Source organism: Grampus griseus (genome assembly GCF_964374135.1).
Source record: "Grampus griseus genome assembly, chromosome: 4".
In the NCBI taxonomy this organism is placed as follows: Eukaryota; Metazoa; Chordata; class Mammalia; order Artiodactyla; family Delphinidae; genus Grampus; species Grampus griseus.
Genome location: NC_138997.1, coordinates 7,446,452 through 7,590,630, shown reverse-complemented (window position 1 = coordinate 7,590,630; position 144,179 = coordinate 7,446,452). Strand labels below are relative to the sequence as shown.

Sequence of the window (144,179 nt, the reverse complement as noted above, 5' to 3'; positions counted from 1 at the left end):
ATTAATCACATCTGCAAAGTCCCTTTCACCATATAAGAGAACATATTCACATGTTCTGGGCATTAGGACACGGACATCTGTGGCAGGCCATTATTCAGCCTTCCATACTCTACATTACTTCTTTCTCAACCCCAGTTTAGGTCCTTATCTGTATCCCTGGACTACTTCAACATTTCCCTAACTGCCTTTTCTGACCCGCACCTCCCTCTGAGTTCCTTTGGTCATTCTAGATCTGACAAATATTCATCAGAACTTAGTTCTTCAACCTGTTCCCCACACCCATCCCAAGACCCTGACCCTAGCTTACTTTGGCCCAGCACTGAGCGCTTCTGTCAAACTGATCTCTACACTGTCCCCCTACACACACACACACACACACACACACACACACTTTAATGGAGAGACCTACCCAGCATTTTCCGGGAATTCCTCCCTGAAGAGAAAGCCTGTAAGGTTAAATTTTCAGGACGTAAAGAGAGGCCAAGCAGCGTAAGAGCAGCCCTGGCAGAGGGAACGGCGTCTGTGAAAGCCGTGAGGCTGAGAAGAGCTTGCCATTGTTACGCACTGAAAGGACAGCCAGTGTGGCTGCAGCAGAGTGAGCGGAGCGGAGGGGCGGGAGAGAACTTCAGAGAGAAAGGCAGGGACGTAGCATGCAGAGCTTTACAGGGGTTTTGATTTTTTTTATACATGCAATGAGGAGGTTTTGAATAGATCACTGGTCCCTTGATGGATGGCAAGAGATGGAAGGGGAACAATAGGAGGATTAGGTAGACCAGTTAGGAGGTTATTGAGGCTCTCACAGTAATCCAGACTAGAAATAGCAGCGGCTTGGGTTCAGACGATGGCAGTAGAGATGAAGAGAAGTGGATGTAGCCAAGATCTATTCTAGAGGTAGCAGAGAAGGGAGCTGGAGGGCTGGGAGAGGAAAAACCAAAGAAAAGTCCTAGATTTCTGGCTTGAGCAGCAGGTTAGATGGCAATGATGCCCTTTACTAAGGTGGAGAAGGCTGAGAGACAACGGGTTTTAGAACATAAACAGTGTCCTCTAAAAGTATAAGATCCTTGAGGGAGTGTCTATGTCTAAACTTTGCTTACCAGTATACACAAGCACCTAGCACACTGCCTGACACGGTGAATACTAATTGAACTGGTTTTGATGATAATCCTGTAACATCCTGATGATTCACTGCTTACAAAAGGAGACTCAGCACATTTAAATGAAATATTAAACAGACATGGGATATAGTTAAAAGATTCACATTTCAAATTGGTGAAGTGAGAGTGATAAGTTAATGTCTTCTACACATATAAGCCTTATGTAAAGCAAGGGGCTTTTTTTCACAGAATGTCTGATGTAAAGAAAGTCTGGGAGCTTCCCTGGTGGCGCAGTGGTTGGGGGTCCGCCTGCCAATGCAGAGGACACGGGTTCATGCCCCGGTCCGGGAAGATCCCACATGCCGCGGAGCAGCTGGGCCTGTGAGCCATGGCCGCTGAGCCTGCGCGTCCGGAGCCTGTGCTCCGCAACGGGAGAGGCCACAACAGTGAGAGGTCCGCATACTGCAAAAAAAAAAGAAAAAAAATGAAGGGAATTCTGACACAGGCTACAACATAGATGAATTTTGAACACATTAAGGTAGGTGAAATAAGCCAGTCGCACAAAACAATCAACTACTACACAATTCCACTTATGTGAGGTACTTAGAGCAGTCAAATTCACGGAGACAGAAAGTAGAATGCTCACTGTGAGAGGCTGCGGGGAGGGGGATGTGGGGAGTTAGTTTTATGGGCACAGAGTTTCCATTTGGGAAGATGAAAAAGTTCTGGAAATGGATGTGGTGATGGTTGTGCAATAAAGTGAATATATTTAATGCTACTGAACTCTGTGTTTAAAAATGGTTAAAATGGTACACTTTATGTGTATTTTACCCCAATTAAAAATAATAATTATTAATTAACTTTAAGTAGTAAGAGGTCTGTCACATGAGAAACAGTATAATAGTCTTGGGCTTCCCTGGTGGCGCAGTGGCTGAGAGTCCGCCTGCCGATGCAGGGGACACGGGTTCGTGCCCTGATCCCACATGCCGCGGAGCGGCTGGGCCCGTGAGCCATGGCCGCTGAGCCTGCGCATCCGGAGCCTGTGCTCCGCAACGGGAGAGGCCACAGCAGTGAGAGGCCTGCGTACTGCAAAAAAAAAAAAAAAAAAAAAAAAAATAGTATAATAGTCTGACAGGATAAGACATTTAAGAGTGGGATCCTGATTGCAACCCTACCTTTGCAACACCTGGCACTGTGGGTATTAGTTCAGAGTAAAGTCAGTTTGAAACAATAATGGATGAGTGTGGTCACCAAATAGTTTTCATGCCCTACAGAATTATTTTATCCAGAATGAGAAATGGCAGTTCACTTCTCTTCTGAACAGTCCACATCACATTCTGTTCAGCTACAGGGAAACCCTTTCAGAGACTCATAGACAAACTGAAATGGGTTCAGGGAGGAGTAATCAGGAGAGAGAAAGGATCTGAGAAGTCCTTTATGAGAAACAACTGAAGAATGACACACTAGCTGTAATGAAAAAAAGTATTTTTTTTTTTATGAATGGGAAGAACAGAATTAAGACCAAATTTTGGAAGCTACACAGTAAGACAGTTTTCAGGTCAGCAGAAGGAAGAAATTTCCAGCAGTTTCCATAGCACTTTATCAGTACCTCTCCTGTAGAACTTTCCACTTTCTATCTTTAACTAAATTTACTTCCAGAAATTACCTCAGTGGCCACATAACACCTGATGGTGCCCATATTAGGACCTGAAATACTTGTTTGATGAATTAAAGGGTGTGAGGATGATTAAACAAATGACTGTCTGAACTATAGCCAAAGATGAACCGAGCTGTCCTGTGAGGGAAGGCATTCAAACACAGGCTAGTTAACTACTTGGCAGAGATATTATGCAGGAGATCCAGGTTTCGTTTACTTGGTTGGATTAGATGACTTTTAAAGGCCTTTCAAGCCCTAAAGATCTATGGTTTCATGACCTGGGTTTAAGCCCTGGCCCCACCACTTTACTAGCACTGTGGCATTAGGGAAAGTCACTGGGGTGCTTTGCTCAAATGGGATTAAAATATATACCCCGCTTGCTACATAAATTATTTGGAAGATCAAAATAACATTTTAACACAAACAAGCAACAAAAACCGAAACAGAAGGTTAACTGCCTCCCTCCCTTGACTGGTGAGAAGTCATGAACTTTAGAGGGCTCCCTAGGGAGGCGGGTGGAAGCCTGGGCTGGGAGAGCGCAGAACCAGAGGAACTGGCTATATTACAGGGTTTATCCTTGAGGGTAAGGCAGTGTTAACCCCAAACACTGTGGACCAAGGGGCATAACCATTTCAGGCCTGATGAAGGGCAGCGTCCATCTACGGCAGGTCAGTCCCACAAGAAAAGCAAGATACACTTTGTATCTTGCTGTGGGGCACGGGAACAGAAACCACCCACTGGGGCAGGTGTTTCTAGATCAATCAAGGTCTCGGCCAAGTGGACGGGATTCAGGTTAATCAAAACACTTAAGAAGAAAATGGGGCAGAAGCCATGGGTCTAGGCCAACGTGGAGGGAAGTGGAGAAAGGCTGTGGCTCAACCCAGACGCTTCAGAGTCTAACTGAAAGCACTGAAGTGAACGCCAGGCGCAGCTGATGGGTCAGGTGCTGCAACTCTACCACTGCCTTGGTCAACATAGACTCTTCAGCTGCCTGAGGTTAAAGCTGTAGGAAGAAACCATCAGGTAATATAGGTGAATCAGGGAGAGAGGCAGGATTAAACGGGGAAAGTGCCCTGCAATTTATAAAGGGTCATACAGGTGTACATGTTAATAGCTTAGTGATTAATGTCAGTGATCTGTCAACTATTTTCATTCTTCAGTTGTGTCTTGTTGCTTCACGGATGGTGGAAATTCCTTCTGGTGGACGGTGAAGAGATTCCGAAATTCAACCATTCTGGAGGGGGAGTTTGAGGTTGCCATGGTTTCTGGAACAACACAAGTGTTTTCGCTGACAGCTAGCAAAGGCTGCCAGGGCTGCAAGTCAGGTGTCCTTTAAAATCTTTACCTTCTCTTTATGCCTGCTCATTTGTGTTGGAAAGGGCAGATTAAGGCATGGGCATCTTCTCTGGGGCAATCAATAAATCTGTAGTGAGGACTTTCCTTTTCTCAGATACTCAGAGTTGCTAGAATTAGATTTCAAATCCATGCAAAGATGTGGGAAGGGAAGCTCTGCACCCTTTGGGTCACCATCCTATCATCCTCTCCCAGAATTGCCCAGAATTCCGGAAATCAGCATAAGTGCGCGGTCCATGGTTCACAGGTCTTTAGTGATGCTGCCTGGTAGCAGCGTGAATAAATGGTTATATTGTACAAATGTCTAATTTGGGGTCTAAAATAGTCAACTAAAAATGGCGTCTCATCCAGAGATTAAGCTTCCTAAGAACTGGACGTGGCTGTGTGATCAACCTGATGAGATTCACATTCCGTGTGCACACAAAGAATGTTTTCTAACGACGGATGAGTAAGCTGACTTTTCATTTTCTTCCCCAAATGGCTATAGAGTCTCTTTTTCTCAGTGAAGACTGATCTTGAATACACACAAATGCTGAAACCCAGCTGTTTCTCTTTGTGAGCAAAAAGCAGTCTTAAATTAGTTTTCATAACATATACATATCTTTCACTCCAGTAAAGTGCAATACTCAATAAACAATGTTTTAATTAAAATCCGGTGAACACTGTTTCTGTTCTTTTTCTCCCTAAATAGTCCTGCCCCATACTTTTTGCATCCGATGCCCCACAAGTATTGCCAAAATATATTTTTTCAAAAAACAATATCAAATTACTGACTTTGTTTTTTTTAATATTTACTTATTTATTTGGCTGCACCGGGTGCTCTTTGAGGCACGCAGGATCTTCGCTGCCGCGTGCAGGATCTTCAGTTGCAGCATGGGGGATCTAGTTCTCTGACCAGGGGTGGAACCCGGGGCCCCTGCATTGGGAGCACGGAGTCTTAACCGGTGGACCACCAGGGAAGTCCCCCGACCTTATTTCGATTGTAGAGGTTATGGTTAAAATGTCCCCATTTATGTAACTTTAATGACAGCCTTCATGAAGAGGAAGAGCTTTACTACTTTCACATACTGATAAATCAATTTTTGGTTAGAAGATGGCTTGAGGCCACATATACTCCATTAACTGCCGCTAGCTGAACGGCGGCCATAACCCTGAATTTCCGAGCGCTTATTCCTTGGTAGAGTAGAATTGATACTATCAGGAAAACTACATTGTCAAAATCAATTGTTTTGGAGGATTTCTTCTTTGGTGTGGTACTATCTTATCTAAATTGAATGTGTCTAACTGGAAACACAGCCCTTTCAGCACATACTTGGAAACCAACTGTATTAGTTTGCTAGGGCTGCCATAACAACGTACCACAGACAGAGTGGTTTATACAACAAAAATTTGTCTTCTTACAGTTCTGGAGGTTAGAAGTCTGAGACCAAGTTGTTGGCAGGGCTGGTTTCTTCTGACATCTCTCTGTTTGGTTTGTAGGTGGCCGTCTTATCCCTGTGTCTTCACATGGTCTTCCCTCTCTGTGCATCTCCGTCCCAATTTCCTCTTCTTATGAGGACACGAGTCAGATTGGATTAGGGCCCTCTCTAATGACCGCATTTTAACTCGACTGTCTCTTTAAAGATCCTGTCTCAGGCTTCCCTGGTGGCGCAGTGGTTGAGAGTCCGCCTGCTGATGCAGGGGACACGGGTTCGTGCCCCAGTCCGGGAGGATCCCATGTGCCCCAGAGCGGCTGGGCCCGTGAGTCATGGCCACTGGACATGTGGGTCCGGAGCCTGTGCTCCGCAACGGGAGAGGCCACAGCAGTGAGAGGCCCGCGTACCGCAAAAATAAAAAAAAAAGATCCTGTCTCCAAATAGAATCACATTCTGAGGTACTAAGAATCAGGGCTTCAACATATAAGTTTTAGAAGGACACAATTCAGCCCATAACACTGTCAAAAATCCAGAAATAGCGAAATTAAAACCACCAGATCAGTAAATAGTATTTAGTAAGAGTTACTGTGCATATAAGAACAGTTTGAGAAGTGGGAGGTTTCAACTTTAAAACTGATATGAAGCTCAAGGATGTGATGTTACAGGATGATTTATAAAATGAAAATAAGGAAGTCGTTTAACTTTTACAATGATTGGTTATTTCAATGGGGGTTTCCAGATGGTAGGGGGTTGGTTAAAAGTGATTATCTGATAACATATTTAGGAAGACAACACATTTCTTTTATGATTATCAAAGGCATTTACAAGAAATAACCTAAGTTCATGAAATAATCTCCATTTAGCTTTTTTTTTTTTTTTTTTTTTTTGCGGTACGCGGGCCTCTCACTGCTGTGGCCTCTCCCCGTTACGGAGCACAGGCTCCGGACGCACAGGCTCCACGGCATGTTGGATCTTCCCGGACCGGGGCACGAACCCGTGTCCCCTGCATCGGCAGGCGGATTCTCAACCACTGCGCCACCAGGGAAGCCCTCCATTTAGTTTTGCTTCTGTGGCTTAAATGGTTTTGTCTGCCACGGAAGTTACAAGTCTGGTCTCCATTTTGCATTTAATTTTAACAATACCAGTTCACAGGTTTTTCCGTGTTTTTCATTTGGTTTAGGTGGAATAAAGTAGTCCCTGATAAATATCTCTACACAGAAAAATTGCATCTAAAGTCTATTCAAACTGGAGCCAGATTACAGCACAAGCATAGGTTGCTGGAGATTCCTAAATGGCATTGTTAAAGATGGCAGATTTGGGGACCAACATAGGTCCCAAGCCTGAGGATGTCAAAGGCCATTAAACACTTGCATGTGTCAAAGCTTTGGTTAGATATATCTGAGACTTCATACCTGAGCCCTCCAGTTTTCACACCAAGGTCATCCTTCCAGGACCTGGGGAAAAACAGAAGAGTGAATGAGAGTTCAGAAGAAACCTTTGGAAAATATTTTCAAACCAAGGTAGTTTCTACGTTTGCTGCTCAGTTTAGAGACAAGGACATTCAAAGTGCACAAAGGCTACCACTGCTCTAAAGAAAACGAAAAGCCCTAATGGTTCTCCAGCACCTGCAGGCCTCGGCTTTGCCTCCTTTCCCCTGCCTCTCCGCCACTCTGGAGAGGTGCAATGTGGAGATGGAAAAGTCTAAAGAACAAAATAGCGAGAAGCGGGCACTACACTGGACACAGACGTGTTTCCACCCACTCAAAGTTAAATGAGGGGAGCAGCATGATAGCTGGTAGAGGAACCAGCGGGGAGCTGAACTTCCGCAGCCCCTCGCCACCTGCCGCTTCACCGCACCTGCGTCCTAGACGCATGCGCAGTTCTACAAGCGCAGGACCACCCAATCCCCAAAGGCAAGCAGCGGGGATGCCAACGAGCGCCGCCAGGCCCATCCCCTTCAAAATCCTTCTGGCCAAATCCATAGGGCCGGGAGAACACATGTGCACGGCCTGGAGAGCAGAGAATCAAGGTTCAGGGAACACACACAGTGACTTTCATGGGTTCAGGGATATATGACTGCATCCAGTGGGGACAAATAAATAATGAGAGTAAATTCAAAGTAGTATACTTAGGATGAAAAGTTAAATGCTACAAAGTGCATATATACTGGTGACAAGTGGACATATTCTGGGGTGAAAAATTAAATAAGCATGTAATGTATCAAATATTCAGGTTCCTATTACACACCAGGCCCTAATGCAAGAAATTACCAATGAGCAATACAGAGCCAATTAGAAAATAAGGGTCTTCTTAAATAGTGAGTTCAATTCTCATCTTAATATTCTCAGTGATACCACATGGAATCTCTCAGTGAAAATCTTGAGGGACTTACCTGGCGGTCCAGTGGTTAAGACTCTGTGCTTCCGGGACATCCCTGGTGGCGCAGTGGTTAAGAATCCGCCTGCCAATGCAGGGGACACAGGTTCAAGCCCTGGTCAGGGAAGATTCCACATGCTGTGGAGCAACTAAGCCCGTGCGCCACAACTACTGAGCCTGAGCTCTAGAGCCTGCGAGCCACAACTACTGAGCCCGCGAGCCAGTACTGAAGACCACGCACCTGGAGCCCGTGCTCCACAACAAGAGAAGCCACCGCAATGAGAAGCCCGCTCACCACAACAAAGAGTAGCCCCCACTCACCGCAACTAGAGAAAGCCTGCATGCAGCAACGAAGACCCAATGCAGCCAAAAATATAAATAAATAAATAAATAAATAAATAAATAAAAGACTCCACGTTTCCACTGCAGGGGGATCAGGTTCGATTCCTGGTTGGGGAACTAAGATCCTGCATACCATGCAGCATGGCCAAAAAAAATCTTGAAAGAAATAAATGAATGATCAGCATAGTGCAGCATAGTGTAGTAGAAAAATCATGGACTTCCGATACCTACAAATGAGAGTTCAAATCCTAGCTCTGCAGCTAAGGCAGCTGTGCCAATGTTTCCTTGTTAAGTGGGAATTATAATATCCACCCTACAGTTTATGCTGAGGATGAAATGAGCTAATGTCTTTAAAGGGTCTAACATAGGTCCTGGCACTGGGGCTCTGAATTATTAGTTCCCTTTCCTCTCTGTTCTTTCCCTGCTCTGGAGTATATCAATGAGACATTTGTTTTAAACTGAAGCATAAAGGAATGAATTTATATAAAGGAACAAATTTCCTGATGGTGTACATTTTCAGATATTAAAGCAGGGAAACCCAGCAACTGGGGGCTTAAGGAATCTCGAGTTTCCTTTAGTAGAGATGAGTTTTTCAAAGGCAGTCATGTGGATAGGAGAATGGAGTGAAGACTTCCTAGAATGAGGGGAGAATAAAAAAGAGAAGTCTCAACATTTGCAACTGAAGGCTTTCAATTTCGAAAAGCTTAATTCATGTCTCAAACAAGGCCTCTCACCGTCCACTCTGTAATTTACAGGCAGTAGAGCCAGGTGGAAAGAGAATGGGCTAGGGAGGCAGACAGACAGAAGCTGGCATCCTAGCCACCTGTGAACTTGGACATACCATTTAACTTCTTTGAGGCTCAGTTTCTCCATGTGCAAGTTGCAGATATTGACACTTGCTGGCAAGATTGTTCTGAGAATTATATGAGGTAACACAGGGCTCATGCTCAGGAAATAAATAAAAGTTTTAATACAACCAACCCTGAACTGAGGGACCTTGAACCACTGGCTGTCACTGAGAAATTTCATTGAGATGATGGAAAGAGAAAGGTGTAAATAAATGAAAGGAATAGAAGATGATTCACAATTAAATTCATTGAACAGAAAGTGTTCTCTATCTATATAGCTCTGTTCATGACTATTGGTTGCACTGTAATTGAATGAGATAAATAGAATATGAATTAACTTGTTATATTCTTTACAAGAATCATCATTAACATACTCTCTCTGAGCTCCGGACTTTGATGTGTACTGTAGCTTTTGCTGGGAACACTTTTCTCCACCTCCCCCCAATCTTAATTCGTCAACCTTACAATCTTGACATAAACATCGCTTCATCATGGAAACTTGTCTTACCCCAGAATAATATAAGAGTCCTGCTACGTGCTTCTGTCAAACTCTTAACTTCCCCATTTGTAGCTCTTTCCACACTTTATTGAAATTGAATGTTCATTTCCTGAGGGACTGTAAACTCCTAGAAAAGCGAGTCAGTGTGTCTGTCTTGGTCAATGTTGTACCCAAGCACCTAAAACAGCGGCTGGAACGTCAAAGCCTTCCATTTTTTTTAACGGAAACATGCATAAATTCTTGAGTGTAAAGTCAGCATATTTTTATCTTTATACTGAGTATTTATTACTTGATATTCTATCATGTCAGTTACATTTTATTTCTTCATATTTAAAAGGGCACAAAGAGCATTTGCAGGATGCTGTGGAAAGTTCTGTGCACTACGTTGGAACTTTGAACCAACAGATGCATAAGGTTACGTCTAGTTCAAAGTTCTGGGATCCTGTGACTCTTTGATGTTGAAGCCATCGGAATCAGCTTCCCAGTACTTAAGTCACTCCAAGATAGTAAATCTGGAGCACCAAAGTCATGTTATTTCAGAATATTATGATGACAGCATTATGATAGAGTTCTTTAAAGGCAAAAATGGCATTGGTAGAAGCAGAGAGAAGACTTGGAGGGTTATTTCTCCCAATAGTGATAGCTGGCTGGTGCTGGACCATCTGTACTCCTTTGCACCACCTTCCTTGTCCCTTCGCAGGACCCACATTTCAGATGACTGGTTAGTGTAAGTAGTCTATAACCATGAAGAAAGCAAAACCAGCTGGTTTCCACGAGGCATACCTTGCTGCCTTACTCTTGAAGCTATATAATCTACCAATAAACTCACTAAGCAAAGGATGGTACAGTATGGTGGCAGGGTTGTGAATTGTACCCTTAAACATTAACTACATCTCCTTGAATGTCAATTTCATTATTAAATAGAGATCCGGTACTAAAAACAAACCAGAAATATGTTGGTATCTTGAAATAATTACTGAAGTTTTCTAAACCATATCACTGGCAATCTAGGAGTGTACACTGTGCCTCATATTTTCAGAAAAATATCCTTCACTCATTCCATAAACCTTTACTGAGTAAAGGAACTGTGTTTAGAACTGAGGAGACAAAGTGCTGAGATGAGTAGGATTTAGACACTACGATTCACAGAACTTGGGAAATATAAAGGAAGAGCTATCTTCTGTTATTCCCACTTTTTATAATAATAGTCTTTAAAATGTATTCTTAAAATATATGTTGAAGTCCTAACCCTCCAGTACCTGTGAATGTAACCTTATTCAGAAATAGGGTCTTTTCAGATATTCAAGTTAAGATGAAGTCGTTAGGGTGGGCCCTAATCCAATATGACTGCGTCCTTATAAAAAGGGGAAATTGGGATGCAGAGATATGTACAGAGGGAAGATAACATGAAGACTCAGGGAGAACACCATCTACAAGCCAAGGAATGCTTCAGGCTACTAGAAATCATGTGAGAGGTGTGGAACAGATATTCCTTCACATCCCTCAGAATGAACGAACCCTGCCAACACCCTGATCTTAGACTTCTAGCCTCCAGAACTGTGAGACGGTACACTTCTGTTGTTTGTGTCATTCAATTTGTGACCCCTTGTTACAGTAGCCCTAGGAAACTACAACAAGCACTTTCATCAAAAATCCATTCAGTCAGTGGTGTTCCTGAGTCAGGTATACTCTACTTATTACAATATAAATATTTAATAGAGCCATGAAACAATTGGGCAAGTTGATGAATTGCTTGTGGACCCGTGTCCAAAATGTAGGTCTCATATCAATGGGTAAGAAAAATAACTAGAAACATAGTAAAAATAGAAACACTTGCCCATTATATTTAATAAGATGGAAATCAGTACTATTGTATTTTGGTTAAATAAGAACTCAGATCTTCTTGTCCTTTGATTACCAAAAAGTCAGCCAAAGTTAACAGTTTCCACTTAAAAAGAAAACCGTCACTTAATTTGAAATATTGCTACAGATTTTCTGGATAAGCACCAACATCTAATGGAGACTGGCAACTCCTAGCAAAGAAAACTTCCTGTTTAGGACATGGAAGCAGCCTAAATGCCCATCGACAAATGAATGGATAAAGAAGATGTGGCACGTATAGACAATGGAATATTACTCAGCCATAAAAAGAAAGGAAATTGAGTTGTTTGTAGTGAGGTGGATGGACCTAGAGTTTGTCATACTGAGTGAAGTAAGTCGGAAAGAGAAACACCGTATGCTAACACATATATATGAAATCTAAAAAAAAAAAGAAAAAAAAAGGTTATGAAGAACCTAGCGGCAGGACACGAATAAAGATGTAGAGAATGGACTTGAGGACACGGGGAGGGGGAAGGGTAAGCTGGGATGAAGTGAGAGAGTGGCATGGACATATATACACTACCAAACGTAAAACAGATAGCTAGTGGGAAGCAGCCACATAGCACAGTGAGACCAGCTCGGTGCTTTGTGACCACCTAGAGGGCTGGGATAGGGAGGGTGGGAGGGAGACACAAGAGGGAGGAGATATGGGGATATATGTGTATGTATAACTGATTCACTTTGTTATACAGCAGAAACTAACACAGCATTGTAAAGCAATTATACTCCAATAAAGATGTTAAAAAATAATAATAAAAAAATTAAAAGGAACAAAATTGAGTTATTTGTAATGAGGTGGATGGACCTAGAGTCTGTCATACAGAGTGAAGTAAGTCAGAGAGAGAAAAACAAATACCGTATGCTAACGCACATATATGGAATCTAAAAAACCGGTACTGATGAACCTAGTAGCAGGGCAGGACTAAAGACGGAAACGTAGAGAACGGACTTGAGAACACAGGGGGAAGGGGAAGCTGAGACGAAGTGAGAGAGTGGCATGGACATATATACATTACCAAATGTAAAACAGATGGCTAGTGGGAAGCAGCCGCATAGCACAGGGAGATCAGCTCAGTGCTTTGTGTCCACCTAGAGGGGTGGGACAGGAAGGGTGAGAGGGAGGGAGATGCAAGAGGGAGGGGATATGGGCATATATGTATATGTATAGCTGATTCACTTTGTTGTACAGCAGAAACTAACACAACATTGTAAAGCAATTATACTCCAATAAAGATACTTTTTTAATTTAAAAAAAATTTAAAAAAAGAAAACTTCCTGTTTAAATTTGGTAAGGAAATTATGTAATATTACTACGAAATTTTAAAAAGAAAGAAAGAAAACAACATGTTGGTGATATTACTAAGCAGAAACACAACAGATTAGAAATTAAAGCGCAGAAACAGTCACTGATTTACTGTCGTACTGGGAGGAGGGATCAAAAGGCAGTAACCAGAGGTCACTCCTTTGCTAACGTCATTTAATACTTTTGTGCTGGAACTGAAATAGTGCAATAGCAAGTAGTTAAACACTAGGCTGATAGGGTTGCTAATGTTTTAAACAAAGAAAATCCAAAATCACTATAATAAGTAGATGGTCAGAGGAAGTTTAACAGGAATAATTTCAAGACTGTACAGCTAAGGAAAACAAAGTCAACCCTAGCAATATAGTGCGTTAGCTGGCACATAGCCAGTATTCAAAAAATGTTTCCTGGAATGAATATGAATATGACACTTCTGTTCTGAGCTGTTGTTTAACTGAGAGCCAAAAACCCATTGGGAGTTTGTAGACCAACAGAAAGTCTTTTAAAGCAATTATCACCAGAAACGCAGAAGTAAATAAAATTCCAGTTTAATATATCGAGTTGTATCAAATACGCCCTTCACTTACTTGTCTAACAAATATTTATTGATCAGCAATTGGACAAATGAACAGGACAAAATCCCTGTCATTACAGAATGGTACAGGAGAAAGCCTGGAAGGGCAACCGTTACAGTACGGTACATGGGGACAAGGGTGGATTGCATGCAGCAGCAAGTACTTCTAAAGGGATGTATCTTATAAAGGATGATTAGGGGTTAGCAGTTGTGGGGTGGGAGAAGAGAGCAGTAGTAGAGTTAACCAAGTGTGCAAAGGAACAGGGGCTAGAGGACAAGGCACTTTCGGAGTGCAGCACGTGGCCGGGCTGAGGATGAGTCGGGGTGGATGCTGAGACTCGAAAAGGAGAGAAGACCCCTATCCTGGACACCTTTAGACACTTTGCTAAAGAACTGGACTTTATCCGTTTCTTCCCCCAATTTTATTGAAATACAATTGACATATAACACTGTGTATGTTTAAGGTGTAACACGTGTTGTTTTTATACACTTATATATTGCAAAGTGATTACCACCACAGGGTTAGCTAACACCTCCATCATGTCATGTAATTACCATTCTTTTTTTGTAGTGAGATCATTTAAGATTCACTCTCTCAGCAACTTTCAAATATAAAGTACAGCACTGTTATCTATAATCACAATGTTGTCCATTAGATCCCTAGAACTTATCCATCTTCCAACTGGAAGTTTGTTCTCTGTGATCAACATCTCCCCATTTTCTCCACCGCCTCAACCTCTGATAATCACCATTCTACTCTTTGTTTCTATGAGTTTGGCTTTTTTATTATTTTATTTTTATTTTTTTTTTGCAGTACGCGGGCCTCTCACTGCTGTGGCCTCTCCCGTTGCAGAGCACAGGCTCCGGACGCACAGGCTCAGCAGCCATGGCTCACGGGCCCAGCCGCTCTGCGGCACGTGGGATCTTCCCGGACCGGGGCAAGAATCCATGTCCCCTGCATCGGCAGGCGGACTCTCAACCACTGCGCCACCAGGGAAGCCCGAGTTTGGCTTTTTTAGACTTTATTCTTAATATAATGAGGAGACACAGATACTTCAGTGAAACAATCAGATCTATGTATTCAAAGTATTATGTTAGTAGTGACAGTACGAAGAATTAATTGGCCCTGGGAAGGGCTAAAAACAGTGGTGATACAGGTTGTTTTAGGAATCCAGATGACCAACAAGGACCTGAGTTAGGACAATGGCAGCAGAAATGAAGCAGAGAAGACCTATATGAGAGATATTAGGAGGTAGATGTGATTGCATGTATGACCACTGAATGAGTCCATGATATGAGCCAGGTACTGTGCCAACTACTAAGGAAATAGAAAGGAAAGAAATATCTCTTGCGTTTAAGTAACTTCTAGTCCAGTGATCAACGTAAACAGTTAAACCTATTAAAAGTCAATATGGAAAGCATTAAAACAGTGGTATAAACAAGTGCTATGGTTGTCCAGGGAAGATGTGGTTAACTTAGTTTGGGGAAAGAAAGAAAAAGGACCGAAAGGTAGGGATGGGTGGGGAAAAGAAGAGGTGGGCACTTCCCAGATGAAATGAACCTGGAGAGGATACACAGAGGGAAGGGAGAGGTGTAAAGTCATTTTGCAAAACTGCAAATCGCTCCCTGTGTGATGATGAGGTACCTGAGAACAAGTGGTGAGAAATAAAGCTCGAGAAACTAAGATGAGAATACGTAGGGCTTGTGCCATGTACAGGAGGTTGAAATTAACCCTGGAGGTTCTAGGACACGACTGAAGAAATGTAGGCGGGCAGGCAACGTGACGCTAACTGGTGTTTTAGAAAGACGGCTGCGGTGGCAGGAGGGAGGATGGACTGCAGGAGGAGGGGCGAGCAAGATCAGTAACGAAGTGGAACTGAGTGCAAGTGAGGATCCAGACCAAGGCTAGGATAAACAGGCAGATCTGATCTGATGGGGAGGTTTTAGAAAAGGAAGTCGTTGAAGAACGTCTGTTCTATAGCTCTCACCACAGTGATCATGTGCACGTAACAGGCAGTCATAAATGTTGATAGACTGTAACTAAATTACTTATTTCCTTTGTAAAGGTTGGTCTCAACCAACTAATTCTTCCAAAATATGAGTATTTGGTCCAGTTAATTCTGCAAAAAAGTGTGGTTTTAGAGCTATTAGGGTTTAGTACCATTTTATTCATGTTTTAATCCACTACTGCAAATGTTTGCAAAAAGCATCTGGACAGCTAAAGGGTGCTAAAATTCAAAATTATTGCTTCTCACAATGACGCTTGCAGTTTAGAAGTTCTAGGGCACCTCTTATGTAACACAACTGCTGCTACCCAGATCGCTTCATCTTTCATTAAAGAATATTGGAAAATGGCATGATGTTTGATAAGGTTAGAAAGATTGTATGTATCACACCAAGGAGCTGCTGTGTGGAAAGTTTGCATCAGCAAAGGGAGAATAACCAGGGTCCTCTGTTCATACTTTCACACCTTCCAATATCATCAGTTTCAAAGCTCCCAGCCTCCCCTTTGACTCTGACTTTGAACTCTCTTCTGACCCATCTCCCCAAATCCAATTCAATTATCCATACAAACTGGGGGCTCCTACTCATATTCACTACATCTAATTTGTCAGCCTACTTTATTTTCTCATCTAGATAAGTTTACCAAACTAGGAGGTGTCTCACTGGAGCTGAACAAGTCACCAATTTCCTACAGAGTAACATTTACTAGAATTCTCCTCTCTCCTTATGCTCACTGATGAAATAAAATTCACATTTTAAGGCGAGACAAGAAAAATTTAAACATAAAAATTTTCTCTGCTCATTTTGGCCTCCACCCTCCCATCTAGCGTGCATCGTATATCTGCATTATGCATTAACCAGACCTCCCCAGTGGCAGAAATACCTGCTCAACCATAAAGACTGTGTTTTTCTCCTTCTGGCGCAAGCCATGTAACTCCTTAGAAGATAACGTTCTTTTTTTGATCCTGTAAGGGGTCATGATGACCCACCACTCATCTTGTACATGCAGACGTCTTTAGTAAACTTTATGTACAATGCCAATATATCATTTTCCTTAAAGATAGCGCTTGGCGTAGAACAGATTAGTCAGATGACCTGGGGAAACACTGGGCCAAACCTAATGGAAGTTCTTAGCTTAAATACTTACTTATGACCTTATTACTGTCACTAGCTATATTACTTGTATCCTGCCTATTTTACAAGATTATTGTTTCTTGCACTACCAAATGTATCACTGAGCCTCAGATAAAATTAATGATGACTAGGTGACTTGAAATGATTGAACAAATATATTTCTATAAGATCAATGATTGTAGTAGTGTAGCTCTAATTATGGGAAGAAGCAACAAGACGGAAGCGTGTCCTGGACCATAACTGACAAGTAAGACAGGAGGTCCGGAGGCTTTGGGCTGCTGTTAACAGGGCCTAGTCCAGTAAGAGCACACAGCGTGAGCTACCAAGCAAACGCCTGCCTGACCTGAGAATAAGCCTTCCTAGTGCTCTGGGACAAACTGGTCAGGAAACGCCTCCCAAACGAAATTAAGACCAAAAGGGAAGGGATTGTAAAATAAAGACTTTGCCCACCATCCAGTTCTACAAGAATCAAGTCATTAGCCACCGCAGTTGTTGACCTGAAAGAAATTCAGGGTAACGATCAGGATGAAACAGTCTCTGCTCTGGGAAAACAGACAGAACTGGCCCTCAGATAGTTAGATATTTTCCGGAGAAATTTTTTATGAACCTGGATTCTTGCATCTTCCCATACTTAGCAAAGCACTAAAACCATTAACTAAAATGTCTGTTCCTCGGGACCAGCAGCTTGATTGCACAGACCCCCTCTTCAGAACAGTTCTCAGAGCTCTCTGAGAGACTGTCTCCTGAGTTATAATCCCTCAGGTTGGCTCAATGAAATTTCCATTTCTTTCTTTCTTTGATTATTGACTAATTGTTGTCATTGCCATCACCATATCGAACTTAACTAAGGAATATAATATTCCTGCTCAATCCCTGATGACAGGATTTATCTGCATCCTTGTTTAAGAAACATAATCATACCAGAACTGTAAGTAAATTAAAATTATTTCAAGTTATATAAAAGTTCTTCATATCCACCTGAATTTTTTTTTTTTTTTTTTTTTTTTTTTTTTGCGGTACGCGGGCCTCTCACTGTTGTGGCCTCTCCTGTTGCGGAGCACAAGCTCCGGACGCACAGGCTCAGCGGCCATGGCTCATGGGCCCAGCCGCAACAAGGCATGTGGGATCTTCCCGGACCGGGGCACAAACCCGTGTCCCCTGCACTGGCAGGCGGACTCTCAACCACTGCGCCACCAGGGAAGCCCCCCACCTGAAATATTTTTTAGTAGAATATGGCAATATAATTTTCAGTAAATATACTAAATATAATTTTCAAGAGCATTTTTATATCAAACTCTATCATAATTACCAATAATTAGCCATATAAAAAATATACCATAATTCCATGAGTTTCATTAAATCTCTACTTGTGGCATACCAAATAGTCACTTGTGAACAAAATTTCTCTACCTTAAACAATCATGTGCTTTAAACAAATATCAAACTGCCTCATAATAACATGCATATGTATGACAGTGAATTTTATCTGTCAACTTGACTAGGCTAGGAGATGCCCAGAAAGCTGCTAAAACATTATTTCTGGGTGTGTCTGTAAGGGTGTTTCCAAAAGAGATTAGCATTTCAATAGGTAGTAAATCAGGAGTAAAGAAGATCCCCGTCAGGGCTTCCCCTGGTGGCGCAGTGGTTGAGAGTCCACCTGCCGATGCAGGGACACATGTTCATGTCACGGCCTGGGAAGATCCCACATGCCGCGGAGCGGCTGGGCCCTTGAGCCATGGCCACTGAGCCTGTGCGTCCAGAGCCTGTGCTCTGCAATGGGAGAGGCCACAACAGTGAGAGGCCCGCGTACCACAAAAAAAAAAAAAAAAAAAAAAGGTTTATACCATATCATTTCTAAAGTTTGCCTGTGTGATAATTGTTTTATTTAGCTTAATTCTAGAGCCTATGTTTGGCTCTCCATGAACATTAGCTTGAGTAAGCCTGGAAATTAACACCCTACCCAAAATCATTACCCAAAATCAACAAAGGCAGCAGCACGTTTTAGTACACGTATTTGTTATAACAAGGCATGATTACTAACCAATAAATGAATGTACTAACCTCAGTCAACATAATTCTGACTCTATCCACGGAGCTAGGCCTTATCTCTTTCCCGATGAAATGCCAAGGTATCCCATTAACTTCTCCTATGTTCCTCTTACATGTCAAAAATCGCTCCCAATCTCAATTACATACTGACTCTTCCCATCATTAGCTCTTCCTGTCTTCCATGAATTAAAGTCCTTATTGGCAGCTGAGCAGGCTTAATCAAATTCAGCTGGGAAAAATTATCGCCTGCACGTCACTAAATAGCAGTCATTACTGTATAAAGCCCACCTCTAATCTCAGTCATTTTATTTACCTCATCTTCAAAATGACTTTCTTCTTCATCTGACGTCACGTGCCAGCTGCCAGGACGCAGCCTTTCGCCATTCATACCACCTATAACTGGTGTTGCCGTCACACCATTTTACATCCTGAGGGGATATTCCCCATTAACAAGGTTTCTTCCCAAATGCCTTACCTTTGAACCATTTATTAGGCACAGTATTGTCATTTTAACAATATCATTATTAGCACCTTACCAAATATTTCTCCTAAATAAGAATTATTTAGTCAATACTAATCATGTTTCTAACAACCAGTAGCAACAATATTAAGCAACGTGGGTTTTACCCTTTACTACCCCCCGAAATATCAATAATTTCCATTCTCTTTTCCCGTGTCTTTCTCTTTAGAGTTCAGGGCACTTGAGGAACAAAAATATTGTCAAATGTGACGAGTTTATGCTGAATGTTTTTCGTTATTTCGTTCATTTACAAGGAACAAAGACCCTTTCAAATTAGCTCACGTGGAGGAATGAGGAAATTAGAATTTCATGGAAATCCAAGAACTGAAGCAGGGAAATTGGGTTTGGATTCAAGGTCATTCTAGAAACCTTAGATGCAGATGTTCCAGAATCTTTCCTCTACTACTCTACTGTTCGTGTTACTCAGTTCTATTCTACATATATACTTCTTTCTATCTTGCTTTAATAACTGTTTCTTTTTATTTATAATTTCTACTTCCCTATAATTTTAGCTTACATGTGGTCCATTATAGCCTCCCAAGTCCTGATTCTGTCTCACAAATTTTCAGCTAAAGCTTCCACCAGTAACTGAAAAATTCTTTCTTTGTTCCTTAGGTCCAATTCTCACTTGGTTAAATTAATCTTTTTGAATCTGGCCTTAGAGAGTGAAGATTACTGCCTCACCTGAGGATTCACTGTTCTTGGGTCAGATGGTTATTCCAGTCCAATAAACGGAGTTGAAAGACGGAGAAAGGAGGGAGACATCACCATAATACTATATATGACTCCTGAGACAGCAAGGTCCAATGGTGGATCAGTTTCCTTGGTGGAGGTTGTGGATAGGACAAGCACAAAAATGAAGATGGCCAGTAGTTACGGATAAAACAAGATGTAGCCCTATTCTCACAATATTTACCTCAATTGGGTCTCAATTTTATCAAATTCACTTATGCCATTTTATTTAGGTAATGCGACCATGTAAGAGAAATGTAACAATTATAAATTCTTTAAAAGATCATTACAGCATCTACAAAAAACCCTTAGTTAACATAATACTTAATGGTGAAAGACTGAATGCTTTCCTCCTAAGACCAGAAACAAGGCAAGGATGTCTGCTCTTCTTATTTCTGTTCAACGTCATGCTGGAGGTTCTAGAAGGGCAATTAGGTAATAAAATAAAGGCACCTAGTTTGTACATGAAGAATTAAAACGATCTCTATGACAGTTACAATATTGTATATGGAAATGATATTGTATATAGAAAATCCTAAGGAATCTAGTAAAAAACAAAACTAATAAGCAAAGCACATGAAAAGATGTTCTGCATCATTAGCCATCAGAGAAATGCAAATTAAAACCACAATGTGATATCATCTCACATCTCTCAGAATGGCCATCATCAAAAAAAACACAATTAATAAATGTCAGCAAGGATGTGGACAAAAGGGAACTTACACATTGTTGGTGGGAATGTAAATTGGTGCAGCCCCAGTGGAAAACATTATGCAGGTTCCTCAATAAACCAAAACCAGAACTACTGTATGACCCAGCAATTCCACTCCTGGGAATAGAGCTAAAGAAAACAAAAAAATTAATTCGAAAAGATACATGCACCCCAATGTTCACAGCAGCATTATTTACAATTGCTAACATATGGAAGCAAGCTCAGGGTCCATCAGCAGATGAATGGATAAAGAAGATGTGAAATTTTGTGCTTCAAAGCACACCACCAAAGAGTGAAAAGACAATCAACAGAATGAGAGAAAATATTTGCAAATCATGTGACTGATGAGGGACTTGTATCCCGAATATCTACAGAACAATTACGCCACAATAATAAGAAGACTACCCAGCTGAAAAAACTCCAAAGGATCTGAACAGACACTCCTCCAAAAAAGATACACAAAGGACCAATAAACACATGAGAAAAGATGCCCAACATCATTAGCCATCGTGGAAACAAAAATCAATACAAGGAGGGAGGACCTTCAAGAAGGCGGAGGAGTAACACATGGAGATCATCTTCCTCCCCACAGATACACCAGAAATCCATCAACACGTGGAACAGCTCCTACAGAACACCTACTGAACGCTGGCAGAAGACGTCAGACCTCCCAAAAGGCAAGAAACCCCCCCCTCCCACGTACCTGGGTAGGGCAAAAGAAAAAACAGAGACAAAAGAACAGGGACGGGACCTGCACCAGTGGGAGGGAGCTGTGAAGGAGGAAAGGTTTCCACACACTAGGAAGCCCCTTCGAGGGTGGAGTCTGCAGGTGGCGGCGGGGGGGAGCTTCGGAGCCGCGGAGGAGAGCACAGCAACAGGGGTGCGGAGGGCAAAGCAGGGAGATTCCCGCAAAGAGGATCGGTGCCGACCAGCACTCACCAGCCCGAGAGGCTTGTCTGCTCACCCGCCGGGGCGGGCAGCGCTGGGAGCTGAGGCTCGGGCTTCGATCGGAGCGCAGGGAGAGGACTGGGGTTGGCGGCCTTAACACAGCCTGAAGGGGGCTAGTGCGCCACGGCTGGCCGGGAGGGAGTCCGGGGAAAAGTCTGGACCTGCCGAAGAGGCAAGAGACTTTTTCTTCCCTCTTCGTTACCGGGCATGGGACGCTAAGGCTGCTGCTGCCGCCACCAAGAAGCCTGTGTGCGAGCACAGGTCACTCTCCACACCCCGCTTCCGGGGAGCCTGTGCAGCCCGCCACTGCCAGGGTCCCGGGATCCAGGGACAACTTCCCCGGGAGAACGCACGGCGCGCCTCAGGCTGGTGCAACGTCACGCCGCCTCTGCCACCACAGGCCCGCCCCGCATCCGTACCCCTCCCCCCCGCCCCGGCCTGAGTGAGCCAGAGCCCCCGAATCAGCGGCTCCCTTAACCCCGTCCTGTCTGAGCGTGAACATACGTCCTCAGGCGACCTACATGGAGAGACCAGGCCAAATCCAAAGCTGAATCCCAGGAGCCATGTGAACAAAGAAGAGAAAGGGAAATCTCTCCCAGCAGCCTCAGGGGCAGCGGATTAAAGCTCCACCATCAACTTGATGTACCTGCATCTGTGGAATACCTGAATAGACAACGCATCATCCCAAAACTGAGGTGGTGGATTTTTGGAGCAATTGTAGACTTGGGGTTTGTCTTCTGGGTCTAATTTGTTTCTAGTTTTAGTTTATCTTAGTTTAGTATTTAGAGCTTATTATCACTGGTAGATTTCATTATTGGTTTGGTTGCTCTCTTCCTTTTATATATATATATTTTTTATTTTTCTCTTTTTCTGAGTGTCTGTGTGTATGCTTCTTTGTGTGATTTTGTCTGTATACGTTTGCTTTTACCATTTGTCCTACGGTTCTGTCTGTCAGGTTTTGATAGTATAGTTCCTAGCACTTGTTATCATTAGTGGATTTGTTTATTGGTTTGGTTGCTCTCTCTGTTTTTTTTTTAATTGTTTTACTTTAATAATATTTTTTAATTTTTTACTTTAACAACTTTTATTTACTTATTTTCTTTCTTTCTTTTTTCTTTTCTCCCTTTTCGTCTGAGCTGTGTGGCTGACAGGGTCTTGGTGGCTCCAGCCAGGTGTCAGGCCTGAGCCTCTGAGATGGAAGAGCCGAGTTCAGGACATTGGTCCACCAGACGTCCCGGCCCCTTGTAATATTAATCGGCGAGAGCTCTCCCAGAGATCTCCATCTCAACGCTAAGACTCAGCTCCACTCAATGACCAGCAAGCTACAGTGCTGGACACCTACGCCAAACAACTAGTAAGACAGGAACACAATCCCACCCATTAGCAGAGAGGCTGCCTAAAATCATAATAACTTCACAGACACCCCAAAACACACCACCGGAGGCAGTCCTGCCCACCAGAAAGACAAGATACAGCCTCATCCACCAGAACACAGGAACCAGTCCCCTCCACCAGGAAGCCTACACAACCCACTGAACCAACCTTAGCCACTGGGGGCAGACACCGCAAACAACACAAGATATGAACCTGCAGCCTGCAAAAAGAAGATCTGAAACACAGTAAGATAAGCAAAATGAGAAGACAGAAAAACACACAGCAGATGAAGGAGCAAGATAAAACCCACCAGACCTAACAAATGAAGAGGAAATAGGCAGTCTACCTGAAAAAGAATTCAGAGTAATGATAGTAAAGATATCCAAAATCTTGGAGATAGAATGGAGAAAATACAAGAAACGTTTAACAAGGACCTAGAAGAACTGAAGAGCTAACAAATAATGATGAACAACACAACAAATGAAATTTTAAATTCTCTAGAAGGAATCAATAGCAGAATAACAGAGGCAGAAGAATGGATAAGTGACCTGGAAGATAAAATAGTGGAAATAACTACCATTGGGCAGAATAAAGAAAAAAGAATGAAACGAATTGAGGACAGTCTCAGAGACCGCTGGGACAACATTAAATGCACCAACATTCAAATTATAGGGGTCTCAGAAGAAGAAGAGAAAAAGAAAGGGACTGAGAAAATATTTGAAGAGATTATAGTTGAAAAGTTCTCTAATATGAGAAAGGAAATAGTCAATCAAGTCCAGGAAATGCAGAGAGTCCCATACAAGACAAATCCAAGGAGAAACACAGGACACCTATTAATCAAACCATCAAAAATTAAACACAAAGAAAAAATATTAAAAGCAGCAAGGGAAAAACAACAAATAACATACAAGGGAATCCCCATAAGGCTAATAGCAGATCTTTCAGCAAAAACTCTGCAGGCCAGAAGCGTATGGCAGGACATATTTAAAGTGATGAAAGGGAAAAACCTACAGCTAAGATTACTCTACCCAGCAAGGATCTCATTCAGATTCCACGGAGAACTTAAAACCTTTACAGACAAGCAAAAGCTAAAAGAATTCAACAGCACCAAACCACCTTTACAACAAATGCTAAAGGAACTATTCTAGGCAGGAAACACAACACAAGGAAAAGACCTACAATAACAAACCCAGAACAATTAAGAAAATGGTATAGGAAGATACATGTCGATAATTACCTTAAATGTAAATGGATTAAATGCTCCAACCAAAAGACATAGACCGGCTGAATGGATACAAAAACAAGACCTGTATATAGGCTGTCTACAAGAGACCCACTTCAGACGTAGGGACACATACAGACTGAAAGTGAGGGAATGGAAAAAGATATTCCATGAAAATGGAAATCAAAAGAAAGCTGGAGTAGCAATTCTCATATCAGATAAAATAGACTTTAAAATAAAGACTATTATAAGAGGCAAAGAAGGACACTACATAATGATCAAGAGATCGATCCAAGAAGAAGATATAACAATTGTAAATATTTGTGCACCCAACATAGGAGCACCTCAATACATAAGGGAAATGCTAACAACCATAAAAGGGGAAATTGACAGTAACACAATCATAGTAGGGGACTTTAACACTCCACCCTCACCAATGGACAGATCATCCAAAATGAAAATAAATAAGAAAACACAAGCTTTATATGATACATGAAACAAGATAGACTTAATTGATATTTATAGGACATTCCATCCAAAAACAACAGAATACACTTTCTTCTCAAGTGGTCATGGAACATTCTCCAGGATAGATCATATCTTGGGTCACAAATCAAGCCTTGGTAAATTTAACAAAATTGAAATCATATAAGTATCTTTTCCGACGACAACGCTGTAAGACTAGATATCAATTACAGGAAAAAAACTGTAAAAAAGACAAACACATGGAGGGTAAACAATATGCTACTAAGTAACCAAGAGATCACTGAAGAAATCAAAGAGGAAATCAAAAAATACCTAGAAACAAATGACAATGAAAACATGACGACCCAAAACCTACGGGATGCAGCAAAGACAGTTCTAAGACGGAAGTTTATAGCAATACAATCCTACCTCAAGAAAAAAGAAACATCTCAAATAAACAACCTAACCTGACACCTAAAGCAATTAGAGAAGAAGAACAAAAAAAAAAACCCAAAGTTAGCAGAAGGAAAGAAATCATAACATTCAGATCAGAAATGAAAAAGAAATGAAGGAAATGATAGCAAATATCAATAAAATTAAAAGCTGGTTCTTTGATAAATAAACAAAATTGATAAACCATTGCCAGCCTCATCACAAAAAAAAAACGGGAAAAGACTCAAATCAATAGAATTAGAAATGGAAAAGGATAACTGACACTGCAGAAATACAAAGGCTCATGAGGGATTAGTACAAGCAACTATATGCCAATAAAATGGACAACCTGGAAGAAATGGACAACCTTTTGAGAACTGAACCAGGAAGGGATAGAAAATATATATAAACCAATTACAAGCACTGAAATTGAAACTGTGATTAAAAATCTTCCAACAAACAAAAGCCCAGGACCAGGTGGCTTCACAGGCGAATTCTATCAAACTCTTAGAGAAGAGCTAACACCTATCCTTCTCAAACTCTTCCAAAATATAGCAAAGGGAGGAACGCTCCCAAACTCATTCTACGAGGCCACCATCACCCTGATATCAAAACCAGAGAAAAATGTCACAAAGAAAGAAAACTACGGGAAAGTATCACTGATGAACATAGATGCAAAAATCCTCAACAAAATACTAGCAAACAGAATCCAACAGCACATTAAAAGGATCATACACCATGATCAAGTGGGGTCTATCCCAGGAATGCAAGGATTCTTCAGTATACGCAAATCAATCAATGTGATACACCATATTAACAAATTGAAGAATAAAAACCATATGATCATCTCAATAGATGCAGAAAAAGCTTTCAACAAAATTCAACACCAATTTATGATAAAAAACCTCCAGAAAGTAGGCATAGAGGGAACTTACCTCAACATAATAAAGGTCATATATGACAAACCCACAGCCAACATCATTCTCAATGGTGAAAAACTAAAACCATTTCCACTAAGATCAGGAACAAGACAAGGTTGCACACTCTCACCACTATTATTCAACATAGTTTTGGAAGTTTTAGCCACAGAAATCAGAGAAGAAAAAGAAATAAAAGGAATCCAAATTGGAAAAGAAGAAGTAAAGCTGTCACTGTTTGCAGATGACATGACACTCTATATAGAGAATCCTAAAGATGCTACCAGAAAACTACTAGAGCTAACCAATGAATTTGGTAAAGTAGCAGGATACAAAATTAATGCACAGAAATCTCTGGCATTCCTATACACTAATGATGAAAAATCTGAAAGAGAAATTAAGGAAACACTCCCATTTACCATTGCAACAAAAAGAATAAAATACCTAGGAATAAACCTACCTAGGGAGACAAAAGACCTGTATGCAGGAAACCAAAGACACTGATGAAAGAAATTAAAGATGATACAAACAGATGGAGAGATATTCCATGCTCTTGGACTGGAAGAATCAACATTGTGAAAATGACCATACTACCCAAAGCAATCTACAGATTCAATGCAATCCCTATGAAACTACCAATGGCATTTTTCACAGAACTAGAACAAAAAATTTCACAATTTGTATGGAAACACAAAAGACCCCAAATAGCCAGAGCAATCTTGAGAAAGAAAAATGAAGCTGGAGGAATCAGGCTCCCTGACTTCAAACTATACTACAAAGCTACAGTAGTCAAGACAGTATGGTACTGGCACAAAAACAGAAATATAGATCAATGGAACAGGAGAGAAAGCCCAGAGATAAACCCACACACATATGGTCACCTCATCTTTGATTAAGGAGGCAAGAATATACAATGGAGAAAAGACAGACTCTTCAATAAGTGGTGCTGGGAAAACTGGACAGCTACATGTAAAGGAATGAAATTAGAACACTCCCTAACACCATACACAAAAATAAACTCAAAATTGCTTAAAGATCTACATGTAAGGCCAGACACTATCAAATTCTCAGAGGAAAACATAGGTAGAACACACTATGACATAAATCACAGTAAGATCTTTTGACCCACCTCCTAGATAAAGGAAAATAAAAACAAAAATAAACAAATGGGACCTAATGAAATTTAAAAGCTTTTGCACAGCAAAGGAAACCATAAACAAGACGAAAAGACAACCCTCAGAATGGGAGAAAAGATTTGCAAATGAAGCAACTGACAAAGGATTAATCTCCAAAATATACAAGCAGCTCATGCAGCTCAATATCAAAAAAAATGGGCAAAAGACCTAAATAGACATTTCTCCAAAGAAGATATACAGATTGTCAACAAGCATACGAAAGGATGCTCAACATGACTAATCATTAGAGAAATGCAAATCAAAACTACAATGAGGTATCACCTCACACCGGTCAGAATGGCCATCTACAAAAAGTCTACAAACAGTAAATGCTGGAGAGGGTGTGGAGAAAAGGGAACCCTCTTGCACTGTTGGTGGGAATGTAAATTGATGCAGCCACTATGGAGAACAGTATGGAGATGCCTTAAGAAACTAAAAATAGAATTGCTATATGACCCATCAATCCCACTACTGGGCATATACCCTGAGAAAACCATAATTCAAAAAGAGTCATGCACCACAATGTTCATTGCAGCACTTTTACAATAGCCAGGATATGGAAGCAACCTAAGTGTCCATCGACAGATGAATGGATAAAGAAGATGTGGCACATATATACAATGGAATATTACTCAGCCATAAAAAGAAATGAAATTGAGTTATTTGTAGTGAGGTGGATGGACCTAGAGTTTGTCATACAGGGCGAAGTAAGTCAGAAAGAGAAAAATAAATACCGTATGTTAACACATATATATGGAGTCTAAAAAAATAAAAATAAAAAGGTTCTGAAGAACGATGGGGCAGGACAGGAATAAAGACGCAGACATAGAGAATGGACTTGAGGACACGGGGAAGGGGAACAGTAAGATGGGACGAAGCGAGAGAGTGGCATGGACATATACACACTAGCAAATGTAAAATAGATAGTTAGTGGGAAGCACCCGCAGAGCACAGGGAGATCAGCTCAGTGCTTTGTGACCACCTAGAGTGGTGAGAGGGGGAGGGTGGAAGGGAGACGCAAGAGGGAGGGGATATGGGGATATATGTATATGTATATCTGATTCACTTTGTGATACAGCAGAAACTAACACACCATTGTAAAGCAATTATACTCCAATAAAGATGTTAAAAAAAAAAAAAACTACATGGAGGGAACTTCCCCAGTGGTCCAGTGGGTGGATCCTGCATACTGCATCTAAGATTTCCTATGCCTCAACAAAGACCGGGTGCAGCCAAAATAAATAAATAAATGTTAAAAAAAAAAAAACTACATGGAAATATGACATCACATCCACTAAGATTACTATTGTTGTTATGCTGTCTAACCAAACAATTATAAAACAATTCTTAAACCACTATTTTAGCAAAGAATACAAAATTAGAACTGGTATTTCACTAGGCCAGTAAGCTCTTTTCTGGTTAATAAGACCAACCAGTTTAATAAAAATGTCAGCTCTTTCATTATTAAACATTAAATATCTGAAATATTATAAATATTATATGACAAGTTTGGGATAAGAAAGAAGAAAAGTAAATAAACTATTGAAACATGGTTTCTTCAGTACCTGTTGTGAAATTCCAGTTCTAGATCCAGAAAAAATTGGAAAAAATACCCCTAGCACAGGAATTATATTACACATTATAGAAGAACATGATACAGTATTAAAGAATTACTGGGAGACTACTACTATAACAATAGCAAGGTCCAAAAACTTTCAAAAACTCTGTGACAAAGCTTACTTAAATAACATCAGATTCATCTGACATTAGCAATGTCCAGGGTGTTTCAATTTTTACGAGGCAAAAAACCAAAAACAATCATAATTGCATAATTAAACCATGTGACTTTTTTAAAAACAGGTTCTCTAGTGCATGAAAGGACTAGAAATGTATATAAAAGAATCATTATTACTAACTGACATTGACCTAAATATTACCAGATTTGGTAGTCACCAATATTTTAGGTTTTCCTTTTTCCATATGGATAGTATTTCCCACCCCATTGAAGTTAAACATAACCTTATGACTTTTTTGATAAATAATATTTGAACGTAAGTGGAATGTACATAATTTTAAGGTTCCTTTCCTTATGCCAAGGTAACCAGCAACATCCTAGCTGGTGAAACCTCTCAAAGACTGTACCCCTCAGTAAAGACAGCAAGAAAGAGAGATCCCAATCGATCTGTGACTGAGATGGACTAGGTTTATAAATACAAACTTGCAGTATCTCTAGTTCAAAAAAGATAAAATACTGGTAATTTCATGTAATTTAACCTAACAACATGAACACAAAATAAACTCATTATTTTAGGCCACTGAGATTTGGGGGTTGTTTTCACTGTACCATATCTAGCCTATCCTAATTGATTTCCCCAAAGGGCAAGGCAGTCCTTTCTAAAGTATTTGGTTCTGGGCTTCCCTGGTGGCGCAGTGGTTGGGAGTCCGCCACTGAGAAGCCACCACAATGAGAAGCCCGCGCACTGCAACGAAGAGTAGCCCGCGCTCTCTGCAACTAGAGAAAGCCTGCAGGCAGCAACAAAGACCCAACGCAGCCAAAAATAAATAAAAGTAAAATAAATTTTTAAAAAATAGGCCTGGAAAGCCCAGAATATGCCAGGACTAGAGATTATAAAATTTGAAAAAGAAAAAAAAAACAGCAAACCCTCAGCAGCATATTAAAAGGATCATATACCATGATCAAGTGAGACTCACCCTTAGATATAAAGATGATTCAACATACGCTAATCAATAAATGTGATATATTAATAGAATGAAGGATAAAAATCATATGATCATCTCAAGAGATGAAGAAAAAGCATTTGACAAACTTCAACATCCTTGGGGCTTCCCTGGTGGCATAGTGGTTGAGAATCTGCCTGCTAATGCAGGGGACATGGGTTCGAGCCCTGGTCTAGGAGGATCCCACTTGCCACAGAGCAACTAGGCCTGTGAGCCACAACTACTGAGCCTGCGCGTCTGGAGCCTGTGCTCCGCAGCAAGAGAGGCCGCGATAGTGAGAGGCCCACGCACCGCGATGAAGAGTGGCCCCCACTTGCCACAACTAGAGAAAGCCCTCGCACAGAAACGAAGACCCAACACAGCAAAAATAAATAAATAAAATTGAGTTGTTCATTTAAAAAAAAAAATTCAACATCCTTTCATGATTAAAAAAAAAACTCTCAACAAATTTGGCATAGAAGAAATGTAGTACTTCAACATATTGGGCTGGCCAAAAAGTTCATTCAGGGTTTTCTGTAAGACGTTATGGAAAAACCCGAACAAACTTTTTGGCCAACCCAATAATAAGTCCATATATGACAAGTCCACAGCTAGCATCATACTTAATGGTGAAAACTTGAAAGCTTTTCCTTTAAGATCAGGATTAAGACAAGGATGCCTACTTTCACCAATTTTATTCAACATTAAGACTTGAAGTCATATATATATATATATATAATTTATATATATATATGAACCGTTTGAAAGCATTCTATTTATTGTGCTAGATTTATAACTCTGGAAAACAAGTAAACATTTAAAGAATAAATGGATCAAATTACCTGTACAGTTTCAGCAGAGTTCTCTCTTAAAGAATATGTGGGTTGAACAAAGAGACTGAAAGTTAGGACTTACCGCTCTGACACCAACATAAATCTGTTCTTTTGATTGTAAATTATGACTCATAGCCTAGGACATTATCTTCCTGTCAGAGGTTTTTAAAGGGTGATCCAACAGTGAGAAAAATGCATACAGCAATATAGAAACAACAGTTCTGCTGTTATTCAAGCTTCATCCCCTTGAGGAGCTGCTGAATGCAGAACTCCCGTTTACTTAAGGCTTTAATATTCAGCCCTGCAGAAATCCGAGCTACATCTTGTTTCCATAAATAATTTTGCTAAAGCACTAAAAGTGTCAGAAGATTGCCATTTTAAATAGTCTTCTAGTTTTTACATGTAATCTCTAGGGAAGTCAAATAACAGAGCTAAATAATTTCCCATTAGATCACTTGGGGAAAATTGCATTCTCTTTTATTTAGCCTTAAATATAATCTCATCCTTATACAATACTTATTAATTATGTAGTGAAAAACAGTTATTTACAGCAGACACAACTTGCAGACACCACCTTAATAATGTTTAGAGTTAGCATCACCGGTAATGCTTCTTGGTTGACGCACTGAGAAGGACACAGTAACACTCTGCGGTATTCCCGGCAAAATGTATAACCTGAATCTAATCATGAGGAAATATTAGACAAGTCAAATCGAGGAATAGACTTGCTGTGAATTAACTGGTCTGAATGATTCAAAATGTCAAGATCATGAAAGACAAAAAAAAAAAAAAAGAACCAAGAAAATACTTCATATTAAAAGAGAGAGAAATGAGACACGACAACTAAAAGCAATGTTTGATCCTCGACTGGATCCTGGAACAGAAATGTTTTTTCTTTTGCTATAATGGAACAACTGGCAAAAATGGTATGAAATCCATACATTATACAATAATATTATATCAATAATAATTTCCTGGTTTTGATAATTACACTGTGGTGATATAAGATAATGTCTTTTGTTTTGTTTTTGTTCTGAAGTGTTTAAGCCTTAGGTCTGCAAGTTACTCTCAGTTTTTTTAAATCTAGCTATTGAAACATATTAACTTAGGAAATCTAGATGAGAGTATTAGCAATTCTTTGTTCTGTTTTTGTAACTTTTATATAAGTTTAAAATATACATATAACCTCAAACAAAAAAGAATTTAGAAGACAGGTATCATAAAGTACTCCTTCTAGTACGACCACCCTAACTTATGTTGCTCAAAATTATAAAAAACTGGCAAAGAGTCTTTTATGTTATGTGTTTAGAATTTCTCTAAATTGAAAAAGAAAAAATTATGCTGTGCTTTTTGCTGGTAGCTATCTTCCTGGCATGTTTTATGACTGCACAATAACTTTTTCTGCTGGCAAGTTAAGAGGAACAACAAAACATTTGGTACTGGACATGTTACATTCATTTTACGAACATTGATTTAAAACCTGCTATATGCCAGTGACTGTGCTAGATGCAGGGATAAAGAAAAAAATATACATGGCATGTGACCTAAAGGATCTTACGGATCAGCAGGGGAGACAGACGTATAAGTGAAAGATTGCAGTGAAGTAGTATAAGTGGGGTGTGTGTGTGTGTGTGTGTGTGTGTGTGTAATCCACCATGGTACACTGGGATTGGCCAATTCCCAGGGAGCCAAGAAAAGAAGAGGGTTAGAACAATCTTCGCAAGAGAGGTTGTATTAAAATTGGGTCTTAAAAGATGGATAGTGGTTTAGATGGACAAATAGAGGGAAGAGTATTTGGGACATGAGCAAAGGACATGAAGCTATAATACAGCCTAGAGTATTAGCGAGACAGCAAATAATTCAGAACAGCTGAATCCAAGATGGGGCGTGGCCACAGTGAGAAAAGATGCTAGAGAGAGGCAGGGGCCAGTTCCTTGAGGGCAGCATAAGCCATTGTGCCAGGAAACTGCACAGTCCTATGGAAGTGGGGTTGTGAGTTCTTGGCATTTGTCTGCATCTGTGAATATCTAACTTGTTGAACTATCACATACAAAGCGAAGTACATTGAAGTAGGTCATTCCATTCCCGTAAGATGATTTGTGTCAATTATAACAAGGGAATGGAACTGAGAAGGGGATGTTCTGCTATCTTTATATCTTACACTATGACATGAGAAAAATCTGCATTTCTTCTGCTTTGCAATATCAATCTCTGTAAGAGATTGGTGGGGATTCACTTTCAATATGCCAAATGAGAAAATTTAAGTTGTAACTGAAGGTCATCACTGCATCAATTATCTTGACAGAAATAGTGGCTCAGTCAAGATGACAGTGCTTGACCTTGGGTGCACCTCTTTTCTGTTTGCTTCTCATAAATCAGGGTGACAAGTGGGCAAAAATCTCTGCTCACATCTTTGATAGAGTTTAACAATGAAGGAGAGAAACTCTGCAATCAGAAAATTAGGGAACGAGTACAGGAAATAGATGTTGGATACTGAAGATTATTTTGAATAAAAATTAAAGGTCTTCAAAGAAAAAATATTTCTAATTTATATCTGTCTCAGGATTTTGAACTTTTATTTACTCCCATATAAAAAAATACATATGAAAAGAATGAGAAGATGAGCCACAGACTGGGAGGAACTATTTACAAAAGACATATCTGATAGGGGACTGTTATCTATTATAAAATGTTAAAAGGACTCTTAGAGCTCAACAAGAAAATGAACAACCCAATTTAAAAACTGAGCAAAAGATCTGAATCGATACCTCACCAAAGGTGATATACAGATGGCAAAAAAGCATATGAAAAGATGCTCAATTTCATTCATCACCAGGGAGTTGCAAATTAAAATAATGAGATACCACTACACACCTATAAGAATGGCAAAAATCAAAACCATCAACAACACCAGACGTTGACAAGGATGTAAAAAAATGGGAACACTCATTCATTGCTGGTGAGAACGCAAAGTGGTACAGCCACTTTGGAAGACAGTGTGGCTGTTTCTTACAAAACTAAATATACTCTTACCATATGATCCAGCCATCACATTCCTTGGTATTTACCCAAATGAGTTAAAAACTTATGTCCACACAGAAAACTTGCACAAGAATGTTTATAGCAGCTTTATTCATAACTGCCAAAACTTGGAAGCAACCAAGATGATCTTCAATAGGTGACTGAATAAACAAACCGTGGTACATCCAGACAATGCAGTATGACTCAACAGGAAAAAGAAATGAGTTATCAGCTCATGAAAACGGAAACTTAAGTGCATATTGCCAAATGAAAGAAGCCGATCTGAAAAAGCTACATACAGTATGATTCCAGCTATATGACATTCAGGCAAAGACAAACTGTGGAGACGTTAAAATAAAAATCAGTGGTTGCCAGGGGTTTGGGGCAGGGATAAGCAAGTGAAACACAGGTGATCTTCAGGGAAGTGAAAATACTTTGTATGATACTATATATAATGGTAGACACTTCTCATTATACATTTGTCCAAACCTATAAAATGTACCACACAAACAGTGAATCCTAATACAAACTATGGATTTGGGGTGAAAATTATGTGTCAGTGTAGGTTCACTGATTCCAACAATTGTACTACTCTGGGGCGGGGGATATTGATGGTGGAGGAGTTTGAGTGTGTTTGTGGAGGAGGGGATATACAGGAACTCTGTCCTTACCACTCGGGTTGGCTGTGAACCTGAAATTGCTCTAAAAGTTAATCTATTAATTTAATATACATATATTAATTATGTAATATCTATATAGATTATATACATAAAAATTCAGAGACCACCAGGAGGATTAAAGCCGAAAATTCCCCTAAAGCGGTCGCATTCAGGAATTTGGAAATTATAATTTAAGCAAAGGCTTTTACTTGTTAAGTTTTGTGACTACTTTTTTTTTTTTTTTTTTTTTTTTTTTTTTTTTGCAGTTCGCGGACCTGTCACTGTTGTGGCCTCTCCCGTTGCGGAGCACACGCTCCGGACGCGCAGGCCCAGCAGCCATGGCTCACGGGCCCAGCCGCTCCGCGGCACGTGGGATCTTCCCAGACCGGGGCACGAACCCGCGTCCCCTGCATCGGCAGGCGGACTCTCAACCACTGCGCCACCAGGGAAGCCCGGGCTAGTAGACTTTTGAAAGAAAAAATTCTTCCTGATATTATGTAAGAAACCCTTTCAGTCACAGGATCTGGCTAAGAAGAGGGAACCTACCAGGCCTCACTGGGAGCAACCTGGAAAGCTTTATCCCACCAACCCCCCAAAATTCAAAAACACCTGTTAGAGTCATAGAAGATACACATCGGGTACTTACACATTTTGAGATCGTTCTAGAGCAGGGTTCTCAGCCTTGGCACTGTTGCCCTCTGGGGCAAGATGGCTCTTTGTTCTGAGGGCTGTCCTGTGCACAGCAAGCTGTTTAGCAGCATCCCTGGCCTCCACCCAGTAGCACAACCCCAGCTGTAACAGTCAAAGATGTCTCCACAACATTGCCAAGTGTCCCCTGGAGGCCAAAATCATCTGTCTGAGAATCACTGCTCTAGAGTCTTGCTACTCAAAGTGTGGTCTGAAACTCAGCAGCATCACCTGGAAGCTTTTAAGAAATGGATTACAAGCTGCCTATTCAGTATGATCTCAGTCATACTGAATTAGAATTTGCATTTTAACAAGATTCCCGTTCCCATGTGACTCATATGCACATTCAAGTTTGAAAAGCACTGTCAGATTATACGGATCACATTTATCCAGCAGCAGGAAGGAAGTGAGGAAGAAAGAAGTGTGGGGAGGGGGAGGGAGGCGGGAGGATGTAGAAAGAGAGAGAAAAGGAGTAAAGAAAGAAAAGAGATAAAAGCTAAGAAACTTAGTTAAAACTGAAAACACATAGAACTTTAAAATCAAACATAAAAGTAGGTGGAGCATAGAGGAACTTTAGGGCAGTAAAAATACTCCATATGATACCGTAATGGTGGTTACATGCCATTATACCTTTGTCCAAATCCATAGACTGTACACCACCAAGAGTGAACCCTAAGGTAAGCTATGGACTTTGGGTGGCTATGATGTGTTAATAAGCCTTTTGAAAAATAATAAATATAAATCAAGCATAAATCATTTTTCTTTCTGTGAAATTTTTGGCAAAGTCGCCAATGAGAAAGAAAAGGAGAAACTTTCCAAATTGGAATTTTAAATGAGAAAAAATTTAAAAACAAGGAATTTAGGACTATATTCAGTTAACCACAGTTTTAAATTTACTGAGGCCTATATTACAACGGTGACTATGAAGATCAAAGTGGGTGAATGCCAGAGTATTTATGAAGAAACAAACTGTAAGAACTCACAACCGGCTGGGTATGAAAGAGGTAACATAGACTTTTATTACGCTGCTTCTCACATGGTCACTTTCCAAGCTGGGCTGCATGATCCAGAGGAAACCCTTGGGAAATGGCAGGGGTCGTACTGTGAACGCTACCAAATTACTTGCTGAGGCCTCAGGTGACATCGCTTTTGCCTCCTTTTATCCCTCCAATTTTACTGATAAAGTCAGAGTTTTGCACATATAATAAGTATCTTCCCCCGCGCCTCAATGCTCTACTTCGAACCCTTGCAGAAAGAAAACTTCCCAAACTATTTTCCCCAAAAATGACAACTCTGTGTCAAGGGGATGACTGTTTTCATGAATGCCCTCCAGTCCTTGTACTACTCATTCTTTTTGATAGTTCAGGTCAGAGGTAAGCAAATCTTTTCTGTAAAGGGTCAGATAGTAAATAGTGTAGGCTTTGTGGTCTATTCAGTTTCTGTTGCAACTGGGACCTTGAAGAATAACAGCAGCCACAGACAGCATGTAAACAAATGATAGCAGCTGTGTTCCAATAAAACTTTATTTATGAAAACAGGTGGTGGGCTCGATTTGGCCTTGAACCATAGTTTTCAACCTTGGGCCTAGATTGTTCTTTTCAGCCTGAACTCATCTCCCTAATAAAAATTTAAATAACTAGCACGTATTGAGTACAGTCTGTCAGGTACTATTCTAAGTGATTTACATATATTTTTATATTTTATTCTCATCAATGCTCTAGGATAATTTATCACTCAGGGTTCAGGATAGGAAAAATAAATTATTTTAGGTATTTCCAGTATAAAGGAATTTCATATAGGGAAGTACATGCTTATAAATTCATTGGAAGAGTTGGAACATCAGAAATAGGGGCCTTGCTCTGGAGTTTTGGTGTGAAGGTCATACCCTCATAGCTGTGATCCACTGGGCAGGAAGCTACTGCTGCTACCACTGCTGCTGCTGCCACAGCTGCCTCATATTCGAGAAGATGTGTCCAGAGGGCAACACAGATCCAACCCATGCAAATCTTGTGTCTGTCAGAGCCTGCTTCTCAGCTCTCCCTGCTGCAGGAAGCTTGTTTCTGTCTCCCTTTCAAATCTCATGTGTGTGCAGAACTTACTGCATATCTACAACCCTAGCTGCAAGAGAGTCTGGAAAATGTACTTTCAGCTTTCCAACTTCTCCACACATATAGGCGGGTGAAATGGCGGTTGAGAGGGCCAAAGTAGCCAGCACAGATGGGTACTACTACCATTCCTATTTAAAGCCAAGTTGGAAAGAACTTCCTGCCATTTCTCCTTGATTTCCTTTATTCTAAATAGACAAGTTAATATTATGGGGAGTTGCTTATCTGGACACTTCCTTTCTGATACACATAGTTTTAATGATTTCTTATTTTTGAAATATGTATAAATAGAACATTTTAAAGAACAAAACAGTGGTGATGAGTCTCTTCAAGAAATACTGTTCCTTGGATAAAGATGTAGTACATATATACAATGGAATATTACTCAGCCATAAAAAGGAATGAAATTGGATCATTTGTAGAAACTGGGATGGAACTAGAGACTGTCATACAGAGTGAAGTCAGAAAGAGAAAAACAAATATCGTATATTAACACATATATGTGGAATCTAGAAAAATGGTATAGATGGTCTTATTTGCAAAGCAGAAATAGAGACACAGACATGGAGAACAAACATATGGATACCGAGGGGGAAGGAGGGGTGGGATGAATTGGGAGATTGGGAGTGACATATATACACTATTGATACTATGTATAAAATAGATAACTAATGATAACATACTGTATAGCACAGGGAACTCTACTCAGTGCTCTGTGGTGAACTAAATGAGAAGGAAATCCAAAAAAGATGGGATATATGTATATGTATAGCCATTGTAAAGCAACTATACTCCAATAAAAATTAATTTAAAAAAAAGAAATACTATTCCTCATTTCGTATGTTCACATCCTAATTATGCTGAATTTTTAAGCTGAAGATCAAACCTGGCCTTTTTTTTTCGGCCGCACCTAATGGCTTGCAGGATCCTAGTTCCCTGAACAGGGATCGAACCCATGCCCCCTGCACTGGAAGCACAGAGTCCTAACCAATGGACAACCAGGGAATTTTCCAAACCTGGCCATTTTTGTAATCAGATTTGAAAGATGGCTCATCATCTCTGCCAGCAACCTTCTATATTCTCATTGCAAAATTTAAATTTGTTTTCATGGATTAAAAAGGGGATTAAACGAGTGTCTCCTGAGACCTAAGTAAATAATTTGACAGTGCTACATGACCCATACTTACTGATACTCCCCCAACCCTTCCATCAGGCACAGGTATCACTCCCTCCTTTGTGTACCCGATGTACAATATAAATTCAACAAGTGTTGAATAAATACACAAAAAATGCATCATATATAAACCAGGATTTTTAGTTAACATTATCCTAGGCTGTTTACTCCATTTAAGATTATGAACTTCGGGGCTTCCCTGGTGGCACAGTGATTGAGAGTCCGCCTGCCGATGCAGGGGACGCGGGTTCATGCCCCGGTCCGGGAAGATCCCACATGCCGCGGAGCGGCTGGGCCCGTGAGCCATGGCTGCTGAGCCTGCGCGTCCAGAGCCTGTGCTCCGCAACGGGAGAGGCCACAGCGGTGAGAGGCCCGCACCGAAAAAAAAAAAAAAAAAAAAAGATTATGAACTTCTTGAAAATTGGGATCATATCTTTTACGCTTTTATACCTTTCTTTTTACCTCCTATTGAGAACATAGGAAGTGCTCAATAAATATACTGAATCAATAGTTTTGAAATAAAATACACATCTATCGATGATTAACCTCAAATATTAACCAGTAATATTTATATTTTAAAACTATTTTATTAAAGAAAAAATTTAAAAGAGAGAAACAATTAAAGAACAAGTCAGTAATATTCCAACCACCTAAAGACAACCAATACTTGGTTTCTTTTTTTGAGAGGCCACATTTACATAACTTTTATTACAGTACATTGCAAAAATTATTCTATTTTATTATTATTATTAATCTCTTACTGTGCCTTAATTTGTACATTAAACTTTATCATAGGCATGATGTATAGGAAAAAGCATAGTGTATATAGGATTCGGTACTATGCAGTGGTTCAGGCCTCCACTGCGTTCTTAGAACAGATCTCCCGAGCCTAAGGGGATGACTGCTATATTGACTTTAGGCCAGGGAACAGTCTGAGCAGATTTGATTTTCAGAAAAATCACACTGGAAAACAATAGGGGGGAATGAATGGAAGGGATGAGTCTGGAGGCAGGAAGGTCAGGCTGGAGGCTACTGGGATACCACAGGGGAGATGTGCTGGTGCCCTAGACCAAGCAGGGTTGATGAGAAGGAAAGAGAGCTCCACAGCTCACACTGTACAGCAGGGCTAGCCAGTGACATTGATGCCTGGGGCAGTATGACAAAGCAGCATCCCTTCAAACTAATACTTTTTAAATGGACACATCTATTTAGTGGACATGGAAAGAAACAAAGTATCCATTATTAAAAATTGCATGTCCATTTCTTTACTTTTATTATGTGTATCAAAGATAACATTTCAGGGACTTCCCTGGTGGTGCAGTGGTTAAGAATCTGCCTGCCAACACAGGGGACATGGGTTCAAGCCCTGGTCCGGGAAGATCCCACATGCTGAGGAGCAACTAAGCCTGTGCAACACAACTACTGAGCCCGCGTGCTGCAACTACTAAAGCCCGCGTGCCTAGAGCGCATGCTCCGCAAGAAGAGAGGCCACCACAATGAGAAGCCCACGCACTGCAACGAAGAGTAGTCCCGGCTCGCCACAACTAGAGAAAGCCCTCACGCAGCAACGAAGACCCAATGCAGCCAAAAATAAATAAATAAATAAACTTATTTTTTTTTAAAAAAGATAACATTTCAGATCCTCTGGAATCAGAACCTCTCACATGGTGACTCACTTTGTTACCCAGCCGTAAGTGATGGAGAAATTGTGCAATACTTGGTTTTTATTCTTTTTTTTTTCCTATTCCTAAGTTTTGGTTTTAAAAATAATTGTACTCATGCATAGAATTTGTGTCCTGCTTTTTTTCACTTATTATATGTGATAACAATTTTGGTATTGTTGTGATGAGTTTTTATTGTTAACACTGTATAATGGTGTGTCCAGAGGATAGCTCCAGCCGCTAGGATACTGTGATGTTAACTTTTTGTGTCAACTAGACTGGGCCAAGGGGTGCCCAGATTAAACATTATTTCTGGGTATGTCTGTGAGAGACAGATGAGATTAGCATTTGAGTCAGTGGACTCAGTAAAACAACTCACCGCAATGTGGACAGGCATCATCCAATCCACTGAAAGTCTGAATAGAACAAAGAAGTGGAGGAAGGAGAAATTCATGCCTTTTGCCTCCTACCTGACTGCTTGAGCTGGGACATCTGTCTTCTCCTGACCTTGGACAGGGATTTACACCTTGCACTCTGGTCCTCAGGCCTTTGGGGATTCAGATTGGACTTCACCACTGGCTTTCCTGGGTCTCCAGCCTTCAGACAGTAGATCTTAGGACTTCTCAGCTTCCATAATCACGCGAGCCAATTCCTCATAATAAACCCTATATATAGATATATATACATACACACATTCAATTAATTGTTTCGCTGGAGAACTCTGACTAATCTAGACAGTTCCTGCCACATAGTGGGCATTCAATAAATTAATAAATGAATGGCAAATATTAAGAATTATACTTCTAAAATATTTACAATTTTTATAGGCGAGAAATGGAAACTTCTTTGATGTTTGACATTTGCATTACTTTACTATGGAGGATGAATATTTTTATGTGTTTATTGATCAACTGTATTTTCTCTTTTGTGATTTTTTTTCATACTTTTTGTGCATTTATCCTTTGGACCCTTGATTTTAAAGAACTCACCACAACTTTATTAATAAAATTTTTGTGATTTTTGTTCCTAAAATAGATGTCATCAAATTAAGGAAAGAACTGGCAAAATAAAAGCAAATCTTTGTAATCACAGAAAGAAAAGTACAAGCAGGAATAAATGTTAGTTCAAATATTTGATGACACCATCTAGTGGAAAAGTGATTTTAATTTCTCTCTCTGAATCAGAGATTCCCAAATTCCAATGCCCCAAATTTGGTATTCATGGGACTTTATTAAAATATATATTCTAGCCTCCCCTCTACCTGGAGATTTCTAGCTCACTTAATGTGTATAATAACCCAAGAGTTGTGTTTCAATATTATCCACATTGGAAACTCTAAAAATTCCATGTCACTTAAAATTAAGGTTTCCAGTGGTACATTGTGCTTTCCTTTTTCATCAGAATTTTCTACAGCTTCACCACAATAAGGAATTTTGCTGCTCTGATAACATTCTTTAAATGTGTACTCTGTGCCAGCCCCTAGGCTAACTGCTTTACTTGTATTATTTGATTTAATCCCTTCAACAACTCTAACAAGGTAGGTACTATTATTATACCATTTTACCGATGAGAAGATTGAGGCAGAGAGTTTCCCAAGGTCACAGAGCTAATACGGTGTGAGCCCAGAGCTGTGATGGGAAAGATCACAGCCCTGCCAACAGTCAAGAAAGGACTAACGGTTTTACAATTCTACCCTGTCACCTACATTCAGCTTCGTATACTACATGCAGAAATGAGTTAGATTTCTAAATTAGCGAGGGCTGTGTAGGGACATTTTGCAACTTCATGCTTATATGGTTTGGACTAATACTTCACACACTCACACGTTCCTTAAAACTTGGATGTTGATTGGGGTGTTATAAATTTGAAGATATTTTCCATATTTTGCTGTTAGTCTCCATTTTTCCCCAATACTAATATAAATTAAACTGATCTGCTTCAAACCTTCTACGTGGATGCAAACTGAAACTAATTTATTTATAACTTGTTAGAAAACCCAGTTGATACTCATCTATCAGCCAGGTGAGGTGAGATGAAGCTAATGAAGCTTGTCTGAAGCATGGGTGTCTGGCCCTACCCACAGGGGTCCAAGGTTCTGGCCTGCGCAGCCTGGCCTGGGCCCACTCAGTGCCAGCAGAAGTTCAGCTCTGTGTCCCCATACCTCGCTGAAACTTACCTTTCCTACAGTTCACTCCTTCCCTAGGTATCAACTAACTACACCTGAAAAATTAATTCCTACTACTGCCCTAGTAGGAAATAATGTGAAAGTAACATAGGAACTTTACAATAGGCCCTCGAGGCTACATTCCTGACAACTGCCTATGCTGAAATCTTTTCAGCATTAGTAAACAAAAAGCATCAAATAACGTAGTGGATTTTTTTTTAATAGAGTGAACAAACAAAATAAAAGTTTCTCTACTTTTACACTGCTGAGTGCAAGAGAAATTTGAATATATAATCTTGTATTTGTACCTCTATATTCCTCACTCCCATCCCTATCTCCGAGGAACACAAAGTGTGAAATGATAAAGACCAACGACGCGAGAAAAGGTTCAATATTTAGCGGAACAAAGGGAAAAGAATGATGACTAACAAAGAATCTCCTAGTATACTGAAGTAGGAAGAATAGAGAAAATAAAAGTAGATAACATTAACTGAGCATTAATTTGTCCCAGGCACTTTTCTAAATGCTCTTTGCATGCATTAGCACATTTTAATCCCCAGGAGGGAATTTCATGGGGTAGGTACAATTATTAATCTTATTACACAGATAAGGAAACTGAGTAGTTAGGTCATTTGCTGGAGTTATGGAACTAGTAAACTACGCACCCCAGAGCCCTAGCACTTATTTTCTACACTATAATAAAGAGATAAAACGTGCATCATTTTCTTGGAGAGTCAGAGGCAAACCGGGGGCGAAAAATACATTGAATGGATCACTCATTTAACTAATAGACGCAGTTATTGAGAGTCCTTGCTGTTTCCAAGCTCATTTATAAAAGCAAATTAGGTGTGCTATTATTATTACGCCATCGAGTTCACGATGAGTCCCACAGGGTAAGAATCTGCACATCTTAGAGGTAAAGAGAACTAAGTCATTCTTTTCAGGTCCTTAATGTTTTTAAATGAAAGGAGAAGAAAAAAAAAAGAAAAAGTCCAAACGATGCTACAGGAACTGTGGTATAGTAAAGATTTACATAAAACAAAGTAATGTTTTTAACATACCCAACAGGACAGTGTGTTTGAAACCTCATTTTGGTGATAACCACGTAGGTCCAAGTGTAACACTGTGACTCTGAAGTAGGCCACTGGCTTCCTGGCAACCCTGCGATAGGCTCTGGTGAAAACTCAAGACACCCTGCCCCCCTCCCCGCCTTAAGCACCGGTTTTGTTTGCAACGCAAACGCGCAGGAGAAGGTGCACGCCGCGCTCTCAACTACCGAGCGGTGTCGCAGCAAAAGCAGTCGGGTCCGGAGGGTCCTCGGAACCAAAGCGCTGGCCTCCACCTGTCGGGGGCAGCGTTTCCGGAGCACCGGGGAGGCGGGGCCTGGCCGCTGGGGCTGGACTCCCGGGCAGCGCCTGCAGCGGCGCGGGTGGTCACGGGCGCGCAGTGGCCCGGTCGCGGGCTGCCAGGCCATGCCGCGCGCAGTTTGCGGCCGGCTCGCCTCAGCGCTGCGGGGGACACGCGCACAGCCGCCCGCGGTCGCCCAGAGGTGTGTGCACGCGTCGGTGTCGCGGCCGTCCCCAGACCAGAGCGAGCGGACGCGGAAACCGCCCCGCGCCTTCGACCCAGCGCTGCTGGAGTTCCTGGTGTGCCCGCTCTCCAAGAAGCCGCTCCGGTGAGGTTCGCCCGCGGCGGGTTTTCCGTCGCGGCCTCCCGTCGCGGGGAGGGGGGCGGGTGGACCGCCGCCGAGCAGCCCTGGCAGGTCACTCCGGGCATGCTCTTGGCTGCCATTCCTTGGCCCCGGGGTCTCCCGCGGCGTGGGGAGGGGAGGCGGGAGGCCGGCGGCGCGCCGAGCCCCAGGCCTCCCAAACCGAACCGCCGACTCGCCGGCGCGGGCCAGAGCGCGTGTCGGTTCTGCCCTGGCCGCGCCTTAGAATCGCCAGGGCCCCTTTTTTAAAATGCAGATTTCCAGGCACCCCAGGGCGGGTCGAATCGTTCGGAAGGCCCGCGGGCGGGGCTTGAGCAATGGCGCATTTTCTTAAAAGGACGCGAAGGGTTTCTCACGGAGAGCCGGGTTTATGAGTTCGTAGGACTCAAGACTAGTCCACGGCGTTCCGATTTTTAAGCCAAGGCGATGAAAAATGCAGTGGCCTCCAGAGTCTTGTGAAAACGCCGTGTACGGCCTTAAGCATGTAAGCGAGGGGTGCCGCCTTTTTTTGGCTTTCAGTTCTTGACTAGATGGCTTTTGTAAAGGCCTTCTTAACCTTTAACGTAGTCGTTAGGGTGAACACGCTACCGTGCCAGGCTGCTGACTCGGAACCCTGACACCAGGAAACACCGAAATGGCATCAGCGGTAGTCTTGGGGTGGCAGATTGCTAGTAATCTTTATCTTCATCTTTTTAAATTTCTCTTTCAGGGTTTTTCTCATAACGAACATATGACTCATCCAGTTTCCTTAAACCTTGAAATTACCATTTGATCTCCCTCTTAGCTAATTGCGTAAACAGCTCACTTGCAGATAACGCTGCGTTCCGGAGTTTCCTCATTTCTGCACTCTCATCTCTCTCACACTTCTGTGTGTTTCGAGTTTTCAGTGGTTTCCTTTTAATGGATCCATAAGGCTGCTCTATTAAGCATGTACTATAAAATGAAGAAGTTGAAATTTCCTGTAGGGTCTGTTCCACTAGTAAATGAAGGGGGATTGTTTGGGGGTTGAAAAAAGTAATGAAGGAAGATTTGGATGGAAAGGGCAAATCTTTTCTGACTGGTATTTTTAAAAACTGAGGCATGGCTTGGGACTAAAGTGAAAATGAGAGAAACTGACTAAAATGGGAACAATTAAGAGATTCATTTTCTAAGAGAAATGGTTCGATGATCTATTACTGCTTTTAGAATGAAAAGCAGTCTAATTCTGCTTTTCTGGGATTAACTCTTATGTTAAGAACTGGATAAACGTTACTGTTTATTGAACATCAAGCTCTTCCAAGCATTCTGTTCTCCACGATTCATTTTGTTTTTCTTTCTCCCCCTCAGATATGAAGCATCGACAAATGAATTGATTAACGAAGAGTTAGGAATAGCCTATCCAATTATTGATGGGATTCCTAATATGATACCACAGGCAGCTAGGATGACACGTCAAAGTAAGAAGCAAGAAGAAATGGAGCAGCAGTAGATCATACTTAAAAACGACAACACACACAACTAACTTTTCTAAATACCACCCACCTTTTAAGAAGTCAGAGTGGCGGGTAGTAAGTGGAGGAGAAGAATGTTTCTGTCTCTTCCTGCGTTGACTGTCCTTATTCCATTGGTCTCGTTAGCGGGGCTGTTATACTCGGCCTCCGTGGAAGACAACTTCCCACAGGGCTGCACTAGCACAGCCAGCCTGTGCTTCTACAGTCTGCTCTTGCCGATCACCATACCCGTTTATGTGTTCTTCCACCTTTGGACTTGGATGGGTATTAAACTCTTCAGGCATAATTAATACAGCCAGAGCCAAGATGGTGTATCCTCGTGATATGCTTGAGTGTCTGCCTCTGAAAGCCCAACTACATGGAAATACTGGACACCCACTGAATTTGCACGAAAGATGCTTTGCCTGGCTTCTGTCAGAGGTTTAGGACTAGGGGAGGCCTAAGCTGCAGAGGCTTCTTGATTGTACTTTGGTTCTGCCCTTGTTTTTTGAAGGTTCTTATTTATACCTGGGGTATCAGGAGAAACATTTCAGCAAAGTGTCTCATTGGAAATTAATAGCCCCAGCCATCATCTGATGACTTTATTTCTTATCCCATTCATAATTAAAAGTTACTAATTTGAAATCTTATACGTTTATTTTACATTCAGAGTCTGGTAAAGTCACATGTTAAGGATGACTGAAATAATTCCAGAGGCGCTCTGTTGGGGCAGCTGTAGAGAAATGCATTTGAACTAATGTGGTATAAAACTGTCATAAAATGGAAACCGTGTATTTGCCAAAATTCGGAGTTTGTAAAATTACCTTCATTTCTTTGGCATCACATGCTTACATTAATAATAATATATTGACATTTCCCATAAAACAATTTGTAGTTTTGTGGGGTTTTTATCCCCTTTGGTCACTAGAGTGTGAGTCTAAGGAAGAGAAAATGTAAAATATTCTAAATTTTAAACTTAGAATTTTAGAGAGACACATAATAGCCAAAATAGAATAATTTCCCAGGAAAGTATGTGCCCCTGGAGGTAGAGGTGGGGTTGAAAGATGTGCAAATAGCTGATTATGTCCTATTGAGTTGAGGGCTACGTTTTGAGGCACATTTCAGTTTATTTTCCTGCCACAGGAGACCTATTTAAATAGCACTACTGAGGGCATGAGCATTTTACACATTAATAGTTCCTGATTTTCCAGAACTTTCAACAAGATTGATTAGTACAATAACTCTTTCAGAAGTGTAACATAAATATTTCAGTAGTTACCCTTAAGAAACCTAAGAACTGAATATAACCTTAACTGATTCTTAATAGAACCTTAAAGTAGTTTAACAGAACCTTTAGATAGTGATTCTTCCCCTTCAAAAGACAATTAAAACAAGAGGTTGGATGTGTTTCCTGTTGCATTAATTCAATGTATATACTGTAGTACAAGTCATGTTTTAAAAACTACGGCAAGGACTTCCCTGGTGGCACAGTGGTTAAGAATCCGCCGGCCAACGCAGGGGACACGGGTTCGAGCCCTGGTTCGGGAAGATCCCACATGCCGCGGGGCAACTAAACCCGTGCGCCACAACTACTGAAGCCCACCCACTCTAGGGCCTGCGTGCCACAACTACTGAGCCCACGTGCTGCAACTACTGAAGCCTGCATGCCTAGAGCCCGTGCTCCACAAGAGAAGCCACCGCAATGAGACGCCTACGCACCACAACGAAGAGTAGCCCCCGCTCGCTGCAACTAGAGAAGGCCAGTGCGCAGCAATAAAGACCCAATGCAGCCAAAAAAACAAAAAAAAAACCTCCTCTATGGCAATATACAAATAACAAGGAAGACAACAGAGGTATGCATCATTTCCTGAAATGGCATTGTTTTTCTTTTTAATTTGCCCTAAATCTCACTATGGTCAGTGTAAATGAAAGAATTTTGCTGATAAAACAAGCACTGTGTTCTGAAATCGACTGTGGCAATGATTGCACGATTCTGTGACTATACTAAGTCCACTGAGTTGTACAATGTACATGGCTGAACGATATGTTATGAGACTTGTACATCAATAAAGCTGTTACCCAAAAAACCCCAGAAAAACAGTATCTGTATGTTCGGCATAAGGTTCAGTGGTTCCGAGTCACTTGCTGGGTCAAATGTTAGAGACACGGACAAGAATGGAATATAGGTCTGCTGAATTTTGTCTACCACATGATGCTGCTTCTAGTGGCCCCCTGAGATATGACACACTTTCTTGGGAAGTCTCCAACAGTTTTCTCACGTTCCTTTCCTAAGTTCCTCACAAGCACATCATCCTTGCTTTCTGTCCGTTATGGGGATTCCTGCACCAGCTTCCCGTTACAGAATGCCACGCACATCATGACACTGACCTCACCACCTACAGCTGTCGCAGTGTAAACCCACCGTGAGAAATACGGCCTGATTCTTTCACTAACTGGGACTTCTCCCCACTCTTCCTCCCCAATAATTAGCCGACTCCACAGTGGCAGGGACCTCCTGCCTCCCCAGAGCCTCTCAGCAAGACTACCTTGCCTACTGTCCTCACCGCATCACTGTCGGGGACCATCTTTAGCTACCTTGTGAATAAACTCCTTCCCACCAGCCTTCTAAGTGGGGGTTTTCCACCCTGAGGGAGCAAGAAAGGACTGGTCACGACCTACTTTCCCTCTTCATTTTCTTCCATTCCTGCAGAGTGGGCTTTTAAGGAAGGCTCTTTGAACTTCAGACTCTGCATCTGTGACATGGAAGTTGTCACAGACCTGGTGGGAGTTTTACGTGAGGCAGGAAATAAGAAATTACATGGTACAGCCAAGAGCCATAGTAGAGTCTCACTGTGTGTGGAAAGGGGACGGGCGTTTTGTGCTACTTACTGGAACGCTCCATTTGGAAGTGACTGCTATCTTCTGCACCAGCCACTAGGTGGCACTTCCAGCTAACTCCTGGGACCACGGGCAGCTAAGCTCTGGGAAGGAAACTGAAAGAAGACTGTAGTTGGGGAATTCTGAGCTAGGTAGCCATATTCCACAAACTTATTAATTCACTCTCATGGCATCTACTAGACAGGCCTGACAGCTGCAGCGAATCCTGAGAAACGACTGGGAATAACCCAGACAGAGGAGGAGGTGGAACTGAAGACAGGAGGAAGCAGGAGGGGTGCAGGTGGGGTGAGCAGAGGGTTCCAGGCAGAAGAAAAACCATGTGTGAAAACACAGGAAGGAGTCTGCAGCCTGTTCAGGAAACTGAGCTGGTTACAAACGACAAGAATGGGGTACACTGTGTATGCAGGGCTGTGGGGGAGACCAGGAGGCACGTCGGGATGGATTTGGGAACTAGAATAACAGTGTTAATGAGAACGGACGTTATTGCTTGATTTGAAAATTGTTTTGATATATGCAGCTGATATGGCTCTTCTTCCCAGAAAAAGGAAAAAAAAAGCACATGCAAACTTGCAGAGGTTTCGTGTGTCATGGACCCCCGGGGTGACACGTGCTCAAATCTGCACCAATACATTAGCCACCAGTCACATGTAGATACTCAGCACCTGAATTTTCAATCTCATTTTAGCTAAATAGCCATACACTGGACAGCACAGTTCTACACTTTTTCTGCCACTACTACCAACAAAAGTTTTCTCTCTTCAACATTCTTCAACAGCTAAACCTTAACTACAGCAGGGGTCCATCTTATTCAACGGCGCAGATCTAGATTTCTAGCCTCACGGAAAGTTCTACTGGACAGTGTTGGTCTAGATACAAGGAGACCAGTTGAGAGACAACCACAGCGATGGGAGAGATGGTGAGAGCCTGAACTAAAGCACTGGCAGTGGGCTTAGAGGGAGATGAGAATTAGAATTGTCAAAACCTGACTGATACTTTTAACATAGGGAGGGAAGGAGAGGGTGGAAAGGAAGATGGCGGTAGGAGGGATCGGTGGTACCATTCCAAGCTGAGTACAGGAAGATGGCCATCTTCTTCTTGAACACGCTGCGATGAAGGAGCTGAGAGGCATGCAGGTAGACACAGGCCACGCAGAACGATGGCTGCAGTGCTGGACTCTTATCAGTTCCTGTCAGGCAAAGAGAGAGAGAGATCTGGGTACCAGCAGCATGGAAGTCATAACTGACTCCATGGCGACGACGAGTACGTGCAGACTGGGAAAAGACGCCCACGCTAGCACTTCAGGCTTTAGGTCGAGGGAGTGTAAGAGAAACATGCAAAGGAAATGAGGAAGCAGCAAAGAAAAAAGAAAGCCTAGCAGTTCATGAGAGTTTTGAGGAGAAAGCAGTCAACAGTTTCAAATGCAATAAATACCTTTAAGATGGAAATGGGCAAGTTTTCATTGAAATTTGCAACAAGAAGTCATTTGTGACTTTTACTAGAGCAGTGTGAGAGGGAGAGCCACCACGTCAGCCCCTGGACGCACCACCCAGACGTTTATGAGGTAAGAAAATCCCTTCCGTCTCACTTGATGCACTGGGTTTCAGGGTCACCTTGTTTTAACAGCCTAATCTGTATCACTACTAATACATCTTACATGCAAAAACAGCCATTCTAAAAAAGCAGGTAAACACATTGAACAGCCGGCAAGACTTTTATGTTCACTTCTGAGTTAACTTTATTTTTGAAAATATTTCCCGAAAGGGGGAAAGCGTGAGAGGTACAGTCAGCCGAACCCTCTGTCGCTGTTGATGGCTACTTGCAGCGCTTCTTCTACTCTTTCCATTGTAGAGTATTTAGGGAGGTAGAGGACACTGAAACACGTCTGTGCCCTTATGGGATCTTTCTCATTCAAATCTTCAGGACAGCGAAATGTTATTTTCATGTTCTTTAAGCCTATTAATTGAATTCTGTCCGTTCCTGTAAGAAACGCTACAAAAGAAGAAGCAAAATGAGTCATCTGCTTCACAGAGACCAAAATTTACAGAGAGAAAAATGTGTTTGTTCAGAGACACTAATTGAGGGCCCCTGGGCAGAGTCCTACATTGGACTGCATTGGGGACCCCTGTTAGCACAAAGTCTGACACAGTCACCGCCCTCAAGGAGCTTACAGTCTGGCTGGGAATATCAGATTCTTGAGCAGGAAAAGACAAACGGCAAGAGAAAAATAAAAGGGTGTAAGACAGCAAACAAGGTGGCATGGAGTTAAGTACCTGCTGAGTGTAAATGCTGTGGTTCAGAGCAGGGAGAGAGAATCAGGCTGGGATGACCGGGAAGGCTTCCGAGAGTTCGGAATGAAGTTGAACCTTTAAAGGAGGGAAAGGTTTAGAGAGGCCACAAGGAGGCAGGTGAAGGTTCAAGGAACAGAAGGAGAAAGCTGGAGGTGGGAGGTGCAGAGTAGGCTCTGGAATGTACAGACAAGGGGACTGTTTGGCTGGAACAAAGATTTCCTGTAAGCGTTAAGACTGGAGAGTTAGGTTGGGCTTCTGGAGAAGTCTGAATACTTTCCAACACCCATGTTATCCACAGAAAAAAGAATGAGCAGATAAACATTTCTCAAAAATAAGCTAAGGAAGTTGAGTAAGAAAATGAGAGAGGAAGTCTTTAGACAGGTCTCAGGAAAAGCACCGAGTAGGCATAAAACTGAGCTCAAAGTCTGAAGCTGAGGTAAAGGAGTGGACACAAATGACGGTACACAGCCTGGCTCATCCCACAGGGCCTGGGTAACTGAACGGTGACTCAACTACAGAAGAAGCCTCCATATTTAGCTCAAAGAAAAGAAGAAAAATTTAGAAGCAAGGCAGAATTGAAAATGACAGGAGAAAGACCTATATTAACATTTGTTTTTTGATGTTGGGACAACCTGGCATAAAGGACCTTCCACTGGGCTAGGAGTGGCTCTGACAGCATGATTTGTTGCAAATGGTACCCATGACACACAAGATTTCCTTACCTCACAGAGAAGACACGAGATTATAGACCTCCTCCTGATGCAATACTCACCAAGGAATTTTTTCTTTTCCTCCGAAGTCAATTTGTGTAAAGCCTTCCAAAACATCACTATGGTGGGATGTGAACTGTCATATCCTTGTTCGTAACGTGCATTCTAGAGAAAATGCAAGAAAAAAAAATTCAGGAAACAAACAAACAAAATTGTAATTCAAACCACTTGGCCTTTATGATGTACCTTTTCAAATGTTTCCCAGTCGTAATCTGTATTTCCAATAATCACATCCTTGAGTTCTTCCGGATGGAAAAATTCAATAATCTCCTTGTCGCACACTTTGTAAAATCCTCTTTGAAACTCTTCATAAACCGCCTTTACAGAGATGTTGAAGATGTAACTGACATACTTAGAAACATAGTCCCTCCTTTAATGAAACAAGAGATGATTTCAGGTTACTGCACTATCCTGAACAAAACTGGGGGAGGGGGTGAAAAGGATGATAGAAATAAAGGAAGAGACAGTGGCCTTGGGGTCCTCCTGGCAGCTGCTGCAAAACCTTCCCCAAACAAGGGGAAGGCGGCCACCTGCGCCATCTTTGCACAGTTGCCGGCGTGCAGCCCCCTGATTCTCGAAGGAGGGTCTGCAGCGCCACGAGGGAGCTTGAGACATCCACCGGCGTGTCAGTCTTGAATAAAGCACGAGAGCTTTGCAAGTCTAGCTGGGGCAGTGCCCCTTCACAGAGATTCAGGGCTAGCCTGGTGACTGAAGGCCTAAGGTCTGGAATTCTCCTCTTGGAGAAGTGCTGTTGGGATGGCTGGTGTGCCCAGGTAATGGTTCCTGCCACTGCAACAACAGGCTGGGACAAGAAGTGGAGAGCAGCGTGCCTTCTACCTGGGGACTCTGAATTCTGCTGACACAAAGGATGTCCTCCATCTGGTGTTGGACAGATCCTAGGAACTTTACATCTTTCCTGCATGAACCCATGTGAGCAGCTGTCAACCTCTGGGGGATGGGGGGAGGGGGCTGCCTAGAAATTTGGGGGCCAAAATGAATTAGGCGACCTTTACTTGGTCTTATCGAAAGGATACCAATAAAATATTCTAAAGCAGAAAAAAAAAAAAGTAAGAGCTAGAACATCTAATAACTGGGTGCTTACCATGTGCCATGAACTGTTAGAGCTGTTTTTTTCATGTATTGTCTAATTTAATCTTCTTAAAACTCTGCAAGGCAGGTTCTTATGGCATTTTGGTAAAGAGGAAAAGAAACTGAGACACAGTGAAGGTACGAGATTGCTCAAAGTCACACAGTTAAGAGAACTGACAGATAAGAAGAGAAAAATTTTGGAAGAATAAAACCGTCCCTGTTATCTCTGGAGAATGGGCTAGGGAGACAGGGGAAACTTCCTATTTTATACTCTTTTGTATTGTCTGAATTTGTCAGAGTGAGTAATTATTTGTGCTTAAACACAAACAAAGAGGGGATTTATACATCTAGCTATGATGGAGTAGCTTGTAGCAAATGTTCCCAGCGATAAGAACTAGAAAAACCCAGGTAATATACAAAAGCACATCTAGCTCCAGGTTTCCAAATCTAAGTCAAGACTCAAGAGGGCCTTTGGACTAAGAGACAAGGGAAGCTCCCCGAGGTGAGCCCAGCACTTAGCTTGCAGTTTCTGCCTTTGGGCACATTTGCCAATTCTTTCAGGGAAAGGGGCCAGGCATTCAATAATACTATGGACAAATTGGGGTATCGTCATAAAATACACCACAGAGCTAGAAATGTTCCATTTCTTGATCTGAATGCTTCTAATTTTGAACTTGTCTGTATGTTATAATACCAAGTTTTTTAAAATAAAGAATGCTCACTCGATATTTCTTTGCCACTCTGACCAACTATCAGGGGAGCGTTCTATAATCGCAAACTCTATGGCTCTAAATGGCATCCCATAAAGTATTGGGAAGTCAAGATACCACAGTAACATCTAATAATATTAACAAAACTAAGCTCCTGCTGTGGACCAGACACCACTGTGGACAACTCCAGGCACTGGATAAACAACGGTGAGCAAGACAGACCAAGACCCTGCCATCACGCAGCTCCTCAGAGCTACGGAAACACTGATAAGGAAACAAGCAAAAATCCTAAAGGTAGGTAACGTGTGACGTGAAAAGGTAAGGGGGTAAAGAGAGAGAGCTCAGTGGTATAATCCTAGACAGGAAGATGAGGGAAGGCCTCTCCAAGAAAGCCGTTTCCTTCCCAGCCAGCATACAAACCCTAGGAGACACACACATACATACAACATGAACTGACTCTCCGCCTTTTCAGAAAATGATTGAGAAAAGAAAATAATAATTACAAGGAATTTTTAGAGCCCAGTGAAATAAATGCAGTGTATAAACAAAACAAATACTTCACTTCTTTGTACCTACTTGTTAGCGTGGTCGACAGTTATGTGACTTCCGTTAGGAATTAAGTCTACGTCATTTTTGTCCCAATGCACCTGTAACCACAAATGAACTCAGTATCTCCGAGACAATCCCGAACAATATACTATCAACAAAAACACTCTGGAGCATACCTCTTTTCCTCAAACCAGCAGGGTGGTGAAAAATTACCACCTTTACCATGCAGAACGAAAACTAAGTTTCTAAAAGAACTTGAATGATCTATTTTAACTGATCATATTGAATAAATTAATCGGACAGTTGCCATAGCTCAGCATTCACTTTACACACTACAGACCTAGTATGGTAGATTTGCAAAACATGGCCATAGATTCCTCCCATCCTGCTATCTACGCAACGTGATTCTGCAACACCTCCCATCAAGAGGGCGAGTCTATTTCTTCGGCTCCCGAGTCCGAGCGTGGCCACGTGAAGTACTTTAGCCCACGGGACCTGACAGGAGCAGAAGCTTGAAGGGCAGCTGGTGTGCCGGGGCTTGCCATCTCCTACTCGCCATGACCCTGCGACCACTCGTGAAGAAGCCTCAGCTAGCCTACTGGAGGATAAAAGGCCACTAGAACAGAGACAGCTGTTCCAGCTGACACCCCCTCAGCCATCCGGCCTGCTGGCCACCAGGTGTGTAAGCAAGGCCACTGTGGGCCAGGCGGCCCGCCAAGTCAGCCCAGTCCAGACACCCACAGAATCGTGTCTGCTGCTTTAACCCACTAAGCTTAGGCGTTGTCTGTTCCTTGGTAAACTCTAACTGATACACCCAGCTCGTGAAAAATGAGGAAGAACACCTTCTGTACTAGCTTAATTCAGTGTGGTTTTTTATTAAAGGTAAGTATAAAAAAGGTTAATCAGATGAAACAGGAGCTGTAATTTGATTTTTACTGTTACTCACATTAAAATGGATGTGGAATACTTCTCCAAGGTCATCGCCTTCATCATCCAGAAGGGTCTGCAAACTCCTGAAGAACAAATGGTTTTATTCTTTACATGTCAATAATCTTGATGGCTAGAAACATCATCTAAAACAAATGTCAAGGGCACGCTTATTCCCAAGGTGGGAGGTCAGGTTCAGTTCACAGAACCTGCTTCTGTGTACTGAGAGTCTAACTCGGGCCTGACCTCAGCCGAAAGTGTGACATTTGGAGGTTTATTTGCAATTCTGCAGGCTCCTCACACAATTCCCAGCTCTCTTCCCTCCACCCTATCCGGCTCACCCAGTGACAGCAGGTTCCTAATTCAGAAAAGGATCACTAACATGCTTATTGATTCTGAAACTCATTCACACTGGTGTTACCTTTCTTTAAGCTTTTAATAAACATTACTTACAGAATAATAGATTTCCTTTTAATTATCAGGTATCACTTGAAATTTTTAGGAGTGGGTGGGTCAAAGGGCCTTCTCTATACCTCCTGTCCCAATATCTTCAAGCTTAAGACAGACCTGAAATTTGACCACCTTAACTGTGTCAAGGCATCTGTGAGAACAGAGGTTACATCAGAATGGAGAGCAGCCTGTCTTTATATTTCCACCTTTATAAATACTTTTATTTTTCTTAATTTTTTATTTTTTAGCCAGGCCACGCAGCATGCAGGATCTTAGTTTCCCCGACCAGGGATCGAACCTGCGTGCCCTGCACTGGAAGCGCGGAGTCTTAGCCACTGGACTGCCAGAGAAGTCCCTATAAATACTTTTAAAGTAATACAAGGCATACTATATTATGTGCTCCCTCACTCATTTATTCATTCAACAAACATTTATTAAGTATCTGGTATGGCAGGGATAAGGGACGTAAAGCTGAGAGTAAGACATTATTATTGATTAAATCCTGAGACTTACAGGTAAGATATGCTGATAAAAATCTTACTACAGTGCTGTCAGCTATGTGCAGCTAGGAACGATGTAAATGGTACAGGTACAACTTGGGAGAGCTTGGTTAACTCCTTCTGAAAGGATGCGTGTCATCGGGGAAGACCTCTGGGAGAAGGTGGAATCCAAGTTGATGCCTTTTCCCTGCTGGATTTTTTATTACCATATTGTGCCAAAATGTTGGATCCTTTTTTTCTTTTTTTTTTTTGGCCATGCCACGTGCCACATGGCTTGTGAGATCTCAGTTCCCCGACCACGGACTGAACCCAGGCCACGGCGGTGCAAGTGCCAAGTCCTAACCACTGGACCGCCAAGGAATTCTCTAAAATGCTGGATCTTTTATTATGGTATCATGATAAAAACAGACCATGTTTAACTGTGCTTTGGGGGGGTTGAGGGAAAGTAATGGGAACCCAGCTGACAAAACTGGATTCATCATAAACTTGGCTCAAGATACTCTGTCTTTATATGTCCCTGTACAGCTCGTTTGCTTATTTATGGGTATGTTTATGAAGAACACCTGTGAACCTGACTCCCCAAACAAGAACTAAAACATTGCCAGGATCTTATACCTACCTACAGGGGGTACCTCCCTTATCCCATTTTTCTACCACCCCCAAAATGTTATACATGTATCTACAGTTTGAAGAGTATCTTTTCTCTTTGCTAAGGTATCTCTTGATGAACAGAGAACTTCCTTCATCTTATTGCACTGAAATTTATCAATCTTTCCTTTAACGTTGGTATTTTTATGTCTTGCTTGAGAAATCCCAGTGGTGAGAAAGATAACTGTCCATATTTTCATCATCGTTGCATTCAGTATTCAAGTCCCTTATCCACACAGAGTTGATTCTATTATGTGATGTAAGGTATCCGTTCTCCTTTTTTTCCCAGGTGCATTAATTGAACAGTACTTCTGTTCCCACTGATCTAATATACTACCTCTAACAAACTTCCATGTGTATGGGGTCAGGTTCTATGCTCTCCTGTACCATTGGAAAGCTTGCACCAATATCATACTGCCCTAATTAATACAGCTTTCTAATGACTCTTGATATCTGCTAGGCCAAGCTCCCCATCCTTATTCACCTTGCAAATTATTTTTGGCTATTCCTGGCCCCTTGTTCATCCATATACATTTTAAATCAGCCTTTTTTTTTTTAAGCCTGCTGGGATTAAAATAGGAGTTTTGTTGAATATAGAGATCAGGGATTCTCAAAGCATAACCAAGACCAACAATTTCTGGGAATCCCTGAGGCCTTTACAGGGGGGTCCACAAGGTCAAAACTAATTTCATAATACTACTAAAGACGTTACTTGCCTCCTTCACATTCTGTCATGAGTACAGAACAGAGTTTTCCAGAGGCTATGTGACAGCTAACAGAATGAGCATGTATTCCTGTATTTAAAACATTTATCACTTTTAATTTCTAATATTATAAATACTGACAAATGTCACCGATATAAGTAAAAGCTCTTTGGGGTCCTCTCTTAATTTTTAAGAGAGTCTTAAGACCTAAAAGTTTGAGAAATGCTAATATGGATTTAGTGGTCTTTATTCAGTTTATGTATATTAAGTTATTTAGTTTATTAAATCTTCTTAGGCATAAGCATTATTTATGTCATTTTCAATGTTTTCAGCAAAAAATGACAAACTTATCTACTCCTTTCCAAATTTGGTGCTTTCAATATTTTTTCCTTATCTTACTAGTATAATAAGTATAACGATTAATAGTTGGATTCTCGAGCCAGTGTCTGTGTTCCAACCATAGTTCTGTCACTATGGGATCTGGGGCAAGTTACCTAACTTTCTTCCCTTTCAGTTTCCTCATCTGTAAAATAGGGATAATAATAATAACAGAATCATACTACTGTTCTCATTCTTTTAGAAATCCCCACAGTATTCCATTGCATAAATATACCAAAAACATTAATTCCCTCACTGAAGAGCATTTAGGTAGTCTACATATTATAAACTATCTAATACAATGTGCGTTAGGAGACATATCTGCACGATTGCCTATTTCTAAATGTGAAATGTCTAGAGGTAGAATTGCTGGGTCAAAGCAGCAAACATGTTTTTTTTTATTCTAAGCACAGTAGTCCCCTCTTAGCCATGGTTTTGCTCTCCAAAGTTTCAGTTATCTGTGGTCTACTGCAATTTGAAAACATTAAATGGAAAACTGCAGAATAATTCATCAGTTTTAAATTGCAGGCCGTACTGAGTAGTATGATGCAATCTCTCACCATCCCTCTTTGTGCGGTAAATCATCCCTCTGTCCAGCGTATCCCACCTGTTGGGCATTCAGTAGCTGCCTCGTGACCACTGTGGCACCACAGTGCTTGCATCCACGCAACCCTTATTTTACTTAATGACGGCCCCAAAGAGCAAGAGTAGTGATGCTGGCAATTCGGATGGGCCCAAGAGAAGCCATAAACTGTATGTTTTAAGTGAAAAGGTGAAAGTTCTCAACTTAATAAGGAAAGAAAAAATCAGACGCTGAGGTGGCTAGGATCTACAGTATGAAAGAATCTTCTATCTGGGAAACGGTAAAGAAGAAAAAAGAAATTCATGCTGGTTTGCTCTTGCACCTCCAACTGCAAAAGTGATGGCCACAGTGCATGTAAGTGCTTAGTTAGGATGGAAAAGGCATTAGATTTCCTCAGTAAGACATTTTGAGAGAGGGAAACCACATTCACATAACTTTTAGTACAGTATATTATTATAATTGTCCTATTTTATCATTAGTTATTGTTAATCTCATAGTGTGCCAAATTTATAAATAAAGTTTTATCCTAAGTATGTACGTATAGGAGAAGACATGGTATATATAGCATTCAGTACTATCTACGGTTTCAGGCATCCACTGGAGGGCTTGGAACGCATCTCCTGCAGATAAGGGGGAATACTGTACTGCCATACTGCTCTCTGACAAGGAGTTACCAATTTACAATTAATTCCACTCACAATTCTTGATATCAGAGTGAACCTTCTCCCAAATCCTTGCTGACACTACGCAGCATCAGTATTTCCAACCACTGTCAATTTGCAGTCCATATTAGCCTCTCACTTTAATATGCATTCCATGATCACTTAATTTATGATTATCCATGATCATCTTAATTTACGAACCATTTCTATTGCTTCTTTTGTAGGTTACTTTCTTGTATACTCTGTCAATTTTTCTTATGGATGTGCAGGAACACTTTATTCAGCAGGGGTATTAACCCTTTCTATTATATGTTACCAATATGTTTTGTGAGGTGGTGGCTTGTCTTTTAACTTAGAAATAAGTTTTCATTTTAAAGAGGATGACATAAAACAACTTTTAAAATAAACATCAGGACTTCCCTGGTGGCACAGTGGTTAAGAATCCGCCTGCCAATGCAGGGGACACGGGTTCAAGCCCTGTTCTGGGAAGATCCCACATGCCATGGAGCAACTAAGCCCGTGTGCCACAACTACTGAGCCTGCATGCCTAGAGCCCGTGCTCTGCAACAAGAGAAGCCACCACAGTGAGAAGCCCGCACACCGCAACGAAGAGTAGCGCCCGCTCGCTGCAACTAGAGAAAGCCCACACACAGGGACGAAGACCCAACACAGTCAAAAGTAAATAAATTTTAAAAAAAACAAAACAAAAAAACAACTTTGGAAAACATGTCTCTTTAAAATAAATAAGTAAATAAATAAATAAAACGAAATAAAATAAGCATCACTTGCAGGTTTTGCACCAAGGTGTAACCTGTGCTGTCATGACTGTCTCTACTCAAATAAACCAAAGGTTAATGAAAACAGTGAGGACCGACTATACGAAAAACCAACTTTTCTTAATTTTAGAAAGTTAAATTATTATCTAACAATTTGACAAAGTTAGAATCAGTTTAAAACACCCAGAATGCTACTATTGAACATGAAAATACTACTGGAATGTGTGTGTTTAATTATTTATCTAAATATATGTTAGACAGGGTTCTGAAAAAGGAACGACGTTAACTTACTGTCCCAGAACAGGACTGAGTTCTTTCAAGTCTTCTAACGATGGCACTTGGTCCAAAAGTTTCTTAAACAGAGCCAGTGGGAAAGGGATGTTGGCAACATTGCAACTGAACAGGCAGAGTCCACACAGAACCCCAAAGAAGAAATAACTCTTCTTCTCAAATTTAGGCTGAAAAGAGGAAAAAAAAAAACTTTAACGTATTATGAATTTTTACCAGTACAATGGAATATTTATATTAGGTAAACCATTTCTCCCCTTTCACAAAATCAAATCACAAATTAAAACGAAAAATCTTGAGATAAGAATACTTAGGGTTTATATTCAATTATTAAGTCAATTTAAATCCCTGCCACAGTTTTGGTTACTGAAAGCATCAATAGTATGGGGGTGAGGAGACAGGAGAGATGTTGTTCAGGCGGAAAAGCTGCAATGAGTAGCAAATGAATCCTAGAGTTCAAAAGCACAGCACAGTGAGTATGGATAACGATACTGTACTACAATCACCAAACCTGCTGTGGTACTAGATCTTAATTATCCACCACTGAAAAGAAATAATTATGAGATGTGATAAAGGTGCTAATTACCACTACAATGGCAATCATACTATGATATAAATATATCAAATCAACATGTGGTACACCTTAAATTTATACAATGCTATATGTCAAATATATTTCAATAAAAAATAAAAGTATTAACAGGAATAGAAACACCTTAGGCTCAGTAATCCTTATAAACAAAGTTTTTGCAATTTCTTTTCATAGGCTGTATCTTCAAATTCATTGGGAAACAGAACAAAGAATGAGTGCCTAAGAAAGGAAGGGTTCATTTTTACCTATACATTCTAGAAATGGTCAATACATATATATTGCTTAAATTCTCTTGTGTGGACTTGCGAACCCAGGGCAAGAGGACCCCCATTTTAGAGAAAATAATCACTTTTTTAGAATTAAAAGTTATCTCCATAATTACATCAATAATTCCTCTCCCATAATACAACAGTCTAGACAACCTAATTTTCTATGGTAAATCCCCATACCTTTTCTCTCAGGAAACACCTACACCAAGGAAAGAGGACTTACCTTGACAGGAAACCACATGTAGGAAGCCTCTTCAGGATATGTGAACATCCCATATTCTGGCCGGGTCATTTCTTCAAAGAGACAATGGAAAAACTCTGCTCTGACTCCTCCAGCGTCATATCCAATTTCTCCACTAAATGAAACCTAAAGAAACAGAGCAAATAATGCATCACTTCCAGAGCTCTGTACTGCTACGCATTAAATCTCATTTAATAACTATTTGTGGACCCCAGTATTTGGGAGGTACTGGGGTAAGCAAATTACTTGTGTTAGCGCATTGAATTTTCTTACGAATTCTAGGAGGCTCATGAGGCTTCAAGAATTTAAATAACTTTCCCAAGGTTATACAGCTGCTAAGACTTTTTTTTAAAATAAATTTATTTATTTTTATTTTTGGCTGTGTTGGGTCTTCGTTGCTGCGCACGGGCTTTCTCTAGTTGCGGCGAGTGGGTGCTACTCTTCGTCGTGCTGCATGGGCTTCTCATTGCGGTGGCTTCTCTTGTTGCGGAGCACGGGCTCTAGAGCGCAGGCTCAGTAGCTGTGGCTCGCGGGCTTAGTTGCTCCGCGGCATGTGGGATCTTCCTGCACCAGGGCTTAACCCGCGTCCCCTGCATCGGCAGGCGGATTCTTAACCACTGCGCCACCAGGGAAGTCCCCAGCTGCTGAGACTTAATCCTACGGGTGACAAACCTGAGAGCCTGAAGTCTTCACCACTAAACTGACCTCAACTGGCCTCATTTTTATAATCATCAGGTACATTAAGTATAATGAAAATAAACATAAAGAAATCATAAATATCAGAATTTTCAAAAAAACTGAAAAACCAGAGCACATGTATTTACTGGCTTGGCTGTTGATTCCATAAGGAGGCAGCAATCCCACCTGTTGACACCAATCCCTCCTCAAGATGATTCTATTATAACCCATCTTTGCTCCTTCAATTACTTGCTCTGTTCTCCTTTCTGCCTTTCCTTCTTGGAATCCTTCACTTCAGTTTACAAATATGTTAAGGTCTCCCTTATCCTTAAAAGAGAAAAAAATCTCAACACCACTGTTTCCAGTACAGACAATACTGGCTTCCTCTAATCTAGGTTGCCTAATTTTGGGGATTAATGTACACCAACTTCTAAACTCGTTTCTCTACTTAAATGCTTCTCTCCAAGAGGACCAAGAATCTGTGAATCCCCAATTCCAAGGACTTGAGTTTCTCACGTCTCATCCTAATTTCACCCACTCATTTTACACTTCTGGCCACTTCCTCTTTCTTCACACTCTTTTCTCCCTTGCTTTCTCTTATGAAGCACTATTCAAGCTTTCATCTCTCTCTTCTTTTTCGTGCTGCGTTAATACCAGAAATTCCTGCAGCTCTATGCTGGTGCTTCTATCCTTCCTCTTACCCTGCCCCTTTATGTGGGCAAGCTCCTTAACCTCACGAAGTGTATTTTCCCACGAGATCATCAGAAAGATTAAATGGGATAACGCAGGTAAAGTGTCTCACACAGTCTGGAAAATAGTAGCTGCTTATTCAAATGTTACCTAAATTTTTTAAATGGACGAATGAAATATAAAAGTGGAACTAAAATAACTGAGTGGACTGGCTGGCTGACACAGTTTAGAGTCAAAATGAGTTCACCAGATTTTTTTTTTTTTTTTTTTTTTGTGGTACGCGGGCCTCTCTCTCACTGTTGTGGCCTCTCCCGTTGCGGAGCACAGGCTCCAGACGCGCAGGCTCAGCGGCCATGGCTCACGGGCCCAGCCGCTCCGCGGCATGTGGGATCCTCCTGGACCAGGGCACGAACCCGCATCCCCTGCATCGACAGGCGGACTCTCAATCACTGCGCCACCAGGGAAGCCTGAGTTCACTAGATTTTTAAAAATTATCTATGTGCAAAAATACACAGAAATGCCAACTCTAACTGCAAACTCCATACTTTTAAAATAGTATCTTGAGTTTGGTCAAGTCAATCATTCTTTAATCTGAGTAGGACAAGTGATAAACTAACGCCTCGAATCAAAAACACTCTAATAAATATTATCAGGAAAATCCTGACTTGTCTTGATTAATTGGAGAGTCTAGAGCCTGATGGCTGGGCTGAAATCCTGGCTCTGATACTTATCAGTTGTGTCACCCTGGGATAAGTTACCTCATGGTTCTGCACCTCAGTTTCCCCATGTGTAAAAGGAGGGAAAACCAGAACCTTCTACACAGTGTGGGTCAAAGGGTTACAAAAGTGTAAAGCTTTTACAGTAGTTCCTGGCATAAGGAAAACATTCATTAGATCTTCTAGTCATTATTATTCTGTGTCAAATATCTATTAGTAAGACAATTTATATAGTAGCTAAACGGAAGATCGTTATTAATGAATACTCAGGACATGGTGATATCTACAATTATACCCTCAAAAAACTATGTAGTCAATAAAGAGAATGTTCTCTCTTCAACAAAGCAATCTGGGTTCCTGCAGAAGAGCAGAAACAAACTCTCAATTCTCCTCTGGGTCAACCCCATCTCACTGGAACCTTTAAAAGGTGATGACCAGCCGGCTTGGTCAAGCCTCATGAGGGGATGGACCTCTTAGGGCTAGTACTGGGCTATCTACCTGATCAGGTTGGGGGGAGGACGACCATTTCACCTGCTGCTCGTTAGCCAGACTGTACTGACAGCTCTCACCTGGAATGCACAGGTAACTGGGGAAAACTAGGGGAACTCCGATACAGATAACCCCAGCGGAAAAGGGCGATAATTCCCTCTCTGTAAGGCCCCTTATTACATCCTTTTATGTTTTCTGTCTTAGCGGCAAAAACATTAAGTAAGAATTATATTTTACCCATAACTCCCTCCTCAGATCTTCATTCTCAAACTGATTTAGCTGATTCAAAACATCCTCAATCAAGTGACTCCTTCTGACTGTTAGATTAACGGTGGGCAGTAAAGCAAATTCAGACCTTTCTTGTTCCACAATGCCAGCCAAACTCACGTAAGCTCGCCATCTCTTCTCCTGGGAAAAGAAAAATGTTTCACTCCATTTCACCGTTTGCTCTAAGTAGAAATTTACAAAGTAGAATAAACCGGTTCGGTTTACTATCCGCGCGTGCCACAAACATTTATGAAAAGGGCCCTACATACACCCCTGGAGACAGGCTATATATTCAGTATTCACTCCCAGTGAGCAGACGATACTTGAGACATAGGAAATGAAAAGCTCTGTGGGGCTGATTTGGGTGAGCAGGAAGGTGACCAACCGCGGGCTCCTCTGGACCACTGTATCCTGTAAACACAGCTGTGAACACTTCAGGGACCGACTAACGATTGTCAACAGGCTAAGAGACTGACTAGTGAGGCCGAAGCAGTGAGCTGAAACCTAGCATTCTCATCAGGAAGAGGAGTTCAGACGTTTAGAAAAGAAGCCTGCTGCAGGAAAAGCGCAGGATGAAAGACCTCTCTAAAGATATCCTTTTCTAGGAGGAAAACTCAGACAAGAGATTTTAGGGGACAGGTAATCTACGAAGTTACCATGAGAGAGACAGACCCACAGACTGACAGACAGACACACAGACCGTCCACCTGGAACCAAATGGCAATATGGGATCATTAACGTCTATGTCTCTTAGCAAAACAGAGAGAAATCAAATGCCATTTCTATAAAAAAATTACCGGAAGCTTGTTTAGAATCAAGAGAGAATAGTTACAGGGTTGAAGCAAAATCAAGTTCTCGGATCCTTTTTCTTTCCATTTTCCTTTGTTAAATATTTCATTAATGGTCTTACTTGGAACTTATAAATCAATTTCCTACTTTGTTTTATTATGGCAACTGCATTAGGTAAAGGTATCTACTTTTATGACATAGATTTGAATATTATTCATGCATATAGATATACAGATGCATATATCAGCATAGAAGTGACAACAAGCGCTAACACTTTCGGGCACTTTGGGAGAGGCACTGTTCTAAATGCTTTACCTATATCAACAAATTTAACCCTTATAATAATGCAATGAGGTGCATTTTCTGAGGCATTTTCAAGCGTACAGTTTTAAGTTCAAAACCCCTTGCTGGATACGCTGACAAACAGCACCAAGTCAGCTGATGACAGTAAGTACATCTGCAAGGGAAATACTTTTCACAAACCTTTATTATGGCATGATCACAGCCAGCCGTTTCTTTGGGTCTGAATTTCAAGAATCCTCTGTCACCTCTATTCCCACTACTATGTTTTCCCATTAGATTAGACCTTCTTATGTACTGGTGCTAATCCCAGTCAAGCCCACGTCTGCCATGCGTCTTTGAGTACCGTTCAGAAGACTACCGGCGCCAACCTCAAGGCAAAAGCCCTACAGCTAGGCCCAAGCTCTGGCCTTTGCTACTGAGGCCGTAATATGCCTCAAGGCCAACCCAACTCAAATTGTGACAGCCTCTCTAGCCTTCTTTTTTTTTTTTTTTTTTTGCGGTACGCGGGCCTCTCACTGCTGTGGCCTCTCCCGTTGCGGAGCACAGGGTCCGGACGCGCGGGCCCAGCAGCCATGGCTCACGGGCCCAGCCGCTCCATGGCATGTGGGATCTTCCCAGACCGGGGCACGAACCCGCGTCCCCTGCATCGGCAGGCGGACTCTCAACCGCTGCACCACCAGGGAAGCCCATAGCCTTCTTCACTAGAGTATAAGCTTCTCGAATGCTATGACCACCACTGGTTTCACCAGTGGGTGGCTCCCTTACCACTCCTCTATTATACGCTGGAAAAGGTACTCATCATTTGATTTGCTAATGAAAACAAAGAAATAGGCATGCATACCTGTATTTTTAAACGTGAGTCTGCATACAGTAGTTTTACTTTCGACAGAATATTAAAGATAAAAGGAAAATGACTGAATATGACAGGATAGTGGATGTCCACTGAAGTGTCCTAAAAATGGAAATGACAACAATTTTGATAAATGAAAGGACAGAGAAATCTTACGCCTTACTTCCTAGCCTTAAAGCCCTGATGGTTTCAGGTCTCAGTACTTATAGCCAAAGCAATCCAAAATGCTGGTCAGTAAGGCTCAGATATATAAAATTCTAAGGAAATGTTTTATATCTATCAGTGAAAGGTATATACACCTAGTGTTTTCAGTACTCATTTAATTTCACCATTAATTATAAACTCTGGACATTTTCCCAAAGAGTCTGTTCTGCTGCCACCTGCACTTCTGAAACGTGAAATTAGTTCAGATGCATTCGGTAAGCAGGGGACTGACAGAATGCAGATGGCTGGTTAGCTCAGACAAGATTCTTCCCAGGCAAAGGATGATGTGCTAGGAGTAGAATTAGAACCTTCAGAGAAAAGGTGAAAAAAATCTCAGATTAGCTGCTGAACTGGCAGCAAGAACCCTTTAGCTTTATTTTAAGAAAATGAAAAAGGAGTACTTATACCCAGGGAACCCTCCCCAAAGTTACAGCCCTATCCTGCTGGCTCCTGGTGAGTTACCGAGCCTCCTATACCTACCTTAAGAGCAAAGCTCCACTCCCGTAGGTGTTATCTCAGTACCACCGGTCCTCTAATCAGGGTGTGGAGAGATTTCTACCCTTCGGTTTTTGTGCATTTTTCATCTCGCGGCACTGTTCACAGCCGCTTGCCTGGTTGATCTGAGCTATCCCCCCAGGTAGGAAGCACTTTTCTGTCAGTGTTCTGGGTACAAAACTGCATCGGTTTTGAGGGGTCTGCCTTGCTTTTCCCATAAACCCTGCTATTTCTATTGGGCAGCTCTGCAGAGTACAGGAAGTTTTGGAAATTCGTACAAAGTTACAGAACGAGTGCCTGTATTAACTTACCGACGATCAATACCCTCTTTAAATATGCCATACTTACTGCGCCCATTTTCCAGACGGTCCTTCTGTATGCATCTTCATAAAAATCAAGCAAGTGTGTGAGTTCATTTACTTTGAAGATATTTTCAGGCAGCTGACATTTAGTCTGGTTTACCTTAAATAAAACACCACCTGTGAGAAAGTTCTTTATATAAAGACAATTTTGCTTAATGGCTATAAATTAGATTATCAGAATAAACAGCAAGTTAAACATACTTTTAATGACCAGAATTAAGTTCTATCCAATTCCCCCACTGCCAAAGCCCCAAACTTTCAGGAGCATAAAGAATACCTAAGATTTAATAGTAGAAATTGATGGTATGATGAAAAACTTCTACTTTTAATCCATAAAGAAGTTTTAAAGAAACTCAAGTGCAAAGAAAAATACAGTGTAATATGAATCCAAACTACTCTGGGGCCCAATACTTCATGTCACGTTCTTTCTTTCTCTTAATTTGCGGGGGGCGGTTGCCGCACTCTGCAGCTTGCAGGATCTTAGTTCCCCGACCAGTGCCACTGCACGGGGATGCTGTTTCATCCCTGTGACTAGGACCCCGCTGATCTCAGCCTTGCACTGTCAAGAGCCTCAGAAGCCTCAGAGTCATGGAGAAAGAGGTGCGTCGTCTTCGTGGATTCTGCTGGAGGTGTGTGTGGGGGGAGCTTGACAAACATTCTGACGCTGCCTGTTAGAGTCCAAGGGCAAAGCAGGATCCCTTCAAGATTTCTTCTGTTGCTGCTTCAGTATTTCTAGGAATTCTCTTTGTAAGTGGCAAGCTCATCACAATACACTTTCCCTGAGCTCTTCAGTAAACTGCTCAATTTTTCAAGACCTGGAATTATTTTTTTGATTGATCTTTCACTTTTATATAAAACCTTTAAAAACAGCCAGGAACAGGCATCACTTTTCAGCAGTAGGGCAGACCTTTTTTTTAAGCAGTTTGATAGATTAGGCACTTTGATTCACTGAAAACAACCATAAATACAGGATAAACTGTAAACCAACATTTTTGGATGGAATAATCAGGTCAAGAACTAAGGGAAGGTGGTACTTCCCTCGAGAGTATCTGCCAAACCTGGTGAACCTGAACTTCAGTTTCAATGGCTGAGGCTGAGAAAAGGAGACAAAGCCCAGACTCTGTTCAAATTAGGGAAACTTGCTTCATAAATCTGGGACCCAAAAGGGCTACCATTAGAGTGAACCAGGGTAACCTAGAAATGAACAAGCTCTTTCCTCCACTCCTGCATCAACCCATCCCCACCCTAACTCCAAGACCATGAGGCAAACTGTAGTTAAAATGGTGCGCGCGCGCGCGCACACACACACACACACACACACACAGAGTCACAAAATACATGATAATGAAGGAGCCGTGAGGAAGATTCAGCAGAAACTAAAGACAGCAAAAACTGACCTGCAAAGACTTCAGGTACCCAGAAATTATAAATAATGACCAAGAAAAAAAATTTAAAGAACCAATGAGAACTTCCAGAAGTGAAAAACATACTACTAGAAATAAAACTCAAAAGACAGTTTTTGTTCTTTTTTTTTTTTTTTTTTTTGTGGTACGCGGGCCTCTCACTGCTGTGGCCTCTCCCGTTGCGGAGCACAGGCTCCGGACGCGCAGGCTCAGCAGCCATGGCTCACGGGCCCAGCCGCTCCGCGGCATGTGGGATCTTCCCAGACCGGGGCACGAACCCGCGTCCCCTGCATTGGCAGGCGGACTCTCAACCGCTGCGCCACCAGGGAAGCCCAAAATACAGTTTTAATAGCAGGCAAAAATCACTGAAAAGCTAATTCATGAACAGGAAGATAGGGCTGAAGAAATCATCCAGAATGGGGTAAAAAGAGACAAACAGATGGAAATTATGACAGGACGATTAAGAGACATGGATGACAGAGCGAGAAGATCTAACATACAAAATAAGTAGAATTTCAGGAGGAGAGAGTCAATACTTGTTTTGAATTAAAACGTGTAACAACTTAGAAATGGAGGGAACATCCTTTTACCTAGAAAGATTATTTTACAAAACCCCATAGTTAAAATGTTATTTAATAGTGATATTCAGAATTTTCCTTTAAAATCACCAACAAGATTAGGCACCTACTATCACTATGACTTCTATTCAACATTCCTCTTGAACAACTAGGGGTAGGAAGGCCTAGCCAGTGCAACAAGGCAAAGGAAAATAATAAAATGCCTAAGAATTGGGAAGAAAAAAACATTATGTTTTTCAAAGATATGATTGCACAGAAAACGCAGAAGTATCTACAGTTAAATTACTAGATATAATGCGAGAATTTAGCAAATTCACTGGTTATTAAAAAAATCAACATTCAGGGACTTCCCTGGCGGTCCAGTGGTTTAAGACTCCGAGCTTCCACTGCATGGGGCCTGGGTTCAATCCCTGGGTGGGGAACTAAGATCCCACATGCTGCACAGTACGGCCAAAAAAAAAAAAAAAAAAGGAAAAAGAAAACAAATCAATATTCAAAAATCAATGCATTCTTACAATGCATTCCTATAATCAATGCATTTATCTGCTGTTAAACCAACAACAGATAATATAGTTTTTAAAAGATACCATTTACAAAAACTTAAAAAAAGTTAAATACCCTGGAATAGATTTGACTAAAGATATCCAAGACTTTCATAGTAAAATAACAAAAACTCATTGAAAAACTTAAAAGATAATCTCATAAGTAGAAGAAATAGATACCATGAAGATTCACAACAGTAAAGATATCAATTCTCCCCAAAGTGAAGTACAGATTAAATGCAATTTCAATCAAATTCCCAGTAAGATCTGTGTATGTGTGTGTAGAACCTGAAAAGCCAATTCCAAAATTTATAGGGAAGAACCAAATGCCAAAAATATCCAAGATTCACTTCAAGAACAAGACAGGAGTGTTTCTTTTAGCAAGTAGAAACAATATAGAGCCGCATAAAATGATTAACAGTAAGAAAAGAGCCTGTACGTGAACCCCACACACAGAAACTTGTTTTATGACAGTTCACATGACCTATCAGTGCAGAAAGGCCAGAATTTCAGTTAAGCGGTGCTAGGTAATTGTTTTCATATGGAAAATAATAAAAATAAATTTTCAGTTGGATTAAACACCAACGTGTGAAAGGCAAAGCTAACCTCAATACTCCCTTTAGACCTTGGCAGGAGTGACCTCTGCCCTCTGACTTAAAGGTCTTTGCTCTGGGCTTCCTCCAGCCAAGCCCCTTCCCACAAGGGGTCTGCAGGGTCAACGGGGCCTGTCTATATGGAGCCCACTCATCACACATCCCCATCTAGACTGAGCTCCAGAACCCAAGACCCGCAAGTCCCTGCCCAGACGGCTCCAAGCCAGCCCCAGGAGCTCCACAGGTTTCTCCCTCCACTTGCCCTTTGGGGAGTGGAAGTGTCACAGGTGACACACCCCAAGGCTCCAGGGCCCCAGGGTTGGCTAAGGAATGGCTATTGTGGGAGGTGGGATGGAACACAGAGACGTGGGCTGAGGTGTCCACACACGGCCACGTGACAGCCCTGGTGTGGGAGAAAACCAAGGAAGGAAGAGAAGTGCAGAGGACCTGGGGTGGGAGCGGGGAGGGTCCGTCGGAGCCTCCCCTTTCGCTGCAGAACTCTGTAAGGAGCCAAGGTTTCGAAATTCAAACCTGGCTTCCCCTGTCATGAGGAAGGTTTATTTGTCAAGGTGGGAAGATAGAGTATATTTTATTTCATTTAACACGTTGTTAGCTAGATTTCTAACCTTTTAAACATTAGACATACGGTGTATAAGCCTCTGTTTGAACTCCTCCTCTGGTCCCAGCTATCATCTCTGTTAGAAGACTATCTAGACTATCTAGAGCAGCCCTTGAGGCCAAATCAGGCCCTCTGCTTATTCTGTAAAGTCTCACAGATGCCTGAAATATTTACCATCTGGTCCTTTCCAAAAAGAAGTCCTCCAGATCCCTGATCCAGGTAACAATTTAAAACCTTGAAGGAAAAAAAAGTTTAAAACAAAACACATGGAGTAAAGATCATAAAGGAATAGACTGACAAAATTTTTTTTTTTTTTTTTTGGCCATGCCGTGTGGCATGCGCAATCTTAGTTCCCTGACTGGGGATCGAACCCGTGCCCCCTGCATTGGCAGCTGGGAGTCTTAACCCCTGGACCGCCAGGGAAGTCCCCAAATTTTATCTGCATTAAAATTAAGAACCTGAGTTTCGGGCTTCCCTGGCGGTCCAGGGGTTAAGACTCCCCGCTTCCAATGCAGGGGGCCCAAGTTCAATCCCTGCTCGGGGCACTAAGATCCCACATGCTGAGGGGTGTGGCCAACAAGTTAAAAAAAAAAAGAAGTGAGTTCATCAAAAACCACCAAGACAAGCTATAAACTGGGACTTGATATTTGCAACACATATAATTGACAAAGGACTAGTATCCAAACTAAAAAGTACTCCTATAACCAATAAGAAAAAATTAAATACATTTAAATTGAACAAAAGGACAGGTATTCTATAGAAGAGGAAACAAGTACTGCAATTATAAACATGAAAATATGCTCTAATGCATCAGAACCAGGGAAATACAATTAAAATCATAATTTGGGGCTTCCCTGGTGGCGCAGTGGTTAAGAATCTGCCTGCCAATTCAGGGGACACGGGTTCGAGCCCTTGTCCGGGAAGATCCCACATGCCGCGGAGCAGCTAAGCCCGTGCGCCACGACTACTGAGCCTGTGCTCTAGAGCCCGTGAGCCACAACTACTGAGCCCACGAGCCACAACTACTGAGCTCGTGTTCCGCAACAAGAGAAGCCACCGCAGTGAGAAGCCCACGCACCACGGCGAAGAGTAGCCCCTGCTCGCTGCAACTAGAGAAAGCCCGCACGCAGCGACAAAAACCCAACTCGGCAGTCCATCAATCAATAAAGTCATAATCTGGCACGATTTCAATATGGCACGAAAAATATTTTCCCAATTTTAAAGTCAGATATGGGGCAACAGAATTCTCATCATTTCCTGGAGAGGATTTAAATTGGTCCAACCACTTTGGAAGACAGTTTGTCACTACCCATAAAGAACAACACAGGCATATCCTCCAACCTATCAATTCCAGAATTAGGGATGGAAACTAAAAACTAACTCTTGACACATGGACACCGAAAGATAAGTACAAAAATGTTGACAGTAGCATGTTTTCTCATAGAGGAACCCTCCCCCCAAAAAAGAATTGCAAATAGCACATACTGTATATCCATCAATACCGGAATGGATAATTCTGGTAGAGTCACACTATGGTGTGATACAGAAGTGAAAATGAAGTACAGACATAAGTATTAATCTGGATGAGTCTAAAAAAACAGAACGTTGTGTAAGCAGCATGTATTCGATTCATATGAAATTTTGGAAACAGCAAAATTAAACAGCATAGTGTCAAGAGATACTCATGGCTATAAAAAGATAAAGAAGCGTAAGTGAATGATTAACTGAAAATCCAGGATCCTGGCTACCTCCGCGAGGCGAGGGTGTATTATCTGTGAGAGACACACAGGCATTTCTAAAGCACTAGAAATGTTTTCTTTTTTAACATGGGTGGTAGTTACACTGATGTCTGTTTTACTACTTTTCTTTAAACTGTATACAGATACTAGACACACTCCTTTATATGCATGACTTAATTCACAAAAAACAACATTTTAAAAATAACAGTACCGACCTCATGTTTCGTAAGAGTCTGCTTAAGTTTCAAGCCAGGTGAAACCAAGGGAATTTTTATTGCAAAATAAAGATATACGGGTTTCTAGAACAGCACTTACCCTGTGCAGCTTTTTCAACATTTCTAGGAGAGTTTTAATGTGATAGTTATTCTCCGTAGTTCCAGCCCAATAATTCAGCTGAGCAATGACGGCTGTTTTAAACATCTGCACCAGTCTGATGAAAGCAGCTTCTTGCAGAGATGCCCAATATTCCTCTGAGGGATACGAAGGTAAGTAACTGTCAGCATGTAATATTTCTTGGATTCTTAAAGGTAAAAAGTAGTCAGTATTTTCTGAAACTGGTGGAATATTTTCATATATATTGTAGTCATAAAGACACATTTGTAATAAATTTTTCAGTAAATACAATCGGAATTGAAAGTGTAGAATTTAATGTTCTCAAAAAAATGCCTTGACAGTAAGAGAGCCACAGATTGGATCTAATTCATTTGTTGGGGGGAAAAAAAAACTAGACAAAATTAATCAGTCACATTTTTTGCCCAGATGAAATAGCATACAGTATTAAAAACCAGATTAAGAACTATTTGTGATTACATGACTCTATTTTGCCCTCTTAGCACGAGTTTTTAACTCTTAAAAACCATCTTTCCGCATTGTATAAAAGAAAAATGCTTTAAACCAGCTTTTCATCGCTTACAATGTGACAAAACATATGAAAGAATGGACTTTCTTGGGCTGAATATGCTATTTGTGTCAAAAACCTCATTAGAATATAATCAAGCCCCTAGACCTAATTTCCAGTGTACTGGAAATACAGGGACAGGAGGAAACAATCAGACAAACCTAGATGTGAGACACTGAACAGGACTACTGACCCACGCTCTTTAAAAAAAAAAAAGCCTGTACAATACTTTTCGGGACAAGTGCAGAAATCTGAATATGGCCTAGATGTGAGGTAATATTATGGAATCACGGCTAATCTTATTAGCTGTGGTAACCATGTTGAGGTAATACAGGATTCCATATCCTTAGGAGATGAATGCTGAATATTATGGGTAAAATGTCCTGATATCTCCAACTCACTTCCAAATAGTTCAGCATAAATAAAATGTAATCTGTACACACACGGCAACATGTTAACTGCTGTTGACTCTCAGGTAGAGAGCATCTGGGATTCACTGTACTAGTCTTTCAACGTCTGTGTATGAAGTTCTTCATAATGAAAAGTAGGGGGCAAAGGACCTCATGACCAAGCCACACAGGTATCATTACAAGCACGCTGAAAAGGGACTAGAACAGTCCATCTTGGATGAACACAGTAATTACTGCAGCATGTTAGAATATGCTAAGACTAGGAACTAACAACCATGAATGTGTTCACGATCACCTAAGTTTTGCCGTAACTTCACTAGGCACGTGTTTCCATTGAGAAGACAGTCATGTGTTTTCAAATGTAAACCATCCATCTTACCCAGGACCTCTGACGACTGGCCACGCATTTTATAAAGAGCCTCTGCGAAAGGAACCACCAGGCTCTCCCAGTTGTTACAGTCATGCATCACAGGACATTCTGGGAGAAGGAAGAAAACTCCTAAAGCTTCTTGATGTGGAGAATGAAATGGAAGATTTTTCAACAGAGTATCCCTGAGACATGTGGTTATCTGTGGTCAAAAAGGATCCAGGAAAAGACACTCAGAACACAGCAATTACTGTAATAAAATAAAGTGTGGAACCCGGAGTTTCAGCCCACCATGAAATTGGAGCAATCACGTGGTCTCTCTAAAACCCATGTCCACAACCCATCTCATCTAGCTTCCCCAATACCTAGATGTGTAAACGTGTGACAAGTAACCTCTCCGTCCAATTGTTGGGGTTCATGAAGGAGATCAAGAAGAAATCACGTGTGCAAGATTATACTGGATGGACTCAGAACTAAAAGGCAGCCCTCCCAATGATGGTCCACATTCTTCCCTCCAGTTCCACTAGCACACCTCATTTTTAAAAGAAGATGTGTCAGAATCTCCCAAAGCAAAACAAAAATAAAAAACAAACAAAAACAACGAAAATCCGCATGGTTTCCTGTTACCTTCTCACAGAATCACCTGTCTCATCACAAACTCTCTCCACCAAACTCTAGTTTCTAGCCCTTCCAATCTTCTTAGTTTCCCCAATTCAGAATGCACGTGTTGAAGAAAAATTCAAATGGAATTCTGAATGTTTATGTGTTCTGTGGGCTCAGATAACGGTAATAATTTGCCTAAAAGCCCGTTAAGAAGATAATCTAGTGCTTACAGGGTTCTTATTATTTGTCTAAGTAATTCACATATATAAGTTCATTTATCCTTGTCGTTTCTCTGTAACATAGATGGTATTATTAACCCCGATTCATAAATGAGAACTCCGCACGTTAGGGAAATTAACCTGCTGAGGGTCACAGAGCTAAGTGAGAATCTCTCCTGATCTTTCTGACTCCAAAGCTCAAACTCAATCACTAAATTATGAGATACTAGCTAAATGATATCTCTACATCTACAAAATCTTACAATTATCTATTTTCACATCAAAACATCCTATTGGGCTCCCACCACGAGGTTCAGTCTTCAGAGTCATATGCACAACTGATGGTTGCTCGTGCCCCCCTCCTTCCTCTGGGCTCTTCACCATCCGCAACCCCGAACCTCCCAGCCCTTTAGAACCACTGTACCGCTCTCAAGCCAGTTATACTGTTTCACAGCTTGTGCCTTGGTGCACACCTTCCTGACTGCCTGGAATGTCCTTCCCCTGTAGGTACCTGGTAAACTCCCCTCCCCCTGGGCACCTTGTTTTGAGCACTCTAAACAGAGCTGACCATTCACTGCCCAGGTAATGAATCAATTCATTCATCTAAAAATATTTATTAAACACCCAGTATGTTCTAAGCTAGGAACTAGGGAAGACAACTGACAGCTGCACATAGGTATCCGTCTCCTTCACTAAACCAGGAGCCTCTAAAGACAGGGGTCTCACCACAGTTCCCTACGCACAGCAGTATTCAAATATTTGCTGAATAAATGAAGGAAGGCCAAGTCTGTGAGTCCATGTCACAGAAATCGCAAAACAGAAACATTACAGGTCTTCTGATCCAACTGTCCCATCTGAACCACTGGGAGACTGCTCTGTGATTATGTCGCTTGCACTGTATATGATACTGTTCTGGCACAGCTAAGGATAATTAGCCTTGGTGATGAACTGGTCCAACCTCTTCCCTTCACAGATGCAGACATGGCTTTCTATTCTTGGTGATCTTTCTACTAACTGCTGCAGAGTCCTGATAAAGGTGCATAATTAAGGATCCATTTTACATCAGACTCCTCATTGGGCAATGGTTCTGCCAAAGTTAACATAGTTAAATTTTCCATCTTCCCTTGAGAAAAGAGTGCGCGAGAGAGAACCTGCAGCTAAGATACAGAATGCTGAGTGTGACAGACAGAGCCAGAGACCAGGTGAGGGAGGTGAGAGCAGGAAGAGAACAAGCACGAGACACAGAGAGGGAAAGAATAAGAGCCACAGAAGCAGAAGGAAAGACCAAATGGGGGTGGGGGGAGCCAAGAGAAGTGAAGGAGGGGGAGGAGAGAGGGAGGGAGAGAGCGCATGCGCAAAAATGAGCCAGAGACCCAGAAAGAAACAGATTGAGAGAACAACATAGACAGTACCACCCCTAGATCAATCAGTACAGTAGAACAGGGAAATAAATTAATAAAAGCTACATTAGGAAAGGCTACATTCATAAAGGAAGCATGCCTGAAGCATCCCCAAGAGGGAAGCCTAAAGATAGTAGGAACAGTGCTGAAACAAAGAAGCAACAATCCCAGAAAGAACAAGAATATTCTAGAACCTACAGAAAAGGAAGTGCAGACCAGGCAGTCCTTGGTGAGGGGGACATTCATATCAGAAAAAGTGTTTTCATTTCTATACTTATGTTTAAAATAACTGCAAATAAAATGTTGTTCTTATTCTAGTGTACCAGTCTCAACAAATATTTTAATCATCTTCCTAAAGCCCTAAATTGAAAACATTCCCTCTAGGGGAGTGCCTGTACATACACGTGTATGTGTGTGTGGGCACCGATGAACTAGTTAGATTATTTGTAACCTAAGTGCCTCCTCTACCAGCTGTTTCACCCTAAGTGGGGAAACTCCTGAATGGCAGCTGAGTTTAACTTAATCTATATATGCCACAGGGTCTCAAAGAGTATCTGAAAACAAGATATTTCTTCTGCAATTTTGAGTTCTTATAAAAATGTTTCAGTGTATTTTCTTTTTCCAAGTAACAATCTGAAGAATACCACCGTGTTAGTAATCCAGTCCTTTTGAGTTAACTCCATAAAGGTGTCCCTTGCTGCATTTAAGTCCAAATGAAGAGACATCGTTTCTGCAGCTATTCTGTGGAAGGAAGGTAAATGAAAAATGGATGAGTAAGTAAATGAAAACGGACACTTCAAAATTAAATATTTTATTAGATTATTTATCCAGATGAAAAGTTTCTTCTCAAGCTTGCTTCATTTTAATAAAATTACTTTTTTCCCACCTTTTCAGTAACTATAAAAATTTGACTGAATACAAACACAACTGAAAATATAGTTGACAAAATGTGATTATTTCTGAAATGTCAAAAAGTATCAAGGCCGCATTAACTATACGTACGCTATCAGACTTCACATCAGATACTGTCTTATCTTAAATGAGTAATCAATAAATATTTATTTTCCAGTACAAAAAAAAAATAGCCACAGGAAAAAGGTAAAGGTATTTCTTGTTTTCCAGTTACATGAACTACAAGCAGGGACCAAAAAAGGGGTTTCAGAGCAGTAAATTTTTAGTAATCAAAGAGAAAACTACTAATGAAATGTCTATCTTAACTCAAGAACTACATTTATACTGGACTGAATATACTGTCTAAAATTAGACCCATTCTTTGTGAAATAATACATATATTTAGTGTCTGAAAACAGAAAAAGTTCTTTTAAATAAATATTATACCAATATTTAGGAAAAGAAGTACAAAGTCATTCTTTCATAATACTTAAAAATTCAAAGAAACCTTAGTATCTAGTAATAAGGAAGTAATCAAATAAATTAAGGTACGCCCTTCCCATGGAATACCATGCAACCACTAAAATGATGTTATGGGGAAATACTGAATAATATAAAAATGGAATAAAATGGAAAGATGGGCAAATGTATTAAGCGTGAAGAAATGTATAAAACAATATAATCCCCTTTTTTGTAAAACTACAGATTTGCATAAAAAATATTTATACAAACACTAGCTATTACGCTTAAGTGGTGAATTTTGGCTGATTTCCATTTTCTTTTTGTTTCATGTCTTTCTTTTTGACATTTTCTACAGCAAGCATATATGTGCTTTTGTAGGGGAAAAAAAGGTAATTTTTAAAAAGAGATAAAGACATACATAATTATTTTACCCTCAAATCATTTTCTTTATCATCTATCACAGTTTCTTAAATTGAGATATAATGGACACATAACATCATATTAGTTTCAGGTGTGTACGACATGATGCACTGACATATGTACAGCATATGCTGTGACATGATCACAAGTCTAGTTAATATTCATCACCACACACACTTACACATTTTTTTTCTTGTGATGAGAACTTGTAAGATCTATTCTCTCAGCAACTTTCAAACATACAATACAGTATTATTAACATAGTCACCATGCTATCGATACAGTGTTTTCAACAGAATTTTAAATTTATTATATATATTACCTTTCCCTTAAAAAACTTCCAGCCAGACATGCAGGAGATGAGAATATCTCTCTGATTTCCCTATATTAGGAATAAGATGGTGGTTAAAACAAATCAGAATATGCCTCCTTGTAGCAGGAGACATGACAAATTGTCCTTCAAATTCCTCCCTCCATCTCCAATTTATTTGCATATTGCCATGGGCATCTGAAAGTCTCATTTGCGAAATCTCAAAGTTTCAGAGGCAAACGTGGGAAATAATAAGATATGTACTCAGAGAAGCCAGAGGAGAAGAGGATAAGGCTTGACCTAGGATATTTTCTTGGACAAATAAAACACTCCCAACCCACCCAGCTTTCTAAGCCCTACTTATTTCTATTCCACTGGAGTAGAAACAAAAAAAATTACCAGAAATGAAAGGTGGGGATGTATGTTCAGCTGTGTCATAGAAGTACTTGCACAAATAGCTCTTGACCATTTGTGCTCTGCACGATGCAGCTACTTGGTATAACTACTTTCCAGAATTAGGAAGCCATACCTAAAAATGTCTCTAAAAGGAAATGCCTGTATAAATGAGTATAATTTGTACAGATGGTAGGAGTTCTATCATTGAGAGTAAGCTTGCCTAAGCTGTTCAGCTGTGAATAACAGCTCAACAAACAAGAGGCCCTAAAGTCAACGAGGGTTGAGAAACTGTAGACTCTATTTCCTGCTCAGTGTCACAATTAAACATATCAAAGGCCCAGAGAAGTCCTGCAGTAAAGAAAGACGCCCCCATGGAGCTTACATGCTAAATTGTATGTGTCAACTTGGCTAGGCCATGGTACCCAGAGATTTGATCAGACACCAATCTAGATGTCGCTATGAAGGTATTTTTTAGATGAGATTAACATTCAAATCAGAAGACTGTGAGAAAAGCAGATTACCCTCCATAATGTGGGTGGGCCTCATCCAATCAGTTGAAGGCCTTAAGAGAAAAAGTCTAAGGTCTCCAGAGGAAGAGGGAATTCTGCCTCCAGACTACCTTGGGACTCAAGCGGCAATATCAACTCTTCCCTGGGTCTCCAGCCTGCTGTCCTGCCTCAGAGATTTTGTACTTGCCATCCCCTACAATTGCATGAGCCAATTCCTTAAAATCTCTCCCCACCACCCTCAAACACACCCTATTGGTTCTGTTTCTCTGCAGATCTCTGACTAATGGACCACTAGCGGACCACAAAATCTCACATCTCTGTATCGTGCAGAACCAGTTGGGGAAACACTGCTTTAGAGAGGTATATGAGCAGACAGACACTTAGGGTGCACCTTTTTGTATTCTGCCACTGTTTAGTCCCCACATCAGCAATCCATCTCTTTACAGTGCCTTCATTCAAGGTAGGAATTCTCCTCCTCAGATTAACATAGGAATTCTGTAAACAAACAAAATAGTAAAATACAGTAACTTAGACACCACAGAAATAGGTATCCAACTCTTAGGCACATTCTAGGGATAGAGAGTAATACTAAGCATGGACAACATAGCTCTGCAAAAATCATCAAGTAAGATTCTACCAAGGAACAATCAATCATTTGTCTGGTTGCCAATTTCTTGTCCAAGGGTGCTTAGATCCAAAGTAGGTTTCTCTGAATGCCCCAACACTGAACACTTTATACGGGTATGATCAGATTAAACTGAACATCAGACAGCTTTGAGTGGCGAGATCCTAAAGGACTCGGTACAGAAGTGGCAGGAACTCAGTTTGCCTTGGTGGAGTAGGATATGGAGGTTACAGACTGAGTATTCATAAGACTATAAACCTCGGGTCTTTTTTAGTATTGGCTGGCAGTCACTTCAGAATATCGACCTGCTGGTTCACTAGCACCCTGACCAAAATGCTCTTGGCAAGGGGCCTCCCGAAAGGTAAGCAGAGTCTAAGGAAATCACACGTATTTGACACACACTAAGGGCAAATCTGCTGACTTTTGTGAGTAAATACGTATGTAGTTTAGACAATAAAGGATCGATAACGTCTAACCATTCCCCAAACTCAGCCTGGTAACCTGATGATTTTGGAATTCACCAAATCTAGATTCTAGAACCTTCTGTTTTACTTAAAATACCAAGTTATAAAACTTCTAGAGATCTATTTTTACCTCTTTTTCCACCCAAAGCAAAATGCTTTGATCTCCTCCAGCAATCATTATTAACTCCTTTTCTGAGGTATGGCTTTCTGAAAGGGATTTACAAAAAATAAGAGTTTAGAAACTCATCTGATACAAATATACACACTCAGCCTAAATAATTTCAGATTCCTCTTAAACTGAGTCCTTTTACCTTTCTGACAGACAAAGACTCAGTACATTTCCTACCGATAAAGCAGAAATACATATCTACTTCAGAGTAAAGTCTAGTTAGCAAACATAGATGATTCGCAAGGTCGGCAACGTGCTATCAGTTTAATACACATAATTAACATAAATACTTATATATACAACACAGTCAAACAAATACTTGATTAGTTAACTGTTCCCTGGTTTAATTCAGCGCCTCTTACTAAAAACCCTATTTATTATTCTACAACTCAAGATTTAATCAACGACTACTGGCTGTGAAGGATGTTAAGTACTTCAAAAGCCTATGCAAGTGGTTATAAGAAATCAGATATAATACTTGATCTGCTTAAGGAAGTAACCCGACTGTTCATTTCCCCAGAAGAACTGAGAGAATTCTGATACTTCCGGTCACCACTAAGCTTTCAGAAACAAGTGACCCAAGGGCTCCGAGGCACTTCTACAGTGGAACGTCTCAGAGCGAAGGCTCTAGAGTTACACAGGGCACAGTTCACGTGTCCAGCCACAACCCTTCCCGGGCTAACCTTCTGCCCTCCGAGTCTCTGCACCCTCCAGCAGAAGACAACTGAGAGGACACATCTCCTGGAACTGTTTAAGGGCCGGTGAGCTAGGCACAGTTTACACTGCCTGGCATATGTCAGCTGCTCATCATTCTGAGGGTTTTATACGATTATGAGTCAATTTAATCAGGTAAGAAGAACAATCACTATGGAATTAATAGGTCCCTTGAAAACTGGAATCAGAGGCTGCATAGGCCTCTGAACCCATATAGTCTATTTTATGTTGTATCCTTTTAAATCCATATTAATCTTAACCTGAAGGGCTAAGGGAAAACTAATGGTTATTTCGACTTGATAAATTAGATTGGCTGTGTTACGCTGGTTACAAGTAAACGAATGAAAGCAATGTTTAGAAAACCTCCCTTCACCGTCAGACATTTCTTTTCTTGCCCACATTACACACTTAGAACAATCACTTTCTCAACCAAGGTATTCATGCCGAATCCTGTGCTCCTAAAGAACTTACCAAATGTGAGTTCTTCCTTTGATGACAATTTCATGGGACATGGTATCAGCTGATTATGTGTTCCACCGTTCCCCAGTTGTCCTTCTTTTCCAGAACCAAAAGAAAAGACCTTCCCCAAATCAGAAACATAGGCAAGTGTGTGCTGCCTATTAAATGAAAGCACATATGGTCAATTCTCAATTATCCACAATGACTAGAGTATGCAGCAATCCGGTAAACTGAAGAAATTACACTACTCGGTCAGGGAAACAGCTAACCAACTTCCAATGGATGACATCAGCCACCTAGAAACTAGGAAACCACTCATGTGTGGCTGAGACGATTTTGGAACCCCTAAGCGTGGTGAAGGCCACGAGGCTGCACCCTGGCAAATGACGTTCCCTTTGTCAGAACAAGCACCACCTCTTGCCTTCTACTCCTTCTTTAGGTCTTGGCTTGAGTCACCACCTTCTGGAAGCCATCTCTGAGTCCCTCCCCGCCCCATCCTAGAAGCTAGCATTAGGTGATCCTCCCCGAGCTCCCGCTCTATTTCCCAAAGACCTTTATCATGCTGATGTTCTTACTGATTTGCCTGATGGCCTCTCCTACTATACAGATGTATAAGGGAAGAATCTGGCCTTACTCCGAGGTCTGGCTTTTGTCCTCACTTCCTGGGAGGTAATGTCTAAAGCCTTAGAATTTTCCAAGTGACAGGAGTGTCTCTGTTATTCATGGTAGGCCCGCCCCTAAGACCACACCTAATAGTTTATCCAGGTGGCTCATGGAAGCCCCTCCAGCTGTATGTAAGCCCAACCTCTCGATACACAGAGGCTGGAGGCTGAGTTCAACCACATGGGCAAGAATTCAATCAATCATGACTAAGCAATGAAACCCCAATAACAACCCTGGACTTGGGTGAGCGTCCCTGGTTGGCAATATTCTTCAGTCATGCATCAGGCTGGGAGGAGGTAACACGGCCCATGGCTCCAAGGGGAGTGGACACCAGAAGCTCCTCGTTTGGACCCCTTCTAGACTTAGGACCCCTTCTGTCTTAGGCATCTCTTCCTTTGACTGGTTCTAACTTGTATCCTCCTCTTGTAATAAAAGTGATCATCAGTGTAGGAGCTTTCAGTGAGTCTTGTGTCTTTCCAGTGAATTCTCCTGTGTTAGCAGGGGTACTGCCTGGTTTGCAGTAAGACATTTCTAAGGTGAGGACTCCTTCTGTAACACATGCTACTCGGAGGAATGTATGTTACGAAAAATCCAAAGTGGTGACAATGTTCCTTTGGTCGATGCAGAGATGGAGTGATGATATCAATGGATAAACCTTTCTAACTCATGTTTGTTCATTTTTTTCCAAATAAATAACTTTTTTTTTTAAGATAAAAGTGCATTCGAACAGTTACAAAGGTATTTCACTAAAGGACCAACAGAAAGTAAATATATTTACACATTAAAAAAAATCAATGAAAGTAAATATCTATAGTAAAATATTTATTATGATTGTCTAATAATGTAAAATTAAGCATCTTCACCTATCTGAAAATGTCTGATACCTTTATTTCAATCAAAGAAACTCGATGGACATTTTATTAAACTACCTATCTAAATTTACCGTGCACATCTTACCAATTTTCATTGACACTTTACAACTCACCTTCCACAGGCTATCTGGGTCACTCTATTCCCAACAAGTCCAGTTACCAAACAGGGTCTTAACTCATTCTGTGTTGAATTGTGACCGAGTTGCCCATACTTTCCAGCACCAAAAGTAAACACCAGCCCACCCTAAAGAAAGGGAACTTCGTATCAGATTCTAGAGAAATATGACACAGAAGTAAACACTCACTGATGCAAAGGCGTCAGTGAAAAATCAATAAAATCACCATCAAAGCAAAGCCCCCCAGTGATCAGGACAGTCCTGCGTGTGGGCAGTGGTGACCTTTCTTCCCTGGGAAACGCCAGCTGCCCACATCTCCAGGTTCTAGTGCTTTCTCCACTACCAAGTGCTCTCCTGGAATTACAGTCAGAGAGACAAGGGTAACGCACCTTTGTTAGCAGGGCAGTGTGAGAGCCACCACAAGCGAGAAATTCAACTTTCTGATTGTCCGGCATTTCAATAAGGGAAGGAGAATCTTTATCTAGGCAAGGGAAAGAAGAGTTCAAGTGACCCAAAGGAAATGGTGAATTTCACACTAGAGTTCCACCTACTGATAAAATACCCAGACTACTTCCTCTAGGCCCATCACAACAGCTCCTAACACACTGACAAGAAAGGCTCTGTGTTGGTACATTTAGGTCTAAAAGCTGAGGTGCGCAGTGGTCAAAGGGCCGTAGTCGGGGGCCCTCACCTGTGAAAGTGTCACTTTCACTTCCCAGAGCCCCTTCTTCTCTTTTGAACCTGACCTGATTAGCCTTCATTGAAGCATACCTGATATTTCCAAGTCCCATCTAGCATTACCCTTTTAATGAACATAAAGCTTCTTTTTTTCTTTCAAAGTCTCTACTACACTGTCCTTCCCTTCCACTACCTCTTCTCTCTTTCACGATTATTTTCTCGTCCAAGTACTTAGAGATTCCGCAAAAATAAGTTCAACTGTCCTTTATTCCTTTTCCTCCTCTGAGTATTTTTCTAACACTGACTTACGGGTTCTCCTGAGTAACTAGCATTGGACCACGTGAGGCAGAAATGCAGTTATCTGATCAGTAACTCTGGGGGGAACGTGTACATCACCACAGCTAATGAAGCAGCTGAGTTTGCCACACCTGAAATCTCTAACAAGGTGTTCGGGGTAATCAGAAATATTGCCATCTGCTTTGTAGGGGTAGCTCAATAATGCGAATTCTTGTGTTTTCGTGTGTGTGTACAGATGTAATGAATACCTTATGAGACTGGGACAGGTGAGTTTCTAAATAGAATTTTAGTATCCTTTTGTCCTAATGTAATTGGAATAATAGACATTTAAGTGCACAAGTACCTTGAAGGTCACTTCATCCAAACTCATCACTTTACAGAAAAAGAAAATAAGACCTAGAGAAAAGTAAGTGACTTGGGTAGGTCCTGAAATTAGTTAACTTCAAGTGGGAATCAAAGCCCAGGTATTCTGATCCCCAGTCCAATGCTCTTTCCCTTTTTCCCACTTGGCCCTGACACATGTCTCAATTACAGCCATGACCGGCACACTGCGCATGCATGTCATTTAGACCGATTCTGCCCTGAAGACAGAGAGATAACCGGGGAGATCAGTGCTAATGAAAGTGGGGATCTGAATCATTTTTGCCAGGGAAGTCTGTGGTACATTCATCTCTTATATGACAAATATATATTTGTTTAGAATATGAATTTGAAAATATGTTTCCATACTGTCGGTGTGGCCCAGGCCCAGCTGTCCACAATCATTTCTCCCCCATGAGTAAATGTTTCCCGACATGGATAAGGCCATGCTGTGGGCTTCTCCTGCAGAAATCTGAACCAAGGGGACTCCTGAGAGGTGCTCCACGATCTGCGGTGTAGGGAACGAGGCAAATCCTCTTCCAACTCCAAGCTGGCCGTCTGAGTTCTGTCCCCACGCAAAAAGCTCACCACCTTGACGTAAACAGAGAAAACACTGTCTTAGTTAAGTTTAAAATGCAGCAGACATCACCCTAGGACATTATGTGCTATCCATACTATATACCATCATGATCTCCTCCATTCAAACTGACAAGACTGCCCAGATCCTCTCATGTCTGGGTCAGAAAAACCAGAACCTTCTATTTAGCAATGACAGTTACAATTCCTTACCTCTTACCTCAAAGGGTAGTGCTATGAACTGAATGTCTGTGTCCCCCCAAAACTCCTACGTTGAAATCCTAACCCTCAGTGTGACGGTATTAGGAGGTGAGGCCTTTGGGCGGTGACTAGAATAGATGAGATGGCAAGGTGGGGGGCACTCATGAATGGGGTTAACGCCCTCATAAATGGGTCCCCAGAGAGCTCCCTCATCCTCTCCACCTGTTAGAAAACTGGCCCTCAGTAGACACCGAACCTCCTGGAACCCTGACTTTGGACTTCTACCTCCAGAACCGTGAGAAACAAATTTCTGTTGTTTAAGCCACCCAGTCTATTTTTGTTACAGCAGCCCGAACGGACAAAGAATAAAGCTATCTGAATATATTATAATCAAATTCAAGAAACACTTATGTTAAAAATCCCACAGGATGGGCCCATGAAAGATAGAAACATTCTACATTTGGGAAAATAAAACCTAAAACTACTTTTCTTTCTTTCCCTCTCCCAAGTGCCTTAAGATGCCAAATAAATACCTTAAAAATACATTGAAAACTGCAGCACAGTATTTTGAAAGAGTGAGCATCTTCTTCCATTAATTGAATATATGGAACATATTTTTATTTTACTTATTTATTTTAAAAATTTTTATTGGAGTATAGTTGATTCACAATGTTGTGTTAGTTTCAGGTGCACAGCAACGTGAGTCAGTCATACCTATACACACTGGATCATATTTTTAAAGAAAAGTTCTTAGATATTATCTAATAGAGATGACAGTATCTAATGGAGTCTAAAAAAATATATCGGAGATTTAATGTTTACTGAGCAGGACCTGGTGGGAGACAGAGGTTTTCCTTCAAACGTAATTATCACATGCCTATCAGCCACCAGGAATATTATGATACGACTAAGAACGATCAGTAGTTCCCTTTCTTGCTTTCCCAACTTTCATTCTTCCTAGATTGTGATTTACCAATTACAAACCCTGAACAACCCCTTCGCCCCACATCCCTAGATCCTGGGCTTCTTGAAGGCACAGTGTGTCTGTCTCATCTTCACAACCTCAACATGGTAGATACTCAAACTGAAAGATCTGTTCATAAATGGATGAACTCAAACAACCAGTTTTTTCCAATACAAGTTTTATACACTCAAACCTTAGCAGGGCCTTCAGTACAGGTCAAATACTTGATTACTTACTTCCCTTGAATTCCAGCTTTCATTCAGTTTATGTTTATATCTGTCCTACGTATTTAAAACATTTCCTTGATCCTGAATTCCCCCCTCTATCGCCTTCCTGTCTTAATTAGGTCAAGTTTCTTCAGGAAATACTCCATATTCACTACTTCCCTTCCCTACCATTATGGTATCTGATAAGAAACAGGAAGTAATAAAGGGCTGGGGAGAATCTCTGAATTCAAAAGGTAATGTTAAAACACGTCAGAGGCCTGCAAACTGGTCATAAAAGCAGACCCAAGGGATTCTGAGCTCCCATCATGGGAGCTAGAAGAGCACTAGGAAAAGGGAAGAAAGTTCTGGAAAAGGGTGGACCATGCCTGGTCCTGCTTCCAGAGAGGAGATTTTGATTATTCAGAATATTTTCACTGTTTCATATTTGAAAAATAAAAAAACATGGAACTTCTGAAATAAAGCTCTAGGCCCAAGAGGTAGCCCAGGTTCCATGTCACCAAACCAAACTTTCATGCCCCTGTAAATGCTCTGCTTGACCAGAAACACAGCATATGCAGTCAGCCAATCCCCAAGCACCAAGTCGACGCTGCGCTCTACACTGATTTCCTTGTTCCTTGATCTTTCTAAATGTCAGCCACGCAACCTTAGCCGATCACGCCCGGTTTCCGCGTTGAGGCTTCTGACACTAAACTCGCCCTTGCCCGAAACTCCTCGGGAAGACTGTTCCACTGCTTGTGAAGCCCTGTACACTCTCAATCCATGGGTTCTTTTCCCTTAAATAAAGGACATCAAACTCGTTACCAAATTGTTTTAGTTTTGTCCTTTGACAGAAGAAAAGGTAGGAATAATAATTATGAAAACCTGAAGATTTTATAGGTTCAAGAATTCTAATTTTGTATCTCCTTTAGTAGTGCTCTAGACCATATCACATTCAAAACCATACTTCTGTCCTCTTACAAAGTGAAGCACATACATTCTACTAGTTCTATACACACACACATTCGCTCCCTCTAAGAAACAATTAATATTCCAGAAAAGTACCTTTTGAGAGTGCAAGCGAATGATAATCTCCGCATGTGATCTGAATTATATTATTTTTTTCTTGTAAAATGCACTGAAACCTGATGAAAGAAAATGTTTTATATTGATCACATAATGGAAGTCACAACATTGATGTAAGAATTATTAACTGTATTTAATTAGGACTGAAGCTCAAAACATTAAATTTACTGCTTCACATTCAGCACATCTAAAATTATTATAATAATAACATGCTTTAATTAGTGGCTTAAAAAGAAAATAATGTGCATTACAAAACTGTGGTAAGATGATTCTAAGACACTTTTGCAAACAATAATTTTATGATGCAGGAATAATACAAGATGAAAATAACTTCTAATTCACATGATCTACTAGTAAAAAGTCTCACAAATCATTCCATGATAATTCATTTTTTCCCAAGGTTGAAAACTATTTCTGTAAATATAACTTATAGTATTATTATGAGGGTTAAATGAGTTAATGAATGTGCAAGTCCAGTTTGGGGCTACGTGGACTAAGCAATCATTTCCTTTAAATGCCAAAGCAACACATGGTGCATGCAATGGGAGACATAAATTGATTTCTAGTTCATTGATAGAATTCACCATTTACTTAAGATGTCACTGTATAAAGCAGGCGACAAGGATCATATAAAGTAACATCTTCCAACAAAAATTATGATTGCCTTTTGAGTAAAATTTAAATAATTTTTAATAAAAGAAAAAACCTTCCTTACCTTGCATGTTTTATGCTATAGTTGTACTCAAATGGTTTTCCATCTGAGGAGAGAACCAGCATGTGCTCTGCTCCTTGGTCCATGGAATGTATCTTCATTTTTTTCCCTAACTTAATGCACTCTGCAGAGCAAATCCAACCAGGAGCTGTCACCATTCTGTTACCCACTATTATTATGCATTTCATCATAATACACTTAAAACACCTGGGAAAAGTTTGCTTTTAGATTCCTGTTCAAGAAGTTCAGAAAGAGAAACTAAATTTGAAGAGCTAGAAATGAAAAAGGCTGTTAAGAAAATATACCTTAATTTTTGGACAACACAACTCTTTTTTTTTTTTTTTTTTTTTTTTGGTACGCGGGCCTCTCACTGTTGTGACCTCTCCCGTTGCGGAGCACAGGCTCCGGACGCGCATGCTCAGCGGCCATGGCTCACGGGCCCAGCCGCTCCGTGGCATGTGAGATCTTCCCGGACCGGGGCAAGAACCCGTGTCCCCTGCATCGGCAGGTGGACTCCCAACCACTGCGCCACCAGGGAAGCCCCCACAACTAATTTAAAAAGTAAATATATTGTGTATTCTTTCCAAAAACAAAACAAATAACAATAATAAACCCCTCCTGACGCTCCATCTAGAAGCCAAGGCCTATATTCTTAAAAGGAGACATTTGGTTTGGGGGGACGATTTTTAAAAAGGATGTTGTTAAAAGAATTGTTATTGGCATTAGTGCATATTTAGCCCTTTATAAAAGTTAAAGATTTAAAACTGTCCACTATGCCATTTACTCTTATTTAATTTGTTCACAAAAAGTAGAATAGATTTGGGACCCTGTTTCAGTTTTCAGTTCTAACGAAAAAAAATTTATTCATGTAAAATATCAAAGCACAAACGACTTCATAATAAAAATGCTAAGAGAACCAAAACAGTTTGGTAATAAAGAAGAAATCGCCCAACAGACTAAAGTTTTTTAGAGACCCAGCATTTCAAATCAGTTGAAAAAAAGGAGGGTTTATTCAAAAAAAGGTATTGGGACATTGGGCTAGCCAGTTTGGAGAAACAAATCAATCTAGAGCCCCCTACTTCATTCCTTAAGTCAAAATAATTTCCAAGTGTATCAAAAATTTTAGGTTTAAAAGTAAAATCTTAAAATTTGTATAAAGATGAGAACATTAAAAAAAGAAATAGGATTGTGAATGGCTTTCTAACATAACACAAAATGCATAAGCCTCCGTAAAATATTGATGAAGTATACAATAAAATAACCTTAGCTAAAAGCAAGTCGGGGAAAATTTTACAACATATATGACCGACAAAAGGCTCCTCTAACTCAATATTCAAAAACTCTTCGAAATAAATACGAAAAAGATGACAACTCAATATTTTCTTTTTTTTTTTTTTGTGGTACGCGGGCCTCTCACTGCTGTGGCCTCTCCCGTTGCGGAGCACAGGCTCCGGACGCGCAGGCTCAGCGGCCATGGCTCACAGGCCCAGCCGCTCCGCGGCATGTAGGATCCTCCCGGACCGGGGCACGAACCCGTGTCCCCTGCATCGGCAGGCGGACTCTCAACCACTGCGCCACCAGGGAAGCCCGACAACTCAATTTTTAAAAAAGCCAGGCAAAGATATAAATGAACAGGCAGTTCACCAAAAAGAAATGCGAATGACCCACAGAAAAAAAAACCTCGACTCCGCTCAAGTTAAAAGTAAAACGAACAAAAGTAAAATATCATGTTCTTCACTCAACAGAAGGGCAAATTTTTCAGTTAAGTGTGTGGCCATTTGCTTTCCCGCCCACCTGTAGAATGGGAGCTACGGACACCGGACCTAATCTCTACAGAGTTTACCACGGAGAAGTGCAACTGAAAGCACTCTTTAAAATGCCTGCAAACATCGTCACTGAGAACAAGATAACGCGAAAGACGTTCTCCAAAGACTCCAAATAGGAGCGGACCGAAAAAGGGGTCAGTGAGAAACACACTTGGAACAGAAACCAACGACAGAGGAGGGCTGGCTGAGGTTAAGATGCTGCCGGTACACTCCCTCCGTGCGGTTGGCGGACGCAGCCGACTACTCCTCGCCACCACCCCGCCAAACTCCACGCCCACCGGGCTCGGGGCGGGGAGAGCGCAGGGATGCTGCACGAGCCAAGCGCGAAAAGCCCCCGGGCCGAAGCGCGTCTGCGGCCTCCGCCGACCGCTGCGGCGTCGGGTCCCCTTCTGAATGTCCTTCGCGGTGAGAGAAGGACTGCACACCCACAAGTCGGGCCACTCTTTAGAGAAGCGTCCCTGCTGGCCCCGACCGCGACTCCGACCCCGGCAGCCCACCGCACTCACACCCCCAGCCCGCGGCGGGAGGGCCGAGCGGGCGCTGCGCCGCCCCACTCACTCGGCTTCCTGGCGCCGTCGCTCCCCGCCGGCAGCTGGTGGACCTCGACGCCGGCGCCGCCGCGCTCCAGCACAGCCAGGCGTTCGCGCGTGCAGCACATCTGGCGCGTCGCCTCGGTCCTCCGGGACAGCGCGCTGCGGAGCGGGTCGGCGCTGGGGAAGAGCCAGAGCTTCGCACCCCGCAGCTCCGCGGGCCGGGACGCGGGGACTAGCCCGGGCGCCAAGCGCGCGCCGCCGCCCCGCGACCTCCTCGATGGCCTCCGCTCCATCACCGTTTTCCCGGGCTCCACGGCAGTGCCTCCGCTCTCCAGACCTTCGGAAGAGACCGAGCTGTGGCGAGGCAAGGAATGGGGGAGACGGCCGCTGCGAGAGCGCCCACGGGCCACGAAGCGGCGCGGTGCGGAGGCGGAACGAGCGCAACGCACGACGGCGTCGAGGACCCGCAGCCTCCCTACCCCGCCCCTGCCCCGACGCCGGGCTTCCAATGTGCTGTTTGGGGGCGGAGCCGGCAGTGTCAGAGAGAATCGAAACTGCCTTTTTTTTTTTAAGTGGGCGGAATCGAAAAGGAAAAGTTAAAGGGAAACTCTATGACTCACGACTGGCTTGGACGGTGGCCAGAGTAAACAGGAAGCTGGCCGGTGAAGAGGTGGGTGGGCAGGGCTGAGAAGGTGTCCTCGGGCGGGCAGTAGCCACCTGAACTGGACAAGGTGGCCTTCGAAGAACCACTGCAATTCCACTAGGAGGAGCCCTGACACAGACGGACATGCAGAATTTCCAGAAACTATGGTGGCCCGGAGAGCTGAAAGTTGTTAAGCATTCTGTTGGGGGCTCTGCCGCAGTCTTGTGATGAAACTAGTGCCGTACCGTACCACGGCCCACGCTGCGATCCCTGCAACCACTGATCTGCTGTCAATAAATCTTTGCCTTTTCTAGAGTTTCTTAGGAATGGACTCAAACTTGTGCAGTCTTTTGTGTCTGACTTTTTTCACTTAGCATAAGGCTTTTGAGATTCATCCTGTAGTGTTTCATCAGTAGTTCCCTCTTTGTTATTGAGTGGTATTCTATTATATGGATATACCACAATTTCTTTATCCATTTACCAATAGGCAGGCTTTTCAGTCCTTTCCGGTTTGTGCCCACAGAGAATAGAAGTGCTGTGAACACTGTGAACAAGTCTTTGAGTGGATAAATGTTTTCATTTCTTTGGGGTAAATACCTAAAAATGGAATTGCTGTGTCATATGGTAAGTACATGAATATCATTTTAAGAAACTACCAAACTTTTCTAAAGTGCTATACTATTTTGCATTCCATCCAGCAGTTTATGGGAGCTCCAGTCCCTCTGTATCCTTGCCGACATTTGGTTTGGTCAGTCTTTTTAATTTTAGCAATTCAGGTAGTCTAGAGTACTATCTTATCGCAGTTTTAATTTCCATTTCCCTAACGATTAATGATATTTAGCATTTTTTCAGGTGCTTATTAGTGCTGATCTCTGTCTCTTATTTGGTGGTCTGTTCATATCTTTTGCCCATTTATTCGATTGCTTATTATCTAAGGGTTTTTTATATGTATAACAGAGTTCATTTTTAATATTTATTATTTTATTTGGCTGTGCTGGGTCTTAGTTGCTGCACATGGGATCTTCCTTGCAGCTTGCAGGATCTTCAGTTGCAGCATGTGGGATCTAGTTCCCTGACCAGAGATCAAACCAGGGCCCACTGCATTGGGAGCGTGCAGTCTTAACCACTGGACCATCAGGGAAGTCCCTGTAATACAACTCTTTATGTTACATATAAAGTCCTTTATTAGACATATGTTTTGAAATGTTTCCTACCAGTCTGTGGCTTGCCTTTTGATTTTATTAAAAATGTCATTTGAACTAACACAATATTGTAAAGCAACTATACTTCAATTTAAAAAAAGCTATGATAAAACTAAAACAAAAAAATAAAATTACATGAAAAAATGTCATTTGAAGAGCTTAAGTTTTAATTTTGATGCAGTTTATTCATTTTTTCTTCTTTATCCATTTTTGTTTTTCTCTTACATAGTTCATGCCTTTTTTGTCTTACTTAAGAAAACTTTGCTTGACCCAAGGTAACAAAGATTTTCTTATATGTTATCTTCTAGAAGTTTTATAGCTTTAGGTCTTTGTTACATTTCAAATGAATTATTCTTTATGATGTGAGGTAAGGGAAGAGGTTCATTTTTTTATTCTTATGGATTTCCAACTGTTCCAGTTTGGAACAGTTCCACTGAATTGCCTTGGCGTCTTTGTCAAAACTGTTGGCTATATGTGATTTGATTTACTTCTGGACTTTTTATTGTGTTCCATTATCTGTATGTTCATTTTTAAAAAAAATAAATTTATTTATTTTTGACAGTGTTGGGTCTTTGTTGCTGCATGCAGCCTTTCTCTAGTTGCGACGAGCGGGGGCTACTCTTCGTTGTGGTGCGTGAGCTTCTCATTGCGGTGGCTTCTCTTATTGAGGAGCATGGGCTCTAGGTGCGTGGGCTTCAGTAGTGGTGGCACGCGGGCTTCAGTAGTTGTGGTCTGCGGGCTCTAGAGCGCAGGCTCAGTAGTCGTGGTGCACGGGTTTAGTTGCTCCGTGGCATGTGGGATCTTCCCAGACCAGGGCTTGAACCCATGTACTCCGCATTGGCAGGTGGATTCTTAACCACTGCACCACCAGGGAAGTCCTGTATGTCCATTTTTACTCCAGTACCACACTGCCTTGATTACTGTAGATTCTAATTAAGTCTCAAAATCGGTTCACTCAACTGTTCCACCATGGTCCTTCTTCAATGTTGTTTTGCCTATTTTAGGTCCTTTGCATTTCCATATACACTTTAAGATCAGTTTATCAATTTCTACAAAACAGACTGCAAGGATTTTGAAATTGCACTAAATTAGATCAGTTTCAGAAGAACTGACATGCTGATAATATTGATTCTTCTGTCCATGAGCATGTCTCTCTCCATTAATTTAAAGCTTCTTTAATCTCATTCAGCAATATTTTCAGGGAACAGTCGAACATATTTTCAGGGAACAGTCGAACATATTTTATTAAATTTATCCTTAGTATTTCTTATTTTTTGATGATATTGCAAATGGTACTTTAAAAAAATTCAGTGTATGATTGTTGTGAGTATATATAAATGCAATTAATTTTTACATTGACCTTGAATCCTGACACCTTTCTATATTTACTTAATAGTTCTAGTAGTTTTTTTGTACGGATCCCTTTGAATAGCCTACGGATACCCATGTAATTTATAAATAAGATAGCTTTACTGTTTCCTTTCTAATCATTATGCCCTTTCTGTTTTTTAGTTTGCCTTATTGTGTGGACTAAGTACATCTAGTACAATGTTGAACAGAAGCGATGACAGACATCTTGGCCTTGTTCCCAATTTTAGTAGGAAAGCATTTGGTCTTTCACCATTAAGTATGAAGTAATCAGGTTGAGGAAGTTCCTAGTTTTCCAAGAGTATTCATCCTGCACGAGTGGCTATTCATCCTGCACGAGTGGCTGTTGAATTTTGTCAGTATTATTCTACCTCTATTGAGGTAATGATGTGATTGTTTTTTCTATTATAGTGAAATATAATGGATTTTCAAATGCATTTCTGGACTAAATCCCAGTTGGTCACAAGGTAGTATCCTTTTTATATTTTATTGGGTGTTTGACACGTTAAAACTTTGTAGAAGATTTTTGTATCTGTTCATATGAGAGATACATGTAGTTTTCTTTGCCTGTAATGTCTTTATCTGGTTTTGGTATTAGGGTAACGCTGGCAACAGAGAATTAATTGGGAAGTGTTCTCACTACCTTTATTTTCCGAAAGAGTATATAAAGAATTGGTACTATCTCTTCTTCATATGTTTAGTACAGTTCACCCATTTGCACAGAAAAAGTAATGTTGGAGTTGAAAGGCCTGAAAAACACAACCCAAAAGTCAGGGGCCTAAGGATCCCTAAGATTTAGAAGTTACCTTTTCCCTTAAAATTCAAATAGAATACATCTGGGCCTTCATTGCATTTATTGTAGAAACTAGATCTATCCAAAATAGCTATGGGGATTTGCCGGGGGCTTATGTTTCTACTAACCACCTTACCTTCTAGTGTCCTTGGTGCAGTCTCTATGTCTGTTCTGTCTGTCCTCAGATGCCTGCCCTCTTTCCACATCAGCACCCCAGTAGGAACTTCACCCCATAGCTTCCTTTCCCAAAGTACCACTGACACAAGGCTTCTGTGTGTGGTTTGGGATGACAATAGGCATTTATAGAATAGCTTACAGTTTAAAATTTAATATGAGATGGAAATGGCCCACAAAATTCATTTCCACCATACTTATATCTCTCCTTTAATTCATTCTATACCATGATGCTGAAAACATATTTCATGTTCTTCATTTTTGTCCAACTGTAATTAAATGGGAGTTCCTTGTTGGGCTTATTAGCCTTTAACCAAAATAAAGAATGCTTCTTGGAACACAGCAATGAGCATAAGTCATTATTCATTAAATTAATAAATCCCTTAACATTTAGATTTTTCAAATAGATTGTTTGGCTAAAATCAAAACTCTGGAGACATTCCAGAATATAAAAATATATATCTATGTGCCTCAAAAACATGTTGAATTAGTTTATAGTTTTATTTTTTTGAACTTCAGCATGTCTTTCATATTTGCAGACAGTGTTTATTAGATGTACAATTTTTTTTTTTTTTTAAGGCGGGCCTCTCACTGTTGTGGCCTCTCCTGCTGCGAAGCACAGGCTCCGGACGCGCAGGCTCAGCGGCCGTGGCTCACGGGCCCAGCCGCTCCACGGCATGCGGGATCTTCCCGGACCAGGGCACAAACCCGTGTCCCCTGCACCGGCAGGCGGACTCTCAACCACTGCGCCACCAGGGAAGCCCCCTAGATGTACAGTTTTTTAAAAATATCTGTTAGCTTTTAACATTTAGTATATTTTTAAATGATAATTATTGTTCAGGAAATAATTCAGTAAAAAGCAAGCATTCTCATAGCAAGTTTAAGGATTAGGAAATGTTGATTCATTAAAAATGTTATCCTTGACTCATCATGTTATTGTTTATCCCAGCATTTGTCAACTTATTCTAACTAAAATCCGTCAACACTTTGTACTAAGAAGAACAGAAGGATCGAAGGGTGAGAGAACCTGAGATCTGAGCCTCTCAAAGGTCACTATCACTCTGTGACCGTGGGTGACATAAATCCTTTGTTGCTGTTGATGGCTACTTGAAGTGCTTCCTCCATTCTTTCCATTGTAGAATATTTAGGGAGGTCCACAATATTATGACATGTAAGTGATATTGAGAAATCTCTTTCACTGAAAGTTTCAGGACAGCGAAATAGGATTCCCACCTTCCGTATGCTTTTTACATGCAGCCTTTCATTTCCTGTAAGAAAAACTAAAAAGAAATAAACTTTGGTTAAGAGAGTTCATAGGAAGAGCAAAACTTAAAATGAAAAGGAAGAAATCAGTCACTTCACTCAACAAATATGTATTGGGTCCCCTTGTGCAAAGAGAACTACATGGGACCATGTGGAGTGAAAAAAAATCATGACATTTGGTCTTGGTCCTTGATCTAGTGAGTTCGTGATCTAGTTGAGGGGAAATTATATACCTGAAAATATAACAGCAAGATACAAGGAAGTTTAGTTTAGCTCAGCTAGGAAGTGTGAGGAGCTAACTCAAGGCAGGGAGAGAGGCTGGAGTGACAGGGAAGCTTCAGAGGTCACAGCTGGCTAGTCAGTTCTCAAGGAGATGAGCTGGGTGACCATTCTAGGCAGGGGGAAAAGCCCAAGAAAAAGCCAGGGGTAGGAAAATGTAAGTGAACTCACTGAACGTACAGCCAACAGAACCACTGGACTGGGCTTCCCTGGTAGCGCAGTGGTTAAGAATCCACCTGCCAATGCAGAGGACACAGGTTCGAGCCCTGGTCTGGGAAGATCCCACATGCCACGGAACAACTAAGCCTGTGCACCACAACTACTGATCCTGCACTCTAGAGCCCACGAGCCACAACTACTGAGCCCGTGTGCCACAACTACTGAAGCCCACGTGCCTAGAGCCCATGCTCCACAACAAGAGAAGCCACCGCAATGAGAAGCCCATGCACTGCAATGAAGAGTAGCCCCTGCTCGCCACAACTAGAGAAAGCCCGCGCGCAGCAACGAAGACCCAACACAGCCAAAAATAAATAAATAAAATAAATTAAAAAAAAAAAGAACCACTGGACTGAAGCAAAAGTTTCCCATTAAGAGAGAAGATTGGGGCTTCCCTGGTGGCGCAGTGCTTGAGAGTCCGCCTGCCGATGCGGGGGACACGGGTTCGTGCCCCGGTCTGGGAAGATCCCACGTGCCGCGGAGCGACTGGGCCCGTGAGCCATGGCCGTTGGGCCTGCGCGTCCGGAGCCTGTGCTCCGCAACGAGAGAGGCCACAACAGTGAGGGGCCCGTGTACCGCAAAAAACAAAAAAAAACAAAAAAAATCATTAAACCTAAACTATAATCTGGCTTTCATTAGTACTCACAGAAAAACGTATGCCAAGTACTTCTTTAATGTCATCAGCTTCATCATTTAGAACTTCTTATTTGGTTTAAAACATTATATTTATTATTCTTGTAAAATTTCAAAAGAAATAAATGTTCAATGGAAAAAGTTGTGGACAACTTAGAAATGTATAAAATGCCACGTAAATTTCTTCTCCTCCACCTACTCACTCCCTCTTCCTGGAATTAACCTCTATTTATGGTTTAATTGGTAGACCCACTGCTAACACAGACACTGCTGCGCCGTGGTGGAAATTATAAGAAGGAGCCCCTTCCTCTAGACCAGTCATTCTCAACCAGGGGTGGTTTTGTCCCCCAGGGAACATTTGGCAGAATCTGGAGACATCTTTGGTTGTTACGACTGAAGGGAGTTTTGCGACTGGCATCTAGTGGGTAGCAACCCCATAGGCTGCTAAACATTCCTACGATGTCCAGGTCAGCGCTCCACAACAAAGAATTATCCAGCCCAAAATATCAGTATTGCCAAGGTTGAAAAACCCTGCTCTACACTGTCAGAGCACATGGTGTAAATCTTGCCAGTTTACTCTTCCGCTAACAGTACATGAGAAGGGAATACTTCCCCCCCATCTGCTGCCAACTCTACATTTTATAAGAAACTTTTAACAGTTGTCAATCAGTAAGCAGAAAAATATCTCATTTTCATTTGCATTTTCTTGATTACTAGAGAGGTTGAGCATATTTTCATTTTATTATTATATATACACACACATATAGCCATATCTATATATCTATGTCTATGCATCAGAGATATTAATCCTTTGTCTGTCATATGTGTTGCCAGTATTTTCCTCACAGGATATAGTTTGCCTTTTAACTTAGAACAAGCATTTTTCAAACCTTAAAAAATAAAGTTGATGACACGCTGCTTTATTCAAATAAATGAAATGATTAACTAGGATTTATTTAAAACAAATATAGCATGCATGATTCTCATTAAGAATATCATGTACTATCCAAAGCAACTGTTTCCATCTGGATAAATTCAAGAGACCAGGCCAGAGCTCCGTTTATTGTGCTGGTTGATAATTAAGGGGCATTTGGCTTTGATCCATTTCTAAATGTTTACTTGATTATAAGTCATGCCAAAATTCAAATTCATCTAAAGAGCATGCACAATTATTGAAACTGAAGACCTTGTCTGTGTGTATAACATTATTTATATTTAAACTACTGAGACTGACTCCATATATAGTCCTAGAAAAGCAATTATATTTACTTACTTCCCCAAAAGAGGACTGAGTTCTTCTAAATCTTCTAATGATGGCTCTTGGTCCAGAAGTTTCTTAAACAGACCCAGTGGGAAAGGGAGGTTGACAACGTTAAAATTGTACAATAGAGTCCACACAGCAACCCAAAGAGGAAATATCTCTTCTTCTCCAATTTAGGGGGGAAAAGGAGAAGGAAAAAAATCCTTAATGTATTATAAATAATCAATAATCCAAAGGGATAATTAGATTAGTAAAAAAAGGTTTGCTTCCCTTTTCTAAAAGTCAGAAATTAGAAACAAAATGGGCTTCAGGAAAATCAAAATTTGAGGTTCTTACACAGGCTATAATACAAAGTAAATTCCTTCCATAAGTTAAAATACAAATGTTAACAGTTCAGGACACTGAATAAATGAATTTGCATTTTGTTACTAATAGCACATCTGGAATATGAAAAAACATGCTCAGATAGCCTTATAAACCAAGGTTTTCACTATTTAATTTTACAGTCTTTGTCTTCAAATTCATGTACAAACATGACACCAGGAAGAAAGGGTACACTTTATCTACACCTGCAGTGGGCACCAGGCATGTCAGGTGTGTGTCAGAGGAGTGTTCCCCTGTGATGCAGCCTCGACCTAGACGTGCTTACAGGGATAAGCATATGGGTCAGGGAAGGGGACCGAGGCCATCGACTGTGAGGGTCTGTGGAAAGGAAGGAAAAAGTCCTGATGAAATCTCTTAAATTTGTATAGTGCCCTAAAGTTTTCATGGTGCTTCACACTTTGATATACCTTGTTTTAATCTCACAACAGCTCTGGAAAGCAGGCAGAACAGAAATTATGACAGCTGTTTTATAGGTGAGGAAACTGAAACTCAGAGAGGCTAAATTACACAGCCATCAGCACTCAAGACTAGAACTCTGGGCTTCTAATCCCACATGACTGCTTCCTTCCCTATCCTACCGTGTTTCTCAACAACTATTACACTTAAAATCAGCAGCCTATAATTTCAAAAAATTGCTGAAGTTCCTGGTGTTTTAGTCTTATCGCTTCATCTACATATATAAAAAGTTTCAAGAGGAAAGAGACTGTGTTACACACTAACTTGAATCTTCTACAATATTTAATACAATGTGGGAACCTCAAGAAACAGTCAGCAAAAGCTTGTTGATTGATAAAAATCCTACCACTGGCACACCTTGGCCATTCCTATCTTTTAGAGGTTCATTCTTTCTCAGAAAGATACAAAACACGGCTTCCCTGGTGGCGCAGTGGTTGAGAGTCCACCTGCCGATGCAGGGGACACGGGTTTGTGCCCCGGTCCGGGAAGATCCCACATGCCGCGGAGCGGCTGGGCCCGTGAGCCATGGCCGCTGGGCCTGCGCATCCGGAGCCTGTGCTCCGCAATGGGAGAGGCCACAGCAGTGAGAGGCCCGCGTACCGCAAAAAAAAAAAAAAAAAACATGTTCTGATCTGGGCCTGAGATTCTGCTTTTCTAACAGCTCCAGGTAACGCTGGAGTTCTGCGTTGTGCAGAGTGTTTTGAGTAGCAAGGCTTTATGTGACCTAATTTCACATTAGTATATGTTGTGTTCGTGTTACAGTATATGGTATATTTTTCTGTTCTGAAAAACCATAAGAAAACAAATAAAAAACTTACATTGACAGGAAACCGCACGTAGGAACCCTCTTCAGGATATATGAACATCCCATATTCTTTCTTGGTCATATCTTCAAATATACGGTGGAAGAACTCGGACTTCACCCCTTCTCCCACAGAACGAATTCCTTTAATAAATTCAACCTGAGGAAAGAGAACACAGTCCCAGGTCCAGATTTAAAATATAATGCCTTGACCTTTACGGAAAAGTTTCAAACCTGCCATCACCAGGATTCCCAGAATCTGCTCTCCTTACCTGACTGTACTCTGCTCTCCCTCAATCTGCTTCTGAGCAGCAGATGCCATGAACCTATTTACTGTCAGATTACTGTATAGTGAGTGCATGGGTCCCTTCCACGGCTACGTGAACCAAGTGAAGCGGGATTCTAGCGAGGCTCAGCATTCTCCAGTTATGTTGACCAGTGTCTTGAACCAAATTTTGATGTGCTTCAAACCCCTGGGCCACTAAGTTCCTCAATTCTTCTATCTTGTTTATCTTCCTCTCATCATTCAGGCTTTAAAACTTGGGCTCCAGTCAACAATTATTTGGTTTCTCCTGCCTCTCCCCTCATTAGGACTTCAGATAAACAGCCCTCCCCATCAGCCTGGGCATGACACCTTTGTAGGAACCTTCAGAGCTGACTGCCCAGAATGCTCCTGTGGGCGTCAATAAGAACAGGTCCCTCGTTTCTAAAGTCTGCCTCTGGGCTTTGTAGTTGAGTGCTGTCCTGGGTTTCCTACTACCTCTCTAAATACTTCTTCCATCCTTCCCTTTCTGTCTGTTTCTTTTTATCTTTTTAATACAAGTCTCAGCAAGCTTCACTAAGAGTTCTCTTTCTCTTCTGTTTGCCTAGAAGATCTTACTTACTGGCACTGTGATCAACCAACTCCTTGGCCATCATCTCCAAGGGTCTGCCTCACATTCCATCCAGAGATCCCAATAATAAATTAAACTTGCTTCTGATTTTCCTATTTCTGCTCATTTACACTAGCAAGTCCGCCTTTGCCACGGTCAGGACCTGCTCATAAAGGGCCTTGACAACCTTGCCTTGTTCAGAGGCTATAGTTTGATTGGATTTGTCTTGAAGTTTGCCTTCTTACCTCTTTGTCATCTCCTGCAGGCAGAATCATTTTCTATTGATTTCCTCATAATGAAGATTTGAAGGAAAATAGGTACAGAGGGAGACAACAACTAGAGAGTCTGGCTTATAAAATAGTTTCTGTGTTTTCCACTAGAGTCCCCTGCTGGGGAGCATACCTCTCCTCTCTGAGGCCCACCCTCAGGTTCTGACTTCTCTGAGAACTTAACTCTTCCCCTCATGGCTGATATTAGGAAAAGTCCCTCCCTTCTAGACAGATTCCAGCCCTCACCTACAAAGTTAGTCATTATTCTGTGGGCAAACGATCTGAGGTACCGCACAGTGAAAACCCTACAGATGCCCACAAAGGGTGAAGTGAAGGATGCCGAGAACTGGAACCAATATACTGGAAAGTCTACGACTAAAACTAGAGCCAAAAGGTAGGATAAGTACCTGTTGCACCTGCTGCTTGCTGATTGCAGTCACAGCCCCAGTTCTTCACCCCTCCTTGATCCAGGTCTCTTGTGTGTGACTTTGCAGTTCCCCTCATTAAAGAGGCTGAGTATATTTTGCCAGCCCTTGACCTGAGTTCAGCCATGTGACTTGCTTTGACTAAAGCAATGTTTGTCATGTGACTGGGCTTCCTGTCTTGTACCTCTGACAATGCTGTGAGAACACGTCTGCGGGTCCCAGGAAGAAGATGGAAGACGTAGGAACGAGGGCCCCGGGCCAAACTGCCGCAGCCAGGCCTAGCCTAGATCAGCCAATCTGTAGCTAACTCGCAGACATGTACACAAGTATAGACAAAACCTGCAAAGCCACCTGGATGAGCTCAACTTAGATTAGCAGACCCTCAGCTGAATCGCAGATCTATACAATTATTATTTTAAGTCACTGTGCTTGGGATGGTTCATTAAGCAGCATTTCTGTAGCCATAGGTAACTAATAGTTAACTCATAACCCAGTGTTCAGTTAAACGCCCCATAGCTTTTCTCTGAAGGGGAAGCAAGGAATCCTGGAAACCATTAGGCTGATAACTCTAGTTGCAAACACAGGCTCTTCCTGTGCTACGTTATATGAACGTTTCCCTCCCACATTGGTAAAAATATCCAAGGAGGCTTTTTACTGCATCACTAATGTTTTCCGGAGGTCAGTGACTTCAGCTTGGCTCAACTGACGCAGAGCATCTTCAACTAGGTGACTCTGTCTGACTCCAAGTGTAAATGGAGGGGATTCATCCTTTCCTCGCAGAATTATTTGCCCAAAATCCATGCAGTCTATCCCTTCTGATTCCTAGAAAAAGAAATATTTTAGGAATCCTCATAGGAATACTAGGAACTGTTTAATATTTCAAATAAACATAGTTTATATAGCACACATGTATGCCTACCATTGCCGTATACGCTCACATTGTAATTATTTAAGGAAAAGAACATCGTATCCATATTATGGGAGATAAAGAGATGGCAGGATCTGTGGCATCTAGGAACCGTATATAGGGGATTACTCACCACGGATGTACAGCTAAGTAGTCTCAGATCACTTATGATAGGAAACATAATCCCTACAGGCAACAGTGGCATTAAGCATGCTGAAGCATCCATCCGGTGTCTTCCACTTCGCAGTCCTGCCACCATAATCCTCAAAAATATAAGGGCAGCAGAGGAGCTCAGACGTGTCGGCTGTAGCAAGAAGACTAGAGGAAAGGCTTTCCCAGAGAAAATCCACTCCTCTACTTCAAATACCTGTGATCCGTCTACTGAATTTGCATGGGAACTCCCTAAAAAGATGTCACTGGTGGCCTCATTTTGTAGCTAGCATTCTTCTTGGCCACGCAATACAGTACTTCCATGTAGCTTTTCTGAATTCTCAACATTTCCTTACCAATTTAGTCCCATAATCTTGCTTCTGCTGAACTCCCTTGGATTAGAAATCAGGTGCTGGACTTGCTGTCCTTGCTTTGACCTCAACACTCCTCTAGGGCTTCTGCTTTATCCCAAGGACAGTAAAGGAGTATTTAGGATTTATAAACCAATGCAACCCTCTTGGGGCCTGTCCTGCAATAGTGACAGCAAGACAGGTGGATAACAGCTGTGCTATCCCAGGTTTCCAGGCTGAGTGTGGTTGCCCATATAAGCCCTCTACCAGCATCTGAGACAAGTGTGTCTGTGGCTCTAGGCTTGGGAAGGCCCTGTCCCACACCTCTGCCACCACTAAGTACTGGGAATGTGATATATGATGCTCCTAGATTCTTCTGCTTGTTCCTGAAGATGTTTGTTGTAAAGAAATTCCAGGTTTGCAGAGAAATGCAAAAGTGCCATTTCTGGTCCTTCCTGGTGGTGGGTCTTCTCTTCCTTTGGCCCAGGAGTCTGCAGCTCTGGGATGCGTCGTGATTCTGACTGCCGAGCAACGTGTCCTGCGGCTCTGAGTGACAGGGAGTGTCCAGCAAAGCCCTCCACTGACTATAGCAGGGAGAGGTGTATGTGGCCTGTTGTAGGCCCCCCTTCTGTCACCTAGCCAAGAACTGGCAGCTTAACCTATTTTCCAGTTCCTCTACTCCCATTCTCCATGTACTGGTTTCCCCTCTCTACATTTATGCATTTGAATTGGTAATACAGTTCGGAGCTTACAATTTTGACTACATCCATCATCTCTCCCTTGGAAGACAGGATTCTGGCGTATGCTTTCTAACTTCACCCTTGACAACGACAGCTAGAGTTTTCTTGTCCTCAAATCTTCCCTAATGCTTCATAATATGCAACCTGCCTGGGTCCACTGTCCACTCAACCCTCATTAACACAGTAGATGTCCACTCAACCCTCATTAACACAGTAGATAGGTTAGATAGAGCGCTGCTGTAGAAGAAAGTACCAAGTAGGGAAGGACTTGTTTAAAGGACACTTATGGGGCAGTTAGGCTTCTCAAGGAAAGACAATCTATTTTCTCTCATTACCAGGGATGTTAGGAAAATTTTTAAAACGGGTAGCTGGGAAACAAAAGAGGAGATGATTCAGTCAAAGCTCCTTGTAAACATGCTGATGACAGACACTAATAACCTCAACTAAAGGAAGAGTCCGTATCTACAGAACGCTTTTAGCAGGATGGACCTTGTCCATCTAGGTGGCTTATTATAAAGAAACATGGAATTTATAGATTTATGGGGCATGGCTCCTGGAAAATGCCATGTAAGCTATATAATTAATAGCGTATATAAAGGAAACGTTTGATAACTGAAATGGCTCGTTTTGTACATGGGATGTCCCAGACCTCTCCATGTCTCACCATGTGAGTCTTTAAAGTACAAATATCATAGATAAACAGATACAAACCTTTCCTGAGGAATGGCCTAGAAAACAAGCCTCAGCAATAAAGAAAATGTTTGGGAAATCTTCAGCATAATGTCTGGGGGCAGGGGCTGGGATGAGGATTATAGATACATAACTAAAAGCTCAGGCTGACGGCGATAAGAGACACAAAACAGCATGCAAATGTGTCGAACAATACAGCTACGAGAGAAGCAGCAGAGGGGAGAGTAAGCGGGAAGCAGAATAAACTCACTGAATAAAGAAGATGTGGCACATATATACAAAGGAATATTACTCAGCCATAAAAAGAAACGAAATTGAGCTACCTGTAATGAGGTGGATGGACCTAGAGTCTGTCATACAGAGTGAAGTAAGTCAGAAAGGGAAAGACAAATACCATATGCTAACACATATATAGGGAATTTAAGAAAAAAAAATGTCATGAAGAACCTAGGGGTAAGACGGGAATAAAGACACAGACCTACTAGAGAACGGACTTGAGGATATGGGGAGGGGGAAGGGTAAGCTGGGACAAAGCGAGAGAGAGGCATGGACATATATACAATACCAAACGTAAGGTAGATAGCTAGTGGGAAGCAGCCGCATAGCACAGGGAGATCAGCTCAGTGCTTTGTGACCACCTAGAGGGCTGGGATAGGGAGGATGGGAGGGAGGGAGACGCAAGAGGGAAGAGATATGGGGACATATGTATATGTATAACTGATTCACTTTGTTAAAAAGCAGAAACTAACACACCATTGTAAAGCAATTATACTCCAATAAAGATGTAAAACAAACAAAAGCATAAACTCACTGAATGACTCACAGGCACTATCCGGGAAGAAAAGATACCACTTGCGGCTTACAAATCAAGCTCCAAGACTCTTAAGCAAATATGAAAATCGAAAGACTAACACTAAGAACAGAGTAGTAACTAAAACTAGATTGAGGAAGAGAATGAAGGGAGTGGGAAAGAACAGTTACTAGATAATTTCAGCATTCCTCATAGTAGAAGAACAATGAATATTAGCTAAAGAGTATGAGGACTCAGGGACTTCTCCGGTGGTCCAGCGGTTAAGAATCCACCTTCCAATGCCGGGGACGCGGGTTCGAGCCCTCTTCGGGGAACTGGGATTCCCACATGCCGCAGGGCATCTAAGCCTGCGTGCTGCAACTACTGAGCCCATGAACCACAACAAGAGAGCCCACGTGCTGCAACTACAGAGCCCACCTGCTCTGCAGCCTGCACGCCACAACTTGAGAGAAGCCCGCAGGCCACAACTAGACAGAAGCCCACGCGCTGCAACGAAGAGCCCACATGCCGCAACTAAGACCTGACGCGGCCATAACTAAATAAATAAATAAAAAGAGTATAGGATTCAGGCATTATGTAATAATAAGAAACATAATTAAAATTAAACTGAAATGTCATGATTAAGCCATCACATCTGGAAAAGATCACAAAGCTTAGTAACACTGCATCGGTGAGAGTGTGTGAAAGAGGCTTTTCATACGTTGCTGGTGGCAACATAAGTTGGTACAACCACTACATACAGTCATTTGGCAACATTTAATTATTAAAGGAAAAAGATTAAGCATCATTCTACCTTCATATATGACTGATATTTTTCAGGGTAACTAAATGGCCCTGATTGACAAGGAAAAGTTCTTTACAGGATTCCAGTTAATAATTTTGGAAGGAATGATAAGATCAGAAATATCACCATTTTTCAAACTTTAACAATGCAATGGATGAAATTATTCATTAAAGGTTGGTGGAGGGGCTTCCCTGGTGGCGCAGTGGTTGAGAGTCCGCCTGCCGATGCAGGGGACACGGGTTCGTGCCCCGGTCTGGGAAGATCCCACATGCCGCGGAGCGGCTAGGTCCGTGAGCCATGGCCGCTGAGCCTGCGCGTCCGGAGCCTGTGCTCCACAATGGGAGAGGCCACAACAGTGAGAGGTCCGCATACCGCAAAAAAAAAAAAAAAAAAAAAAGGTTGGTGGAATGCATGTATCTTTTCAAATTCAACTATATTCACAGAAGTGGAATTTCTGGGTCATATGGCAATCTCCCAATTCATCCCATCCCCACCTTTCTCCCTTGGTATCCATATGTTTGTTCTCTACCTCTGTGTCTTTTTTTTGCTTTGTAAATAAGATCGTCTATACCACTTTTTTCAGATTCCACATATATGCATTAATATACGATATTTCTTTTTCTCTTTCTGAGTACTTCACTCTGTATGACAGTCTCTAGGTCCATCCATGTCTCTACAAATGACCCAATTTCAGTCCTTTTTATGGCTGAGTAATACTCCATTGTACATATGTACCACATCTTCTTCATCCATTCCTCTGTTGATGGACATTTACGTTGCTTCCATGCCCTGGCTACTGTGAATAGTGCTGCAATGAACACTGGGGTGCATGTGTCTTTTTGAATTCTGGTTTTCTCTGGATATATGCCCAATAGTGGGACTGCTGGGTCATATGGTAGTTCTATTTTTAGTTTTTTAAGGAATCTCCATACTGTTCTCCATAATGGCTGTATCAATTTACACTCCCACCAACAACGCATGAGGGTTCCCTTTTCTCCACAGCCTCTCCAGCATTTACTGTTTGTAGATTTTTTTGATTATGGTCATTCTGACTGGTGTGAGATGATACCTCATTGTAGTTTTGATTTGCATTTCTCTAATAATTAGTGACATTGAGCAGCTTTTCATGTGTTTGTCAGCCATCTGTATGTCTTCTTTGGAGAAATGTCTATTTAGGTCTTCCAACCATTTTTTGATTGGGTTTTCTTTTTTTTGATATTGAGCTGCATGAGCTGTTTGTATATTTTGGAGATTAATCCTTTGTCAGTTGTTTTGTTTGCAAATATTTTCTCCCATTCTGAGGGCTGTCTTTTCATCTTGTTTATGGTTTCCTTTGCTGTGCAAAAGCTTTTAAGTTTAATTAGGTCCCATTTGTTTATTTTTGTTTTTATTCCCATTACTCTAGGAGGTGGGTCAAAAAATATCTTGCTGTGATTTATGTCAAAGAGTGTTCTTCCTATGTTTTCCTCTAAGAGTTTTATAGTTTCTGGCCTTACATTTAGGTCTTTAATTCACTTTGCATTTATTTTTGTGTATGGTGTTAGGGAGTGTTCTAATTTCATTCTTTTACATATAGTTGTCCAGTTTTCCCAGCACTACTTATTAAAGAGACTGTCTTTTCTCCATTGTATACTCTTGCCTCCTTTGTCATAAATTAACTGACCATAAGTGTGTGAGTTTATTTCTGAGCTCTCTATTTGGTTCCATTGAGCTATGTGTCTGTTTTTGTGCCAGTACCATACTGGTTTGATTACTGTAGCTTTGTAGAATAGTCTGAAGTCAGGAAGCATGATTCCTCCAGCTCTGTTCTTCTTTCTCAAGATTGTTTGGGCTATTAGGGGTCTTTTGTGTTTCCATACAAATTTTAAAATTACTTGTTTTAGTTCTGTGGAAAATGCCATTGGTATTTTGATAAGGGTTGCATTAAATCTGTAGATTGCCTTGGTTAGTATGGTCATTTTAACAATATTGATTTTCTTCCAATCCAAGAACACAGTGTATCTTTCCATCTGTTTGTGACATCTTTGATTTCTTTCATCAACGTCTTACACTTTTCAGAGTATAGGTATTTTGCTTCCTTAGGTAGGTTTATTCCTAGCTTTTTATTCTTTTTGATGTAAATGGGATTGTTCCCTTAATTTCTCTTTCTGATAGTTCGTTGTTAGTGTATAAAAATGCAACAGATTACTGTATATTAACTTTGTATCCTGCAACCTTACTGAATTCATTGATGAGCTCTAATAGTTTTTTGGTGGCATCTTTAGGATTTTCTATGTATAGCATCATGTCATGCGCGAACAGTGACAGTTTTACTTATTCCTTTCCAAAGGAATTTGGATTCCTTTTATTTCTTTTTCTTCTCTGATGGCTGCTGCTGGGACTTCCAAAATGATATTGAATAAAAGTAGTGAGAGTGGGCATCCTTGCCTTGTTCCTGTTCTTAAAGAGAATGCATTCAGCTTTTCACCATTGGGTATGACGTTAGCTGTCGGTTTTTCATATATGGCCTTTATTAAGTTGAGGTGGGTTCCCTCTATGCCCACTTTCTGGAGAGTTTTTATGATAAATGGATGTCAAATTTTATCAAAAGCTCTTCCTGCATCTATTGAGATGACCAGATGGCTTTTATTCTTCAATTTGTTAATGTGGTATATCACACTGATTAATTTGTGTATACTGAAAAATCCTTGCATCCCTGGGATAAATCCCACTTGATCGTTGTGTATGATCCTTTTAATATATTGTTGGATTTGGTTTGCTAGTATTTTGTTGAGGATTTTTGCATGTATGTTCATCAGTGATATTGGCCTGTAATTTTCTTTTTTTGTGGTATCTTTGTCTGGTTTTGGTATCAAGGTGATGATGGCTTCATAGAATAAGTTCAGAAGTGTTCCTTACTCTGCAATTTTTTGGAGTAGTTTGAGAAGGACAGGTGTTAACTCTTCTCATAGCAGCATTATTTACAATTGCCAATATATGAAAGCAACCTGTGTCCATCAATGGATGAATGGATAAGAAAGATGTGGTATATATATACAAAGGAATACTAATGAGCCATAAAAAAGAACGAAATCTTGCCATTTGCAGCAACATGGATGGACTTGGAGGGCATTATGCTAAGTGAAGGAAGTCAGACAGAGAAAGACAAATACTGAATGATATCACTTATATATGGAATCTAAAAAATACAACAAACTAGTGAATAAAACAGAAAAGAAGCAGACTCACAGATAGAGAGAACAAACTAGTGGTTACCAGTGGGGAGAGGGAAGCAGGGAGGGGTAATATAGGGGTAGGGGAGTAAGGGGCACAAATCATTAGATATAAAATAAGCTACAAGCATATACTGTACAACATGGGGAATATAGCCAATAGTTTATAAGAACTATAAATTAAGTATAACCTTTAAAAATTGTGAATCATTATATTGTATGCCTGTAACTTATATAATATTGTACACCAACTGTGATTTAATTATTTATAAAAAGGTTGATGGGAAATATTACAGTGGAAGAATGTGTTCACTACCTGAACCCACTGATTAATCTCAGCAAGAACAAAAGTGAAGCAACAATAATGTACTGAAGTATGGCGAGGTGAAAAGAAATTGGGCCTGGGATTTGCTTTAAAATATTATACTTTAGGGGTTTCCCTGGTGGCGCAGTGGTTGAGAGTCCGCCTGCCGATGCAGGGGACGCAGGTTCGTGCCCCGGTCCGGGAGGATCCCACGTGCCGCGGAGCGGCTAGGCCGACGAGCTATGGCCGCTGAGCCTGCGCGTCCGGAGCCTGTGCTCCGCAACGGGAGAGGCCACAACAGAGAGGCCCGCATACCGCAAAAAAAAAAAAAAAAAATTATACTTTAGCAAAAATAGTAACAATTACAAAAATAACAAAAATGATAAATGAAGAAAGTATGGCAAAATGTTAATGATGGCTGAAAATTTGTGCTGTGGTTTAATACAGCATTATCTATATTTTGTATATGTTTGAACATTTTACATAATTAAAAAGTAAGACATACATACCAGCATTTTTATATGGGAATCAGCTTGCAATAATTTAATTTTGGAGAGCAAATTAAAGACAAATGGAGGGCTTCCCTGGTGGCGCAGTGGTTGAGAGTCCACCTGCTGATGCAGGGGACACGGGTTCGTGCCCCGGTTCGGGAAGATCCCACATGCCGCAGAGCGGCTGGGCCCTTGAGCCACGGCTGCTGAGCCTGCCTGTCTGGAGCCTGTGCTCCGCAACGGGAGAGGCCACAACAGTGAGAGGCCCACACACCGCCAAAAACAAAAAACAAAAAACAAAAACAAAAAAACACAAAAGACAAATGGAAAATCACTGAAAATAATGGGACTGAGGTTTTCTGTACGTATCTAATAATTAAAAAAAGATAACAGTTTTTATAATCGAAAGAAAAGGAAAACTTCATTCATTCCTTTACCTCACCACCTTTAATTATTTACTTCCACACTTTTTAGAATTTGTAAGAATCTATATTAACTAGAAACAAGTTTCTAGGAAAATGCATTTGTTTTGTGACTGAAAGGTTTTTAAGTTTTCCATGATCATCTACTTTAGCAAACTCAGCACTGCAATGAGGAAATTTTCAAATATTAATTTATCAAAAAAGATACCTACCTAGCTACTAATGTGTTCCCCCATTAAAGTATGAAAAACTTCAGAAAGTAAAAATGATATTCTTACCAGGTTTTTATCCCTACAGATCACTCTTCTTCTCTCTTCATAAAAGTTCAACAAAATGGATAGTTCATTTATGTTGAAAGTATTTCTGGTAGTTGACAATTAGCTTTGTTTACCTTAAAGAGAATATGACCTGTGATTTTCATTTTCTATCAATAAGTGATTTCATCTATTTTTATATATGGCTAGCATATAGATAATTAGAATAGAGCTCTATAAACCCAATACATTGGTCAATGATGAAATAGAGTTCTAGAAAACTTCCATGTTTTGATCCATAATTTCTCCGATTTTTACAAATATTGTAAAAGATGTAAAACATTGCCAGTGGAGATTAATAAACCAATTCCCAGGGCACAGGTTCACTAGAAACAGTTTCTAGATACTGAGGATAAAAGCACAAAACAATCTAAGGTACTTTTGACAAATTCATCCCTTTCTCTATGAATTAATGAATATTAATTTAGCACACACTATTTATCAGTCATGAGACAAAACATATGCTAAAAGTTGTCGTGGTTTATACATCGCTTACTGTCTAGAAGAGTAGTCAGCAAACTCTTAAATTCAGATAGTAAATATTTTGAGCTTGGGATCATACAGTTTCTGGTGCAACTATTCAACCCTGCCATTTTGTAGCACAAAACACCCTTAGACAATAAGTAAATAAGTGAGTACAGATGTGCCTCAATAAAATTTTCTGTATAAAAACAGGAGGCAGGCTTCCCTGGTGGCGCAGTAGTTGAGAGTCCGCCTGCCAATGCAGGGGACGTGGGTTCGTGCCCCGGTCCGGGAAGATCCCACATGCCGCGGAGCGGCTGGGCTGTGAGCCATAGCCGCTGAGCCTGCGCGTCTGGAGCCTGTGCTCCGCAACGGGAGAGGCCACAACAGTGAGAGGCCCGTGTACAGAAAAAGAAAAACAAACAAACAGGAGGCTGCCCGTGGGCATAGATTGCCAACCCATGATCTAGTAGGTACAAACAAGTAATCAGGCACCTAGGATACAGTTTTGATTGGAGAAGGACTTAAGGCGCTCAAGAAGGCTTCCCAGAAGAAGCAATGCTAGAAAATCAATGTTATAAATAAGCCTCCATCACATCCAATTAATCCAAATTAATCCAAGAGATAGAAGGCAGGAAATAAGAAATCTACAAATGTAAATTAAGGAAATAAAAAGCAGATATATAGGAGAGAAGATCAACAGATTAAAAGGTTGGGTCTTACAAAAAACCTTCCTGGTAAGACTGAACCAAAAAAAAAAAAAAAGATATATATAACTAATATCAAGAATGAAAAATATGATGAAACTACAAATTGTAATGTCCACTTTTTCTAAACAAAAGGAGTCCATTACCAAACATCTTTTTAAGTCTTCATAAAGTTTCTTACTTTTTAAATCTCCAATTATTTTATGTCAAACATTTCCCTTTTACTTTTAAAAATATTTGACTCCTCAGGATTCTTATTTGTCTTCTTAAAACTCTAACTGGCCATTCACAAAAGCATCAAAAACAATGAAATACTTAGGAAAAAATTTAACCAAGGAGGTGAAAGATCTGTACACTGAAAGCTATAAGATTATGATGAAAGAAATTGAAGAAAACACAAATAAGTGAAAAGATATCCAATGTTCATGGATTGGGAGAGCATTGTTAAAATGTCCATACTACCTAAAGCCATCTATAAACACAATGCAATCTCTCTCACAATTCTAATGGCATTTTTCACAAAATAGAAAAAAAAACAATCCTAAAATCTGTATGAGACCACAAAAGATCCTGAATAAACAAATCAATCCTGAAAAGAAGAACAAAGCTGGAAGTATCACATGTTCTGATTTACAGCTATACTACAAAGCTATAATAATCAAAACAGTATGGTACTGGCAGAAAAACAAACAAATAGACCTATGGAACAGAAACAAGAGCCCAGAAATAAACTCTTACATATTTGATTGACTAGTATTTGACAATGGAGCCAAGAATACTCTCTGTGGAAAGAATAATCTCTTCCATAAATGCAACTGGCATAACTGGATAACCACACGCAGAAGAATGAAATTGAACCCCAATCTTATACCACTCAGAAAAATTATCTTGAAATGGATTAAAGACTTAAGCAGAAGACCTAAATCCATAAAACTCCTAGAAGAAAACATCAGGGGAAAGCTCCTTGACATTGGTCTTGGCAATGATTTTTTTGGATATGACACCAAAAGCACAAACAACAAAAACAATAATTAATAAATGAGACTACATCAAACTGAAAAGTTTCTGCACAGCAAAAGAAACAATCAACAAAATGAAAAGGCAACCTATGGAATGGGAGAAACAATTTGCAAACCATATATTTGATAAAGGATTGATATCCAAAATATATACAGAAGTCATATAACAGGGAAAAAAATCAAACAATCCAATTAAAAAATGGGCAGAGGAACTGAACAGATATTTTTTCAAAAAAGACATACAGATGGCTAACAAGTACATGAAAAGGTGCTCAACATCACGAATCATCAGGGAAGTGCAAATCAAATCCACAATATGGTATCACCTCATACCTGTTAGAATGCCTATCATTAAAAAGACAAAAGATAAGTGCTGGTGAGGATGTGGAGAAAAGGGAACCTTTGTGCACTGTTAGTGGGAATGTAAATTGGTGCAGCCACTATGGAAAACAGTATGGAGCTTCCTTAAAAAATTAAAACTAGAACTACCATATGATCCAGCAATCCCACTTTTGAGTATATATCCAAAGGAAATGAAATCACAATCTCAAAGAGATATCTACAGCCCATGTTCATTGCAGCATTATTTAGAATAGTCAAGACAGGGAAACAACCTAAGTGTCCATGGACAGATGAATGGACAAAGAAGATATGGTGTACACACACACACACTGGAATATTATTCAGCCATGAGAAACAAGGAAATCCTGCCATTTGCAACAACATGGATGGACCGTCAGGACATTATGCTAAGTGAAATAAGTCAAACAGAGAAAGACAAATACAGTAGGTTATCACTTATACATGGAATCTAAAAAAGCTAAACTCAGAGAAACAGAGTAGATTGGTAGTTTCCAGAGTTAGGGGGGGTGGGGAAAATGGAGAAATGTTGGTCAAAGGGTACAAACTTCCAGTTATAAGATGAATAAGTTCTGCGGATCTAATGTACAGCATGGTGATTATATTGTAGTTAACAATACTGTACTATAGAGTTGAAAGTTGCTAAGAGAGTAGATCTTAAGTGTTCTCACCACAGTAAAAAATGGTAACTATATGAGGTGATGGAGGTATTAGCTAAAGCTATGGTGGTAATCATTTTGTAATGTCTAAGCATTTTATAATACATAAGTGTATCAAATCAACACGTTGTACACCTTAAACTTACACAATGTTCTATATCAGTTATATCTCAGTAAAGATGGGAAGAAATACACTACTTTAGAAATATCAGTGCATTATTACTTCTGAAAAGCACTCAGTTTTTTTTTTAATAAATGTATTTATTTATTTGGGGCTGTGTTGGGACTTCGTTGCTGCGCACGGGCTTTTCTCTAGTTGCAGTGAGCAGGGGCTACTCTTCGTTGTGGTGCACGGGCTTCTCATTGAGGTGGTGTCTCTTGTGGAGCACAGGCTCTAGGCACGTGGGCTTCAGTAGTTGTGGCACGTGGGCTCAGTAGTTGTGGCTCGCGGGCTCTAGAGCCCAGGCTCAGTAGTTGTGGCACACGGGCTTAGTTGCTCCATGGCATGTGAGATCTTCCTGGATCAGGGATCAAACCCGTGTCCCCTGCATTGGCAGGCGGATTCTAAACCACTGCGCCACCAGGGAAGTCCCAGCACTAACTTTTGTACATAAGACTTTCTCCTATTGAGATTGATATTTTGTGGTGAAATTTGCTTTGATGGCCAATTGAGCAATTTATATTTATAAAAGCATCTTACTTTAGCTAATTGTTTTTCAACTGAACAATATCAATTTAATTATTTTATTTAAAATGCTCTGGCTCCTCCCTATCCTCCAATAACCATCAGGTTTATTAGTAGCTTTAGGTTACTTCTGGATTATGTTCTATTATGAAAATGCTGAATCATTCTCCTGAGTATTTGTGCCTCTAATATATTATATATAATATGTAACATATTCCACCAGAGTTTATCCAGTTAGCAAAACAAGCAAAATTCTGAATTATTAAGGGCTAAATAAAATATTTTCGTTCTTGATGTGCAAAATAAAACAAAACAAGCCTCCAAATGACTAACAACTAAGGGATCTTGATTTAGTTAAATGGCATATACAGTCCTTTAAATGAACCCTTACCTTATACACTTCTTTCATCACTTCTAGAAGAGCTTTAACATTGTGGTGACTGAATGGTTTCAGTCCAACAAAACAGGTGAGAGGCGATGGCAGTTTTAAGCATCTGGACCAGCGTGTTGAGAGAGGATGCTTGCAAAGATGCCCAACACTGCTCTGAGGGGTGTAAAATCAGCCATGATAAATATGCACCCCCCAAAAAAACTCCCTCAGCTTCTAAGTTCTTTAATGTAAAAAATAGATCATATTTTCCATTTCTGATGGCATAACCCATAAAATATCTTTGAGAAGGATAACATCCTGGACAACATTTATTACTCACAGATCTGGAGAAAAATTTTTTTTCCCTGATTAAGTATCTTTGGAATTAAAAGCTCAAATCCAGGTTTCTGAAAAAATTTGTTGATAGTTCATATTTATGCTTGATTACTTGATTGACTTCATGATTTTCAAACTGAAACTTCCATAGCGTATCTATAAAGTCTGAAAACATACATAGGTGAATAAACAAATACAAACGCACACACATACACACAAACACACACACATACACTCAAGACATATAATGTCATCAAGGACATTTTTAATCTGTAAAAAATAAGATAATATTATCTATGTTTTCAGACTGTATGAGCACCTTGTATAGATGGATATATTTTTAAATTAGCTCAGCAACAATATTTTAATATCACTGAGGTTACAAACTGAATTTTTGTACCTTTAAAAGACAATTCTCAAAAACAAACATATCAAGTGTTAAAATATATTTTCAAACTAATGTAACTAAAATAGTATGACCCAGATGCATGAACGGCAGATTAATTTAGCAGAGACTTCACAAATGGACCGAAATACACATGAGACTTTAGTATATGATGAAGGTGGCATTGCATATGAGTGGGGAATGAAACAGATCATTTAATAAATGTGTGACAACTGGAAACTGATCTGAAAAAAATGAAGTTTAATCAAGATAAACTCCATATAGTTCAAAGATTTAAACATAAAAATGAAACAATGTGGAGGAGGGATAAATTGGGAGATTGGGATTGACTTATACACACTACTATATATAAAATAGATAACTAATAAGGACCTACTGGATAGCACAGGGAACTGTACTCAGTACTCTGAATGACCTGTATTGGAAAAGAATCTAAAAAAGAGTGGATATATGTATATATATATGACTGATTCACTTTGCTGTACAGCAGAAACTAACACAACATTATAAATCCGCTATACTCCAATAAAAATCAACTTAAAAAATGAAACAATAAAAATTCTAATAGGAGCATGGGAAATCTTTAAATTGCATCATGAGGTAAACTTTTTGAGGTATGACCCAAATTCAGAAACCATAAAAGAAAATGTTAATATAGTAGGCTGCATAAAAATGTTTAAAAATAATTATGCATTGCAAAAATACAACAAAATAAAAAAATTTTAGTAACCTAAAGAAAAAAATTGCAACTCATACTATGGATAAAGAATTGTCGTATATGTATAGCTGATTCATTTTTCTGTATAGCAGAAACTAACACAACATTGTAAAGCAACTATACTCCAATAAAAATTAATTTAAAAAAATAAAATAAATAAGTGATATGGGAAGATGTGGCAAAAAAAAAAAAGAATTGTCTTAGTAGTTTAAAAGCTTCTAAATAAAAAAGAAAGATACTAACAACAAATGGAAAACTAGGTAAGAGGGAGAACTGATAGTTTCTAGAATATGATGTACAAATGGAACTGAATATAGGAAAACCAGCACAACTTCATTCATAATGAGAAAATTCAAATTAAGAGATTCTTGGGGACTTCCCTGGTGGCGCAGTGGTTAAGAATCCACCTGCTAATGGAAGGGACACAGGTTTGATCCCTGGTCTGGGAAGATCCCATATGCTGTGGAGCAACTAAGCCCGTGTGCCACAACTACTGAGCCTGTGCTCTAGAGCCCATGAGCCACAACTACTGAGCCTGCGTGCCACAGCTACTGAAGCCCACATGCCTAGGGCCTGTGCTCCACAACAAGAGAAGCCACTGCAATGAGAAGCCTGTGCACCGCAACAAAGAGTAGCCTCTGCTCGCCGCAACTAGAGAAAGCCCACGGGCAGCAATGAAGACACAATGCAGCAAAAGAAAATAAATTAAAAAAAAAAAAAAAAAAGAGAGAGAGATTCTTGGGAATTCCCTGGCTGTCCAGTGATTAGGACTCCATGCTTCCACTGCAGGGGGCCCAGGTTGGATCCCTGGTCGGGGAACTAGGATCCCAAAAGGAGCGTGGCCTGCCCAAAAAAAAAAAAAAAAGAGAGATTCTTCTTTTCAGAACGGTATAGACCAAAGTTTGGTTCACACTGTGGAGAAGTGTGTGGGCTGATGCTCTCATATTTATTGATTAAGTGTAAACTGGTACATCTTCTGTCAGAGCTATGTTGCCCAATTCCAAGGGTGACAATGTGAATGGTAACCACTTAAAGCTGGACAACATGGTGGCCCTGACTTCTGTGGAGGGTCATTTGGCAAAATCTCTCAAGATTTAAAATGCACATACAATTTGACCCAGTAATTCTGCTTTCTGGACATTTCCCTGCCCGTGTAAATTTATGTACGTACAAAGAAATGCATGTTAGAACTGTTATAATAGCAAAAATTTATGTATATCCTCCCAATAGAATACTACTCAACCATTAAATGGAATGAGGCAGTCGTATAGGTCCTGTAACATAATGATCTCCAAGATATACTGTTTAGTGAAAAAAGCAAGTTGCCAAAGAATGTATGCTACCATTTTTAAAAAGAATTATTATTTCTATATGTTTTTATATAGAGAGAATATCTTTCAAAGGTTACACAAGAAACTCTACTCTGTAACTGCTTTCTGGTAGGGGAACTAGGTAGCTTATGATTCACCATACATTTCACCTTCACACCTTTTAAGCTTTGGACCTTGAACATTAGCTCAAAGTTGTAAAAGGATAACCCATGGCATTGAATAAAATAAAAAACAAGAACACAAAGTTAAACATTTTTTTCCTCACCTCTGGTCAAAATGTCTAAAGTTTTAAAACAACATAAAGTTTTAAAGTATGGATTTATCTTGACTGGATACTCTATGGTTATTAAATTCTGATGTCAAGGCCATGACCAAGTCTAAGATTTACACATGCTTTGTGATGATAGAGTAATGATCATAATAGCTTTGAAACCGAGCAGGACCCTGTGGGGCGCTCCCAGGTACAAAAGGCTTTCCCGTGCCTCCTGTTTCTTGATTGTAGGAAAAAGGCTTCAACCTCCGAGACCTTCCCTGGGTTCCAAAGGGCAGATTCACACTGTTACTAATTAGGAAGTGAGAGAATGCAGAAAGGAAGGAAAGCCAGTCCGGAAACAATAGTGCAGAGATGGGGCAGGGTCCTGGTTCCTCCTCGAGGGATATACAAGACAGTCTGACACATATCTCTGAGTGCTTCTACAGGAACTAAGACCCCACCCCAGGTGGAAGATGGTAACTTCAGGCTGACCATAAGCACTGGAACCCCAGACTGGTTACAACCAGAAAGCTGATGACTGAGATTCCCAGAGCACCATCCTGTTACCTCACCACCAACCAGTCAGAAGAAAGTCACACCCTCTGCAGCCCTCCCTGAAAATTTGCCTTTAGAAACTCTTCCCTGAGACCCATCAGGGAGTTCAGGTCTTCTGAGCATAAACTGCCCGTTCTCCTTGTTTGGCACTTGAAATAAACCTTCCTCTGCCCCAAACTCCAGTGCTTCAGTTTGTTTGGCCTCACTGTGCGTCAGGCACACAAACTTGGATTTGACGATAGCTTTAGGTTAATCTTTTCAATAATGCACATACCACATATTCAAACATTTGTGTAGTATTTTGCAGTCTATCTAAACTTTGCTACAACTTCTACTTTAGACAGTGACTCTCTATTGAGAATACGGATAAAGTGACATAAAGGTAATCACACTTACTCAGGACTTGTGAAGATTGGCCAGTCATGTTATGAACAGCCTCTGCGAACGGGACCACCAGAGTCATCCAGTTCTTAGGATCATGCATGACAGGACACTCTGGGAGCAGAAGGAAGACCGATAAAGTTTCTTGGTGTGGAGAACAATATGGAAGAGTGTTGAGCAGAGGATCCCTGAGACGTGTTGTTATCTGTGGTTGAAACAGGATCAGGGAGAGGCCCAGGATATATTAGACACAGAGTATTGCAAGAAAGAAGCTATGGGACCAGAGGTGTCATGTCCACTATGTTCCAAATGGAATAATCATTTAGTTTTCCCGAAACCTACTATTCAAACTCCATCACTCCTTGTTTCCCAAATGCCCCTGAAGTAGTATGTGAGAACCATCCACCCTATTTTATATTGGGGTGAATGAAAGAAATAAAGTGAAATCACACGCCGGGACCTACTGAGTGAATCATAACGAACGGTTGCTCAATCAGAAGGGATCCATATCTAGATCTCTCTGACCTAAAATTCTACCGTGGCAGAGAAAATGCCATACGTTCACCTCGCCAACCCTATGTCATCTTCCTCCGGGGCTCGCGGGCAGATGGCATTGCCCAGCCTCCCCTGCAGTTAGGTGGGCCCATGCGACCGGGTTCTAGCTAACAGAATGTGAGGGAAGGCGATGTGTGACACTTCCAGGCTTGGCCCCTAAAGCCCCCCATGTGACCTTTCATACCCTCTTTCCCCATCTGCCAACCAACACAAAAGACCTGCTGGAGAATTTCGTGGCCCTGGGGCCTAGAATGACAGAAAGGAGCCTGAGTCAGCCCGGAATGAACCTGGGCAGAGGGGGGGAAGGGTGGTAGAATTTGCCACCCCCAGATATGCCACTCCAACACGAGGGTTATTTTAAGCTGAAGGCAAGTGAGAAAAAGCAGACGTGGAATGAGCTCTCTGGCCTCTCCCATCTACCTGAAAACAGAACATAAATTCCCCTTGTGAAGGTGCCCTCCTGTCCCCAGCTTCCCGTCTCAGGAAGGGGATAACAACCTGACTAGCAGAGATGAGCTGGCGCTGAGGAAGGCTCTACACCACAAACCTCACTAACTAGCCCTTAGCCACCATTGCTTTCTTCGTGTATTTTCCTTCCCACCATTTGCCAACCCAGAAGCTCAAAGTCCGTATCTTTTGTCTTCTCGCTTCTCTACAAAATTACTGTTCTTCACTAAGATGCTTTAGAAGCCCAAGTTCTAACCAGTCCTTAAAGTTACTCATCACTGAGTATTTCCATGTATAAGTGGGATGCACATGTTAATAAACCTGTTTTTCTCTTGTTCTTCTGTATTTTCTCAGTGTAATCTGTAAGGCCCCAGCCAATGAAACTAAGGTAAGGAGAGCAAAAGTAATTTTTTTCCTTCCCTACAGGTGCCTCCTATAGCAACCCTCTTTGGACTTTGGTGTGAGAAAAAAAAAAAAAAATCTTCACTGTGTGAATCGGCCATTGAGATTTGGAAGTTGTCTGGAGAAGCTTATGTCTGGAGGAGGTAATCAAGAGGATGTTGACCCTCAAGCTGGACCTGGGCAATCACATGGTCCTCACCCACTCCCGTCTGTTTGGAATGCATGCTCTGCCCACTGTTCCCATAGTGGGAGCTGTTCCAAGGATGCAGCCTTGAGAGAGTAAGGTGTTGCCGAGACTATGTGGACAGTATACGTGACTGAACCCAGCAGTTAATGCCTCTATATGAACTTCAGGATTCGGGCGGGCGGGTGCAGATCTACTCATCTTGCGGTCACCCAAGACAAGCCTTGTAAGTTCCCTTGCTTATTAAACCTGCTACCTTCCAATCTGGAGGGGCTGCCTCTTTCTTCAGTCCTTCCTTGTCCTCTGAGCACAGGGGGTGGTTTCTGAACCAACAGCTTATGTATTCTCTCTAACAGACTTTAGATACTCTTAACTGTGAGTATCTGCCTCCACATGTCCTAAGCATTGTTAGATGATACACGCAACGATAAACTGTGAAGTACTGTATACTAGTATTACACTGATGTTCTTACAATTTGTTTTTTCATATATCCAGAAGAACATGACTTCTGCGGAATGCTAGTAGGTGTACATGGGAAAACAGTGTCACGAAGTCAAATAACTTTGAGAAAAATAGGGTCAAAAAAGCTAGATTTCTTTCAGTATATGACATCATAGAGTCTTTGATTTACTTACGTGCAGCACGACTCCATAATAGTATGCGGCGTTCCTAAAGCTGCTTCACTAAGAACCCCTCTTCATAGAGCATTCTGTGAAACTAATGTTTCTTAGAACTCACACCGGGAATAGCGCCCCAAGTGATCTCCCACATAACCTAAATATTTATTTTAAAAATATACCTGATCACCTACACTATTCTTATTTTTTCATCTTGAAAATAAAAATAGGGACTTCCTTGGTGGTCCCATGGGTAAGACTAAGCGCTCCCAATGCAGGGGGCCCAGGTTTGATCCCTGTTCAGGGAACTGGATCCCACATGCCGCAACTAAGACCTGACGCAGCCAAATAAAATATAAATAAATATTTTAAAAAGTAAATAAATAAAAAGTTTCTACTGCATATTAAGGAACACTCTCCCCCTTTCCCTTCCAAATGTAGGGACCCCAAACGGTATAAAGATGATTTTCAACTGAAGACGTCAGAGATTCAGCTGTTGTGGAAAGAAGCCTTCAGAGCTTTTCTCATCTAACTAAAGGCAGAGGCTTCGAAGGGTGAAGCAGCTATAAATCCTCTCCTGGGTGGGCAGGCGAGCGAGCTTCACTGCCAGGAAAAAGACCCCGCACTTGCACTTGGATGAGAAATTGCAGAAACAAACGTTATCACAAGCTATCCTATCTTCCATGTGTCCCCCTGAATGCCCATCTGTCTCCCAATGGAAATTGTTTCATTTATTTCTCCCCCTTCCCTAAAGTTGGTATATAAACCCTCACTCCTAGCTGCTCTTCACAAGTAGAACTTCTCTTCTGTTAATCTGTCTATTCTTAATCGGTAGGTCCCAAAACATATGAATCCCAAACTAGTACTCTTTTCATAAGTTATGCCTCTCAAGCACTGTTTTTCTCATATTGAAAATAAAAACACTGTATCTACTGTACATTTAAGCATGCACAGCGCCTAATACAGTGTCTGGCATATAGTAACCTCATAATAAACACTAGCCCCTCCCCATCACACTTCCATCTCACTCAACTCCTAACAAAAGTAAACTGTAATCATATCGGTTCCTGTAAAGAAATTCTATTGATCTATTTCTCAAGTGAATATTGGTTATTACCAAAGAAGAAATCCATTCTTTTTTTGTTAACTTCTCGCCACTTCTAAGTCCACATCAATGGAAATAGTTTCTCCAGATTCTCTTTGGATGCAAGAAATGCAAAAAAAAAACACATAAACAGATGTAAAGGAATATTCCTAACTTCATATACCATTAGGTATAATTTTATTTTACTATATATCATATATTATCTTTTTTCTTAAAGCTTGCATTCTTTCAAAATAATCAATTTACTTGGCACAAAAAAAAGTTATAAAGTCTATGTTCTCCTAATAGAGAATACGTAACAATTTATTATCTCAAGTTTGGGCTGCAAGAATAGCAAAAGTTTACATGCTGCGTCTGAGTGCTGAAACCATTTACCCTCACACTCAGCCTGCGCACTGAGAACTGAAACTCCCTAACCCCACCTATCTTACCATCTATATTTATATTACTTTGGGATTCCACTGTTTCATTAGCATGACTTTACTATTCCAAGACACCCTTGCCCAAGCAAATGGCTTGATTGTTCATTTTAGGAACTTCCTGAAAAGACCCATTAACTCTACCACGGAAAGCAATCAACAGTTTACACCCTCAAATTCTTCGCATCTCTTGTCTCAAAATCCTTGCCTTGGGCTTCCCTGGTGGCGCAGTGGTTGAGAGTCCGCCTGCCGATGCAGGGGACACAGGTTCGTGCCCCAGTCCGGGAAGATCCCACATGCCGCAGAGCGGCTGGGCCCGTGAGCCATGGCCGCTGAGCCTGCGCGTCCGGAGCCTGTGCTCCGCACCGGGAGAGGCCACAGCGGTGAGAGGCCCGCGTACCGCAAAAAAAAAAAAAAAAAAAAAAAAAAATCATCCTTTCCTTGCTGTTTCCAACCGTCCTGGATTGTAGTATCTTTCCTCAATCCTGATGAAGTCCCCAATCCTCCCTTCCCACACTGAAAGACCTGCCTTAATCCAAACTGTTGATTTAAAAAAATTCAGACCTGGCCATTCTCCTCAGAAATACTACCAAGGCTTTCTTTGTCTACGTGTGGCGTTTCCCTGGGTTGTGTTGGTAATATTTGAGGAGCTTGCACTCTGTAGGACGATTTGTCTTTATAATGTACTATTAAATATTTCATGCTTGCTAGATTAACCAATCAATTGTAATACTAGGCCTAAAACATTTATGCAAGTACCAAAACAGAGTACTGTAAATTTCCCTGTAAAATAAATTCTCCTTTGCAGCCTTTGGCGTCTTAAGATCAAACCTTCAGGTTTATCACTCCTGGGAAGGGGACATGGAGACACTTTAGAAAGATAATTTTCTTAGTGTAGAAAAGATTCTCCTCTAGGTAATGAGAATTAGCTTGAGGCTACAGTGGGGAAGAAACAGGATACATTACATGGTAGAGTCCCCTCCTTTCTAGGCTAGAAGGATGGCAAGAAGAGGATGGCAAATGGGAGAGAAAGCCGGCAGAGGGAAGCAGTGTCTTGATTTCTCATCTCCTGCCTTTGGCCGGGATGTGTAGAGATGAATAGGGATGCCTCTGGGGACTCTAGAATGATAACCACCTCGTGAGCTGCGGTGGGCAGGCATGACACTCATCTTCCCTGGGCTTCTCTGGTTCCCAGGTGAAGCTGTTGGACCCAACAGTTCCTCCAGTCTCCCTGAGGAATGGCTGGGAATGCAGCTGGGTTAAGAACCAAAGGGACAATGGCGGGGGGCGGGGGGAAAGGGAGGGCAGGTTACTTAGAGGCAAGAAGTACCTGCAACAGGGGTTAAGCGAATAGTGAGTACCGCCTAGCGGCGGATGTGTACAGCTATCTTCTGAGGCCAAGTCAACAAGGGAGGGACAGGACCTGACCTAGCGAAGGAGGACAGAGACGAGTGACACCAGCTGCGGACAGACCTGCAGGGCACCGGCCTCCGGAGAAGACAGAGGGCAGCCTAAGGGCCCCTTTATGCTACTATTCTCCCTCCCCTCCCTCGTTACTGCTAAAGTAATTAAACAAGGAGGCCATTACACTGCAGTGGCTCTAGTGCCATGGTGGCCTATAAAAGCAACCCAAAATCTAAGCCTGTAAGTGCCTCAAAGTTATGAATCAAAAGCTAAGGGCGACCAATCACAAAAAGCCCAGTAGGCTTTGAGTTATAGCCAATCAAATAACTTCCTTTCTTTGTTTCTGTACCTTCTCTGTATGTCTCTCCCTGAGCTCCTCTAGCTGGTGCACTCTTAGGCAATTCTGAATTGGTGCTGCTGATTCAAATTGATGTTCGCTCAAACAAACTTACAATTTTTAATATGCCTCACTTTATCCTTCAGTAGTTCCCAGGTACAGTATTGGAGCGTATAGAGGGAGGCGAAGAAACAGAAGACCAAACATTGAGCGATTTAAGAGAGGAATTGTTTAAACTACTGAATCAGACCAAGTGTCAAACCAAGTAGGAGAGAAGTTAGATGCTCCTCTGTGGTAGTAAGACTAGTTAAAGATAAAATAAATAGAATCTGTTTTCCTTACTGATCTCAAAATAAGAGCTTCAGAGCACAGGCCTGGCCTCTAAGTACAAAAGCAATGTTAGAATGAACTGATCGCTCCTAGATGCAAAGATTCTGAAAAAAACACCATTCCTGCCAATCAGACAGCAGAGAAGGGCAGGGCAGAGGCAGTGAACAATGTAAATTAGAAATTACAACTTGCAGTGGTCCAATAGGAAACTACTTCACAAAAATGGGAGAATTCTGTAACAACCTATGGAGTTTTGAATGTTGGATTCTTTTTTGTTCATAGATAACAAAATGCACATATTAAAATGACTGAGTCGAAACATTTCATTTTAAATATCCCCCAGTGTTTTAAATAAAATTAAGTCTCATGTAAGTGTTACCTTTTCTTTAAAAACTTGCAGTCAGACAAGCAGGAGATGAAAATATCACTCTAATTTCCCTGCAAACATAATAAGACAAGGTTAAGTCACAACATACTATAAGCATATCCCTTTTATCTTACCAAATACTGTATGTAACTGATGACATGGAACCATTGTTAACGAAAATAACTGCTTTCTTAAGAGTCCTCCAAATTCTGGGTATACTTTGTGCATGTGACTGCTAAATCTCACCAAAACCCTTCATAGTTGATTTGATCAAGTCATCTAGATTTAAATAAAACGCATCCTTCTGAAAACAGAAACTTCTGGAGCTCCAGAGAATAAACTATGAAGCTATAAAAACAGTCTGCCCTGGGGAAGGCTTTGTGGCACAGAAAGCATTTTTGATTCACTCCTGCATCTTCCTCACCTATCAAAGTGCCTGGCATATTGTACATCCTCAATATACCTCTGTTAAAGAAATGATGAATGAATGAATAAAATGACTTCTTCAAACTAAGAGATGGTAGAAGAGAACCATGATTAAAATGCAAATGCCTTCACAACAAAGCCAAATCCTCTCTCTTATGTCTAGGATAAAATGACCAAGGCTTCAGAACCAAATAAAAGTGCTTTCTCCTTTTTTGGGGGGCTGTGCCACACAGCTTGCAGGGTCTTAGTTCCCCAAACAGGGATCAAACCTGGGCCCCCAGCAGTGAAAGCGCAGAGGCCTAACCCCTGGACCGCCAGGAAATTCCCAGTTTCTACTTTGTCAGACAGAGCCACCTCTCAGTCACTTACTTCATGCTCTGCACTTCCTCTTGCCACTGCCATCCATTTTTCTGTCGGCGACTGGTTAATTCCGCTTATTTCTGGCAGGGTTTTCCTGGAAACGCTGGTGGAACTAGTATCCTTCTGGGAAGAAAGAAAAGAATGATCAGGAAAATACACACACACACTAAGTAGTGAGTAAAACACAGGTGGGAGATGGGCCCCCATCCTCTCAGACAGTGGGGTTTTGTGGGAGGAGCCAGAGCATCAGACTGGCCTGGCTCTTCCATTTTCTAGCCTTGGCCACTTTGCTTGGTCCAAGCCTTAGCTTTGTTATTTAAAAAATGAGATAACACAAAAGAACTGAAGACAGGGACTCAAACAGATACTGTATGTCAATATTCATTGCAGCATTATCCACAATAGCCAAAAAGATGGGAACAACCCACGTCCAGCAACAGCATCAACAGATGAATATGGTACATCCATACAATGGAACATTACTCGGCCATGAAAAGGAAGGAAGTTCTGACACATGCTGCAACATGGATGAACTGTGAAAACGCTATGCGGAGTGAAATAAGCCTGATACAAAAGGACAAATATTGTACAATTCCACTTATATGAAACAGGCTAATTCATAGACAGAAAGGGTATTAGAGGTTACCTGGGGTTACAGGTAGTGGGGAATGGGGAGTTATTATTTAATGGTTCAAAGTTTCTGCTTGGGGAGAAAAAAGAGTTTCTGCTTGGGGTAATGAAAACAGTTTTAGAGGTAGATAGCGGTGAAGGTTTTACCACAATTAAAAAATGAGATTAAAAGATATTAGGTATACAAAGCCTTTGGATTATAGTAAGTACTCAGTAAATACTAGTTTCTTTCTGCCCTTTAATCATCCACAGGTTTTTGCTTTTATATCAGTGGTTTTCAAACTGATAACAGAATCACCTAGTGGTCTTGTTAAAGCCTAGACTGCTGGGCCCATCTCCACAGTTTTCGATTCAACAGGTCAGGCGTGGAGCTCAAGAATCTGCATCTAGCAAATTCCCAGGTGATGCTGAGGCTGCCGATCTGGGGACCACATTTTTGAGAACCATCGTTCTACATAATATTTGAAACCAAATGGCTCAACCAGAGGTGTCAGAAATCACTGTCTGGAGAGAAAAACCTGTCTTTAATATATTTTTCCAAGGACGTTAGCGCTCTGCTCTGTAATGTACCTCTGCTTCCACTAACTTATAGTAAATCAGGGACTTCTGCATCACTTTTGTTTAATGCTTAGCTAAAGACCTTTTGAAAAAGATGTATTACCGTGACTCCCAAAGTTCCCTCCACTGTCTTGATCTGAGTCCTGGGTGTTCCCTGGAGTTCAACCATGAGGAAGCTTTTTTCCCTCCACCATCCCAGGGACCTTAGGACGATGAGGCGCTCCCTACTGGCATTTACAGACCATTGCTTCTACTTTCTTCTTCAAAATCCCGGCTCCTCTGAAGCACATGACAACAGACTGTATCACCTGCCAAAGTCCTAGTCACGACCCTTCAATCACTGGGAACTTTAGCGCCTTGCTGCCTGTCTTCCTCAGCACATCCACGCCTGTCATCATTCTTCCTGTCCTTCTTGGCAACTTCGTCCTTCATGAACCCAGTTTATTGCCCCTCTTGATCTCTCAGTTCTTTATCTTGTCTCCACTCTCTTCCTTTGCTCCACTGCAGCCACCCAGGCCCTGGGTCGGGGCTTCTAAACTGCTCCGCCTGGCATTTTGCGTCCGATAATTCTCTGTTGTGAGCGGCTGTCTTGTGCATTGCAGGATGTTTAGCAGCAGCCCTGGCCTCTACCCACCTGATGCCAGTAGCAGCCACCCCGACATACATGCTCCTCCCTCAGGACAACCTCAGCTGAGCACAGACATTGCCAGGTGTTTCCAGGGGCGCAAAACCACTCCTAGTTGAAAACTATTGCCCTAGATAAAGGTGATATTCTGTACTTTATAATCACCAGTCATTGTTCCAGGGACTTCCCTGGTGGTGCAGTGGTTAAGAATCCGCCTGCCAATGCAGGGGACACGGGTTCGAACCCTGGTCCAGGAAGATCCCCCATGCCGCAGAGCGACTAAGCCCGTGTAACACAACTACTGAGCCTGCGCTCTAGAGCTCGTGCTCCGCAACAAGAGAAGCCACCGCAGTGAGAACCCTGTAGAGAAAGCCCACATGCAGCAACAAAGACCCAACACAGCCAAACAAACAGACAAAAATTGTTCCACCTTCTAAATTTCCATTAGAAACATTCTCCTCTCTGATCATCATACACCATCCTTCTAATTCACTGACTTCAGAGTGGAACTCCCAGGCTAACATTCTTTGATGCTGGAATGAGTTAAGACTTGGGGGCTGTTGGGATGAAATGAATGTATTATGCATTGCAAGAAGGACATGAATTTGAGGGGGGCAGTGGCAGAACGTTATGGACTGAGTGTTTTCCCCCCAAATTCATATATTGGAATCCTAACCCCCAATGTGATGGTATTAGGAGGTAGGGCCTTTGGAAAGTGATTGGGTCATGAGGGTGGAGCCCTCAGGAATGGAACTAGTGCCCTTTATAACAGACCCCAGAGAGCTCTTTCACCCCTGTTCCTTCTGCCACATGAGGATACAGTGAGAAGACAGCCATCTGTAAACCAGGAAGCAGGCCCTTGCCAGACATCAAATCTGCCATCATCTTTTTTTTTTTTTTTTTTTGGCCACACTGTGCAGCTTGCGGGATCTTAGTTCCCAGACCAGACCAGGGATAGAGCCCCGGGCTACAGCAGTAAAAGTGTCAAGTCCTAACCACTGGACCACCAGGGAATTCCCAAATGTTCTGTCAGCTTAATCCCAGACTTCCCAGCCTCCAAAACTGTGAGAAATAAACTTCTGTTTATAAACCACTCAATCTATGGTATTTTGTTATAGCAGCCCGAAGAGACGAAGACACTTTAGAGTGGAATCCACTCCAACATTCTTTGAGGCCACTGGGCTCTCCAATCCATCAACCCTATTGTTTGTTCATTATCTATCCTACCCAGCTTAGGTTCTATGGTCAGCAGCGTAATCAGTCCTTTGCAAATACCTCCAAGTCTTCTGTCCCTTTCCTATTGTACTTACCTAGCAAAAGTCCACCTGTAGTTAACCTCCAATCTGAATTACTCCAAAGGAATCCAAGCAGCTTAACATCAATGGAGAAAAACAAACAACTGTGCCGACTGATTTCACCTTATGCCCCACGACCACAGATTTCAAATGGTTACTCTATACTGTCTCGTAATCTCCCACGATGTTCACTGTCTCACTCTGAGTCACTATTGCACACTTTCCGTTTATTCCTAAACCTGTAGCAATCTTCCTCTGCTTCACTAAGTTTCAAATAAGGACCGTGCCTTGTGCATCACTGAGAAAACTGAAACAATCAGGGAAGAACTAATCACCTTCCCACAAGCAACCTACCCTCACCTCCACTGTTCCTCATCTGAACAGAATAAAAATTTCTGCCCAAAGCCCTACGTGCCACACTGGACCCTTGGCCCTGCTTCCTGGCTCCTATTCTGGGACAGTATTACCTCTACAATTATTCCCTCTTTCTCGTGCATCATCACTTTCTCCTCCTGAACGGGATCATTCTCATTGGCATACAAACATACCTTAATATCACCCATCCAAACAACAACAGAACTTCTCTAAGTGGGAAACACAAGAGAAGAGAAGGACCTACAAAAACAAACCCAAAACAATTAAGAAAATTGTACTAGGAACATACATATCGATAATTACCTTAAACGTGAATGGATTAAATGCTCCAACCAAAAGACACAGGCTTGCTGAATGGATACAAAAACAAGACCCATATATATGCTGTCTACAAGAGACCTACTGCAGACCTAGGGACACATACAGGCTGAAAGTGAGGGGATGGAAAAAGATATTCCATGCAAATGGAAATCAAAAGAAAGCTGGAGTAGCAATACTCATATCAGACAAAATAGACTTTAAAATAAAGAATGCTACAAGAGACAAGGAAGTACACTACATAATCATCAAGGGATCAATCCAAGAAGAAGATATAACAATTATAAATATATATGCACGCAACATAGGAGCACCTCAATATATAAGGCAACTGCTAACAGCTATAAAAGAGGAAATAGACAGTAACACAATAATAGTGGAAGACTTTAACACCTCACTTATGCCAATGGACAGATCATCGAAAATGAAAATAAATAAGGAAACAGAAGCTTTAAATGACACAATAGACCAGATAGATTTAATTGATATTTATGGGACATTCCACCCAAAAACAACAGATTACACATTCTTCTCAAGTGCGCACAGAAATTCTCCAGGATAGATCACAACTTGGGTCACAAATCAAGCCTCAGTAACTTTAAGAAAATTAAAATCATATCAAACATCTTTTCTGACCCCAACGCTAAGAGATTAGAAATGAATTACAGGGAAAAAAACGTAAAAAACACAAACACGTGGAGGCTAAACAATACGTTACTAAATAACCAAGAGATCACTGAAGAAATCAAAGAGGAAATCAAAAAATACCTAGAGACAAACGACAATGAAACACAATGATCCACAACCTATGGGATGAAGCAAAAGCAGTTCTAAGAGGGAAGTTTATAGCTATACAAGTCTACCTAAAGAAACAAGAAACATCTCAAATAAACAATCTAACCTTACACCTAAAGGAACTAGAGAAAGAAGAACAAACAAAACCCAAAGTTAGCAGAAGGAAAGAAATCATAAAGATCAGAGCAGAAATAAATGAAATAGCAACAAAGAAAACAATAGCAAAGATCAATAAAACTAAAAGCTGGTTCTTTGAGAAGATAAAAAAATGTATAAACCATCAGCCAGACTCATCAAGAAAAAGAGGGAGAGGACTCAAATTAATAAAATTAGAAATAAAAAAGGAGAGGTTACAACAGACACTGCTGAAATACAAAGCATCCTAAGAGACTAGTACAAGGAACTCTATGCCAATAAAATGGACAACATGGAAGAAATGGACAAATTCTTAGAAAGGTATAGCCTTCCAAGACTGAACCAGGAAGAAACAGAAAATATGAACAGACCAATCACAAGTAATGAAATTGAAACTGTGATTAAAAATCTTCCAACAAACAAAAGTCCAGGACCAGGTGGCTTGACAGGTGAATTCTATCAAACATTTAGAGAAGAGCTAACACGCATCCTTCTCAAACTCTTCCAAAAAACTGCGGAGGAAGGAACACTCTCAAACTCATTCTCTGAGGCCACCATCACCCTGATACCAAAACCAGACAAAGATACTACAAAAAAAGAAAGTTACAGAAAAAAATCACTGATGAATATAGATGCAAAAATCCTCAACAAAATACTAGCAAACAGAATCCAACAACACATTAAAAGGATCATACACCATGATCAAGTGGGATTTATCCCAGGGATGGATGTATTCTTCAGTATATGCAAATCAATCAATGTGATACACCATATTAACAAATTGAAGAAAAAAACCATATGATCATCTCAATAGATGCAGAAAAGGCTTTTGACAAAATTCAAGACCGATTTATGATAAAAACTCTTCAGAACGTGGGCATAGATGGAACCTACCTCAACATAATAAAGGCCATATATGACAAACCCACAGCAAACATCATTCTCAATGGTGAAAAGCTGAAAGCATTTCCTCTAAGATCAGGAACAAGACAAGGATGTCCACTCTTGCCACTATTATTCAACATAGTTTTGGAAGTCCTAGCCATGACAATCAGAGAAGAAAAAGAAATAAAAGGAATCCAAATCGGAAAAGAAGAAGTAAAACTGTAACTGTTTGCAGATGACATGACACTATACATAGAAAATCCTAAAGATGCCACCAGAAAACTACTAGAGCTAATCAATGAATTTGGTAAAGCTGCAGGATACAAAATAACGTACAGAAATCTCTTGCATTCCTATACACTAATGATGAGAAATCTGAAAGAGAAATTAAGGAAACACTCCCATTTACCATTGCAACAAAAAGAATAAAATACCTAGGAATAAACCTACCTAGGGAGACAAAAGACCTGTATGCAGAAAACTATAAGACACTGATGAAAGAAATTAAAGATGATACAAACAGATGGACAGATATACCATGTTCTTGGATTGGAAGAATCAACGTTGTGAAAATGACTACTACCCAAAGCAATCTACAGATTCAATGCAATCCCTATCAAACTACCAATGGCATTTTTCACAGAAGTAGAAAAAAAATTTCACAATTTGTATGGAAACACAAAAGACCCTGAATATCCAAAGCAGTCCTGAGAAAGGAAAATGGAGCTGGAGGAATCAGGCTCCCTGACTTCAGACTATACTACAAAGCTACAGTAATCAAGACAGTATGGTACTGGCACAAAAACAGAAATATAGATCAATGGAACAGGATAGAAAGTCCAGAGATAAATCCACACACATATGGTCACCTTATCTTTGATAAAGGAGGCAAGAATATACAGTGGAGAAAAGACAGCCTCTTCGAAAAGTGGTGCTGGGAAAACGGGACAGGTACATGTAAAAGTATGAAATTAGAACACTCCCTAACACCATACAGAAAAATAAACTCAAAATGGATTAAAGACCTAATTGTAAGGCCAGACACTATAAAACTCTTAGAGGAAAACATAGGTAGAACACTCTATGACATAAATCACAGCAAGATCCTTTTTGACCCACCTCCTAGAGAAATGGAAATAAAAATAAACAAATGGGACCTAATGAAACTTCAAAGCTTTTGCACAGCAAAGGAAACCATAAACAAGACCAAAAGACAACCCTCAGAATGGGAGAAAATATTTGCAAATGAAGCAACTGCCAAAGCAGTCTTGAGGGAAAAAACGGAGCTGGAGGAATCAGACTCCCTGACTTCAGACTATACTACAAAGCTACAGTAATCAAGACAATATGGTACTGGCACAAAAACAGAAACATAGCTCAATGGAACAAGATAGAAAGCCCAGAGATAAACCCACGCACCTATGGTCAACTAATCTATGACAAAGGAGGCAAGGATATACAATGGAGAAAGGACAGTCTCTTCAATAAGTGTGCTGGACAGCTACATGTAAAAGAATGAAATTAGAACACTCCCTAACACCATACACAAAAATAAACTCAAAATGGATTAGAGACCTAAATGTATGACCGGACACTATAAAACTCTTATAGAGGAAACCATACATAGGAAGAACACTCTGTGACATAAATCACCACAAGATCTTTTTTGATCCACCTCCTAGAGTAATGGAAATAAAAACAAAAATAAACAAATGGGACCTAATGAAACTTAAAAGCTTTTGCACAGCAAAGGAAACCATAAACAAGACGAAAAGACAACCCTCAGAATGGGAGAAAATATTTGCAAATAAATCAACAGACAAGAGATTAATCCAAAATATATAAACAGCTCATGCAGCTCAATATTAAAAAAACAAACAACTCAATCCAAAAATGGGCAGAAGACCTAATAGACATTTCTCCAAAGAAGACATACAGATGGCCAAGAAGCACATGAAAAGCTGCTCAACATCACTAATTATTAGAGAAATGCAAGTCAAAACTACAATGCGGTATCACCTAACACCAGTTAGAATGGGCACCATCAGAAAATGTACAAACAACAAATGCTGGAGAGGGTGTGGAGAAAAGGGAACCCTCTTGCACTGTTGGTGGGAATGTAAATTGATCCAGCCACTATGGAGAACAGTATGGAGGTTCCTTAAAAAACTAAAAATAGAATTACCATATGATCCAGTAATCCCACTACTGGGCATATACCCAGAGAAAACCATAATTCAAAAAGACACACACCCCAATGTTCACTGCAGCACTATTTACAATAGCCAAGTCACAGAAGCAACCTAAATGCCCATCGACAGATGAATGGATAAAGAAGATGTGGTACATATATACAATGGAATATTACTCAGCCATAAAAAGGAACATAATTCGGTCATTTGTTGAGACGTGGATGAATCTAGAGACTGTCATACAGAGTGAAGTAAGTCAGAAAGAGAAAAACAAATATCATATATTAACGCATATATGTGGAACCTAGAAAAATGGTACAGATGAACCGGTTTGCAGGGCAGAAATAGAGACACAGATGTAGAGAAAACGTATGGACACCAAGGGACAAAAGCGGCAGGGGATGGGAGTGGCGGTGTGATGAATTGGGAAACTGGGATTGACATGTATACACTGATGTGTATAAAATGGATGACTAATAAGAACCTGCTGTATAAAAAAAGAATTAAGAGAGATATTAAAAAAAAAAGAATGCAAAGAAGCTTTAGGAAAAGCTTTACCAGTTTGGTTGGTGCACATTTTCCTTTTTATGTTTGCAAAAGCCTGATGCATGATAAACATATATGATCAATTAAGTCTAAAAAAAAAAATACAAATAGGGTTTCCCTGGTGGCACAGTGGTTGAGAGTCCGCCTGCCGATGCAGGGGACATGGGTTCATGCCCCGGTCCGGGAGGATCCCACATGCCGCGGAGCGACTGGGCCCGTGAGCCATGGCCGCTGAGCCTGCGCGTCCGGAGCCTGTGCTCCGCAACGGGAGAGGCCACAGCGGTGAGAGGCCTGCGTACCGCAAAAAAGGAAAAAAAAAAAAAAAAGTCAAGTTCTTCTGATGCTATTCAGAGAAATGCCAACACATGTCAGATTTCTGTAAGTTATTACATCTAAGTTTTCTTTTTAACTTTAAATGCATTAAAATGAACCCCAGTGCATTAAACTCAACAGGTATCATTCTTTTTTTTTAAATATCTTTATTGGAGTATAATTGCTTTACAGTGGTGTGTTAGTTTCTGCCTTATAAAAAAGTGAATCAGCTATACATATACATATATCCTCTCCTCTCTCTTGTGTCTCCTTCCCATCCTCTCTATCCCACCCCTCTACGTGGTCGCAAAGCACCGAGCTGATCTACCTGTGCTATGCGGCTGCTTCCCACTAGCTATCTATTTTACGTTTGGTAGTATATATTACTCCATGCCACTCTCTCACTTCGTCCCAGCTTACCCTTCCCCCTCCCCGGTCCTCAAGTCCATTCTCTACATCTGCGTCTTTATTCCCGTCTTGTCCCTAGGTTCTTCAGAACCTTTTTTTTTTTTTTTCCAGATTCCACATATATATGTGTGTTAACATACGGTATTTGTTTTTCTCTTTCTGACTTACTTCACTCTGTATGACAGACTCGAGGAACAGGTATCATTCTTATTCAAAAAATTACTTCCTGATGACACATAGGAGATCCAGGAAGACGTTTTTTACCTTCTGATAATGCCAGGGAGTGGTAGCATCCACGGGAGACTTGTATAATTTTCATACCAGTCAGAGTTTCTATCTTCCTATAATAAAAATGATACAAAATCTATTAATCCTTCTTCAGATTGGGTCACCAAGTGGACTACAGATATTTTAACTTATTTTCTTGTATTTCTGTACTATTGGGTTGGCCAAAAAGTTCGTTCGGGGGTTTCCATAACATCTTATGGAAAAACCCGAACGAACTTTTTATTCCAAAGCCTTCAAGCTATTTTAACATGTCATCAACATGTACAAAGGTGCAGGGCAGAATCCAGAACAATATATAATTCAGAAGTGAATTGGGCTTTTCACACATTGTGTAATGTACTAACTTTTATGCTATACTTATCAACCTAAAAGAAAACTAAATTTCTTCACACACATATAGTCCAGGGCTTTAGAATTTATAGAGCACTGTCACCTACAACACCTATCTCACCCTGTGAGATAAAGATACCACTAGGTTGATTCCTATTAAATTGCCACTTTTGTGGATCAAAAACATAACTATCGGCAATTTCACACGGCTCAACCTAGGAAAACTCAAAGAGGTGAACTGGTATCAGTTGTAGAACAGACTCAAACCTTGGGCTTTTCATTCCAAGTTCAGTGCTCATTCCCCCAAGCCACAGCAATCTCTCTCTTTTTTTTTGTTTTTTTTTTTGCGGTACGCGGGCCTCTCACTGTTGTGGCCTCTCCCGTTGCGGAGCACAGGCTCCGGACGCGCAGGCCCAGCAGCCATGGCTCACGGGCCCAGCCGCTCCGCGGCATGTGGGATCCTTCCGGACCGGGGCACGAACCTGTGTCCCCTGCATCGGCAGGCGGACTCCCAACCACTGCGCCACCAGGGAAGCCCCTACAGCAATCTCTTATACAATTTAATGAGCAGAGAAAGTAACAAAGGTAACTTCCTAGCATTAAAAAACATGCTTTTGAAAATTTCCAATGCACGTAATTCATGCACACACAGTTCAGACTGCTTGTCATATCATTTGGCCTAGGAAGCTGTGTGTGAGGATGTGATTTTTTACCCCGATTTTACTAAGGAAAATATTAGGATCCAGTGGCTTATGACAAGCCAAAAGGTTATGTTGGGAGGAAAACCTTTCCTCTTCCAACTTGTGTCCCGTGATTGGGGACCTGCAAATTAACTGAGTATATACAGATTAACAGGAGAAAAGGCAAAGTTTATCTACATGTACAGACAGGAGCTCCCGTAATGGAAAATTTGTACGATAGCCTGAGTAGAGGTGTACATATATTAACTTAGCAAAAGGGATTTATTTAGGGCTTCAGTGGGAGAGGATGGAAGGTTCAATTGGGTTTTTGATGCTGATCGGGCGCTTTGTCTTTACAACAGCTGAATTCATAGGAAACTCCCTCAAAGGACGGTTAATGGCAGCTGTATTTACAACAGGTAAAACTAAATCTTACCTGTTTTAGTCAGGTAAGATGTCTCTCTGTGAACTTTCTGTAGCTCAAAGATTTTCGCTTTAAAATAATCTTTACACCAACTCTGGAGGTCCAAGTGGGTCCCACAGTTATTTCCAGTACCTAAGATTAAAATCACAGGGTCACAGGTTCTCACTTCATGCTGCCCTGCTCTTTCATAGACTCTAATTAAATAACAGCTGGTGTTATACCTTGTCTTCCCCCCTCCTTCCCTCACTACACTGTAACCTGTGAGGTTAGGGACTGTGTTTGTTATAGTCATCTTTGGACCCTGGCATCTTGCATGGTGCCTGTCCCATGAAACTCAAAAATACTGAATGAATAAATGAATGAATTAAAATACGTACTTAGGCATAAAATTTATTTCCTTTAATTCTCCAATTCCCAGCTGTCCTTCAGAACCAGATCCCCACGCGAAGACCCTTCCTTTGTGACAGCCAGCCAGGGAATGCTCCTTTCCACAGCTCACCGGACCAACGTGTGGAGTCTCCAATGCCGGAATTCGTTCTTTAGGAACAAAATCAAAACCAAACCTCCCATAAGATTGTTCATATAATACCAAGTTTAACAAAGTACTTTTCTTCAAAAGGAAGGGTCACTGGGATTTCCCATCTCTTCCAATGGCTTTTCAATCAAGGCCTAAGGTCCACCTTAAAGGTGTGAAGGAAACAGGCTCAGTGTGTGGCACTGTCCTTATGGGAATACGGCTGCTATTTAAAAGGGTGGGCACGTGGAGGAGGGAACCTGTAAGGACTTGCTGCCCTAACATTTCTCTATGAGGGTGGAGTCAAAACCCAGCCAGATAAAGGAGAGAAGATGGGATCACCCCTCCTCCATTCCTCTGACTTTCCAGCCCTGAAGAGTGAGAACAGTGCATCCTTTGCTAAGGGCAGGGAGCCTGCCTGAGTGTGAGAGGCAGATGCCAGAGGCACTCACAGTGAAGAGTGCAGTAGCATGCCTCCCAATGGGCCAGATGTGCCCACAGATGAAAACCTGAACACGTTTCCCTACAAGACAATCCAAGCTGTTCTCCCAAAGCGTTTGTCTCTGAATTATCGGAGGTTTGAAGTTAAGCACATCATTACCGGTAACGTTTTTCTTAACACTTCAGTTTTCTTTTTTAATCTTGTGATCTTATCCTTTTCAATGATTTACTTTGCAAACTATGCAACGATAAAAAAATTCCCAAAGATTCATATACTCATGGAGGTGGAAACTGGTACCTTCTTCCTGGAGAAGAATTTGGCTTTAAGTGTCACGTTGTCCCTAATTTCCACCTGAAGGGGATCAGAATATGCCACCCCAAAATACGCCACTTTGGCCTAAGGATGACTTTGAGATGAAGGCAACTGAGAATCAACAGATGCAGAAAGAGTTCTCTGCCTTCCCCTTATCAACTTAAAAGCATGAATTTGTGAAGTTGGCATGAATTTCTCCTGTGAAGGTGCACCCCCCTTCCATACCAGGAAGAAAAGAATGCCTCTTATCACCAGAGCTGGCACTGAGATGAGTCTGCATAAACAGCCCTTAGTAAAGTAACACTTATCTTCCATTAGTTTCCCTCATATACTTCTTTTTTTTTTTTTAAGATGTTCATTACTTTTATCTTTTTTTTTTAAGTTGTTTTATTTTTGGCTGCGTTGGGTCTTCATTGCTGCACACGGGCTTTCTCTAGTTGCGGCGAGCAGGGGCTACTCTTCGTTGCAGTGCGCGGGCTTCTCATTGCCGTGCCTTCTCTTGCTGCGGAGCATGGGCTCTAGGTGCGTGGGCTCAGTAGTTGTGGCGCACGGGCTTAGCTGCTCCGCGGCATGTGGGATCTTCCCGGACCAGGACTCGAACCCGTGTCCCCTGCACTGGCAGGTGGACTCTCAACCACTGTGCCACCAGGGAAACCCCTCCCTAATATATTTCAAAGACACTTCTCCACAATTGATCATCCCTCAAAACCCAAACCCCCTGTTCTTTGTTAAATGGCATATAAGCTCCTAAGACTAACCACTTCTTGAGTTTCACTTTTCTGTGAACTCCTGTGCACATAAAATATTTATAAAGTTGGAAGGTTTTTTCTCGTTAATCTGTCTTTGTCAGTTTAGTTCACAGGCCCTCAGTATAAGAACTAAGAGGGTAGAGGAGAAGTTTTTCCTCCAGACACATCTTTTGGAATTTATTTTAAGTAATCAGAAATTTGGTCAAGTATTTACTTACAATAATGTCAATCGTACTATTATTTATAAAAGGCCCTGATGAGATAAAAACAAACTTCCACAAGAGGAGAATAACTGAATTGTACTGTCAGAACCTGGAACGTTACACAACAATTTAAAATTTATTTTAAAAAATATATAATAAAAGGGCAATATGTTCATGATATTATGTTTGACGAAAACGCAATTTAGAGTTAAATTCTGCATATATAAAACTGTATAATGACATGATTTTATAAAGATTAAATGTATAATAGGAAAAAAAGGCCAAAAAAAATGCATCAAAATATTAGTTGTCTTTGGGTGTTAGAATCATAAGCGATTTCTTTCCCTGTGTCTCTATTGATATAATAATCAATAATAGCAAAATGCTATTATACATGTTTTTAATCTGAAGAAAAAAGACGCCCTAGGGTATTTCTGAGGGAGTTTCAGGTGTCCAAACCACAAACCACGTTTGCAAGGTCACTCTGTTCCAGACAGATTCGCAGAGGTAAGGACTGGTGCCAAAAGGCATCTCCGTCCAAGGGAACGCTGCGCAGTTTAGCGCAACTTTCAGTTTCGTTTCGAAGACGGGACAACTGGAAACCGAAAGAAAGCCGAGGCGCCTCGGGAAAACGAAACGGGAGGCGTTGCGCTCAGGCTGCGGGAGGCGTTGCGCTCAGGCTGCGCGGGGCTCCGTTCTCCCGTCTCCGGCGGCCCGCGACCCAGCAGAAGTACGGGCCGCTCCCGCGCCCAGCCACCTGCCCGAATCTGTGCGCTCTGCCAGCTGCGGCACCCAAAGGCTAGGGACGGGTGCGCGCTGACTTCCCAGGAAACGGGAGGCTGGGTGAGCCGCGCCCTCGCTGGCATCCCCCTGACGTCCAGCTCGCCCCCCGCGAACGGCTTTCGGGTGTCGGACCTGAGCGCCAAGTGTTGAGGAGCAGAGGGACCCCGGAGGAAGAGCGCCTCAATGTGCATCCTAGCTAAGCCACTTGAGAGCGCTGTGACTCTGGGCAAGTCACTTCCCGATTCTGTGCCTCGGCTACCACGTCTGTGAAATGTGGACAGTAATACAGCGAATCTAATGATAATAAATTGTGTTAGAATAATGCCTAGAGTACTTAATAAAAGCATCTGCGTGCCAGCCCTTTTTTAGACGGTTTTTGGAAATGCAAAATCCTCATGGTGCTTACATTCTCCTATTTATAAACAGATAAATAAATATTTTGTATGATGTCAAGTGGCAACGTGAAGAAAAATAAAACAGTAAAGGAATGGAGGGCGAGGGCAGAAGGAACTAGCATTTTTTTTTTCCGGTACGCGGGCCTCTCACTGTTGTGGCCTCTCCCGTTGTGGAGCACAGGCTCCGGACGCGCAGGCTCAGCGGCCATGGCTCACGGGCCCAGCCGCTCCGCGGCATGTGGGATCTTCCCAGACCGGGGCACGAACCCGTGTGCCCTGCATCGGCAGGCGGACTCTCAACCACTGTGCCACCAGGGAAGCCCGGAACTAGCATTTTTTGGTAAGATATCAGGGAAGACCTCTCTGATGAAGTGACATTTGAGCAGAGAGCCAATGGGACCCGGGGAATGAGGGAATGAGTCATTCTCGTATCTAAGCGCACAGGGTGAAGTGGAGCATTTGGAGGCTTTTGAGAAGAGAAGTGATATGATCTGACTTTAGTTTTAAAAGAATTATTCTGGCTGCCATGTAGAAAATAACAGAACAAAGACGGAAGCAGAAAAGCCAGTTAGGGGAAGCTGCTGTCAGAGCCCAGGATAGAAGGATGGCTGAGTCCAGGACTGAGGTGATATCCTAGAGGGGGAGAGAGAAGAAATGATCACATTCAACATGTTGTAAAAGTCAGAGTCCACAGATTGGCTGATGAATTGGAAGTGGGAGGAAAGAAGGAAAGGGATTAGGATTACTCCGAGGTTGGCCTGAGCAACTGGGGTGAAAGGTGGTACCCTTTACTGGAGTGGGAACCCCGAGAGAGCCACCAGTTTGGGGCTGATGGATCAGCAGTCCAGTCTGGTGATAACTGTGAGACGCTTATTATACAAGGAGGCAATAAGATCAATCATTCTGGAGTTGGGGAGAGACACTGAGGCAGTCATCAAACTGGGAATCTTCAGTGTAGAGATGATACTTAAAGCCAGAAGACTGAATGAGATCACCTACGGGGTAAGTGTGTTAAGCATGTAACAGAGGACTGATCTTAGGAGGAAAACCAGGAAGGGCGGTGTGCGTAAGCAAGTGAAGAATAAGGGAATGATTAACTCTTGTCAGTTGCTTGTGGAGCAAGGTTGAGTGTTGATCTTTAGGTTTGGCCAAATGGAGGTTATTGGTGACTGACAGCATTAGCCATCACCAGCATTTTCGTTTTATTTTTCTTATTATAGCATCCATTTATGTACTCTCAGCTCACCTCTCCTTACTACTATATTTTAAGTAAAGACAAGAATAAATGTCATTTGCTTTTCTACCTCAAGAGGGTCTAGCTCGTGGTAGAGGCTAATAAGTATGTATTGGACAAATGGGTTGATGAGTGGTGAGTAAATGAGTATCGGTCATACTTCTGGTTCCATTTCATTAGGTACCATAGGTAACCTTTTTCTGAATACTAATTTCCTAAATGTTTTCCACTTTCCTTAGGGATAAGACACCGAGCCCTCACATTAAGTTATTTCTTTAACATGAAATCTGCTGGAGAACTAAACTGTAAATGTACTGCATCATTGTGTCCCCACCACCTAGCACAGAGTGTGTCACATAAAAAGAACTCAATAAATGTTAGTGAGATAGTGAATAAATTAAAGAAATTGAGAACATTTGAGAAAAATGTAATCCCCGATTCATCTGTGTTCATGCGCTTGGAAATAGTAGCTCCCAGTTACTGAATGTCTACCATGTGTTGACTATTGTATATAAAATTTCTAATTTAATTTTTTCAACAGCTTTTCTCAGTTAAGGTTCTTTTGGCTGCAAGTGACAGAAAATATGACCTCAGCTCGCTTAAGCAAAAGGGAAATTTACTGGTAGATTGCATTATCATTATTCAGAAATATTTGCTGCCCCTCTCCACCCTATGGCATGAAGCTTGAGTATGTGAATTTGTTCTGGCCAATGGCGTGCAAGCAGGAAGCATCCTCCAGGGAGATGGTTTAGGAGCTAGTACTTATTTTCCCTACTACTCTCTTTTCCCTCTATTACAACTGGTGATTTTCCAAACATAGCTTGCTCCATCATCCTGGGTCCCAGATCAAAAACAACCTAGCAGAGTTGCAGCCATCCTGTGTAACTAAGTGAGAACTAAATCTTTGTTGTTGTAAGCCCCTGAGCTTTGGGGTGTTTGTTATCACACAGCATAACTTAGCCTCTTCGGACAGTCACATAACTGAAAAGTCCATCGTCATGGCTGATTTGGGGAAGTGCTGTCAACAAGGGCTTATACAATGTCCGAGTGACTCCACTTCTCTGTATCTCTTCCTTCTGCCTCTTGCTAACGGGACTTCATCTTCAGGCCCCAAGCAGTGTAACTGCACAATTCCAGAATCTCCTCTGAAGTGGCAAGAGGGTTACAGCAGCTCTAACCTTTATATCCAGCTCTCAGCTTCACAGCCTGCAGACAACCTGCTCACAAACAAAAGCCATGGTGTTTAGCCATGATGCTCTCAATGGCCCAATCTGGGTCACATGTCCACTCCTGAGCCCATCAGATCTGCCTGCAAGAATCTCTCATGAGCACACGTTCTGAGAGTGCGGAGTAAGCAGATTCCCCAGTGAAAGCTGGGCATGTTGCTGGAAGAAGTGGGGGATGGATGCCAAGGAGATAAGCAACAAGGATCCTCTACATCCGTCACGGAAACTAAGCAGTATTATCATTCCCATTTTGTAGGTGAGGAATCAAGGCTCAGAGAGTTTTGCTAACTTGTCTGACGATACGTGCATATAAGTGGCAGGATTTTAACATTGACTAATTTGACTAGAAAGCCTATTTAATTTCTACTATAACATACCTGTTGACCTTTAACAAATAGAATGCCATATATTTCTCCAGCAAAGGTGGGTTTGTTTGGGATCAGCGAAGAATTGCAGTCTGGGGTCTGCATTCATGGTGAGCCATGTGCAAATCCCCCCATGGCAAGAGAAGGAGAACACTTTTATAGAGGGAAAAGGAAGTTGGGAGGCCCGTAGTACGCTAAGAGTCCATGGCTTTTCATTGGCTGAGTCCTTGCCAGAGAAGTCCTTTTTCTTCCTGCTGGGCTCTGCTATTGTCCAGGGCTTGAGAGCTCCCCCTTCTGGTATCGCAAGTCCATTTAATTGAGGTTTGTTATAATAATTTTTGCACACTTTTGAGTCCCTGACCTCTCCTCTCGGGCCCCCTTTGGGTTAATGGCGCATCCTCACAACCCTTCCATCTAGATAATTCCAATTCATCGTATATTCTCTCCCCATTGCAAAATCCTCCCCGAATCAATTAGTTGCTGAAGGATGCAGGCTCATATCAGAATCATATTTTCTATGCACCTTATATCTTCACCACTCCTACCCTGGTTCAGTTCTTCTGCAATAACATCTCACATGTCTGTATCTCTAATATCTGGCATCTCTAATCAATCTTTTACTTTCTCCTAAGAGTTATCTGCAGAAAACACAGTTCTGATCATGTCACTTAACTGTTCTAATCGTTGTTGGCCTATTGCTACAGAAATAGTACACACAAAATCCTTTGTGTATAATTTAAGGCCCTCCATGATCTGCTTGTTTGATGTTTCCAGCTGCATTTCAGCAGCAATTACAGACATATCTTGTTCTCTCTCTCTCTGTGTCTACTGTCACAACGAACAACTTGCCTTTTCCTCCCTGATTTTTTCCAAATCCATCCCTTTGTTCACTTGAGAAGAGGAATTTCCTCCTCTCCATTTGTTTACAGAAATAGTATGTCTTAAATGCTTCATCTCTGTGAAGTTCTTCTTGGACTCCACAACATCAATTACCCCCTTCTGGGCTCCTACAACAAATGATGACCTCAGTACGTACACACTCCCATGATTTCACTCTGTATGGCTATGTTATTTCACCTTTGCCCAACCTTTGCCTCCTTCTCCACCCTCTTTCCACCAAACAGCACTGACTCAGAGTGACGTGAGAAGGATGTTAGGAAGGGGATGAGAGAGAGGATGAGCTTACAAAAGGTCATCATGGAACACATGGGGTTGAGGGAAGCAGAATAAACCAGGTAGGAGGAGGGGAAATGGGCCTGAGGTCAATCCTTGAGGATCAGCTGGAAGGACATCTGAGAAGAGGGAAGGGTATAGCATTTCCATTGCTATCCTCTGCCATCGTCTTCCTAGACCCACTTCTGTTTAACCCACAATGCTTCTGAGTTCAAAGCCCATCTCCATGCTACTTAGCCAGGACAGCCCTTAGACGGGACAGATAAATGGAAAATGGACTGCACCCCATGTATTAGCTTGGTTTATGATCACA

At 41.3% G+C, this 144,179-nt stretch overlaps 2 protein-coding genes and 1 pseudogene across 3 annotated transcripts; 1 reads left to right on the top strand and 2 right to left on the bottom strand.

The window, feature by feature from the left end:
• The first annotated feature begins 44,099 nt into the window (after positions 1-44,099).
• On the top strand, positions 44,100-47,308 carry PIGY (phosphatidylinositol glycan anchor biosynthesis class Y). The gene is made up of 2 exons (XM_082652667.1): positions 44,100-44,237; positions 45,080-47,308. The coding sequence occupies exon 2, from the start codon at positions 45,318-45,320 to the stop codon at positions 45,531-45,533; it is 216 nt and encodes a 71-aa protein (XP_082508793.1). The 5' UTR covers positions 44,100-44,237; positions 45,080-45,317; the 3' UTR covers positions 45,534-47,308.
• Positions 47,309-49,849: 2,541 nt separating this feature from the next.
• HERC5 (HECT and RLD domain containing E3 ubiquitin protein ligase 5) lies at positions 49,850-90,556 on the bottom strand (the record flags this gene model as incomplete). Its single annotated transcript, XM_082653223.1, has 23 exons — positions 49,850-50,109; positions 51,181-51,283; positions 51,365-51,548; positions 53,554-53,624; positions 54,473-54,539; positions 59,446-59,612; positions 60,527-60,670; positions 63,355-63,525; positions 65,318-65,428; positions 66,374-66,487; positions 72,177-72,331; positions 73,549-73,738; positions 76,405-76,498; positions 77,853-77,912; positions 79,137-79,240; positions 79,965-80,041; positions 81,189-81,334; positions 82,825-82,955; positions 83,217-83,308; positions 84,532-84,753; positions 87,172-87,251; positions 87,908-88,028; positions 90,289-90,556. 23 exons carry the CDS (start codon positions 90,554-90,556, stop codon positions 49,904-49,906), a joined length of 3,078 nt encoding a protein of 1,025 aa, XP_082509349.1. The 3' UTR covers positions 49,850-49,903.
• A 5,007-nt stretch (positions 90,557-95,563) lies between these two features.
• LOC309821810 (putative E3 ubiquitin-protein ligase HERC6) lies at positions 95,564-127,528 on the bottom strand (annotated as a pseudogene). The gene is made up of 10 exons (XR_014298557.1): positions 127,497-127,528; positions 124,901-124,959; positions 122,044-122,124; positions 118,736-118,925; positions 114,762-114,914; positions 110,443-110,555; positions 101,967-102,125; positions 99,754-99,897; positions 98,108-98,273; positions 95,564-95,723 (listed from the first exon to the last, which is right to left on the bottom strand). The product of XR_014298557.1 is annotated as a putative E3 ubiquitin-protein ligase HERC6 (transcript).
• Positions 127,529-144,179: the final 16,651 nt, after the last annotated feature.

Excerpts from the sequence above, each read along its gene's own strand:
- PIGY (XM_082652667.1), top strand. The coding sequence starts at position 45,318 with ATGTTTCTGTCTCTTCCTGCGTTGACTGTCCTTATTCCATTGGTCTCG.